Source organism: Pleurodeles waltl, chromosome 4_2, assembly GCF_031143425.1.
Source record: "Pleurodeles waltl isolate 20211129_DDA chromosome 4_2, aPleWal1.hap1.20221129, whole genome shotgun sequence".
NCBI lineage: Eukaryota > Metazoa > Chordata > Amphibia > Caudata > Salamandridae > Pleurodeles > Pleurodeles waltl.
In genome coordinates this window covers 413,333,889-413,478,067 of record NC_090443.1, presented here as the reverse complement: position 1 = coordinate 413,478,067, position 144,179 = coordinate 413,333,889, and the positions used below count along the sequence as shown (strand labels likewise).

The 144,179-nt window shown below is 44.8% G+C and overlaps 1 protein-coding gene across 2 annotated transcripts; it reads left to right on the top strand.

Moving 5' to 3' along the window:
* Window positions 1–35,427: 35,427 nt before the first annotated feature.
* On the top strand, window positions 35,428–137,709 carry LOC138292822 (uridine-cytidine kinase 2). Of its 2 annotated transcripts, none has more exons than XM_069231618.1 (7): window positions 35,428–35,635; window positions 105,291–105,450; window positions 112,523–112,619; window positions 119,677–119,819; window positions 124,809–124,906; window positions 125,387–125,435; window positions 137,282–137,709. In XM_069231618.1, the coding sequence occupies exons 1-7, from the start codon at window positions 35,543–35,545 to the stop codon at window positions 137,419–137,421; spliced, it is 780 nt and encodes a 259-aa protein (XP_069087719.1). In that variant the 5' UTR covers window positions 35,428–35,542; the 3' UTR covers window positions 137,422–137,709. The 2 variants fall into 2 exon arrangements, with proteins under 2 accessions (XP_069087719.1, XP_069087720.1); XM_069231619.1 differs by having other exon boundaries at window positions 125,387–125,431; window positions 137,282–137,424.
* Window positions 137,710–144,179: the final 6,470 nt, after the last annotated feature.

Sequence of the window (144,179 nt, the reverse complement as noted above, 5' to 3'; positions counted from 1 at the left end):
ACTAATGTGTAATTGCAAAACCTCTGGAATATAGCCATGTCAATGTACTTGTTCACATACCAATGGAACACAGCTGTAGGCCAGCAGTAAACATAGCAGACGGCACAAAGTGGGACCCAGAACTGTGAAATGGAAAGGCAAAGTAACAAGTCAGGGTCCATACACTGAGTGAAAACGACAGACTTATGCTAGCTCCAACAATAGTATGAGATGTGGGACGCAGTTACATCTTCTTACCTGTGTCTCACTGGAAGTATTGCATGATGATGTTGTTTCAGTTGTCGACATCTTCTTCTGCCTCCTCTTCTTCACTGTCCACAGGCTCCATAGCTGACACAAGACCACCATCTGGCCCATCCTCCTGCAGAAAAGACACCTGGCGCCGCAAAGCCAGGTTGTGCAGCATACAGCAGGCCACGATTATCTGGCACACCTTCTTTGGTGAGCAGTATAGGGAGCCACCTGTAAGATGGAGGCACCAGAATCTGGCCTTCAGGAGGCCGAAGGTGCGTTCTATAATCCTCCTAGTTCACCCATGTGCCTCATTGTAGCGTTCCTCTGCCCTAGTCCTGGGATTCCTCACTGGGGTCAGTAGCCATGACCGGTTTGGGTAACCAGAGTCACCTGCAAATGTCGAGGGACAAGTGATAGACAGACACTAACCCTTAGGGACAACCCCATACCCAGACACCTATGTCAACTGTGTTGGGACCTTGGCCTCACCTATTAGCCACACATGGTGCCTCAGGAGTTGCCCCATCACATAAGGGATGCTGCTATTCCTCAAAATGTATGCGTCATGCACAGAGCCAGGATACTTGGCACTCACATGGGAGATGTACTGGTCTGCCAAACACACCATCTGCACATTCATGGAATGGTAGCTTTTCCGGTTTCTGTACACCTGTTCATTCCTGCGGGGGGGGGGGGGGTTGACAAATGCCACATGTGTACCATCAATGGCACCAATGATGTTGGGGATATGTCCCAGGGCATAGAAGTCACCTTTCACTGTGGGCAAATCCTCCACCTGAGGGAAAACGATGTAGCTGCGCATGTGTTTCAGCAGGGCAGATAACACTCTGGACAACACGTTAGAGAACATTGGCTGGGACATCCCTGATGCCATGGCCACTGTTTGAAAAGACCCACTGGCCAGGAAATGGAGTACAGACAGAACCTGCACTAGAGGGGGGATTCCGGTGGGATGGCGGATAGCTGAAATCAGGTCAGGCTCCAACTGGGCACACAGTTCCAGGATTGTTGCACGATAAAGTCTGTATGTGATAATGATGTGTCTCTCTTCCATTGTCGACAGGTCCACCAGGGGTCTGTACACCGGAGGATGCCGCCGTCTCATCACCTGCCCCAGCAGATGTGTCCTATGGAGGAGAACAGCGAGCAGAGGGTCATCCAACACTTAGGTATCACAATATGTTATTTGCTAAAACGTTGGAAAATCGCAATGTGCCGGTATATGTCTGTATTCCAGGCCTAGATAGGTGTGACACAGTTTTTTTCCATCCCATGTGGCCCCCTGAAATGGCAGCTGCCTGACCTGTAAAGGTGGGGCAAGGGGAAATGAGGTAACTGCACTGGCGTTGTACACCGTCGTGGTGGGCAGTCGAAGACCGCTGTGCAATTCAGCATTGGTTAACATTGGGCCCTATGGGTCCCAGGAGCCAATGACGATGTACGCCGGTGGTGACGGTACGCACCGCCGCGGACGTGTCCGCCATTTTCTTACTGTTCCCTCACTTGATACCTGACCTTCAACAGGAGAGGACCGACACTGCAAGTGCTGCTGTGACCTGTGTCTGGAAGCGACAATGGCTATAGTGTCTGGGGAAAGAGCCCCTGCCTTCACTTCGGAGGAGTTGGAGAAACTGGTGGATGGGGTCCTCCCCCAGTACACGCAACTGTACGGTCCTCCAGACAAACATGTGAGTACACGGTGAGCCTGGTGGATGGCACCTGAGTGTATGGAGTGTCGTGGATGGAAGAGGGTGGGGAGAGGGACAGGCCAGCATGTCAGGATTCTGTGTGTATGTATGTCTGGGCCAGGGTGGGAGGAGTTTGGCAATGCGTGAGATGAAATGTACGGGCTAGAAACATCCATTTCTACTTCACTTTTCTTCTAGGTCAGTGCCCACCAGAAGGGTATTTGGCGTGCCATCGCCAAGGACATCCGGACCCTGGGGGTCTACCATAGACGGAGCACCCACTGCCGTAAAAGATGGGAGGACCTGCGCCGCTGGAGCAGGACGACGGCGGAGGCCCAGCTGGGGATGGCCTCCCAACGTGGAAGGGGTGCCCGTCGCACCATGACCCCCCTGATGTACCGGATCCTGGCGGTTGCCTATACGGAGTTGGATGGGCGCTTGAGGGCATCACAGCAGCCACAAGGGGGTGAGTACACTCTAATTCATCTGACTCTGCGCGCTTTAAGAGGTGTCTGGGTGGTCGAAGTGGGCTGTGGGTTCCCCTAGGCCAGGGCGAACTTGGTAGGCTAGGTCCCTTGTTAGGCAGGCTCTGTGGCACCCCAACCCCACTACTGGTAATAGCCATCTACACCTAGTCAGGCTCCTGTGACTTCCAGGTGTGCAGCATTTGGGCTTAGGCCCCGTCCCCCATGGGCATGTGAATTTGCTAGGAACTGTTAGTGCATGGCTTAGTGCATAGGGCTGCTCCCTGTGTGTTGTGTCCGCCAACGGTAGTGGTGTTGCATGCACTGAACATGTGTTTCTTCTGTCTTTCCCCCTGCTTTTTGTTTTGTCTCCCTGTTCTTGCGTGCAATAGCATTATCTGGCAGAGGAGCAGTGGCACCGGACCAGGAGGGAGCTGCAACCCACTTGGCCCTGGAGGGTGAAGCAACAGAGTCTGAAGCCACCAGTGGGAAGGAGGGCGAGGGGAGCTCCACGACAGGGACAGGAACATACACCAGCGACAGCGACTCCTCCTCTGATGGGAGCTCCCTTGCGGTGGCGGGCACCTCTGTGCCCACTGCATCAACAGGTACAGCCGCCACCCCCCCTATCAGCACCGCCCTCCCAGCAGCCCTTCAGCATGTGTTACGGGCCCACTCACCCAGGAGGGTGGGCATCTCCTTCGCCCGAGGCACCTCAGCCCCTACGCCAGTCAGCCCTGTTGCCCTCAGTGAGGAGGCTATTGACCTCCTGAGATCCCTCACTGTTGGGCAATCTACCATTTTGAATGCCATCCAGGGTGTTGAGAGGCATTTGCAACAAACAAATGCATACCTAGAGGGCATTCATTCTGGGCAGGTGGACCAACAGAGAGCATTTCAGGCTCTGGCCTCAGCACTTCCATTGTCCCTGTGTCTAGCCTCCCCCCTCCAACTTCCTCCACCCAGACCCAATCCCCTGTACCTCAGCCTATCCCAAGCACACCATCAGACCAGCATGCACACTCATCAACACACAAGAGTGGACATGGCAAACATAAGCACCACACATCCCACAGGCACTCACACAAGCACCATCCCCATGAAGACACAGCAACATCCACTGCCTCCACTGTGTCCCCCTCCTCCACGTCCTCCTCCTCCCTCCCTGTCTCGTCTCCACTCACACCTGCATGCACTACATCCTCAGCCACTACCTCCATCATCAGCATGCCCATCACCACACACCGGTCACGTGCAATCACCACCCCCACTACCATGCACACATCCCCTATGTCCTCTCCCAGTGTGTCTGTGAGCCCTCCTCCCAAAGTACACAAACGCAGGCACACACCCACCCAACAGCCATCCACCTCACAACAGCCTCCGGCCCATCCACCTTCACCCAAATTCAGCAAACGTACACCATCTACAACCACTACCTCTTCCTCCACTCCCAAACCCCCTCCATCTTCCCGTCCCAGTGTGTCTAAGAAGCTTTTCCTGGCTAACAGTGACCTCTTCCCTACACCTCCCCACGTCCTTTCCCTAGGGCCAGGCTTGCCAGGTCCCAGCACCTCAGCCACCAAATCCCCAGGCACAGTGGTGCCAGCAACTGCGGGGTCATCGAGTGCGCCACCCATCAGGGCTGCCAGTGTGCCACCTTGCATGGCCAAAGACATTCCGCCACCTGCCAAGGTGAAGAAGGTGCCCACATCCCGGAGGTAGAAGCCGCACCTACCAGCCACCAAGGGCTCCGCCAAAACAAAAGGGGACAGTGGCAAGACACCTGTGGCACCATCAAAGGTGGGGAAGGGACAAAAGCAGAAGAGCAGGTCAGGACAGGGCACGGTGGCACTGACTGAGGGACTAGTGTCACCCCTTCTGTCAACGACTACACCAACCTGTACGGTGGCGCACACCGCAACCTGCCCCGCCACCAGCACCGCCACCTGTACCACCACCAGCACCGCCACCTGCACTGCCACCAGCACCGCCACCTGCACAGCCACCTGCACGTCTGCAGCCTCAGCAACAGTCCCCAGCATCTTCCCCAGTGGGCAGCCGTCCGAGGCGGCAGGTGCTGACACATGCACCACCGCCAGCACTGCCGCTACAGACACCGCCGCAAGCACCGCCACCAGCCCTGCGACGTGCTCGGACAGTGGCACCACAGCTGACATGGCTACCATCACCAGTGGGCAGCCATCCGAGGCTGGAGGAGACTTCATGGACCCTGCCCAGCTTCCATGAGGCACGACTTTCATCACTGTTTGCACCCGCAGGTGGCAGGCGAAGCCGCAGCAGGGTGGGGTATGTCTCTGCCTCCATGGTGTATCATGCTACCTATTCCTAGGCAATCTTGTGGCATACACACCCAGGTGAGGGAATGGGACCGGCCACACTGCACAAAGCCCCCTCCAGAACCAGTGGAGAATCACATCCACTACCTCAGTCCTTGGCAGGATAAAGCACTCTGGGCACCAAGCCCCCTCCAGAACCAGTGGAGAATCACATCCACTACCTCAGTCCTTGGCAGGATGAAGCACTCTGGGCACCAAGCCCCCTCCAGAACCAGTGGAGAATCACATCCACTACCTCAGTCCTTGGCAGGATGAAGCTCTCTGGGCACCAAGCCCCCTCCAGAACCAGTGGAGAATCACATCCACTACCTCAGTCCTTGGCAGGATGAAGCACTCTGGGCACAAGGCCCCCTCCAGAACCAGTGGAGAATCACATCCACTACCTCAGTCCTTGGCAGGATGAAGCACTCTGGGCACCAAGCCCCCTCCAGAACCAGTGGAGACTGTTATCCACTTGAGAGACTGTGGCTTTGCACTCCCCAGGATAAAGCAGTGGGCAAACCACCCACTGGAAAGACTTGAGAGATTGTGGCTTTGCACTCCCCAGGATAGAGCAATGGGCACGGAGCCCCCTCGAGGAGCAGTGGCGTTGTGCGTTCATCCGGCTGAGGTGCCCCCCTGCCTTTCCCCCTGAGGTGCCTGTTTATTTTCGATCTGATGCCCCAGCAGTGTTCTCTCTGTTTCGAGTCAAGTATCTTGTGTGGGCTTTGCCCATGCATTTTGGGACCACTGGTCCACTGACAATGATTGGTACACTATCCGGACTTGTGTAGTTGGTGTACATATTTGTATATACTGATTTTTGAACTTTCACTATCTGATTATTCATGATTACAATCGTTACAATCATTTAATTTTGTCCTTGCGTTCTTCCAGGGGTTTGGGGGTGTATATGTAATGTTGCTGCATGTATTTGTGTGTATGGTGTTGTGGGTGAGGGTGGGGGTATTGCGTGTTGCGTGTGTGTGTCAATCTCTTTTCCCTCCACCCCTCCCCTGTGTTGTAGGAGCAGTACTCACTGTGGTCGTCGACAGCGTCTGTCCTGCTCCTGATAGAGAAGGAGGAAGACCAGCATGGGCAGTATGTGTAACTCGAGCTCCATGGCGTCCTGGTTCCTCGTTGGGTTTCGAGAGGTGAGTGGTTTCCCTTCTGTGTACTGTTTCCGCCGTGCTTTTGATAGCATTGGTTCCACCCCGGAAAAGGTGGCGGATAGGCCTCTTGTAATACAGTTGGCGGAACCTTGTGTTCCGCCTGTCTGTTGGCGGTTTGTTTCTACCGCCGTGGCAGTCGGAGTGTTAAAGTGGCTGTCTATGTTGGCGGTTTCCGCCATAGTTGTGATTCAATTTTTTTTCTCTGCTGGCCTGTTGGCGGTATTACCGCTGCTTTACCACCGTCCACCAGGGTTGTAATGAGGGCCACAGTGTTAGAACAAGTTAACCCAACCACCTACAAGATTGAGATACCGAGTGGGACAGGTAGAGAACAAATCTATCATATTAATCTGTTAAAAATATGGTATGAGAATACTGAGCCTCACACATCTTTGTATATCACAACTGAAGGCGATCAGGAGATACCCATGTATCATATCCAGGGTACAAGTCAGAGTGATCTCCCATTACCACAGATGAATAGCTCCCTCACCCAAGACCAACAAAAGCAACTCAAACACCTAGTCCTTTCTAGCCTAGACGTGTCTCCAAAGTACCCGGGTGTAGTGCTTCTGTTCTTATCTCGTTTTCAGCACTTACATAACATATCAAGAATGCACTTCTGAGTTCAAAGAAGACTTTTATTGTTGTTAATTCTTCCCCAACCGCAAGATCGTAAGTGACGAATCAATAGATTTCAAGCACACATTCAATGAAAACACAGTTTGCAATATACACAGCAGGTTATATTTATAAGATATTGAATGCAAAGCAAAACAAATACTTCACCGTGTGAGAAACTATTTACAGCTTCATCTTTCCAGGGTCTGCAAGCTGATGACTCCTGTCAGCTGCGAGAAAGAGATTTATCTACCCACACGGGATGCTGGCAACTGGCGCCAAGTTCCAGCACGAAGTCAGGCAGATTCGAATCTAATTCTCTGAAGCCTGTGTCATCCGTTACAAAGGTGTGCCCCCTCCTCTCAGACTTGGGAAAACTACGCAAGCCTTTGGAGACTGGCCAGATCTCCTAGACTGCTCCTCTTCCCAAGCTCAAGCAGAGAGAAAAACACTCAATGTACCCTCTCTTATCAGGTCTAGTCTATTGTGAGAAGAAAACAGCTTGGTTCATCTTGTGCAAAAACACAGCTTGGAAAAATACAGCTTGGATTCTCAACTGCAATGTCTAACTCCACGTTAAAGGCAATAGGCAGCTAACCTAAATATCAAATGCAATATCTAATGTCATGTCAAAGCCAATAGGCAGCTGAGCTGAATACCAAATGTGATGTCTAATATCATGTCAAAGCCAATAGGCAGCTGAGCTGAATACAAAATGCAATGTCTAATATCATGTCAAAGCCAATAGGCAGAATACAGAATATAATGGCTAATGCAATGTCAAAGCCCATAGGCGGCTAAACTGAATACATCATGTCAAAGCCAATAGGCAGAATACAGAATGTAATGGCTAATGCAATGTCAAAGCCAATAGGCGGCGAAACTGGATACAGAAAGTAATGGCTAATGCCATGTCAAAGCCAATAGGCGGCTAAACCGAACAAAACATACAGGTGGTCATTCTGACCCTGGCGGTCTTTGACCGCCAGGGCGGAGGACCGCGGGAGCACCGCCGACAGGCCGGCGGTGCTCCAATGGGGATTCCGACCGCGGCGGTAAAGCCGCGGTCGGACCGGCACCACTGGCGGGGTCCCGCCAGTGTACCGCCGCCCCATTGAATCCTCCGCAGCGGCGCAGCTTGCTGCACCGCCGCGGGGATTCCGACCCCCCCTACCGCCATCCAGATCCCGGCGGTCGGACCGCCGAGATCCGGATGGCGGTAGGGGGGGTCGCGGGGCCCCTGGGGGCCCCTGCAGTGCCCATGCCACTGGCATGGGCATTGCAGGGGCCCCCGTAAGAGGGCCCCTACATGTATTTCACTGTCTGCTGCGCAGACAGTGAAATACGCGACGGGTGCAACTGCACCCGTCGCACAGCTTCCACTCCGCCGGCTCGATTCCGAGCCGGCTTCATCGTGGAAGCCTCTTTCCCGCTGGGCTGGCTGGCGGTCTGAAGGCGACCGCCCGCCAGCCCAGCGGGAAAGTCAGAATTACCGCCGCGGTCTTTCGACCGCGGAACGGTAACCTGACGGCGGGACTTTGGCGGGCGGCCTCCGCCGCCCGCCAAGGTCAGAATGAGGGCCACAATGTGCTACTGGTGAACATTGAGCAACTAATATGCGCATTGGTGAAACACAAAGTCATTGGTCAAACTTAATCAATGGCAGGACATTCCACCCTTTGACCAATGAATTTTTGTTTCACATATCTCTGGTTTCAAACAAAAACAAAAACAAAAAACATCAGCACAAAAAACATTATCAGCAAGTCAGATTTGAATGATCAAAGCAATCCCTGTAAAGCAATGGAAGTGGATTAACATATAGATCTCATAACCTTTCACATCAGATACGTCTACACAGAAAAGACTGAATGAGATTATAGTGCCTCTAATTCAACAGTGTTAGCAATTTGATGTGGCATGAGTTCTACTCATGTAAAGGTGCACGGTCCACCTGAAAGGTTTGCTGGAAGGTAAGCAAAAGTCAGAGTTCCATACGAGAAGGAAAAAAAAAAAAAACACAGCTTAGTTCCAGTGGAAGAATGCAATCAAACAAGTTGAACTTGAACTGAAGGCGCCATTTGCGCAAAATGGATCCATGGTGCTGGCACTTTACTCAGCCAGGTTCAGGTTGGGGGTTCGGTCCCTTCCCCGACCCCTCACGCACACACCGGAAGGGGGACCACACAGCACACTCAGGGACAGTGGTGAAACGTGGTAGGATCTGCAAAAGAAACAAGTATGAGTTTTCTTGCAAATAACATTTGTCATTTGAACTGTACCCTTCCTCTTTCTTTCCCTGTTTTATAATCAGCAGGACGTTTTTGGGGCCCTTTGTTATAATTTCTGCAGGTTCTGGAGGGTCACTCAGGGCTTCAACCCACACCTCAGCACAGAGGTTTTTATCTACTGCACCACAGCTTCCCTTTTCTTGCACTGTCAGAAGGGCTGGGGCAGACTCCTTCTTTACCAAACCTCCATTCACTGCACTTTTGTCAATTTGGGCCATTCTGTCTCCAATTTGTATGAATAAATCAGATTCTTTTCTAGGTATCAGCATAATTTTTATTTTTCCTTGGTAATCTGCAGCAATCACTCCCCTTAAAACCTGATCAATTTGCCATTTCTGTCCTGGTAACTTTCCTCTCCCCAACTGCTCTGTGACTGCTTGCATGACAGATTGCTTTTGTGCGTGCTGCACAGTTTTTATCAAATCTAGAGGAATGTGCATCTCTTTCATCTCTGCCCACCTGTAAGTGGCTTTTTGTCCCAGCTGTTCACATTTCTGGGGCACCCACTTAGCCATCCCCACTAAGGCAGAATTCTGGGTGTACACTTCTCTCTCTGAATTTTTCTCTTTAACATCTGAAAGGGAATTGAACCAGTTAGCTGCAAGCCATGTGGAAAACCAAACGGCTAAACCATTGGCAATGAACCAAGAATCTGTGTAAAAATGACACATCTCACGTAGCTCTTGCTTTAAAATCTGACACACATTGTACAACGCTGTTCCTTCTCCTGTGCCAGAAAACAACATTTCAGTCAATAAATCATTAGTAAAACAAACATGCTTTTTATCTTCAGTGGACACGAATTCAAATGGTGCACACAATTTCACTAGTGACTCTTTTACCTGTGGTACTCTAGCCCTGTCTTGCAAGTACCAGATCCAGTGTATGATCCTAGCTAGGGGCACTCTTTTCTTTCCCTGTTCATGATTTACATGTACATAAGTATTTCCTTCTTGCACTGCGCAGAAACCTAAAGTCTGCATTATTTCATTTACCAAATCACAAGCGCGCAGCTGCATATTATTTTTCCCAGTGACCATATACCAAAGTGTTAGGATTTCACTCAAATGAGGGCTATTCTGTTTCCAAAAATCAAACAAGCTAATGAAACTCGGTGTCTCTTGCTTAATACAAACAGTAAGAAACTCTAAAATCTTTCTTTTTACTTCATTTTGCAACGGTAACTCGTAAATCACATTCTGAGCTCTCTGAGCTCTCTCGTTCTCGTCCGTGTTATCAGTTAAGGAATGCACTTTGACTGCCAAAAAACCTGGCTCACACGGAGGCTCAGAGCAGCTGGAAGCTGTCTTAACCCCCTCATTACTGGAATGGGAAAAGAAAGATTCTTCTAAAACAGCATTTTTATAACTTTCAGCATTATCTTGAATTAATGTATTCTGGCTAATTTGCTCACGTAAATTCTCATTTTCATGTTCCAACTGCCTACATTTCTCCTGCATTTCTCTGTAAGCAGATAAAGGTATCCAAACCTTTCTGTCATCATTGCTTCCAAAAGGCACATTTTCTAAATATGCTTCATCACAACAAATATTTCTCAAACCACCATCAGGCAGTTTAGCTACACATGCATTTTCAAACATGGTCTGCCGTGCTTCTGTAATTCTCCAAACAACAGACATCAATTGACAGTTTTTCATAGCACCATCGGGCAGTTTAACAACACATGCATTTTCAAACATGGTCTGCCGTGCTTCTGTGATTCTCCAAACAGAAAACAATTTCTGTAATTCTCCAAACAACAAAAACAATTACACTTTTAAAGTGTGCACGTAGAAATCTATTAACTCGTCAACACCCCACTCCTGGTACCAAATGTAGTGCTTCTGTTCTTATCTCGTTTTCAGCACTTACATAACATATCAAGAATGCACTTCTGAGTTCAAAGAAGACTTTTATTGTTGTTAATTCTTCCCCAACCGCAAGATCGTAAGTGACGATTCAATAGATTTCAAGCACACGTTCAATGAAAACACAGTTTGCAATATACACAGCAGGTTATATTTATAAGATATTGAATGCAAAGCAAAACAAATACTTCACCGTGTGAGAAACTATTTACAGCTTCATCTTTCCAGGGTCTGCAAGCTGATGACTCCTGTCAGCTGCGAGAAAGAGATTTATCTACCCACACGGGATGCTGGCAACTGGCGCCAAGTTCCAGCACGAAGTCAGGCAGATTAGAATCTAATTCTCTGAAGCCTGTGTCATCCATTACAAAGGTGTGCCCCCTCCTCTCAGACTCGGGAAAACTATGCAAGCCTTTGGAGACTGGCCAGATCTCCTAGATTGCTCCTCTTCCCAAGCTCAAGCAGAGAGAAAAACACTCAATGTACCCTCTTTTATCAGGTCTAGTCTACTGTGAGAAGGAAACAGCTTGGTTCATCTTGTGCAAAAACACAGCTTGGAAAAATACAGCTTGGATTCTCAACTGCAATGTCTAACTCCACGTTAAAGGCAATAGGCAGCTAACCTAAATATCAAATGCAATATCTAATGTCATGTCAAAGCCAATAGGCAGCTGAGCTGAATACCAAATGTGATGTCTAATATCATGTCAAAGCCAATAGGCAGCTGAGCTGAATACAAAATGCAATGTCTAATATCATGTCAAAGCCAATAGGCAGAATACAGAATATAATGGCTAATGCAATGTCAAAGCCCATAGGCGGCTAAACTGAATACATCATGTCAAAGCCAATAGGCAGAATACAGAATGTAATGGCTAATGCAATGTCAAAGCCAATAGGCGGCGAAACTGGATACAGAAAGTAATGGCTAATGCCATGTCAAAGCCAATAGGCGGCTCAACCGAACAAAACATACAATGTGCTACTGGTGAACATTGAGCAACTAATATGCGCATTGGTGAAACACAAAGTCATTGGTCAAACTTAATCAATGGCAGGACACCGGGCGAGCCCTGTTGATACAACACCCTATTCATGCCATAGGGAACAAAGTAGCTCGACAACGGCCATATAGGATACCTGAAGCCAAGCGACAGGTAGTGGAACAAGAGGTGAAAACCATGTTAGACGCCGGCATAATTGAGCCATCATCCAGCCCCTGGTGTTCCCCAGTAGTATTGGTACCGAAACTGGATGGGAGCACCAGATTCTATATTGACTTTAGGTAAGAAAACGCACTGTCCCACTTTGATTCCTATCCAATGCCCCGAATTGACGAGCTCTTAGAACGATTAGGACAAGCCACTTATATGTCCACCCTGGATCTGACCAAAGGTTATTGGCAAATTCCCCTTAGAGCTGAAGACAGGGAGAAGACTGCATTTTCCACACCCTCAGGCCTCTATCAGTTTACTGTCCTGCCTTTTGGTCTTCTCAGGGCCCCTGCTACCTTCCAACGTATCATTGACATGATCCTTAGGCCCTTCCAGAGATATGCTGCTGCATATCTGGACGATATTGTAGTGGATAGTGCCACTTGGGTAGAACATCTTGATCATTTACGCCAAGTAATACAAGCTTTACGGAATGCAAAACTTACTGCGAACCCTGAGAAATGTAAACTAGGTCATACTATCATCAAATATCTGGCCTTTGTTATAGGTGAAGGACGAGTTCGACCCCAAATAGAGAAGGTCCAGGCCATTACCCATCTACCTCTTCCACGTCACAAGAAAGATATCCGAGCCTTCCTAGGAATGTTAGGCTATTACCGTAGGTTTATACCTCGCTTTTCCACACTTGCGGTACCTCTCACTGATTTATTGGGAAAAGCAAAACCCAATCACCTACCTAGCCTCTCTACCCAAGAAAGGCAGAGTTTCCAGTTGCTCAAGTCCCTCCTAACCTCCGAACCGGTCCTCTGTTGTCCAGACTTCAATAAACCTTTCCTTGTTCAAACTGATGCCTCCGATGTGGGACTGGGGGCAGTGTTGTCACAGGCAGATAAGGATGGATCCCTACACCCCATTGTGTACATCAGTCAGAAGCTGCTACCCAGGGAGCGCCACTATCCCACCCTTGAGAAGGAGTATTTGGCTATCAAGTGGGCTGTGGAGTCCCTTCGTTATTATTTAGCCGGGTGGCCTTTTACATTAATCACAGACCATGCTCCTTTGACCTGGCTAGCCCGCCATAAGGACACTAATGCACGAGTCCTCCGGTGGTTCCTCTCACTTCAGATTTTCTCCTTTCAGGTTCTTCATTCCCCAGGATCTCGCCTGCTCAATGTTCATTACCTGTCCCGGTATCAGGTGGATGCGTGGCTCTATCAGCCACTTTCTAGGGGGAGTGACTGTGACGGGCCGTTGCTGCTGCAAGCGGACCCGCCATATTCGGAGGATAGAGACTGCACAGCCACTTCCGACCTGGAAGTGCAGTGCGTGACAACGAATCTCCTTGCACATCCGGATGACGAGGGGCAGCGGGAGCCATTTTGTGCCGTCACCCGGCATCAAAAGGAGGAAGATTCAGAAGAGACAAGAGAGATGGGAGAGCGGAAGACACTGAGCGGGAACACCGGAAAGGAAGACGGAGACAATGAGGAAAGCAGAGGATACCCCAATACAGACGGCCCAGCAAAAACCCATACCGACGACTGGACGACCCGAACCAGTGGCGCGGGAGGCACCCAGTGCAAGCTCCGGCCACTTTTGGGGAAAAGCGTGGCCCCTTCAGGTGCGTGGCTGTCATAAACTAGAGGGAGGAAGGACAGCAGAAGAAGGGAGGAAGGGAATACAAATAAGTGCATTACGGGAGGAGCGAAAGAAGGTTTTCATTATCTTGTTTGGTTTGTATATTTTGTTTGCGGTTTACTTTTGGTTATTTTGACCCGCGGAATAAGTCGGGTAGTATAAATAGACCCGGAGGATATTTTTAAGTTAAGATCAAACGACCCAGAGTCCAGGGAGGGAAAAGGAAGGAACCAGGGTAGAAAGAGGGTCTGAGAGAAGACCTACCACCAAGTACTATTGGCAGTAACGGCAAAAGAGGTGGATAAAAATCGATCCCATAGGTAAGAGAGAATAGAGAGTGATACGGGGCAACCAGACCGACTTCATAAAGAAGAAAAGAATGTGAATAGTGGTGAAAGATAAAGAAGCCCAGGAATTCTTTATAGAGAACACAAAGTTGCCCAGAAGAAGGGAGAACGAAAAGAGGAGAGAAAGAGGAGGAGACAGCAAGTACAGTTAGCAGAAGAACAGAAAAAAAGCCAGACCGGGACCAAGACAGAAAGGGAGAAAGGGGGGGGAAAAGTAGTGCCAAGGAAAGGACAGTCCACTTACTTGTGTCTGTTTTCGCTCTTTTCCCCGCATGCGCCTCCTGGGAGCCCTGTGAAAAAAAGAAGACGAAGAGAAGAATCAAAAGGAACGGTCATCTTCCACACAGGAAAACACAGAACTAAGTGCAAATCCTTATACCTAATAAAAATCAACATAACATCTGACCACTGGCTATTTGTCCTCATTGCACCGCCCTGTTACAGGTCCCTAACTGGATCCATGCAGCACACACTCGCAAAATTCCAGGTCCCCTTGATGAAACAGCACCTGACCATGTAAGGCAGGTTACAGTGAAACGAAGAGAGCAGGTTGGTCAAGCGGTCAGGGCTGTACAAGTAACTGAAACAGCACATTTAAGGTTTGAGGGGGGGTCTGAGTGAGTCAACAGCAGCAGTTGGTACAGGAGGGTTGAGAAAAAAATGTTTGACCACTCAAAGTTCAGATACTGACAAAGGACTTAATGCTGTAGCAAAAAGAGTTGTGCCTGGAGATCAGTGGACAAGTGAACAAACTGTGCCAGTAGCGCAAGGGCCCCCAACAATTCCAGAAGAAGCTGAAGAGTCTGGTCAGAGTGACAGTAATACAGACAGACCAGTAGCTTGGAGACCAAAGTGAAGGAGAGTGTCTTGTCAAAAGTACGCAGCACCTGAATGGGCGTATTTTGCAGCAAATGACTCAGTGAAGGAATTTGCAACCTTTTATTTTAACAATAAAAATCCAGCTGAGCATTCTTGAATTTGTTCTTATGGCGGAGCTGAACTTTGAAATGTCATTGCCTTGTGACAGACTGAAACATTATACCCTGGATGTGATTATTAGTGATTTCAAACTGCTAGTTTATTAGAGACATTTGAACTTTTATTAGAGGCATTTGATTGACCTTGTAGAAAGATTTTTGCAACTAATTCTTGAACTTTGCTGAAAGACAAATTGCTTGCTAATTGCTTTACTCACACCAAAAAGAATGAAAGAACTGAAAGTGACAGTTGCTATTTTTGCTACTGCCATTTGAATTTTTAACTTTTTGCATTTTCACTTGAACAGGAGATGTTAGATCAACAAGGGTTTCGTGTTCAAAATGTTCACTGACAATAGAATACATACATTAGATCATAAGGTGTTACATGTGGACAGATCAAGAGGAGATCTTTCTTCAAATGCTTATTACAAACTGCTTTATGAATATGTTGATACAATGGATGTTAAAAATTGTTAGGTTTATACACAATTTCCTACATCAGTAAGTGAGAGAATTACATATCTCAGTCTTCCTTTGACATATGGTATTTCATGAAGTTTATTGATGAGCCTTTTGTATGAACAGGAACATTTTCAGTATTAGTACTCTAATTACAATCTTATCTTTTCAGAAGTACCCATCATGAGACACCTAAATAAAGTTGCCAAAGGAAAAAGCATAGAGACAGAGGGAGGTTTCTTTGATCCTAAATTGATATTTGGTACAGTTTATGTCCATAAAAATAATTTGACCTGTGTTCTTACTCCCATAGAAAAAGATGTCTTAGGATGAGGTTGAGGATAGAAACAGAGCAATGAAAACAAAGGCAGAAGAAGGGGTAGGTGCATGAAATTGGTGAAAAGAAAAAGAAACCCATTCAGCAGCAGGAAGTCAAGTGAACTTGAATTTAGATTAGCAACATGTAGGGAAATTATGCATCTACAGACCCATGTCGAGAACGGACACAACATTTGTAGGAACAAGTGAGTGTAGACATCTATTCTAATTTCAGAGTAGTTGGACATTTATGTTAAATGGACAAGGCCCAGCAATTCCAGGAGTTTATTTCATTTGTAGAAAGCATGCTTATTTTAGATTGCTGAAAGGATGGTATGGTACTTGTTACTTAGGAGTAGTTTTTCCGAGATTTATCATCGGGAACATTTTGATGATCCTGTGTAGGATGAGAAATAAAATGACCGCGTCAAGAGAGGTGTCAGTGCTTCTTAGATTGTAGGAGATATCTTTGGTTCAATGATTCCACCTGTAGGAATGCTCCTAAATGATCTGAAGATAAGAAAGCATTCAACTGTTGTAGATACATTGTCTACAGATACAGCAGGTGCCTTCTTGTTAATCAATGCTGAAATGGTTGCTATAAGATCAATGGTTTTGCAAAATCTTCTTGCTTTAGACATCCTTCTTGCAAAAGAGTGCAGAGTTTGCAAGATGCTGAAAGTTCAGCAATGTTGCACTTTTATACCAGATAACAATAAGGAGCTGAGAAAAATAATTAAGAGTATGACTGACCTGAAAGAAGATTTGAAGGAGTTAGAAGCATCAGCTGTCTGGGAAGCAATAGGGGGTGGTTTTTCAGTAGCTGAAAAGTGGTATGGAACGCTAGGTAGTGGAACTATTGGCAGTGTTAGAAATGGGTTCTTTGGTTGGTAGTCAGGTTTCCCCCTGTCCAAGCAAGGACCCTCACTCTAGTCAGGGTAAGTCACACACAATCCAAATTATCCTGTGCCCACCCTCTGGAAGCTTGGCACTGAGCAGTCATGCTTAACTTAGAAGGCAATGTGTAAAGTATTTGTGCAATAAATCATGCAATAACACAGTATAACACCACAAAAATACACCACACAATGTTTAGAAAAATATTGAATATTTATCTGGTTAAATGCTGGTCAAAAACGATCAAGATTTGATAAGTACACGTTGAAATATCACTTTAGAAAATGATAAAGAGAGTCTTTAAAAAGCAACAAGTGTCTCTTGCAAGCACAAAGTACCTGGTTTGCAGTCAAAATCTCTGCAAGGGACCGCAGAGGAGGAGATGCGTGGAAAACGGGGAGGTGTGTGTCGGTTTCTCCCGGCGCACACAGACGATGCGTCAATAATTTTCCACGCAGGGAAGCTTTGCGTCAATTTCCGACATGCTGACTTGGACCCTCTTCAGGTTGCAGGGTATTTGGATGCCCCGGGGACGATGCAGAGAAATCCTGGGCGTGCAGGACGAAGTCACAGGAGCTGCGTCGATCCGGTGGGCAATGCAGGGAAATTTCTTTTACATGCAGGCGCTGTGTCGATTCTTTCTCGCAGGAAGTCGGGCTGCATCGTTCCAGCTCGGCTATGCGTCGATCTAGTGGCCCGTGCGTCGAAGTTCCGGTCACAACCCTGGCGCTACATCAATCTCCTCTCGGGGAGCCGGGCTGCACCATCCCAGTTCCACGTGCAGCAATTTTCTTACTGCGTTGCAGGCTTTGCGTTGTTTCTGGCAGGCTGTGTGTCAAATTTTCGCCGCACAAGGAGCTCTTTGCAGGATGAAGTTTTTTGGCCCTGAGACTTCAAGGAACAGGAGGCAAGCTCTATCCATGCCCTTGGAGAGCACTTCTCAGCAGAGCCAGAGGCAGCAGGGCAACAGCAGGGCAGCAGTCCTTTGCAGAAAAGCAGTCAGGTGAGTCCTTTGGGCAGCCAGGCAGTTCCTCTTGGCAGGTTGCAGGTTCTGGTTCAGAGTTTTTTCACCAGTGGTATCTTGTCCAGAAGTGTCTGAGTTGGTAGGGTCAGAGGCCCTGTTTAAGTGCCCAAATGTGCCTTTGAAGTGTGGGAGACTTCAAAGAGTAGCTTAAAAGTGCACAAGGTCCCCTTGCAGTTCCATCCTGTCTGCCAGGGTCCCAGTAGGGGGTTTGGCAGCCCATTGTGTGAGGGCAGGCAACTGTCCTTTGACAGGTAAGTGTCGGGCCCTCCACCCTACCAGCCCAGGAAGACCCATTCAGTATGCAGATGTGTGCAGGTGTGACTGAGCATCCTGTGTCTGGGGTTGTCTGAGTGAAATGCACAAGGGAGCTGTCAAGTAACCCAGCCAGACATGGATTGTAAGGCACAGAAGGATTTAAGTGCAGACAAATGCTCACTTTCTAAAAGTGGCATTTCTTAAACAGTAATATTAAATCCAACTTCACCAGTCAGCAGGATTTTGTATTACCATTCTGGCCATACTAAACATGACCTTGTTACTCCTTTCAGATCAGAACCTACCACTCAAACAGTATATGAGGGTAGCCCCAATGTTAGCCTATGAAAGGAGCAGGCCTCACAGCAGTGTAAAACGGATTTATGAGTTTTACACTACCAGGATATGTAAACTAAACAGGTATAAGTCCTGCCTTTTATCTACATAGCACCCTGCCCTATGGGTTACCTAGGGTCTACCTTAGGGGTGACATATGTAGAAAAAGGGGAGTTAAAGGCTTGCCAAGTACTTTTAAATGCCAAGTCGAAGTGTCAGTGAACCTGCACACACAGGCCTTGCAATGGCAGGCCTGAGGCATGGTTGAGGGGCTACTTAGGTGGGTGGCACAATCAGTGCTGCAGGCCTACTAGTAGCATTTAATCTACAGGCCCTGGGCACATGTAGTGCACTTTACTGGGGACTTACAAGCAGATTTAATAAGCCAATTGGGTATTAACAAATGTCACCATGTTTTAAGGGAGAGAGCATATGCAGTTTAGCACTGGTTAGCAGTGGTAAAGTGCGCAGAGTCCTAAAACCAGCGAAAACAGTGTCCAAAAGTGGAGGGAGGCAGGCAAACAGTTAGGAGTGACCACCCTAAGGCTGTCAGGTCTAACAGGCTGTATCTTGGGACCCATGCTGATTATAGCTTTGTGTGCCTTAGTTGTGTTTGGTTCTTTGAAGTTGTAGAAGAAAATGAAAGTCAGATAAGGGGAAGAGAAAAGAGGTGTTTGAGCTTGAGAACAGGCGAAGTATCTATTACAGCGACAAGCAGTTAGAGAAGTCCAGAAGATCTTACCAGGTACGACCTCTGGGATTTTGGTCTGTCTCATTGATAAGAGAGATTGTAATCTGATGTGATTGCTAGATTTGCAATCAAATGGGGACTGGTGCAGCTGATATTTCACTCCTACCTTTTGTGTCACAGTGATGATCTATGTGACAAGCTCGACATAATTTTCTGTGAAATGCTAACAAATTAACTGTGAAGTGGTGCACTGAAAGCCTAGATAACAGTGCATTATATAATCATTTAATTTGATTCCATGTGTTTCCTAATGCTGTCAAGAATTAGTTGTCATTGAAATTATAATGAATTTACTATTAAAAGTGTTTAAATGTTGTATGTAAATGTTGAAAATTGTACTTCACCATTATACCCAATGAAATGTATTAACAAGTTGTTTCACTCTACACATTTACTCTAACATGAATATTGACAAAGCTAATTATTTATGAATTTACAATTGCAATGATTATGTGTGCTCTACTTAATAAGAATAAAGTGTGCCTTTTATAATTCTATTCTGCTTTAGTTAGCTATATTGATTCGCTAGGCCTCACACTTTCAGAACGTGAGAAAGCTGTTTTCTTTTGCTAACGTGTCATTCATTTACAGATGTTGTTCCCATAGAATATTAGTTTGGGAATAGGTGTCCTGCTGTTTTACGCATAGAGAGTCTGAGAAAGTAACCTTGAAACTGGTACATTAAGAGACTGAGAGCATGGGCATTGTAAACTGTTGCAAGGTTGTTTAGGAGAGCAAAGATGGATGCCTTCCCATGATGGTCATGGGAATATTTCCTGATGTTGCAGATGCCTGTCGTATGAAGCGTTATGATTGAACTATTAAACCTTCCAATCCATGTGGCGTGATTAATGGACACATTATCTTTCGCTTTGGACTTAAGTTTACTGTTCCCCAGTTGGATTTGGAGCAGACCCCATTCGGACTTTGAGCTTCTTTCATTGGACTTCGAGAGGTACAGACCTCTTTGCCCTTATGCTTTACCTTCCTAATGCTTGCTGACTGACAGAAGACTTAGAATCTTTCCTGACCCAATGAGAAAACTCTTGACTGAGCTTCTGAAATGCTGACACTTTCCCTTTTACTTACTTTTGTCCAACTTTAGTTAGCTTCATCCTGCCCAGGTGCTGTTTTTCCAAATCTGTTTGTCCTTTATTTCCTTTTTACTTTTTGTCCCTGTGTTTTGTAGTGCAGTACAGGAGAAATTGAAACTCTGTACCTTCTAGGGATTCCCCTTGCTTAGAGAACTAATTAGATGATTGAGACCTACCAAAATGCTTAGAAGAAATGGTCAATGTTTATTATCAGGGTATCAAGTTTTGGTGCTTTTGTTGTGTATCACACTGATAGAATGTTTAGTCTGTTGGATGTTAATTGAGATTTGGTTGTTCCAACGTCTTGGACATCTGATGGTAACTTTGTATCTTTACAGTCTTGTCTTGAATATTGTCTACATTAACCTGACTCGTAATAAAAACCTTTACCTTTATTTTCGATTTGGATTTTCCTTGTGTGACCAATTTGGTCATACTGTTAAATTTTTTCTTGATTGAATTTTTGTGTTAATTTTCTCTTACGCCTTAGCTGGGGTGAAAAGATCTATCGACCTTGTTTAGTGCATACCTGAAATGCCCCAGCAATACTTTCAGGGTGCACTCAACCTTCGTGTGAGGGAGTTCTTAATAAGAATTACTGGACATAAGATAGATCCAGATCTTCAATTAAAAGTACCTTTGGGTAAACCCTAAGGATATTCCTTAATTGGTGGATATACAGGGCATGATTAAAACTAGAAAAGGCAGACGAGTGATGAGTACTATGACTCAATCATCCTGCTTAATGCTAAGAAGTTTTAGCCTGTTGGTTGCCCAAAAGGGTCAAGGGCTTTCATCAGGGCATGGGGAATCCCTTACATTGGAAATAATTACACTTTCGTACCTGGGTAAAAAAGTATTTAACCTCAGGATTGGAGCTGCAAGACCCTAACTAGGGGTTTATTAATCAACCTTGTCTTTGCGGGAGGGTTCACTCTCCGTAGTCATACATTCATCAAGAGGCCGTGACATGCTAGATTACCTACATAGCCTTACATCAGCAGTACTGACTGTGTAGAGAAATACTCCTAAGGGTGAAGTCAAAGCCCACTATGTATATTCTAAAGAATAGGTTGGTAACAATAGGACTTCCAGACAGATGCTTCTCAAACCAGACCTAAACATGAAGGCAGAAAAGAAGACAGAAGGACGAGATCTAAATAAAAATGTAAGCATTTAATATATCTTTAATCTCAAGAACACTTTTAGGGCCTCCTGTGTCCTTAACATGTTGTATGTGAGATATCGTTATTAGGGGAATGAACCAAGACATTGTTCAAGTAGGTTTATTTCAGAAGTTTGGAAAAAACGCTACCCATAAAGCGTTGGAACATTGCTGGGGCATTCACAAAGCTAGAAGGCAAATGTCATAATATACTTCTGGATTGGTTTTGGTGTTACTTTAGGCCAGGACATCCATTTAATCAATTGTGGGTACATGAAGATGTTTAATTGAGGTTTTGATATTTTTAATTATGATTGTTTTTGTGAACAAAAACATAAAAAACTGCACACACTAACACACAAAAAGAGTTTGTTCACAAAGTCAGAGGATATCGCAAAAAATCTGTAACACACAGGAATTACTTTAGATGTCAGCGATAAATGGTTTACGGTTCTTTTTTGCAATTGCTTCCTGTGATGTTATTGGTGTCGAGGAGCATGTGAAATCACTTCCATGACGTCATTGAAGTTGAACCGGTAAACGTAAAATGTTGAAACTTGAGTCTCAGAAAGATTATTCTGCGGAAGGACCTATAGGTATATTATTTTGCAGTTTAACAGTTGTTATGGAATAATATGAATTTGCGTATTTCACACTGCCTGCGTTGCACGCACGGCACCAATGTGGGCAGGTGGTGCCTTAGCACAGCATTCCCCTACCGGCACATACACCCCTCCCATCAGTGCAGCCCCCGCAGGGCGTAGGGGTCAGGGCAGAATGTTGTGCACCTAGAGGCAGGCTCATCAGTTGGGTTGGGTGCTCCCCCTTATTAGCCCCTCTACGCAAAGGGTCCCCCTCTTTGGGCAGGCCTCCGCAGCGAAACCCACCCTACCTATTCCCTGTACTATTTGGTTGTTTAACTCTGTTGTAATACAAGTATTATGATGTTTTATAGTTGTTGCTCTGGGTTGCAGGCGGAGTTACAGAGCGAACCTAAGGACTTTCGTGCAAAAATATACAACCACAGGAACTAGCCCAGAGGGGCTTCAAGCCAATACCCCGGGAGTCCGTACGGCATGGCTCCGGGAGGAAAACAACAGCACCCCGTTATTCCCATGTACAGTTGTAAGCCTGAACTGTGGGTTTGCCTGGTAACGCGCCGCCTCTGGGAGTAAGTTCTTTTTCCCTGGACTATGGGGTCCTGGTGTGGGGGTGAACCCCAAAGGCTCAGCACCAGATGTATGTTCCTGGTCTGCATTGGTTAATGGGGCTTGGGGGGAGTTAGGGCTTGCTCGGCCTCCCCCCGGGGTGTTCGGGCGTCAGTGGTAGATTCCACCACGTCAAAGAAATTATTGGTTGAAGTGAGCGGGGGCGGTAATTAGATAGGGGTTTATATATATATAGGGGGCAAGGTGTGGGCGGCCTCTTTGGCCATTTTGTCACACCCAGAGCCAGTTAGAGATTTGGAGGTGAGGTAGGTTTAAGTAAAATTAGATCCGGTTTGTTTTTTAAGAGAGTTGGTGGTGTTAATTGTATTGGTAGTAGGCATGATAATAGTAATAATAGAGTTGTACAGGCTCTAAAAAATTTGCATGATGAAGGTAGGGAGGATTTGTTGCTTGAAGGTGTTTTACAGGCGTGGGTAGGTTTGAAAAGGCCAAAGAGGGCATCGTCAGAAGGTGTAACGGCGGCTGTAATAGCATGTGTGTCACCCCAAAAGAGCAAGAACTTTAAGCAAAAGAGTGTGAGGGGGAGAAAGGTCAGTGTTTCACCAGAGCGTGATGCTGTCAGAGCGATCGATGCGGAAAATTGCTCACCGGATAGACGTATTGTAGCCAGAAGAGGTGGTGTGCGGATTGCATGGCATTCTGGGGCATCTTTACGACAGTGTGTAGCAGGGAGAGGACGAGGTGTGATTGCGCAGGGTGCGGTGGCAGCGCGAAGCCACATGGGGGCCGAGAATTCAGACGCGCATGCGTGCTGTAAGCATTGCGTCACGAGGGGAAGAGCAAAACAAGCTCTACTCCCCTCGGAAACAATCCAAGAACGAGGAGAGGCTACATTAGAGGAAAGACAGTTAAGGGCGGCATCCAAGATGGCACCGCCCATAGATTTTCATTGGGACACAATAATTATCATGCCAGATGAAGAACAGGAATGTCAACCGGCTGCAGGGGGTCCAAATTTGGAATTTCAGCCACCAGAACAGCATTTCATGGTACAAGGAGGTACAATGCTGCAAGTTATTCCTAGATTAGTTAGTCCCATGTTGCACAAGGTACAGCAATGGGATGTTATTAATCAGGCATTGTATAGAACAGGGCAGCACAGCGTGATTAATGATAAGAGTGGTTTGGTGATGGGAAGCAATTTGTATAGACAAAATGATGTTAGTGATCAGACAGGCATAGCACAGATTGGTAGGAAATTTTGGCAGTCAGGTGCAAATATTCCTCAGTTTATGATGGACAGTGCTCATACCAAGGGTGCGCAGGAGGAGCTGGTGTCATTGCTGCGGCTTGGGTGGTCTGCAGGTCATCAAAAAGTGACGGTGGGGGTCAGGGCACCCTTAGGACACTGCTTTGAAGAGAGGGTGAGATCCGGACCGACTCACCTGACATCGAGGGCACCACTTTGATCTGATTCTCAACCTTTATTGGAGAAACCGTCTACCAGCCAGGGTGCTGATCTCATAGCGAATAGTTATGACTTACAAGATGAAGTTTTGGGTTATGATGAGGATGAAACAGAGGAAGGGGAGATTGTTCAGCATACAGAGGAAAGAAATGATTGTGGGAGGAGGTTTAGAGCTAACAAGGTTTGGAGTTTTGTTGTTTTACAGGAAAATACAGAGAAGGCTGTCCGGAGCGATTGGCGAGAGGGTATGACGAATAGGACTGTCTGCGCTGTACACTTACCTAGAGGTAAGAATAGAAGGGAAGGAGTGGAAAAAAGCGAATTGTTTCATGGGCTACAGGATGAAGTGGGCAAGAAAACTGTGGGAAAGGATATGGGGATTCAAGCGGTCATGGAGGAAGAATGTATTATTGGTAAAGTCAGTTTAAAACAGCAAGGATGAGATACGGTAGAGGTTGCAGGTAAGTCTGCCTCGCTTCAAGAGGGAAAAAGTCAGGTGCAATAAAGTAAGTCAGGGAAAGAGGATAATGTTGGAAGTGTGAAGAACAAAAAGCTACCTTATATGTGAGTGTTGATGCCTTTGGGGCGCATCTCACTCAAAATTTGAAAGAAAAATATTGTAAAGGTGAATGTATTGATGTTTTTAAACTACTCCATAAAGAAGTTCAGGCAAAGGAGGGTTCACACCAAGAAGAGTGGGAATTAGCACATAGGCCCAAAGTACCTACCACTATAGAGAATTGGACTTCGGCCTTTTTGATATATGCGAGCGTTTACTGTGAGCGTTATCCGGAAAGGTGCGTGGATTTGTTTAAATACATGGACGTTGTGAGAAGAGCACAAATGGATTATGGTGGTTTCGGTTGATTTAGGTACGATGAGGAGTTTAGGGCAAGGATGGCTATTTATCCCGACAAGGATTGGGGTGAGATAATGAATTATGGATGCAATGGCTTAAGACTGCTAAGAATATGTCAGTAATGCATACCGCTAGTGGTTTGCCTTTACAATATAAACCCTTTCAAGGTTGTCCCACCCAATATGGGGTGGGGAATGTGCAAAAAGAACAGCTGCCTCAGAACGAAGCTTGCTGGTCGTTCAATAGCGGAATGTGCACAAGACAGCAATGCAAATTTAGGCACGATTGCTCCAACTGTGGGGGTTAACACCCAGTTTTTCAATGTTTCAGTGGAATGCATTAGAGATGGCAAGGAAACCAAGGCAGGGGTGGTGAGAGAGGTAGGGGTGCCATGCACCATTTGGCAGGTAAACGGCCCTACTCCTATTAAATTGCAGACATTGAATTATTGGCTGCAATTTTATCCTCTGGGATATGAGGCAATGACTTTGTTCTGGGGTTTTGCAGAAGGTTTTCATATATGTAATTAAGGACCAAGAATTCAGAGATAGGCAAGAAATTTGAGATCGGCTATTCAAAACCCAGAGGTGGTTAGATCTAAGTTATATAAGGAATTGGAATTGGGTCGAATTGTGGGCCCATTTGATGGTTGGCCTTTGCCGAACTTGACAATTTGTCCTCTGGTTCCTAAGAAACAACAAGGTGTATTTAGATTGATACATCAGTTGTCATGGCCTCTGGGGGCTTCTATTAATGATTTTATTGCCCAGGAAGACTTGGTGGTTCATTATTCATCAGTTTACGAGGCAATTGCATTAGTAAGAAGATGTGGCAAGGGTGCAGAAATGGCAAAATCAGATATACAGTCAGCATTTAGACTACTTTCAGTACACCCGGATGACTTTTCCTTGTTAGGCATTCAGTTTGAGAATGCCATTTATGTAGATAGAATGCTGCCCATGGGTTGCTCAGTTTCATGTTAATTGTTTGAAACATTCAGTGCATTTTTGCAATGGTTGTATCAGGCACGCAGTGGGTAAAAGTATGTGACCCATTACTTGGACAATTTATTTTTGGTGCGTACGGCTGGATCAGGAAATTGTCAGAGAGCTTTGCAGGATTTTCAAGATGCTATGACTGAGATGGGGGTTCTGCTGGCTCCAGAGAAAACTGAAGGTCCTAAGATTTGTTTACATTTTCTTGCCATTGAACTGGATTCTGTAAAAATGGAGGTGCATTTGTCAAAGGAGAAGGTGCTTACTCTTATGGCATTATTAAGTGAAGCAGTACAGAAACCTAAGTTTGAATTGAGGCAGGTGCAAATTTTACTTGGACACTTAAACTTTGTTTGTAGAGTGGTGAGAGTTTGCAGGAGGTTGAGTTTTACACTTAGTGGTGCAGTGTTACCTCATCATCATGTTCAAATACGGGCCCAGTGTTAAGATGGATATGAAGTTATGGATTTCATTCTAACAGGATTTCAATGGTGTATCTATGTTTTTGGATTATGAAGATTGGCTATGGCAAGTTCACATTTGTTCAGATGCTTCTGGTTCACATGGTTTTGGTTTGTTCTGGGATGGTGATAGGGCTGGGGAGAGTTGGCCAAATTCATGGAAAAAGGCTAGGCATAGTATTGCATTTTTGGAGTTCTTTCCCTTGGTGGTGGCTCAGTCATTATGGGGGCAAACACTAGCCAATAGGAATGTTGTTTTCAATGCTGATAACCAGGCTGTGGTGAACTTAGTGACCTCTCAAAAAGCTAAAGATGGGAAAGTGCTGAAATCGTTAAGGGTGTTTATGTTGAATTGTCTGAAGTTTAAAATAATGTTTAAGGCTAAGTATCTTTCAGGTGTTAATAATAACATTGCTGATGCGCTCTCTCGTTCGCAGTGGCAGAGATTCCGTGGACTTGCACCGGGAGCAATGCACTGTAGACAGCAGTTCCTTGTTCATTATGGGAGATAGGAATATGAGGATTTTGGAGCTGATTCAGCAGTCCATAGCTCTATCTACACAAAAAAGTCATGATAAGGCTTGGGCAGACTTTTTAAAGTCAGGTGCAGGTCAGAGATCGGTGGGCCTTTGTTTTCAGAGAAAGACGGGAGGATGTAGTCAGATTTATTATGCAGCAAATTGAGTTGGGTTTCTCTGCGGTTACCATATCGGGTAAGTTGTCCGGTACTTCCTTCTGTGGTAAATATTTTTGGGGTTCTGATCCAATGGAAGGGGAGATTTGTCAACGTATAATGGCAGGATGGGCGAGGCGAGGGGGTGCAAGGTGTGATCAGAGACGCCCGATAACATCGCAGTTGCTTAGGGATATCATTTTAGTTTTAGAGGAAATTTGTTTTTCAGCTTGGGAGGTGGTTTTAATGCCGCTTTGTATGTCATGGCTTTTCCATGGGGCCTTTAGAGTATCAGAACTGTTGGGTGTAAAAGGCCAGACAGGTATTAGGTGTTCTGACATGTGTTTGAGGGCGGGGTCGTTTATCTGTGGTTACGGACTTCCAAAAAAGATCAGGAAAGTAAAGGTTATGAAGTGGTTTTACACAGTGATAACTCTCCATTGGGTCCAGTGCATTGTTGGTCTTCTTTTTCCAGGTTTTTACCGCAGGACTCCAGGTTTGTATTTGTTCATCAAAATGGTTTACATTTGCAGTCACACCAGTTATTGTCAGTTTTAAGGTTGCCAATTAAGAAATTGGGTTTGCCACAATAATTTTACAGTACTCATTCATTTCAGATTGGGGCGGCTACAGAAGCTAGAAAAATGGGTTTATCAGACAGGGCTATAATGGATTTAGGGCATTGGAGGTCACAATGCTATAAGCGATATGTGAGGCCTCGTCCTTCAAATTTATGTTAATTAGATCCTCTTTTGTTTTTTGGAGTAATTTGTGTGCCTTTTACCTTTCAGGTTGTGTGGCTCGCCAGGACAGAACAGTATGTTCAGTGAGGATAGTGGGACATTCCTTGGTGTGTTGGCCCGAAAAGCATGCTTCGGCGAGGCATTTTGGTCGGCAATTGGGATTGGTTGAGGCAAGAATAAAAGTTTACTGGGTGGGGAAAAGTGGCATGAGATGGGAGGAATTGATATATGTTCTTTCTAAAAAAAAATAGCTAAAGGGTTTTGTCCCGATTTACTAGTGGTGCATTTGGGAGAAAATGACTTAGTGGCCTTGTCAGGCGTGGGACTCTTAAAGGCAATGAAAATTGATCTTTTGAGGATTAAGGAGGAATGGGCAGGGACACACATTATATGGACTGAGTTGGTACCTAGGAGGGTTTGGAGGGGTGCTAGATCTTTCATGGGGATGGAAAAACAGCGTAAAAAGGTGAACAGGGAAATTAGGGGGTTTTGTTATTCATAAGGTATTTCAGTATTACATCATGAGGAGATTGACTATAAGGACATAGAGCTTTTTCTACAGGATGGGGTTCACTTATTTTTAGGTAATGAGCATTATTTGTTGGATCTTAGGATGCAGATCTCCTATGTGAAAATGTATGGGATAGATGAGAGATATAAATCCTTTTTAGTGGGGCAGGAAAACACCTGGCAGGTTTTCCTGTGTGGCGAGTTTTTACAGACATGCTTTGGGGGTGAAGGGCATGGATTACAAAGATGACAGGTCAGGGATTTTGGAAAAGGAAGAAAGGGAGGAAAAGGCAAAGGGAACTACAGAAGGTGGACAGCAGGACAGATGGGTACTGGATTGGCAGGTCAAGGTGGGGATGGGAAGGGGGCATTGATGACGGGGAAGTTCATTACAGGGTGGGGGTGGGGTTTAGGATGTTACATGTATTAGGTAGGAGGTTTAGTTTTGTAAGGCTTAATGCCAAGGTTATTGTTCCAGACCTGCGCTATTAAAGCAGCCTTTTACCCCTAGTTGGTGAGTTGTTGTTTTTATCGCCATTTTCGCCCGATCAGTCGGGCAGACAGCTCAGGTCATATCATCACTGGCTTCCATTGCATTGCCTGTAAATTAATCCATCACTGTAGCAAATAAGCCTGAAACATAACTATCTCCAAACTAATTGGTGTGGTCTCAGTCATTTACTTGTGTACTTCTCCTTCGCATGTATCTTTTCAGTGTGGTTTAGTGTGTGGGCCTGGCTAGGGGATATCTGTGCTATATATTGCAGGAGTAAACGGTAAGTATTCTGCACGTGTCCACTTCTTCCACGAAACTCTCTAGGAGGTCCCGGGGGGGATTGCCGTGCTACGAGGCTCTTCCCTCCCGGGGTGTTTGGGGAAATGGATTAGCCCTGGGCGCCGTTTTGGGTGCTTTGGGCTATGGCGGGAGGTATTAGTAGGGGGGCATTTTGTGCCCCAGTCGCCATTTTATTGTAAGCCCCGGGTAGGTTCGGAGCAGCTTTTCAGTGGCGAGCTTTAGTGCAGTTGGTGAGAGTAGAGGTGTTGGCAGGGTTAATAGGTAGTGAGAGTTATATTTGGGATTAGTGTAGGTGGCCAAAAATTTTAAAAAAGAAGGGAGGGAGGGAGGGAGAGAAGAGTTGGCCCGTACCTCGGTTGGAGTTTGGCGGCAGGGGGTTTCCGTGGTGTGAGGAGCCAGGCGGAGCGCACGTTGGTGTCCGTCGTAGTTGAGGAATATTGTGCAGAGTCATGGCAGCGGAAGCGAAAGTGCAACAAGCGCTACGCTTATTGGAAGAGGCTGGCTGGTTGGATTTAGTGCGGGAGGAGGCGGCAGTTGCCTCCCGGCCTGCGAGGAGGGCGGCGAGTGGAGTGGCGGCAGCCTAACTGGCATGCTAGCCTCCGCGCCGCGCGGCAGCCCCGACAAAGGAGGTGAGTGTCAGGAGAAAGGGGAAGGCGCGAGCGCTCGGCGGGTGGGAACGCGGGAGGGGGCGGGGAAGGGGTGTAGCTGCGAGGCTTCGGCAGCTGCAGCCGGCACAGATTGCAAAAGCAGAGGTGTGGACAGGGAGACACAGGCCCCTTCGCAAGGGGCAGAAATTGGTTCTCGGGCGGCAAGGCGAGGAGCATGAAGCATCGGGGGATGGGAGCCCCATGGAAGGGACGAGTGCAGGGGGCGGGAGGGCGGGGAGAAGGGCAGGGGTCGCGTTTGGTGGAAGGGAGTATGGATGAGCTGTCTTCGCAGGACAGCAGCCCCGAGGGAGTTCTGGGGGGCCTGGGGGACTATGAGGCACAATGGCAGGAAACCGACAAGGAGATGCAGGAGGGAGGGTCTGGGTATAGCTCTTGGGAGGGGGGGGGGTAGCAGTAGACACATGGGGGATTCTGGCAATAACCCATTTCTGTGGGAGTGGAGTGATGAGGGTGAACAGGGAGAGGGGGAGGAGGACGGTATTACCTTAAAGGTGCGTCCTCCTCGCTGTACTTATGGAAAAGGTAAGGTTCCCAGGGAGCAGATGGACAGGGAAGTGGGCTCCAAAAGGTCAGGGGAAAGGAGGGAGGGATTAGGCAGGTATGGGGCGCAGGGCAATGGACGACGCGGCAGGGCAGCAAGACAGGACAGCAGGACCTGGGACGGGCCGGGGCGGCTCGTAGACCCCAGGAGAAAGAGAAGGCGGGGTCCTGAGCGGCTAGCTGGATGGCGGCGAAGAGGGCAGCGGAGGAGGAGGTTGGTGAGGTTCTGGTTGCTCCGCGGGGAGGGCATAGCAGAGTAGGTGTTGCGCCCCTTGCTGCCGCGCCCCTGTGGGAGCGGCGACCTAACCAGACACCACTGGAACGGAGTGGATCCTCACGGGATAAGGTGGTGGTACACCCCGGAGGTAAGACGGGTGACGCACAGGCAAGGGATCTGGGGGGCGCCCTGCCTACGGAGATGCTACCAAGGATGGATGACCTTGATTATGAGGAGGATAGCATGGAGGAAGGGGAGTTGAGGGAAGATGTGGAGGAAGAGTGGTGGTGTAAGCGGGGGCGTCTAATGTTGTTCAGTCGTTGCAGGACACAACAGTGAAGGATGACGGACGTAACCGGACGGGGCGAGTGGCTCAGGAGCGGCACCGGCCCTTGTTGACAGGTAAGAGGCCTGCCACGGCCGTTTCAGTGGCAGTGGAGGCAAAGGAGCGCCTGCATTAAGGTGTTTATGTGGCGGATGTAGGTGTGGGGCCTGACAAGACTGGGGTACTGAGTGCGCCTCCGTTGGAAAAGGAGGACAAGAAAGTGGAACCAGGTACTAGGACAGGAGGTTAAAAAGGAAAAAAGCTTCCCTACATGGGGACAGCGAAGCCGCTGGGTTCGCATTTGATGTTGGGCACAAAAGAAAAGATCTGGCGCGGGGAATATGTGGAGATGTTGAAGTTACTACATAGAGAGGTGCGTTCTAAGGAAGGGTCTAAAGAGGAGGAGTGCGAGTTGGCCAAAGGTCCCTGTGACTATTGAAAATTGGATGGCAGCATTTCTAATTTATGCCAGTGTGTATTGCGGACGCTTCCCAGAGAGGGCTGTAGTGCTATTAAAATACATGGATGTGATCAGGAAGGCGCACTTGAATTATGGTGGCTACGCTTGGGTTCAGTATGACGAGGAGTTTCGGCACGTTTGGCGGCGGATGACTCTGTTTTGTGGGGCGAAATTGATGCAGACTTATGGCAGCATACCATGGGTCCTGCGAAATTCAGGAAGACGGTCTTTACGGCTAGCGGCCTGCCAATTACGTATTGGCCCTTTCGGGACCGCCCCACCCAGGGTGGGGCAGGGACAGCAGCAATGAGCACGTCAGGAGCGGGTGCGGGAGGGACTGTCAAGTCAGGGGATTGTTGGGAGTACAACAAAGGGGTGTGCACCCGAGAGTATTGCAAATTCCGACACGAATGCTCGCGGTGTGCCGGGAAGCATGCAGTCATTCACTGTTATGCTTCTGGAAATTTTGGGACGTCGGGGCAAGGTCAGGGCTCAGCATCAAGTGGTGCCAGCACAGGGACCCAAGGAACCAATAGGTACAGAGGTGGTCAGGGTGCGCTGGGAAAGAGTTTGTACGCCGGTTAGGCTGGACAGGTTGCGTTTTTGGCTTGACCAATATGACAGCGTGGAAGTGGCGCGTTTGTTGTTTAGTGGTTTCTTGGAGGGTTTTCGTTTGCAGTACATGGGTCCGCGGGTGCGTCGGTGGGTGGAAAATCTTAAGTCAATCACGGGACGAGAAGCAATTGTGCAAAAAAAGCTGGATAAGGAAATTGCTGAGGGGAGGGTCTGTTTGAGGATTGGCCTTTGGATAACCTCATTGTCTCTCCAATTGGGGTGGTCACCAAAAAAGAAGCCGGCCAGTTTAGGCTCATTTATCACCTCTCTCGGCCGGAAGGGAGCTTGGTCAATGATTTCATTCCGGAACATCTGACCAGGGTATCCTGTGTGTCGGTGGACGTCGCGATTGACATGGTGGAGGTTTTTGGTGAGAAGGCCTTGATGGCTAAATCAGATATAAAGTCTGCTTTTCGCCTGCTACCGGTACACCCAGATGATTTCGAGTTGCTGGGCATTCAATTCCAAGGGTGATGGTATGTGGATAAGGCATTGCCCATGGTGGGAGAGAGAGGATGTTCAGGTTGGATTTGAATTCTTTGGCTCCATCTACGAGACAGGCGTATGTGCGAGCCTGGCAGGAGTTCAGGCAGTCGGGAGCACAGTGGCATGCAGATGAGAAAGGGAGAGTGGAGGATGTTTTGCATTTTATTATGGCGCTAATGGAAAGACGCCAGTCGCGGATAACTATTGCAGGGAAGTTAGCGGCCGTTGCCTTCTGGGGAAAATTCTTCTGGGGGTACGCCCCATCTGCTGGTGAACTGGGCCAGTGGATTCTCGATGGTTGGGAAAAAGAGGCAGGAAGGAAAGGCAAAGGGAGACAACCCATCTCATTGGCATTGTTAAAAAGAGTTTTGAACAGTCTCAGGACTGTATGCTATGATCTGAGGGAGACTATACTCTTCAAGACGCTAATTTCTTGGATGTTTTTCGGGGCGTTCAGGGTGTCAGAACTTCTGGGGTTGGGGAACAAGCCGGGTTTGCGTTGGGATGAAGTGGATTTTCGGGGGTCTTCTGTACTTCTGAGGCTTCGGAGTACTAAGACGGATCAGCTCGGTTTGGGTATGCATGTGGTGTTGGTGAGGTATCCTGTGCCTGATTTGTGCCCGGTAAGGTTGGGTAAGGCGCTGCAACGGGATGGGCACGTGGGAGAAGAGATGTTTCAACACTGCAGCGAGGGTAGGGTAACGGCGCGGCAGCTTTTAGCAGTGCTCCGAGCGAGTTTGCATTATGTGGGGCAGGATACATCCAGTTTCGGTACGCATTCTTTTCGCATCGGCATGGCGACAGAGGCCGGATTAAGGGGATGGCGGACAGGGCGAATTATGCGGTTGGGGAGGTGGAGATCGGATGCGTATAAGCGGTATGTGAGATGTGGGGGTTCCAGAGTGTTGGAATGAATATTAACATATTTTTCTCTTGCTGCAGGTTCAGTGTCGGGTCCAGAGACGCAATTCCTCTCCATTTGGTTCTTCGGACATTCTTTTGTCAAGTGGGCCCACCGACAAGCAGGGCGCACAGTCATCGGGCTTAATTTGGGTTTGGATACAGAACGATATAGAGTGCAATGGTTTGGGAAAGGGGAATGCAATGGGACCAGTTGCTGGGGACTTGCAGGCGGAGCAAGGGCGGGGTTCTTGTCCTGATTTTTTATTAATACACTTGGGTGAGAATGACTTAGTGCAGAAGACGGGACTGGATGTGCTCAAAGCCATGAAGGCAGACTTGTTGGAGATTTGGAGACAATGGTACGGTTGTCATTTGATTTGGACAGCGTTTGTCCCGTGTAGGATTTGGAGAGGGGCACGGAAACCGGGGGCTATTGAGAGGGCTCGGCGTAAGATTAATAAAGAGATGAAGATTTTTTGTAGGTCTTATGGCATTTCAGTGCTGGGGCACGAGCATCTTCGTTTTAAGGATCGGGAATTTTTTAGGGGCGACGGAGTACACCTGTCCTTCATGGGCATGGAGTTGTACCTGCTCCAGGTGAGGGAAGTATTGAAAGCTTTGTTAGGCGAAGGGTAAGGTGAGGCAGTTCGTGGAGGCACCCTCCTACTGGGGGGGGCAGAAAAAGGAGGGAACTCCTTTTTCTGGTGGCGGGAACTGACACAGTGTACAGGGCTATGAGAACAGGGAGGGAGGATGGCAGAACCGACAAGGCATTGACAGGTGGAAAAGGACTGGACGGCAGCAGGACAACTCAGACAACAAGAGGTGGACATTCAGGGGTTTTTGCGGATTTGCACGCTCAGGGGGTAGGAAGCAGCAGGAAACTATTAACATGACAATGGACTTTAGCAACAAATCAGTACAGTGTAAAGGTTAATAAGAGGCCATGTGGTAAGGAATGGGAGGGGGAGGGTAGGGTAGGGTAGGGGGAGATATGATAGGATAACTCGATGTATAGTGAGGTGTTAGTTTTGTGAGGCGGTTAGGCCAAGGGCATTTTTTATGGCTGTAAGTGCACCTGTTTCTAATAAAACGGCCTTTTTCACACAATAAGGCGGTATGGTGTCCTTCTTCCCCTAGGAGGTCCAGGGGGGGGGGGATTGCCGAGTTACGAGGCTTTCCCCCCACCTGGGGTGTTTGGGGAAGTGGATTAGCCCTGGGTGCCGTTTCGGGCGCTTTGGGCTATGGCGGGAGGTATTTGTAGGGGGCCATTTTGTGCCCCAGTCGCCATTTTATTGTAAGCCCCGGGTAGGTACGGAGCAGCTTTTCCCCACCCTCCCTCCCCTGTGCTGTTTAACAACGGGATTGGTTTGTTAGTCCTACTAGTGTGGTGTGGGTGGCAAGGGGTAACCCACTTTGGGCCTTGTTGGAGATGGGTGCACAGAGGGGAAAAGTTTTTGTAAGGAGGTGGCATGGAACAGGTGCAAGCGGAAACTGAGACAGTGCACAGGGCTATGAGAACAGGGGGGAGGACGGCAGAACCGACAAGGCATTGACAGGTGGAAAAGGACTGGACGGCAGCAGGACACCTCAGACAACAAGAGGTGGACATTCAGGGGTTTTTGCGGATTTGCACGCTCAGGGGGTAGGAAGCAACAAGAGACTTTTAACATGACAATGGACTTTAGCAACAAATCAGTACAATGTAAAGGTTAATAAGCGGCCATGTGGTAAGGAATGGGAGGAGGGAGGGTTGGGGAGGGGGAAGTATGACAGGATAACTCCATGCATAGTGAGTTGTTAGTTTTGTGAGGCGTTTAGGCCAAGGGCATTTTTTATGGTTGTAAGTGCACCTGTTTCCAATGAAGCGGCCTTTTACACAGGGTAAGGTGGTATGGGGTCCTTCTTCCCCAAGAACATGATCGCAGTACTCTTCAGTCTGGGTTCATGGACACGGTTGTCCCTCGAGAGCTCGAGCCTTTGAAGGCCAAGGGTGTGGAACCGACTGAAAGGAAACCATGTGTACGCGTGTAATTTGCATAATATATATTCATCCCAGACTGCACTTCTCAACATCGACTTTGCATTTCGGACAGAGACCAGTCGCCGCGTGGTTTGGTGCGACGAGTGTCCGTGGAGTCTGGTTGGAAGAAGCAGTGCAGATGTGGCCGGTGGTTAGTCCAGCGTCACACAGGTCTGCACCCTGAAGATCGAGGGCAGCCTGGGCGGGCTTCCAGGGCCACGATCCGCCCATGCTTGAAATATTTACAAGGCTGGGAGGGACAGGGCGGCCCCCGTGCCTCCCTTGTCACATAGAGAGGGTGCGCGCACGCACCTCCCCTGGCCCTGATTCACCCTTATAAATGCAGCTCGGCCAGCCAAGTCCAAATAGAGAGAGGAAGTGAGGAGAGGGGAGGGTCTGAGGGAGTGATATCAGGCTCCTAGCGGCAGCTGCGGGGATAATCCGGAGGAGGGAGCTGGCGGGGAGAGCAGCGGCGGCACTGCACACAACCAAGCATGGCCGGGGACAGCGAGCAGAGCCTGCACAGCCACCAGCAGGACGGGCAGCCCTTCCTGATAGGGGTCAGCGGGGGCACGGCCAGCGGCAAGGTGAGCCGTGGGAAGGTCAGGGGTGCTGCAGGGTAGACCCTCGCGGTGGCGAGGAAGTGCCTGGTGGGGGAGAGGGAGGCTCAGTGGCGGCCGCGTGGCTTCCATTCCCAGCCCTGATGTAGCAGTTTTCACGGCGCTCTCTACAGACAACAAAGGGGAGGCTGGCGGTGGGATTTTGCGCGGACAAGAACCTCCTTGCACTAGGGGCGGAGGGTGGGGTCTAAAGGATACGGAATCTAGACGTCCTAAAAGAACACATGTTTGTTCTGGAGTGCAGGGGGTACCGGCGATCTGTAGACGACAAAGGGATCTCGACGTCCTAAAGACTCGGAAACTACACGTTGTAAGCCGCATAAGGCAGGGACATTCCACCCAATTAAAATGTATTGAACACACAAATACCCTCAGGCGTCAAGGCGCTAAACCCCAAAACCTGCCAAAGCATTGACGTGATCACAGGGATCTGACATTCTAAGGGCAACCCAAACACAGGAACATTGTGCGCTTCGGGGGATCCTTCTGACTCAAAGGTGTAGGAGTTGTAAAGCGTGGCACTGGACGTCCTAACAGCAGACTGCACGGGCGCCTCATTGGGAACATGACCTAGACGCCCTAGACCGCTGGCAGCGCGGGGAGTCAAACAATAGGGTCGAGGCAACCCATGCTCTTCTTGCAGCGTGAAGCCCCATCGCGTGCCGACGATCGGCGATGTTCGGAGTTAAAAGGGGAGGTAGGCAGGCTGTCAGACGAAGGGGTTTCCCCTGCTAGGCTCTGTGCGTGGTCTGTGTATCTGGTGTTTCCGGCGCTACAGACGTGTAGCGTTCTTCTTGTCTCCTTCATTCGCGTGCGGTGCATGCCAGCCTAGACTGCCCTTTCCTGGAAGCCATGTGCGTGTCTGTCAGCGGGGGGATCCGCGGACGGGCACACGGGGAGGCAGAAAGCCTTTTTATCTGGGCGCCTCGTGGAGCACGCGTGTCACCAGGCCAGTACGGAAACTATCGCCGAGAAGAGGGCACGACTGGAGACTAAATACCACACTACAATTTCTTTTAATTGTACACCGGTCTGAGGGGCCCTAAAAAACGGAGGCGGGGGTCTCACGACTGCTGAGATTCGCCCGCGGTTTGAAATTTTGGCGGGACGGAGAGGTGTCTGTGAAAGCGGTCGAAGTTCGACTCCTCAACTTTAACGCATGCTTTTATTGAAATTATGTACCCTATTTTTTTCATTTTAAGAAGGTTGTAGACGAGCCCCACTCCGCCCACTGCTGTAGCTTTTATTCTCAGATGCCCTAGCGATATACTTTTGGGATCTATTTTTGTAACTCAACCGCCACCCTTGCAGGGACTATGATCGCTTCGCCTTCCCCGTACATTTAGTGTATTTTCCACTCCTACACGTCACACCCGTCAACATTTTGGAGGCTCAAAAAAGTATGTACTCCAAATGTTTTGGTGAATAAACGGGTACAGTGGTACCAGCACGTCTGTATTTCAATGTAAAGCGCCTAATAGAGAAAGCTAATATTTCAGAAGATGGAACATTTAACTTGTTTGAAGGGTGGAAATTAGTTCAAGGAGGGTGACATTGATTTTGTGTTGAGCAATCAGTGGTAAATTTGGGGACCAAGTACCTTCTCTGAATAAAGGCACAACGAGCATTTGGGTCATTGGCTTGACAGTTCTTCCTTATTTGCTTAACATCTAATTCATTTTGTTCCACGTCAACTTATTGGTCTCTTTCCGGAAATCCTTTTATTTCAACTACTTGCCTCGCTTTTTAATCTGCCCTTGAGGGACTACGGATAATAAGAGGTTTCACCCGCGACAGTAAAAGTCCGCCTGTCTGCCACGGTACAGGAATGTCAAGTTGCAAAGGCCTTTATTACTGGATAATCGTATTTCCAGTACGAGTAATGGCTTTAAGCAGGTGTCAGAGGGCAGAGCGTGCCGATGACCCTGTTCTCAACCCCTACCATTAACCATGGTTAACCATCTCGGATGGTTAGAGCACCTGCCGCTATGTTGACTCAGTTCAGGCGTCCTGTGACCATTTGCGACATGAAAATATTCCACTTTTTATCCTCTCCAAAAAACCAAGTGTTTTTTTTTATTTTATTTTTTTTATTTTTTTATTATTACATTTTTTATTTTAGCAAGTGAGGAGACACCAGAAATGGCTGCAAAATATGCTTTATCTGTCCAGGACGATTACATGTCCACTTAATGTGTGTTATTTACTACCTAGCACAAAGATTTAATGTATCCCAACAGAATGAGTCTGAGTTTCCCCTCCTGGTATTCAACCTTCTGTCCTTTGTGTTACTGTAATTTATTTTTGGTAGTCACATGACCCACCCCGTGCTTGCTGCAGCAGGCACAATAATCATCTTCGCTATCCTCGTTGTGCATCAAAGCAGATGATGTGCTTAACTACGCATACCTGCCGGGTAAATGCCGATCTCTGCAGCAAGCGCTATAACTCACTAACTAAAGTGACTCATTAGTGGATACACAATGAGCAAATACGACATGTGAGACAGTGGGGTAGTGTTCCTTCTGTGGTATTCATTGAGCCAACTGGATGCCCAGTGTTCAAACTGTGCAAAAGACAGCCATTCTTCTGCAGTTCAGAACATGTTATGACGAGCCTTAGTTAGTTCAGCAAAACTGTCAGTCTGCTGACAAGAGGTTCTCTAAATTGATTTTTTCAGTGTATTATTATTATTCGGTGAATTATTGGGATTATGCACATTTCTCTTGGGAGGTTGTTTGCATGAAAATTGTACAGACGATGTGCCAGTGCATACAAGAAATATAATAAACACCATTTGAATGTAGTGTGCACGCAATTTCTAAAGTCACAAGGTAAACGGTCATAGCTTAGCCCACGCGGCGGCGGCGGCACACATTAACTTTCATACTTCCCTTGAGCGAAAATGGTAATAAGCATTATATGGATAAAGTACAAGTCTGCATTTTTTTTGCTTTACTTAAAAAGTGCACAGGAGAGTGTCCTGATAGCTTTCACCTGCACACGTGAATCTGTGGTTCCACTAAAGATTCACACGAAGTATGGAGCCTCACTCCTACTTCAGGACACCATGGCTTCAGCCCTGGGGTTTGACTTGAGACTGATGCATTCTGGGAGTTGTAGTCCTGGTTTACCCGAAGCGGCCTACTGCACCTGCTAACTGTGATTTGGATGAGAGATAGCCAAGGGCAGGCTACTGGTCTTTTGACATGTAGCAGGTTGGGCAACCTAAGTAGGGTGTGGCAACAGCAGTTTGACTGCACCGCTGTTGAGACCAGGGGATGTTGAAAAGTGGGCATGCTAAGAAAGTGGGCACCCTAGTTTAGGATGCAGACTCTGTCAGACTGGGACAGAAAAGATACCTGGACATCAGCATAAGTGTCCCGAACAGTAAGTGAGACAGCTGACCACGTGGCCCATATTTACGAATTGGAGCACTTTTGATCAAGGGCCATTGCCAGAAACCTAGGTTTTGGGGGGCATGACCCCCAGTGATGATACCACTGTAAAATAATTAAACTGAAGGTTCACAAGCAGTGTTTATCAGGGTAGTGGGTTAGGTAGGATCTTCTACATGAAAGGGTGGCTTTGAAAATATTTTGGTAGGTATTAATGCACAACACAGTTCTTGTGTTTTTTTGTTTTTTTTAACTGTGCATTTTTTTCTTGTAGTGATTGTTTAGTATACTTTGTGGTTATTGTAACAGTTATTAACACTATTGTGTTTTGTTTCATGATGTTCTCCCCTGGATACATTTTGGTGAAATGAGTGCAAAGTGTTGCCTTTTTAATCACATTTATCAAATATTAACATAATGCAACTTAAAGACAAAGGTTATACAACCATCTATTGCCCCACACCACAAACTATGCTAGTAGATGTCAGAATTCAAAGAACCATTCTAGATTGGATCATATTCTAACTGCAAAAGATGATGCATCTTGCTCCCACTGTAAGCTTTAACATTTCTTTCCACCAAGTTAGTGTTTTATCATCTCTCCACTCCTTTACAATTCATATCTCAGCCCACTGCTGGAACTCATCAGGTCCTTAGCTTATTTATGTTACAGCTAAGCATATGCCACCCAGATCATCTGGAAACTCAAGCTTGACAAATGCACTCTTCATTACCAAGACCACTGCCTTTGAGCTGGGGACCAATGGTATAGTGATCAATTGCTTGAAACTCAGCTCATCAGTAACAGAGTTCCTCACCACAGAGAACTAGAGCACTTAACAACCCACCACCATTGGCCCCAGGCCTCACCTCCAAAGACTGGGAGAAACCTATGAGTCTGGCCTAGATCCAAAAGTAAACACGTTAACAAATGTGCCTGCCTCTTCATGTTAACTGTGACATAATATCTTTACTGACTGATTGTGATAGGGACGCACCATGCCTGGCTAACATTAAGGCTCCGGCCTTTATTTTTGCAGACAACACCTTACTGTTATCTAAATCACTGATGGGGCTTCAGAATATCTTGGACTGCTTTGTCAGTTTTTGTGGCCAGAGGGGACTCGAATAAAAGTGGCGAAAACTGACTACATGGGCTTAAATCTGTGCTTTAGTACAAGATCAAAACCAAACTTGCTAGGGATCCCCTTAGAGCAAGTTAGATATTTGAGTATTTAGGGCTGACATCAAAAGAAGAACTTGATTGGTCCTGCCCTCCGGGGCTTTGACTAGAGCATGGAATAGGTCATGTTTTCGCCCACTGTCCCCATTCCTAAAAGTCTACAAACTACACACTCTTGGTTAATCTCTTTATGGAGGAGAGCTGTGGGGTTACAAGGATATGGGGAATATGCAAGTAGTGTAAAATGGCTTCCTGCAGAAGCTGACTGGGCTTCCCACCAGTACCCCTCTGATCCCCCTCAGGTTGAAACTGGATGTAAGGCCAGTCTCAGAGGTGGTATGTGTCAAGCCCATACTATCTGGAAGCGCATTTGGGCAACACAAGAGTTGACTTCCTGTCAAGAGGGGCTGAAGGAAGTTTCAGGTACTTAGGGATCAGGAAGCATTCCCTGGGTTAAGTATGTAAAGGAGACCCTGGCAAAGATGGGCTGCCATAAACTTTGGACCAATCCAGTAGAAACTTCAATTAGTAAATCGCTCCTGAAAGTGAAGTACAGGCAAACTTATGGGCAGCAGTCGCTTGTGCTAGTTCCATGTGGTACGCTTATGGATGCATTTCTTTTATTTAAAGACGAGTTTGAATCGGAGTGGTGTGTGTTTTTTTTTAGTTTTTTTTGTTTTTTTTTTAGTTGGAACCTCCCCAAGCGAGGAAGCTATACCTGCAATTCAGTTATGGCACACTTCCATTAACTTTTACAGCCAAGTGGGGGCACCCGCCTGTGTATGGAGGAAGCCTTTGCCCTGCGTGTAGTTTAAAGGAAGAGACGAAGGGCATATTCTGTTTTTTATTTTTTATAAATTTATTTTTTTGCCCTGCTTATCATTTGGGAAGAAGGAAATGGCTGTTAACTGTCTGCTGCACCTTAGGGATGAGGGAGTTTGCGATGGCTCTGCAAATTTTAAAAACTGATACGAAGCAGAGCACAGTGTTTACTGTGTCACAGTATTTACCAGTGATGTGGAGAACCTGGCAGAAGTTGTGTGAAAACTAAAATCCTCCCATTTATTTAGTTACTCAAGACCAGGAAATTATAGATAAGGGGCTCTCTTCACGGTTTTTAATGAGGATGGTGTACCGCTTTGTTCTGCACTTTGTTAATCTTGCATGTCACCTCGTTTTTATCTGTATGTTTGTGTTTTAATGTTCTCTACTGTTTTTATTTGATTTTTATTTTGCTTTTATGGCATTTTGCCAAAAAAAGGTATTTGGTATGCTAAACATACTTGAGCACTGCAAAATGTCCCTATGGATTTCACACCCATGTCAGAACCAAACGACTGATGTCTATTCACAGGTGTTGGGTTAGTATGTTGCTGCTGCCAACGGGAAAGTTCTCATTTGTTTTCCCATAGTAAGGTGCTCAGAACTCTTTAATCTACTAATTCTAACAATTTTGGGTGAATACTGAAGCGTTACACTGTATTACAATGCAACCTCCTTTCTGTTGGATTCAGGTATTTGAATTTGCAGTTATTTTCTGCCTACCTGAAAGCCCTTCCAGACTTGACAAAACAGCAAGGTGTGTAATCCTGATCATTTATGCCCCCAGAAAGTTAGCTGGGTTGGTCACCCTTCAGCTTTTCATCTGTGCTACTTGTTCTTGATCACTGACTTCCAAACATGACGGATCAGTCCACTGACTTGTTTTTAAGTGCTGGGTTACACAGATAGTGTTGAATTAGCCAGGCATATCTAATACTAATCTTGGCCTGCAAGGGTGTTTTTTTTTTTTTTTTTTCAGGATGTGTAAGAATTTCACAAGCCACACAAGGATGTTGGCTGGAGTGCTGAAACTTTTCAACCACTCACCCCCAGTCACACCTGGGTTCAATCCATTGTTCTTTGGCTCATCGTGCCACCACAGTTTGAAGGTGCCATTATGCAGTTCTAGTATCTCATAAAACTGAAGTTCTTTCAAATGACTGTGCCCTTTCTTGTTGGTAGAACGCCTGGTCCGTCTTAAGATGTCATACCTGACATAGGGCCCTAAAAGCCACAAACATGCCAAACAAATGTGATGAGCACAAGACAATAATGGAGGAGAGAGGACACTCAACCACTGTGTTAACTGTTTTTGTCACGTCCTGTGCCCGTGCCCTCAATGACTCCCTAAAACAGACTTACTCTGGCTTAAATAAAATTCCTCTGACCACCTCAATACTTCAAGACAGTCAAATGCAGACAGAGACCGACCATAACAAAGCACAGACTGGTCAATCTCCAACAACAGAGCATAAGTGATATGCCGTTAAGCCTACTGGATTTAGAAGATCGTTCTGGTCTTCAGTTCCCACCTTCTTTTGTGAACCTTGTAGTTGTGAACTGTTTTTTGTGTTTGGATGACACCGGGGTTGAAAGCAGTGGCTCTCATTTTGAGCGGCCCCGTTAGTTTTGATGTGTGTTAGTGCTGCTACCAAACATATTACAATTAAACGTTTTGGGATTAATAGCAGAAAGCCAGACCTGATGTTTGTTGGGCGGTGATGGTAATGTTCCATATTGACTGGATCAATCAGATTTCACTTAATATGAAAGCCATGCCTTCCACTTGGGGCTTACTTAACATGTCACCAGATACCGTTATTTAATGCCAGCCTGTTTAGCAGCTTCACAAACTAGTGTTTATTCCATTAGCTTACATGTCTGTACTGTTTAAAGGGCGGTCTAGGTGTGCTGCGGCAACTCTGCAGAGATGCCAACCCAGTGCTTGCACTGATAATGCACTTCGATTATGTGCTGCTGTTCCGTCCTGTGCCAGCTGGGTACACAAAGCTCGCAGAGACGCCACGGGCTGCTTTCCTGCAGTTGCGTCCTGCTGCATGTCTGGAGGCGTGGCGCCTGGGGTAAGCTAGTCTGTCATAGGAAGACTTGCAGAGCTACAGACAAGATAGTTTGCGACGCAGCTAAGACTGCTCGTGGCCACTATCCTCTTGAAGACCTTGGAACTAATGATGTGTCTATAAAATAACTAATATCGTAACACCATTAATCATATTTCATTGGCGATGGCTTGTAGTGCATCTCTAATGCCATTGAGATTTGACTCAAAACATGTTTTTTGTTTTGTAAACATCTTTGTGTTTCGTTGGCAAGTGGAACAGAACCACGTCTGGCATACATTAAAGTGTTAACAGAGGAAGGAAGCAAGATACAGTTCAGTCATGTTCGCCCAGAATACTATTGGTACCTGTACGTTGGGTTCATTCCCTGTCTCAATTTTCTGATTGAAAGATTCTGGTTCTGCAGGGGGTCACAAAATGCCAGTTCATTGATTATAAGGTGTACCAGGAATTTTCCAAGCCCACATCCTTGCCGCATACTAGCCGTAGAGTGTTGTTTTTGGGCTTGAGTTATAAAAAAGGTAAAAACTGGTAGGGAGGCTGTGTCACAGCCAATGATAACTTCAACATGGTTACAAAATTTGTCACAGGGCTGAAAGTCTGCTTGGCGGGTGCACTACTCTGCTTTTGCCTCTATAGGGGGAAGAGCTCATCTGGACTACTGCATCAGTTTCTCCACTACTTCAGCAGGGTCCATGGTGCTTAGGGCAGGCAGGTGGCTATGCTGTCTTTGTTGACATCCCATGCTGGGGAATGTACTGGTAGGTTGTGTTCAAGGACTCCTAATAGCAATGTCAAGCTGAAAGGGAGGCTACCTCCGGTTTGTTCACGAGGAGCATCAGCACACCGCCCCTACATGGCAAGCAGAGGTCCTGATTAATGGAGCCAAGAAGCCCTGTAGATATTTGATTTTGTGATAGGGATCTTACTCCATTTGGGAACTGTGCTGCATTAGGACATTTTAGTGGCAGCCAGTTGGGACTGAAATGGATCCCAGGCTTCTTCCTAAACAGGATTACAAGAGCTAGTTTCAGCCACCATTGGGAGTCTATTCGAGCCCTGAGCCAGACAGCTGTCATCTCGTGGGACAGGATGCAAGGAAAGGTGCTGAGAATAGGGAAGCATAAAGGGGATGTCCATGTCTGCCACTAAGCCTCCAGGAACAAACTTGGCAACTGGGTGACAAAGAGGAGGGGTGGCCTTGAAACAACAAAGATTGTTTCCTACATGGCCTAACCCCCTAATAGTGCAGACATCACTTTGTTGCACTGGAGTTGTTTTAGTAGGATGTTGATCAGGGTGACTATTTGGGCTGACCAGAAGTGGTCTCCTCTTTAAAGTGACGTCTCCTGCGTCATCCTCAGCTGTCTGTGATGCTGCTGCTGGCATGTTCGTCCATGGGCCGGAAAGAGTTGACTTGGAAGTGACTGACCAAGAGCGACCTCCACCTAAACTGTAAAACACTTTCACCCAACAAACCTTTTGCATGTGAAAAATTTACAGCTGCAAGATTTGTGATTATTTTTTTTATACATATATATTTTTAACATTTTCAACCATGCATTTTCTGATTCAGTTTATGTACATATGAAATTGCGCTTTCAGCAGTGAGACGGAAAGGGTATAATTTGACTACGCTTAAAATTAGGTAAGGATTAAAATGATTTGGTTAGTGATAAATCATTTTACTACTTTGAAGTATTGAGGGGGTGGCATAATGTCCAGGCTAGTAGCCTATTACTGAGGTGTTGGCCGTGACACAGTGGCCCTTCAAAGACCTAATTCTGAGCAGGGCTTTAGTACTGGTTGACTTGGAAGGCCCATGCCTGAGTAGGCCACAGTTTTCCCACAGTCCAATAGCCCTCTTAAGACACCAGGGGGAGTCTTGCTGGGCACTCGCTGTCTGAAATCATTAAATGTATTTATTTATTTGCATTAGTTGAACCCAGACCATAGTATTGGTAAAATGAGCTGTTCTAGACTCGAAGACAGCATGAGCCCCCATAAGGCTCGTGCTGTCTGTAACTCTGAATGACTATTTTGTCAAACCTGGGCCACTGCAACTCCTACCTCTGACTGAGGCATAGAATGGTGACTAGATTCCGGCCCGCCCCCTCGGGAATGCCTTGGGAACTAGGCACTGGAGTCTGTGCTTCTCGTCACCATGGAAACTGGCATATCTCTTCATGGCCTGCAGCCCCCTCCCCCTATATCTATACCTTATGGGAATGAAGCTACTGTCAGTTGTCATGGTAGTGGGGCAGATGTAACTGTGTGCAATGCAGGTTCCTTTTTACTGGACTCTTTGTCCTACTAAGGCAGTTCTTATGCAGTGGGCTTCTGAGTCAAATAACTATGTTAAATAGAGGTGTAGAGTAGCAACTTTTTTATTTTTTCTCCTGGACTGGTCCAGCTGGCTACCAGCATAAGCACTACACTAGTCAGTCAGTTGCTGGTTGCATTGGTTTGACCAGATCTATATTTAAAAAATAAATAAAAAAAAATACATTCCAGACCACTATTCTGGTCTCAAAGACCCGCTCCTCCCCACATGGCGAGCATGACTGTATGATAGAATATCATCTACAAAAAATATTGCCCTACAAAGACACCGCAGAATATCGACAACCACAACATAGTGAAAATAAGTTGCACTTGGTTGTACTCCACAGTGACTGTGGCTCGTGCATGGCGTGGGGTTCGCATAACCTTTATAATTAAATTCCTTTGACTGGACACCTCACCAGCTCTGGAGGTGCTGTCGCACACTTTCGTCTGATAACGGCCACGTTTCTCAATGATGGGGGTAGGGAGTGTGTGTGTGTGTTGTTGTTGTTGTTGTTGTTGTTGTTAATATAATAATAATATATATATATATATATATATATATATATATGTATATATATATATAATTTTTTTTTTTTTTTTTTTTTTTTTACGGCGCAGTCACTAAAATCAACCTTGGTAACCAAACTGGCATATTTGAACCTTCAGAAAGAAAAATCCATAGGAGGAAACACGTGCTGAGTGTTTTGTACAGTTAAAAACCCTCAACTTGTGACTTGTATAAAAAATATAGAAAGATTTCAAGGATTCATAAATATTGCGTTACTTTACAGATACATAGTACAATATTGTTCAAGTGTTCTCCGATACCCTAGTTGAGTGTAGTGAAGATAAATGCACATTTTGTGTTTTTTTTTTTTTTTTTTTTTCTTCTTTTTTGTGTGTGTGTGTGTGTATATATATATATATATATATATATATATATATATATATATATATATATATATATATATATATGTATGTGTGTATATATATATATATATATATATATATAAAAAAAAATCTTTTCTCAAAATGATATATTGTCAGAATACCGTGAGACATAGGTTGGTCCCCAGCGATTGGTTCTGCTCTTTGCAGTGGGCATCCATGCGTTATCCGTCCACTGTTTATTTTGATAAGCGCATTCCAGTTAGAAAGGTTAGGCTTGTAAAATCTGCAGTCAGGAACTTGTTTGATATTATTTTAGCAAGTTATGGCTCAGTCGGTATAAATCTGCTTGAGGACACAGTACACACTTATTGAACACTGTGCGAAGTTAGTGCACTGTTTTGTGTTGACATCATCTTGAACAATTTTTTTCCACTTAAAGGATGAAATAGTACGTTGGCCCTGCCAGGATTTGAGCCTTTGAAACCTGCTTATAAATATCTACAGCATGTGCATTAGTGCATTAACAGTGATTAATACATGCATCACTAGGCAGTGTGAACTCTTGCCCTGAAGTGTCTGGAAAAGGAGAGTAAGAGGGAGGTGAGGAAGAAAAGTGAATGATTGGAGAAGGACACCATAGAAATAGGGGGTGAAAAATACTGGCAAGGAAGGTGAGGGAGAAAAGAATGCGAGCAATAATAAAAGAAGAAAAAATGTTGGTGGAAGTAGTGATGAAGAACACGTGAGAAATTGAGAAAACAAAGTACTTGTGGGAAAGGAGAAGTTTGAAGTATGTATGAAAGGAGTTCATATGGGGGAATAAGAGGAGGAAGTAAACAAATTGGTGTTTTTCAGTCAGGTGACATATATAACTTCTTGCTTTTCACCAAAAACATTACTGAAATCTCATACCACAGGATCATCGCATAGTGAACAACATAACTGAAGCACAAAGCACGAGGACACATGTCACTTATGGGAGTCCAACAATAAGAAGACCAAGTTAGATGATCATGGACAGTATTAGTTGAACAAATTTCATGGGTCTGACTGTCCTACCCACACATCTCAGATATGATGGAATTTGTGTTGGAAATCCTTGCCTTATAAACCAGTTTCTCCAAAGCTGAGCAGAGGTCCATTCCATGGATCCATTCCCACGTAATCGGGACCTAGCGAGATCCCTCTTTGCCACCATGTAAGCTGTTGCTAAAACGTGGAGTTTCCTCCGTGTCTTCCACAGAATCCATTACTCCTAATAGGGTAATTTTGGGGACTAAACCTAAAGGGGAAACCCAGCACCCGGCCCATATCTGTTAATTTAAGTCCAATACGTCTGTGCCTCCAGACACTAACATATTACATGTGCCCGGAGAGAAGCTGCAACGCTAACACTCCTGGTCTCTGGCTCTGCCCATTTGCCACTGTCGTTCTAGGGAATAGTAAATTCTGTGGAAATATTTATATTGTACCAGTCGCAGTATCATGGAAATTGTGAGCATCCTAGGGAACATCTCAAGTGCCGATATCCTCCTCCCACCTAGATCTCAGAACCACCAACAGATCGGCTGTGCTTGTGACCAAGGTTTTGTACAGAGCCAGGAAATCTTTCGGCCCCTCCCTTGAGATCAATCATGAGCTTGCATTAAAATGGGTTAAATTCGGGGAGGGAGGCCAGCTAGTCCTTCTGTCATTCTAGGGCATGCAGCAGCTGTAGACAGTGGTAGAACTGGGGGGAAGGGGGGGGGGGCAACATCAATGATGCTTGCCATAGTGGCGTGGCCATTGTAAGTGCACCATGGCATCTCTTATGGCGGAGCGCTGAGTACCAGGAACTGATCAGGACCCGAGTTACTGGCAGAAGAAAATTTGGGTCCCCCTGCTGTATATAAAGGAAAGCAGATTGCAGGGCAATAGACGTCTAATCTCCAGGCTATGGGTGGGTTGCCTCTGTCTGCGCAGAACCAATCCCAGGGGTGTGGAATTTATTAAAATATCTACTTGTCCAGGGGACAGGTTGCTTCTCAAATCTACTTGTCCTGTAAAAAGATCTACTTGTCCCTTTGCTGCCATGTAGTGTGGCGACAAATTATGGCAGCAATTACTAGCCTCTCTGATTATGCCAGGGCTACTACCATAGTAGGGCTTGAATACTTGGAGTTTCAATCCCTACTGGAGCAATTTCCTTATTTTGCCACCTTTCTGCAGATCTGCATACTGGGGCTGGAGGAAGCAGTAAGCAATAGTTCCAGGGCTGGAATGCCTTTGAGTCTGCAAACCTACTAACCTGCATGTTTTAAAGATTTTTACCAGCTTCTCTCTAATATTTTCCCATAATAAGAAAGGTTGGACATTTACTCCTGACAATGGCAGAATTATAACTTCTTCCAGGGTTGGGAAGAAAGTGGCTGGAGGGAAAATGAACTTGCAAATGCTCAATAGATTTTCACATGAGCAAATCTACACATCGTATTTACCCATGATAAAATACAGTTCACAAATATTTTATAGGGGTACGACATATACCATGGGTGCACTTTTGTGACTTTCTTTAAGAATTTGGGGCCACATCTAGGTAGGTTCAGATTTGTGACCTGCAAATTGCGAGTCGCAAATCCGAATGTAGGATGGTGTCCTTGACACCATCTGTGATTCGCAAGGGCTTCGCAAATGCCCACCTCATGAATAATCATGAGGTGGGTCGCAATTTGCGACCCCCCCCCCTCGTGAATGGTGGCCTGCTGGAGACAGCAGACCACCATGTCTGTGACTGCTTTTCAATAAAGCAGTTTTTCTTGGGTTTTTTGTAATGCAGCCCGTTTTCCTTGAAGGAAAACGAGATGCATAACAAAAACGAAAAATGAAACGTTTTCGTTTCATTTTTTCAGAGTAGGCAGTGGTCCACAGGACCACTGCCTGCTCTGAAAAAATGTTTACAGTGACATTCACAATGGGGAAGGGGTCCCATGGGGATCCCTTCCCTTTTGCGAAAGTGTTAGCACCCATTTGAAATGGGTGCAAACTGCGATTGGTTTGCGGTCACAAAACAATCCTACATTGCACTGCGAGTTGCAATTAGGAAGGGAACACCCCTTACTAATTGCGAGTCGCAAACCCGTTTAGTGATTCGGTAACTAGGTTACTGAATCGCAAAACTGGGTTTGTGCATCGCAATGTGCTTTTTGCACGTCGCAAACAGCGAAAGTCGCTGTTTGCGACATGCAAAAAGCTACCTACATGTGGGTCTTGGTCCCTAATTAGGTCTGGTGTTAACAAAGACATTTTGTTTTTATTAAACTTCTATTTCTCTCTCTTTCGGCTGGCTTTACTGTGAGTGATCGCATTCTGCTCTTCCACAAGGAGCATATTGCCACACAAAGTAGTTTTGTTCAGTGTCAGGAACTACAGTGGCAATCAGTGATGTAACGAAACTGGAGGGTGCCCCTTTGCAAAGAACATGGAGGAGCCCCCTCTCCAGACTCACTCAGGGCAGGGCAGGTGCTGTGCTGATGGGGCCCTCTGGAGGGCGGCTGCGGGGCCTTTGTTATGCCGCTGGTGGCAACGTGTGCTTTAAGAGTTCCAAAACTTTTTGGGGGGGTTTTGCCAATGTTTGTTACAATGTTGAGGGCCTGGTAGCTCCCACAACAATAAAGTGTTACAAAAGCCATGTCAAAACAAGACACGCATTGATGAAACTAAAAGACTTACAAAAATATGTCAGATCAGTTGGCTTTGTTAGTGTTTGTTTATTTTCATGCTTCCCATAATCGTGTTGAAAATGGTTAAACTGATTTTCCATTAGAAATATTTTTGGGAAATACTAGCATGCATCAACACATTTTACTAAATGACACTTCATTTGCATATAATCAGAGAGCATTCTGGGAGCATTATACTTAGCCTCTTAGCCTAAACTTTTCAAACATGTGTGTACACGTTTTTTATTTTTTGTACTGGAACCAACATCAGTAGTGAAGTGTGACCTTAAAACATTTATTTACAGCACTCACCCTAATAATGAAGGCTTTCAAATAATGAACCATAAATACAAGTTCGAACAGCATTATCTTTTGGAAGCACATTACCTCAACTGCAGAGAATTCCACTCTCTGTAAACAGGCAGCCAAAGGGTTTGTGCTGCAGGGGGTTGGGCCCACTTGTCCCAAGGACAAAGTAAACATAGAAACTTGTTGCCCTTGACCCCAAACAAGATGTCCTGGGCGTCGGTAGTATAGGCAGACATGTGCGGTGGCACTTTGTAAAGGAGACCCGCAGGGTCTTCCCAGCCCACAGGAGAGTGGTCGTGTATGACTGGAGCTTGCTAAAAAGTGATGGTGGGATCTCCTACGGGTAATGCTTGAGCACATATAGAAAGTGGGGAGGGCTACCATTTTAAACAGGGCTTCACGGCCCGCTATCGAGAGGGGAACTCTGGACCATTCTGCCATGTTCTGTTGCGTTTGTGTCACCAATGGAAGGATATTGAGGTCCCAGTATCTCTACTAGGCCAGAGACCGTCAGACCCCGGTATCATCTAAAGCAGTTGCCCGTTATCCTCAATCTGGGATCCACCCAGTCTTGCAGTGTCCATCCGCGGACAGGCACTAGGGTGGATTTGGTCCAGTTGACCCAAAGGTTGAACCATATATATCCAGAATCTCAATGAGTCTTGGATGAAGAGAAGCATGTTGTCTACGTACATAGAGACCCTGTTCTTATCTCCCCCCCCCCCCCCCCCCAAAGTCCAGAGTTACATATAACCGGGGGCCTTCCCAGACGGCATGGCTGAGATTGCACACAAACTTCTCCACCGTAAGCTGTTGGTCCAATTCCTTGCACTCCAAACACAACAGGCGTCTGACAGGGATGTCTGGGATAAGGGGGCATTCCCTCTCAGCCGCTGGGGTTTCTCTGACTGCATACAGCTCGTGAAAATTAGATCTGAAGCATCTCCCCAGGGAGGCCGTGATGGTAACAGTCTCCCCTGTCCCGGGTCGCAAATCTGTAATGGTTTAAGGGCGGTTCACAGCAAGTGACTGTTTTTGGGGCAGGCTGAGAGGCTTATTTTTGTTTATCAGCCTCATGTTCTCCAAGAAATAAATAATGAAAACTAATACATATGTGCACAGGATTGGTAAACCCTTGTAATACATTGGGCTGTTCAATTGTCATTCACATTCTGCTTGCTCCCATTAAAGCATGCAGTAGTGCAATGGGCTGGCCAACTTCATTCATTTGCGGTCTTGCACTGAATGACATTAGTATTTTGCCTAATGGGGTGTGTCCACCGCATGAAAAAGGAGTGAGTGCATTTCAGTGCTTCTTCAGCTGGGGTACTCATCCGTTGTTTGAAAAAACGGACGCTTGCCAAGACCAGGCCCATTTGCCATTGCCTGTGTTTACTTTTGTTTTCTAGTTCTGCTCCAAGGTGTAAACATTGTGTGTTCTTGGACTAATCACTTTGCCCCCTCCCCCCCCCCCCCGCTTGACAAACTTATTGTCACATGAAAGTGCCCAAAGAACATGCCCTGACTCACATTTTCGCAGATCTGGTTGTACCTTAGCGGTCGTGCCTATCCTCAAGTTCATAGAACTGAGACCATCAGACTGCCCTCACCCCTACACCTGCTACGCGCAGACAAACTCATTTTTGTTGGAAGAATTTTTATTCATAACTTTTAACAATTACTTCATAAAATTCGGTCAGTAATTCAATTAAAAAAGGAATCTTCAAATCATATTTACAATCATTTATATAACCATTTCAATAAGATTAATTCAGTAACCATAAATCAATGACAGGATCCCTTCCTGTCCTGGACCTCCTTTGGACCACACAGGTGAACCGTACCTCACCTGTATCCCCTGGGGCGGCAGCTCCCCCGACTTCACTGTTCCTTGCCCTCATGCTCAGGGATCTGCCCCCTCCCCAAACACCAATCTGCCAAGGGGGTGTAACGGGCGGCCAGGAGCGGGAGCCCCATGGCCACCCCAGCGATCTGGGCTCCCTAAGCTGGTGTGTACATCCACAGGTTGTTTCAGGACTTCAGGATCCTACCTCTGGTGTTATCCCGGGGCCCCAGCCTTGGGGACCCCTCTGTTGGTTATGGTTACTTTAGTACTTCTTCTCCCGCCACAAGGGTGACCAGGGGCCCAAAGGTCCTTCGCCCTCCCCACCCGCAAACAAGCTGTGAGAGAAGAACCACATATCTGCAATAAATTGATCCGTCCCCGCATCGGACAAATGTACCATGTCTCTGTGGAACATATATCTGGACCCTTTAAAAGTTTATGCGGAATGTTCCAGAAGCGTCTGGGACCTGGGTTCTTGCCATTTCAGCGTTGAGCCTCCGAACTGACACATTGATTGTCTTTGATTTTAATGTTTGGACCCCAGTTGCGGCGAGGTACCATATGCGACCATGCGATGGCCGCGTTCGGGAATTCTTTGGATAACTTGGTTATTTACCCCCCAAAAAAACATTTCCCTGAGTGTCTTGTGTCCTATGCGCACCAAGTCATTACCGCCAATATGTATAATAGTGAGATCCAGGAACTGAAGTCCCTCGCATCTCCTTGCCAATTCGAGTTGCTGTAGCTGTGTGACTCCTATTCCGCCTACCCCACACCAGCGAAAAGCCACATCCTGGATCGCTGCCTGCTTAGGTTTACGGAGCAGTTGCAACCTGTAGGCCGTCCGCCAAATGAAAGAATGTCCCAAGACCCAAACCACGTGAGGAGCCATTGAACTGCATGGTGGCACTTCAAAGACCAGCGCGACCTCCGAGGGAACAATGCGGTGTTGGTGAAGTGAAGATCCCGACTGTAAATCCAACGGGTCAGGGGCAGAAAGCCCCAACGCCGGATCCAGGACACCGCACGCCGACGCAGCAGAAAAGGCTGAGCTTTTTTTTGGGGGGGGGGGGTTGAATAGCCCCCCAACTGGTGTGCAGCAGCTGTATCTGGAGCAAATGTCGCCCCAATGCATCCTCAATTAACTTCTGCCCCCACACCTCGCAAGGTGTGAGGGCGGAAGTACCCTAGCCAGCCCAACACTAGTGCGGAGGGTTGGGCCCGGATTCCTAAGGGCCGCGCTCCCCCCATCTTTTGGGGGGGGGGGGGGAGGGGCGCTTTACCAGACTCGGACTTGAAAACACAGGCACTGTTAGTTCAGCGTATTTACAACAGTCATAACTGTATCGGTCGAGGATGTGGTCGTTTTAAACCGACCATATCTAACAAGTTTAACACAGTCATAAATGCGGTGCTCACAGACCATGTATGTCGATTGCCATCCTGGAAACATGTATACACTCTCTCCTGCTGGAATAAATGCCTGTGCAATGGGAAAGTACATCCAAATATTTCAAGGGAGTGGGGTGGTTTTCAGCTGGGGGTAGGGAGTGTGGAATAAGGTTAACTTGTGGGAATTTGAAAAACAAAATACTTTTGCGCGTTTATTCCATTGGGCAAATTTATAACCGTCCTATACAGAGCACAACAAGGACGGTAATACAACAGTTTAGGTCATGTTCTTTTGTTACAGACAAGTACAATACAGCATTTTGAGGACTTCAGTCTAGGCTGTGTCGGCGTCTTACAATATCAGGCCTCATTAGCACGGTTCTAGCCGTACCATTCCCTCCCCCCCGTCTGTCCAACCTCGCCAGTTAATTTGAAAGGACGCGCGAAAGCAGTAGGTAGCTTTTTAGCCACTGGCTTTCCGTATACCTCCAAGGGACCTCGACAGGCTTTCAGTATAACCACTGTTTAAATTATTTGCATTTTGATTGACGCGCCACTTTTCTCATGTGCGTATTCGGCATAGCATTGTGCAATTTACGGCAAATCACTCAATCCTGCCTATTTAAAAAAATAAATAAAAAAAAAAACTGCCTTTGTGTAATAGTCTGGTGCTAATGTAATGTGCTTGTGGGCAGAGTTCACATTACATAAAATACATGAAAATATGGCATGAGGATGGTACCAGGAGTGTAACGCAGGCCCCCAATAAGTATATGTGAGACCCTTAGCACATTGTGCAGGGAACCCCATAATTTAATGACCCGCCACTGCTTGGCACAGTGGGATGCTTTGGTCTTGGAGGTTGGTGAACACTTGGACTGTAGTAGATTAAAGTAAGGAGGGTGGGGGTGTGGCCTGAATCCATCCTATTTGGAAGGTGGTAGGTTAGAGGATAGCTAGTGAGTGAGGGCTTGGTGGTTTGAGAAATGCGGTAGAAAAAAAGTGCTCTTTGACAAAGAGAAGGTTGTAGCACAGTGCTTAATTTGTTTAAAAAAAAAAAAAGTGCCTGTGCTCAAAACCCTCCTCGTAAGCATGCGGCTTCTGCAATTAAGTCTGCGGGCACGGAACACTAAGGCAGCATAATCCTGAAGCCATCTCCTCCTCTTTAATTCATTTAGACACTCACTGTCCCTTCAGCTCACTCCTACTGCTTTCGCCCATTGTGACGCTTTTTCGTTTTTCTCTTCCTCCATCTTTCCCATATGTGTCTTTTGCTCGCTTGAGGTAGAAAAATAAGTCCTGGCCCTCAAAAATAAGTGCTGGTGCACAAATTAAGCACTGTTGTAGCAGGTCGCCGCCCCTAGGAGTCTAAGATTAAATCTAGAATCAGTGGCATGTTATAGTGGAGTGTCAGTTTAATAGAAAGGGTGTTTAGAGGAGGGAATTTTTTTTTTTCTTCATATAATTAAGTTGTAATTCATGGCTGTTTAGACCTCGGTCACCAGATAGCACCCACAGAAAAGCTGGAGATTCTTTGTTCCACTGGCTTCGTTTTTTACTTATGCATATGCTTCCAAGATTGTTCCTTTGAGCACTGACGCTGACTTGCAGCTGACTCTGAGCACTAGGGTACATTTAATAGTGGTTGTATTTATGTAGGGTAGGCTGTGATAAGAAAATACTAAAGTGTTGCAACTTACCAAAATCTGCTTTTCCAGCCAGGAGTGTCCTCACGTTTTACCTTAGCCTAGAAGTCTAAATGCTTGTTTGATGGGCTGTTTTGGGCTTAGTATGTGAAATAACGCTAGCTGACAGCCTTATGTAATGGATGAAAGACTTCCGTAGCAGTCGCTCCAGCTTGTTATCCAGTTCTCATTTTTATGGTAGAGTCTGTCGCTTGTGCATGCGTTTCGCTTGCAAGACTCTTTAGGAGTTAGAAAAGGTCTCGGGCCCTGTTCATGTCATGTCAGTTGTCTTTCATTAGTTCGTGGGCTTGCCTGTTGAAATCTGCTTGCTTTCATTAGTTGAAGGCACGCATACATCATGCCTTTTCCGGTGGTTAGCCCTCCTCGAGCGCAGCGACCAAGTACTGAAAACATGCAAGGCTTGCTGTTTCCTGTCCGGTTTGTGGACTACTTTTTATTTTTTTGCTCGCAGCGCAATCTCGCTGGGGAGAAGTCGAACACTTTGCATAACATCGACTTTGTTACATAGTTAATTGGACTTTTGCCGGTTACGTAGATAGTTGGACTCTTGCCGATAGGTTTCATTACGAGTGAACTGTAGCAGCACGATCGCGCTTTGTGTGTTTATTTTTTTTCTTTTTTTTCTTCTTTCAATGTGGAAGGAAAAATCCGGTTGGGAAATGCAGTGGGGTGAGCACTGATGCCACTTTCATGGGTGGCGTCTTGAAGTGTGTGGAGTAGTGACCCTTAGTGTCTGTTGTGTGGTACTGCCAGAGTTGTTGCAGGGATGTAGATGGCAAGACGCCCAGGGGTCCATCACTGGGCCCCAGTCCTGAAAGGGGGCCCTCCCACTCCAAGCCTTGCCTTGCCCCTCGTCTACAGATGGTAGCTTGTGTTTTGGCACCCAGGATCTGGTGCCCACATCCCAGAGACTTGAACCTCCTTGCTGTAATATTGGCAGTTGTGTTAAGCGTGGGGCTTGTAAGTTAATAATATGCTTGTTTTCAGGTTTTGTTGATGGTCTGACATGCATTGTTTTGAATGTGGTGTAGCCCAAGGCCATTGGGTAAACTGCAAGGAGGGTCCTCTCCTCCACTATTCCCTGAATGCTCGCTGATGTGCCACACTGGGCTTTGCAAGAACTATTGTTTTGACCAAACAGAGCAACATGGCGAGATTTCAAGGCCCCAGTGTTTGTTCTTTGACCTTGACATGAGTGACACAAACAAGCCATTGAAACTAACTATTGAGAAGAGTGCTGGTAAGCTGGAGGTTGTAATACTGCTAAACACCTGCAGCGGTTCTAGAATTGCAATTGAGGTTGCCCTCCAACTCGGGATTCACCTGCAAGTACGAGCTGGCCTCATCCAGGGCTCTCCTAACATTACTCTGCCCTTCTTATCCTTCCAAAACATCCGTTGCGCTTTTTTTTCCTGAGGGGGGGAGAGGGGGGGAGGAAGAATTGGTGGCTTTACTTTGGAAGTGTAGTTTTTCCGTTTTACCAACTTCTACAGGTCACCTTTAAGTGAATGGTGGGAAGGCTGATGTACAAATATTGACCTGACCTTCATTTACATGGTGGACCAAAGAGCTTGGGAGTTCTGTGTCGATTCATTTAGTTGCCTTTGCTTCAGTTTAGTCTGCAAGGGGGTATTTGGTGCCCGCAATTGGTGCAGGCTCTGCTGGGTGAGGGAGGGAGGCAGAGGGGTAACTAGAGCCCTTCGCCTTCATCCATGGCAATGATTTGCTGTTATGAAAAAGGCCTCCTTGGCTATTTTCGGCTGAAATGCCAGCTTAAGTTTAATGTATTGACACTGCTGAGCAAAGCTGCAGTGCTTTTGGTCTGGTGTCGCAGGTACCTATGATGGCAGCTTGGTCCAGTGAGACACGGATGCACACTCCGTTGTCAGCACTGTGGCTCTGTGCATGCTCGAAGGTGTGGGTTGTCCGGCCCTTCCATTGTTTGATAACCCCTTTCTCATTTGGCAGTGCTTTAGGGCAACCTGGCCACTGTGTCTGTGGGTGATAAGGTGCAGGGTGAGTGGAAATGTAGGTGTTGGAGCTTTCCCAAGCCTAACGCCTTGGGAGTGCAGACTCTTATCTGTTGGAAGTCTTCTCATGCTGGCTTTGGTGTTGAGGACTGTAGATATTCCTAAAACAGTTCCACTACATCTGTCTGTACACTTCCATCCCGTGAACAAATATACGTTCAGGGCAGAGGATGCCGACTTCAAATGTAACTTATCCATAAAACATGTTAATGGCTGCTTCTCAGTGTAATAATCAGCAGAGTGGAGTTTGGGTCAGACCCTTCAGCCACAGGTTTGTTTTTCGTGGTTTGATTTTGCTTTAATGGACTACCCGTCAAGGCAATTTTGAAGATGGTTACACGGCATACTTTGTATTGCTGTTGGGTTTAGGTGATGGAGCATCACATTTGTTAGACTTCAGATGCAACATTTGTAACCGAGACGCAATGTGCCCTATTTCACATAATTGCTTTGATCACATAACATTTTAATTAACGATTTTTTTGGGTGTTTTTTAAGTGGATGTTTTAGCCTTTTATAACACCATACTTTTATTAATTGCCATTTCATGCTCCTTTGTTAGACCTCGCATAGACTCCACTTTAGAAGACTCACTAAATTCATGCAAAAAAAAGAAACAGAAGTAAAAAAATATACATTGCGTACATTTTGTAAGGTTTTTTTGTGTCGACTCCTTTCTTAAATTAATCCGTTCAGCTGTCACTTATATTTTGCTCTTGTCCGCCACAGCATACAATTTGAAAAATTGGTCAGCACATTATGGACATTGGTTCTCCTGAACTGTAATTGATGGCATCTATCTAGCCTGAGCGCACAACTGTCAGCGTGTTACAGTAACTCATAAGCAATAGTACCTTTTATGGGCGCAGAAAGAATCCATTGATAGGCAATGAAACAAACACGCATTTGCAATGCAACGGATATCGCATTTGCTCGAGTTAGAGCTATTAGTGTTGTAAACTCCTAACAGGACTTTTCTCTCCACATAAATTGAAAATTAAAAGTAAAACAGTGTCACATAAGTGAGCCGATTCACAGCGCCACGGCATCGGCGTAAAGAGACACACAAAAGGAAAAAGTTCGCTCGCAGTCAAACTTATAAGCAAAAGTGCAATTAGCCATGCAATGGGGGCGACGGCCAAGGCGGTAACAAAACCTCCCCAGGGAAGTACAAATGTCAACCATTTACCAATGTCCTCAAAGGATTTTTGAAGGGCAAGCCCTCGACCAGTAGTAGTGATGGGCTTGAGTTTGGTGTTGTCAAAAGCCCAGATACATACCAACAGGTTGGAAAAACAGCACTAGCGCGCTGCTATGCTCGACCTAAAAAAGGACTGCTCTATATGCAAACACATCTGCTTGCTAGGAGGCATCTATACAGTTATATTAAAATTACATGCAATTATTATTTTTAATAGTTTTTTTACTCTAAACGTGTTGGCTGGCACCCTTAGATGGTATTTTTTTGTCTTTTCTCAACTCTAGAATATATTTTTTTAAAGCAACAAATCAATATTTATTTATAAACCATTACACTAGCTTGCCAAGACAGAGCTGTTGGTTTTGCCAATACTGTTTCACTTTGCTATCATAACATGTTGATTTCCAATTTTTTATTTCACAAGGTCGAATGTGCATACGTTTTCTCCCAAGATGGAACGAAAATACATCCCTCTGTGTTTATACATTTATAAAAAAAAGTCTGCTGTGCAGGATTTAGTTAGCCTTTAGAAATCCACTACTTGCGATGCAGATTATTTTTCTTGACTCCTAACACTTCTTTGAGAGTATGATGTTACTCTAGTAAGGCAGAGTGTTGATGAAAGTGGCCCTGCTACCAGCTTTCATATCGCTGCCACGCAAGATGTTGCTTAGTTATGAGATTTTCTAGGTTGGCTGTAGAAAATGCACCCAGTGGTCCCCCACTCCCCCCACACAACCCCAAAACTACTACCAAAAGCTTCCTCTAATGAAAAACAGATCGATTGGCTTTGCCAATATTTATTTTTTTTCTTCAGGGGGTGTATCTTTTTTTTGTCTGAGTGGAAAGGGTTTGCTTTGACTTACAGGATTGTATCCTGGCACTAGGCAAATTCACAACTTGTATGCAGCCCCTTTCAAATTTGAACTTTGGCAACCATGCCACCTATTTATTGGAAAAGTCTGGAATTTGTTAAGGCAAGGGCAAAGGTGCATGTTCCTTGTGTGAGATAGTCAAAGGGAACAGGAGCAGTAGTGCATTGCTTCTTTCTGTCTGATGGGCATTTCAAATCTATGAAGCTTTACTAATGTACTTGGGTGTTACCTCTAGGTCTTTCTACCTGGCTGTATATGAGTTGCCCAGGCTGGGGCAGCCCGAGAGGACGGATTGAACAAAATAAGAGGGTGTCTTATTGGGGGATCTCATTAGTCATGACTTCCCTTGCTGATAAAAGGGAGCACCCCAGCTTTAAGGCTAGAGACTGTTGGGTGCTTTTCCTTTTGCTTCGTCAAATGGAAACAGTGTGTGATGCTGTGTGGTTGATATCGGGAACTGTTATTACTGATTTTGATCTCTTCTGGGGTCCGATCTGGCCTATAAGGAAGTCTCACAGTGCCAGAAGGACTGGTCCGACAGGTTAGTGTGTGGGCTGTTCTCTGGCTGTTTAGGGGCTTATTGTATGATCTGGTTGGTAGGCTGTGCTTTTTTTTTTTTTTTTTTTTTTGGGGGGCTCTAAATCTACCAGACACTAGAGCTGTCTGGTTTACTAAAGACCAATTTGAGCAATGTATTTCACCTGCTGATTACCATTTTCCTTGTGGTTTGTAACCTAGTTTCTGGCTTTATTTCTTTTAGGCTGTCCAGTGTGGGTTTGTCCCTTCCAAGGAGGAAAGCTTTTTCACACTACCTCTACTTGTATTCTTCCACGTGTACTTGTTTCTGTAAACAGCCCTTTAAATCTTGTCTCAGCGGAAGCCACCTGCTCAAATTAAGCACAGTTAATAATGCCACAATGTGCTGTACTACACCACAAAATGTATTCTTTCTTTCCATATAATCAGGGCCACTGTAATTATGCGGCAGGGGAGGATCAAATAGTGTGGTACACTACAAGCCCCAATGCTGCACATTTTGTGATAGTATTTCGTTTTTTCACATGTTAAAATGAGGGCAAAGGTTTCACCTCCTAAGTACCAGTTTAACATCCAAATACAGTAATAAGCAACCTAAAGATCACCAGTCAACCTTTGCATAGGGTCTTCCTCTGCTCAGCCACACTGGTTGCTGCAATTTTAGTAACTCGAAATTAATTTGACCAAGAAACAAATTTTAATTTGGTAATTTTGCAGATTATGTAGTAAATGATGGGTTATCTCGCAAGTGCTGCAGATCCACAGTGTTAAACTCTGCAGTCCCAGAACCGCACAAAGCCAGAGGCCCTACTCAATGTTTCGTTGAATCCTGTTGCATAATGTATTCCTCCCATGCTGCATAATTTCAGTGACCCCGTTAGTCACCAGTATTGGTACTAGCAGAGTAATGGGGACCTCTGACTGTTTTTAATGGTCATTCTACCACTTTCCATTATTCTTCTAGTGCCATGAAAAGGAGCAAACCAGTTTTATTGCATTTGAGATAACAAAATCTCCTTCCATTCTGCAAACTGTTTAAACAGATGTAGATATTGTGGAGTATTTGGTTTGTGCAGATGTGTGGTTCATTCTTTTATAGGTCCTACTACTTGTTGTTGCAGGCCATTCATGGTCTAATACATTTTAAGTGTGTGTGCGCTGCTTGGATACCTGACAAAATATAAACATGGATTTGATGGGGACCATTTTAGGCCATGCATATGGCTCTAGAATCTCCTCTCAGCCAGGGTCGGACTAAGACAGAGAAAAGGCCCGGCCACCAAAATAAAAGTAGTCCCCATCAGTGAATTAGATAGCTAAAAAGGCGACCAAATTGGGGTAGTTCAGAACTTGTACAGACACATTTTTAGAAGTGTTTTGCAAGGTATGGAAGTCTGCATCCATTTGTGGGGTAGCCCCAGCTAATGTTTGTGGTAATATTGGTGAAACCAACAGTAACAAGTATTTGCAATGCAATTGGTCTCCATTTGCTTGAGTTAGAGCTGTTGGTGTTGTAAATGCATAACTGGACTTTTCTTGCCTTGTAATTTAGCCAACCCTGCTGCATAATTTGTTCCTCTCTGCCAAAAATTCTAGTGACCCTGCATATAACGAAAACACTTCCATTTACCTTTTTCCTCTATCTGCAGCAAAAAATGAAAATATTGCCATTATTTATTTTAGGTTTTATATTATTTTGGAGTGCTACCCCCCCAAATCTAGTGTGGGGACCCAGGGATGACCACGTCGTGCAGTGAGTTTTATACAAAAATGTTTTGTAAAATGAATGGCCTGCAAAGCATTTCTTGTAGTGTCTTGACTGTAATGCTCAGAACAGCCCCTAGAGGACACTATAATAAAAGTCTGCCCCTAGCGGGCATAACCACATTAAAACATAACAGCAGAAAGTGATGCAGAGTAACCATCTATGTAGCCCCTAGAGGGCATAATGTCTTACATATTTTGACCACTAGCAGGCCTACTGCAATACTATTACAAAGAAGGCCCTTAAAATACAAACTTCTTCCAGCTGTAAACCAAAAGTTCCAGCCATAAGAGAGCTTAAAAAGACCATGAATGGTGGGAGAGGTTACTATTTTGTCACCCCTCCCTGTCCCCCCATCCACCAACCTAGTGTGTGGGTGGTGGGGACCCATAGATGAATTGGAAAGTGTCATGCTGAATGTTTTGATGGTGGTCCTGTTGTCCTAGGACCACCACAGGCTGAGTTATGGTCAAAATGTTGTGAAAGAGAAAAGCTGTGTCTGGAGCGACGCGTTTAGGATTTCTGTGTTTCTTACCTTTGTAACTGCTCCAGTTTGTATATTTGCGACTGAAACTTGTGGTAGTTATGTAAAGTGTTCCTTGGATTGAGTTCGCACAATATGAAACTTCACATACTAGTGTAAAGCGCTTCTCTGGTTGAATTTGCGCTCTACGAACACTTAAAAAAAAAAAAAAAAAAAATTATAAATGTGAAATAAATAACAAAGAAACAGCAGCATGCCCAATACAAGAGGAAGAAACCACATATGGCCAAGCATTGAGGCAAAAGAAAACAATTGTGTGCCACACTAAGGTATCTCGCCAAACGTGCAATAAGCTGTGTAATAGGAACATTCTCTAAAACCATACCAAATCAAGGGAATTTTAAAAGGCAAGCCCAGGGAGGAATTAGAGATGGGTGTGGTTTAAGACAACAGAATAGATTACAGCAGGTTGAACTGCTATGCTCGTCCTAACCAGCCCCACACCACAGGCCACACAAATAGCCAAAAACCCGGCCCACACACTGACCGGTCACACCCTCCCACCCGTAGAGCACTGCCTTTTGCCCTAAAGGCCAATCCGACCCTTCCCTTAGTCGTTGGCTGGTGGAAGGCACAAGCTGTTCTCTAGGCGTGTGGCGCCTCCAGGCTGACCGGACTCGTGCACACAAGAGTGGCTACAGGTGAGCGAGCGGAAGCTGCCCCCAAAAGTCACGAAGCACAGCAGCCTGAATGGTATCACCTGGTCCTGTCGCCACTTTGCTCAGACGTTGAGGCGCGCTGCCATGTGATGCCAAGCCTTTCTGGTGCCGCCTTACCTCCCGCGGTAGGTTGTCTGTGACCTAATTTCCACGCCATGTGATTCCGCGCCCGTTGAAATAATTCGTGCTCGGTTACTTTGAAGAGGCCGTGCTTGGAGACATCTAGGTGCCATGTGTCCCAGTTAAAAACACGTGCGTGTGCGATGAACGGGGTGGGTCTATTCGCACTCACACGTGACGAGGTGCCGCAAGAGACACTAAAATGGTAGATAAACTTTGCTGGCCGAATGCATTTGTGTAAAACAGATATTTACTATAAAAATGTGATGTAAAAAAAAAGTAGACGGGACGGAAATTTAAGAACAACCATTCTTGAAGGACTGTGGTGCAGGGAATGCTCACGCTATTTTGCCCCACTTCCACAGGTGGTGGTGGTGTAGTATGAAACGCAAGTCGTGCTACTGCGACACAGGCTATATTATGGTTGTGGAACCACACACACCATTCGTGGTTGTCCTCACTGTAACTCGCCCAAATCCGCTGCTCCGGTGTTTTAAATGCCACGGGTGTCTGTTATGAACTCATTTTTTGTACTTGTGGTTATAGGGACAACTAGAGATTTACCCCCCCCCCCGGGCACGCGCCCATCTCCAGAAGCAGTACGTTTTTACATCTCTGTGCAAAACTCGTGTGGCGTCTAGTCGCAGACTGAGGTAAATTGACAACGGAGAACTAGCGCCTGCTGAGGTGCATGGCAAGATGTAGGCGCTGCAGGACAGGCTGGATAGTTATCTTCAGACTGCCATTCTCGACATCGTCAAGTACACATTTGTATCTCCCTTCTGATCTGAAGAAAGTGTGAGAGCCGTGGCTGGATATTGTCCAGTTATCTAACATCGTAACTTTGTGCTCTGTGTAGTGTGTGGGTGTTTTTTTTTTTTTTCCCCCGGACGGGTACGTTTATATATTGCATTATCCAGTCTGGTAGAGTGATGTGTTGGTTGTTGTGGCCCTGTAGATGATGCATTCAGATATTCATATCACGAAGGTGTAGAGTTTTGGTTGAAGTTCATATGTAGTCATGATAAAGTGTTTTTTAGATGCCTTTGAGTAGTTCAGCTGCACGTACAAAACTGTCTTTGGACCCTAGTTGAGTTACTGAAATGGCACGACCCTACATACCCACCTTCCACGTCTGGGAAGGCAGAGCCTTGGATGAGTTTCCTAAAGTTTAGAACATTTAGAAAAAAAATTCTTCTGTCGCTCCAACAAGTGAGAGGTGATGGGTATTTTGCCTTGTTAAGGAGAGCCTTTAAATTGCAATTTCAGTCTATAAAAGATTATGGATTCCACAGTGGCTGCTAGGTGTTGGGAGTGAATCCCTGCAGTTTGGAGTATATCTCAATCTGAACTTGTTGGCAACTTTTGGTGATGACTTTTGCCTTGCTGGAATTTAGCTTGAGCATGAACGTCATGAATGGCAGTTCTTGGTTGAATTAATGTTTCTTGTGTGTTAATTGTTTTTAGTATTGACAGGACACCTTGGAGAGGGCCAGCTTAGAGATCAAAGACCAACAACTAAAGGATTGGTTACTTGGTGCTCTGTGTGTTTACTTGGATCTTGAGGGTCACATCTGGGCAAGTGGTTAGTGATTGCAGAGGAGTGAAAAACGCCACAGATGGACAGTCTTGGTCCCATGCAAACTGGAAGGATGCTCGGCAGTATTGTCTGGTGCCTATCTGTATGTAAGATGGCCGGTAGGGCATGAAAGGCCAGAGTTGCTGTTGCACACCTACCTCCTGGATATATAATGTTATGTTGTCACAGTATGGCCTGAATTCTGACTTGGTGGTCCTGGAGGGGAAGCTTAGTGTTTTGCTTTTGTTTACTTCCTGAGGAAGGATAGGTGTTACAGGCCAATAGTTGTTGAGGCGGCCTGAGTATATTTATTTTTCAGTATTGCGCTGATTTACATTTGAGTGTGCTTGCTAAAGTTTATCTTCAAAAAATGAAACTGAAATGCTCAAGCGAGATCTGGACCAAGCATCATCCTTTCAGTATGTATGGAACTCTGTTGTCCATATCCTAGAATGTGTTTCTGTTTGTATATTCAACGCCATTCCACTGTATTGTGTATTGCCCGCCCCTGTGCAGGGCTGTATTGTAGAGCACAAGTCCTAAAGAAAACAGCGGGGTGACTAATTGGGCTGTGCAGTGACGACTGAGGCAATGACATCACACCCCTATGGCAAACCGACCTACTTTACAGTCCAACCTCGGGCAGCATTACTATTATATTATACACCTTACCGCTATAAGCGTGTGTATTCTATACGGGTGTATATAATATAACATATTTTGGTGTTTTATTGCACTAAAGCAGTGGTATCAAACCCATATATCGCAGGCAGCTGTGAAATATGGAAAATATTTCAAGGCTGCCTCAGAATTTTGGATTTCATGAGCCCTCAAACCACACTGCAGAATCTTAACTTTGTCATAACTGCAAGGATTATGTGACATTGTGGCCCAATTTAGATTATCCCTATTATCCAGCCAAAAAAAAATGCAAATTATGTGGCTCATTCTCTGGCAGTATTTTAATTAATTTGGGCCACACTTATTTTATTTATAATTTTTTTTGTTCGTGAAATCTGCAAGTTATGCAGTAGATGCATATTTGTGCTGTAAATGCTGCAGCCACAGAATCTCCTAATCCACTGACCATTATGTTGACTACATTTTTTTTTTAATAAAACAATGAGCAGGAAAGGTAAACAGACCTAAACATCCAAATTCCAACTGGTGCCAATTGTTAGCTGTACTTGGAAGAAAACAGCTTTTTACAAGCTAACCGCCCCAAAATAAACATGTAATATACACAATACGTAACCAACAACGTTTGTAATATGGTCCTATATTGCCATCTCCGGGTCTAGTGACATTAACAAAACAGTGTTCATCAGTGGGTTATAAAGGTGTTCAGGGTACATATTAATCTAGTCTTTTGCAGCGTGCACAGAGGATGGTCATGTATTTACCTGTTCGAATCTCATCCTGTTTTCAAACCCCCCCCCCCCTTTTTTTTTTTTTTTTTTTACTGTACTGTGTGGGGGTGGGTGTGTGTGTGTGTGTGTGTGTGTGTGTGTGTGTGTGTGTGTTCGCGCGCCCCTTGCAGCCTGGTTGGGTTGTTAACTCTGTCTTCTCCATTGAGGAGTGTTTCTATTTCAATCGCCACATATCTTTCCTCAGAGCTGTGTTTGTATACCATACCCCTGACGCACTGTACATGCAGCTCAGTGGGAATCTCTGCAGGTTTTCTTCACATAGTGCTCTTATGGAGCAGATTAAGCCGCGAGGAACGATTACGTTGAGTGTGCTTTGTAGGTAGGGAGCGTGGACCTGACCACACCACTCTGCAGAATTTTCATTTAGGTCGCACATACACTATGCATTCTACCTCAGGTGAGGCAGTGCTACAAGCACTGGAACACCTTCAAGTGTGAAGGGTTGCTTTTATTAGGACATTGAAGTGGGTTAATGTATTGTCCACGGCTCATTCTCAACATGAGCCTAGTAGAAAGATGTTTTATTAATTCTAGACATTGCTCCCCCACAGACAACTCTGCCAGCCCCTGTTAAAACTGCCTGAGCTCATGCTGCTCTTGCCGAACCACAACACTGAATAAGCAGTCGCTCTCAGCCCTAGAGATTTGCCGAAGGTTCTCGACTTGCTTGCTTCATAGTCCACTTCACCAGCTAGTGCCCTGATTCCCATACAGTAATGATGGCCAATAACGGCCATGTAATGCAACCTTCAACAAAAAAAAACGAAAACAATGTTATAACATCTTTTAAAGTGGACCTACCTGTCTAGTGTACCAGTAACCAAAACTGGATGCCCATCCTACCCAGCTGCCTAATTTCTGACCTTAAACGCCAACTGCTCATCACTTGTTGCCTCAATTCTGAAAGAAGAGCATTCCGAGCCCAGAAATAACACCCCCTTGTTAGAAATTGGGTCTATAGTTGGCAGAGGTATGCACCCCTTCCAAATAGGGACCACAGTCTTAGTCGGAGTAGGTCGGATACCCAACCTAAATTAACCTGTGCTCACACTCTGGTAGCTTGGCACAGAGCAGTCAGGCTTAACTTAATTGGCAATGTGTGAAGTATTTGTGCAACACTTAAATTACAGTAACACAGTGAAAACACCACAAAAAGACTCCACACCAGTTTCGAAAAATAGAGAATATTTATCTGAGCAAAACAAGACCAAACGTCCAATGAGCAGATTGTGAGACTTGCAGTTTTACAGGATTATGTGGAAATAGTGCCTAAAAGTGCCCAGTGTAGTTATCTGATCGTGCCGGACTGAGACAGTCTAGAGTTAAGGCAGACTGTGATAGGGCCATATAGGGGAACCAGCTCAGGCCTGCTGAACACAGTACCTTAGGCCCACTTTCAGGGTTCCGGTCTGGTGTGGTACCACTTGGCAGGGCAGAGTCCAGGTTGCTTGGAGGTCTTTTGTGTCCCTGAGACTTTGGAAAACAGGAGGGCAGTCAGCTAGCCATTGGAGTTACTCTGAGTTGTAGAGATGCAGGTCCAGTCCTCGCTCCCAGGTAAGAGGGCAGCGGGCACAGGTAAGCACAGCAAAGCAGGAGTACAACAAAGTAGCAGTTCAGCAGAGTGACAGTCCTTTTAGAAGCACAGCGGTTCTTCATGGCAGAGTATCCACAGGTCCAGAAGTATACTGAAGTGGTGGTGTCTGAGGTCCATTATTTATGCTTTTGGTGTCCTGGGTTCTGGAATGTGAGAGAAGCTTCTAGAGGTATGCCTTTGAAGCGCACATGCGCCCTGCCCTGCCTCCCCTGTACTAGCTCCAAGCTGGCTGGAGTGCCAATGCAGGGTTATTAAACCCTATTGATATTGAGGGTGGACAGGGCAAGCCTATTCAGGTTGGAGGAAGTGCTAAACTTCCTGCCAATCAAGCCAGTTAATGGCCCATCAAGTCACTCCTAATCTCCCATTGTGTATGGCTGTCTAGAGAGAATGCACAAGGCCCAGCTATCCCCTACCCCAGGACTGTATTGAAGATGGGCAGCAGGCACACAGATCTAGGAGCTGAAAAATGGCAACTTAAAAAAAAATAAAAAAAAACACACGAAAAAAAAAAATATGATAAATTTGACTTTACCATTGAAGATTTTATCATTACAATTCCATAGGCACTAAACATGACTGATCCACTGCCTTCCAATCAGGAATTACACTTAATAAATGTATTCAGGAATCCACAATGTTATCCTATGAGAGGGTTAGGCCTCACAGTAGTGCAAAACAAATTTTACTTACACAGCACCCTGCCCTATGGGCTCCGTAGAGGTGTCTTATGTGTAATAAAAGGGGAGTTTAAGGCTTGGCATGTTTCTAAATGCCAACTCAACATTGCAGTGAAACCGCACATAAAGGTTCTGCAGTGGCAGGCCTGAGACATGTTTAAAGGGCAACTTAAGTGGGTGGCATAATTTGTGCTTCAAGCCGACTAGCAGCATTTACTTTACGGGCCCTGGGCACTTGTAGTGCACTTTACTAGGGACTTGTATGTAAATTAAATATGCCAATTGTGTATAAGCGAATGTTGCCATATTTTAGAGTACAGGGCACCTGCACTTTACCACTGCTGACCTGTGCTAAAGTGCCCAGAGTCCTAAAGCCTACAAAATTAAATTAAGTAGAAGAAAAAGGCAAAAATTATTGGGATGGCCCAGCAGAAAGGGCCAGGTCCAACACCCCTCATTGCCCATAGTAGGTGGAATGCTGAAAGCCTGGGCAGCTCCTAATGTCAAACACTTCAGCCTCTGCAGCTGTCCACCTCATTGAGTTACTGTCCTGCTATAACTGTTTAAAGCAAACTTTCAGAGACCTGCTTCAACACTGTCCATCTACCCCACCCTGCCTGCTCCATCGTCATGCTGTGGAGCCAAAGCCAAAGCACCACTTCTTTCAACAACACCTCATTGTATAAAATAATTTACCTCTTGTTTGAACCCTATAGTTCAGACACTCAAAACGTCATCAAAAAGTAAAATCATGCAAAGTGTAAATAATGCTACTTTACTGTGTGCCTGCACACACTATGGGAACGTCCCATCATTGCTATCAGAATCTGTGTTGTGATGCCTAATTGGGTGGTGGAACACTTTTCCTGGCCCAGACGATCACCATTATTTTTCCTAATTCACCTGCTGAAGGCTCAAAACTCCAAAAACACTTCGTCTAAAATACAATCCTGGCCAGCTTTCCTGTCACAGTTTACAAATTTCTGTCTGTTACACTGAAGATAAAACACCACAGCATTCCTCCTTTCAGCCAAATCCCCAGCCACTGTCCCAACTCACCTAGCTCTGCTAGCCAAAAAAAAAGTGGCCACTCCAGCTTATAGGCCATCCTCATCAACAACGCAAAAAGTCGCTCTACCAATTGCAGCACTCTGTTATTCCAGGAAGTATGGCTGCTGGGAGATTGTATGCTTACGGCACCAGTCCGTGGAACCTCTGTCACTGTGAATGAGAAAAGGCATCTTATTGCTCACATTTGGCACATGTTTAATCCTAATGAAGTTGTGATGCAGACAGAGCAACACAAAGCACTGCAACAACGTTGGCAGGTGCATGCCCTTCACTTTCTGTCCGTTTACTAGTGAAAACAGTTTCTTTATCAACAATGAAATTTGCCCTCCTGTGAGCCAGAACCGAACCCTATTGCACCAATGGTACCAACAAAAGAAGAGTTTAGGAAAGCAATACTCCAAACTTCAATCACCCATCTCTCCAGCCAACACTCTGAGCACCACTTACCCTCCCATAACTAACCAAATCCACCAGCTTGCTCTACATTAGAGATTCTGTATGTCCCAAATCTCATTCTCCAAGGACCATGTGTTCACATTAGAAATAGCAAAGGTAATATCTCCACACCTGTAGATCAGAATGCACTTCTGCCAGCAATTGCACTCTGATGTGGCAGCTGAGCCACTGCCATGGTAAAGCCAAACTTCCTGCAAAAATGCTCGTCCACCCTGCATGCAAAGCTCAGATGCCCCAACAACGCTTGAACTTTCTGCAGCTCCATCTTAGTTGCTACCACTACTCTCTCCAGCAATAACCAGCTCAGCTCGATCTTTTCCAGCAACAATCTCAATTACATAACTGTTATATCCCTCTTTACTGTGAAATGTCAGAACTGCTTGGTCTCCTCCGTCTACCCACAAACCAAAGGCACACCCAAATTATCAGGGAAGAGCTGAAAATGCTTCAACACTTGACATGCCCATGAATCGCTAGGATCAACAAACAAAAAATCTGCCAAATAATGAGTCACCCACACATGGCCCTATGAAGATGAAACACCACTGCTGAACAGAGCTGGAAGATTCAAATGAAGGGCAAGATATCATGCAACCCTGAAACCGACATGCAAGGCAGAACTTTGGCCACAAAAAACAACCCTTCAAAATGCATGCCTAACATTTTGAAAACCTACAGCGTGCACTGACAGCAACTGGTAAGCAGACTTTGTTGCTCCTGACCCACACAATTCTGATTGCATCACCTGCTGTTTGACAGTGCATTGAGGCATCCGCTCTTAGTGAAGCGCTCTACAGACTCCCCTTTAGATTAATCTAAACTCACTGGCTGTCTTCTTGACAAGAACCCTTAGATGTAACAGTCCAATCCGACTAAGGCCAAAAATTCTACTCCCATTACTTTAACTTTCCTGATGTACCTGTGGCATCTCTTTGACAAATCACAAATAATCAGCCAAATGCCTATGTCAGGTACCCCAGCCTGTAGTCCTCAGTAAATAACTTTGCTGCTGTCTGTCGAGATAATGCTATAATTGTTCTATTTACCTACTTTAACTGATGTAGGTGCTTTCCCCTGTTTTGCTAGCGTCCTCTGCCCCTTGCCTGGTAGATGACAATTACCATAACATTCGTTACCTTGGTGCCTTCCCCCCCTCATTTTGATCATTCCTACATAAGCTTGCTTATCTATCTTGAGAACAACTCTGTTACCGCCAGCAAGTCCCTCTGCTAATTTGTTCTCCCCTCCCACAGCCACCCACTCTTCTCTGAATGGGGCAAACGAGAAGGGGCTGATGTAGTATGATGAAGCCACTAGCAGTATGCAATCCAGAGCCTGTCTGCTTGGAGACATACATTGAAGCCAGAGTTAGCTAACTACTTCACCTAATATTTGCCTGGTTATACTCCTGGAGTGCCCTGAATTCCTTGTCATACCACAACTAAGTTAAACCACCAAAATCCAGAAGCACTTTGCAAACTACACCCATATTTGAATAAGGCCACAATCCTTTCTTTTGTTTCAACAAAGCAGGCATGGAGTAAAATTGCTGATGTCCAAGTATCAGTAGTAAGTACTCGCCGCCTACAAGCCAGCTCCCACTCCACCTCTTATGACCCTTCCTTTGACTACACCCAAAGCACCTTGGAGCTTAAACACATAACTAATGCCTCTTTCCAAATCTTTTCCTTGGTGGCCCCAACAGGGTCACCAAAGGCATGGATACACCCATACAAAATAAATGCTTTTTATACTCCTTATTCAGTGTTTCCTCTTGCCTCGACCCACGCAAACCTTTGCATACGCTTTTCCACTGCTCTCCCATTCTTCTCTGCTGTGCCTGCCCATTGGACCTCCACACCTTTCACTCCCTCCTATTTGTGTCCTTTACCCCAAGTCGGTGTTTTCCCTTTCTCCAGGTCATTCTCCTCCTAAAATCCACATCAGCCCCCTCCCCCCCCCAACACCCCCACAGCCATCAATCACTTGACTATCCCAGACTACTCATACTCTGCCTTTCACAGTCACCTACTCCACCATCGTATGCTATACACACATTGCAGTCCTGAATTTCCTTCTTCTATGACAATACTTTATTGATGTTATACAAAGCTGACACAAGTGTAAAGGACCAAATACAGTAGCAGAGGGGCCGCTAATTGAGCCCAAAGTGTAACAAATTACGTCACTTGCAATGAGTAGAAACAAAGTACGAAAGCTACGCCTCCCTGAGTCCAGTCAGTATTCGACCTTTCAAACCCTTCTGCACGCCCCTCCCTGCCCCTGTGGTTCCACTTTAGGCTTTGCCATTATAAGACCGTATTTACTCGTCCAGGGAATGACAAGGATTTTTGACACTCTCTAAAGTATAATTGTCCAGTGTTTACGCCATGTGCAGCCCATATTTTATACTGTTGGAGTGGGCATCCTCTGTCCCTTAGAGAGGAAGCTCCATGCTCCTACAACGATCCAACCCAAGTATCCGCTGCTCCAAGGACTGAAGGTCCCTGCCTTTCCAGGCCCTGGCGATATCTCTTCGCTATCACCAGACCTAGACAAAGCAGGACCTTGCGATGTCAGTCAGGGTCTAGCCCTTTTATAGTATGAAAAAAAACAACTTGAGATACTGGGGCAGCTACTTAGCCACGACTCATTCCTGGCAGGACAACACCCCCCACACAAGGGATCAGTCCCTCACACAACCAAACTGCGTGGAGAAGTTACCCTGTTGTGATCAGCATCAAACACAGGTCGGTGTGGCCACCCATCCCCCCTCTTCCAGAAATTCCCAGGTATAGGGGGGAGTAATGTGCGCACATGTGTGTAGTATTCTACCTGCAGCTCAAAGAAGGATTTCATTAAGGAACTCTACAGGACATCCTCTGACTTGGAGATACTAGTTGTGTCCCAAGTCTTGAAGCCCTCTAGTGTTGGAATTTATAGCAGCAGGGTCCCATGCCATAACTGGGTTTCCCTCGTCCAGCGTCCTGCCCACCGAAGGACTCTATGGGCCTCCCTCCAAGTTGGAGAGTTACTTTTGTGGCTGCAGGGGTGTGCTAGTCCATACAGCAGGGGTGGGGTGGGCTGAGGTGGGGGTGGCCTCCTGCATTGCCCACTGCTCGGTGGCAAAGGCAACAGCTACTGTCGTGTTGAACTACCATTTGTTTGACAATGAGATGGTATGCCTAGTAGAAAGGAGAAAAGATCCAAAGCCTCCGTAGTTCTGTAGTGAGAATTGATAACACTTGGACAGGGCAACCCTCATGATGTGGTGCTGCAACAGGGCATCCTGCAGCAGAGAATCCAGTCTCTTGAAGACTGAGGTCGAGGGCGGGAAGGGATAATTCTGAAGTTGGTATAACAGACTGTGCAAATCTACCATTTTTTATAGTTGGCTGACTGCCCCAAGATGGATTGCAGCAGAGTCATCCAAAAAGTAAGATCACAAGTTGCCAGGTCCAATTGAGGCTCAAAGTTGTGGTCCTAAGACGGGGAATGGTCGTTGGTCACATACGCTCCCAAGAAGTGAAAAGTGTCTTGACGAATCCGATGCTGGCTGCCCAGTCAAGCACTGATGGAGGACATGCCATGGGGGTATACAGAGGATTTGGATTAGCCCTGGATTTCTTTAGTGGCTTCTGCATCAGGAGGGCCACACCAGACCATTCCCTCCTTTCAGGGAGGCGTCTCTGAGGTGCACAAACCTCACCAATACTAGGTCATCACAACCAGTCTACTACTGGGATTTCTGAGATGACACCCCCCAACGCTGTTCTGCCCTGAGGGTCCTGTGGCACTTTCCAAGCGCCACCAGCCTTTCACTAAACCTGTCCCACCAGACTAGCTGAAAGGTACTGCCCATCCAGGCTCCCCACCCTGGCCCTACTGTACCTCAGTGGTGGCTAGCGAGCACTGAATGGTGAAAGTGGTGGGGTGCAATTACAAAGCCCACTTGCAGCCTACAAGTGCGCACAATGCGCAAGACTGCCCCAACCTTGCTCCCAAAGAATGGTTTTCTGGTTTGGGGGGTGCCCGAGTTCTCTTGTACTCAAATCGATAACGACTGCTCAGTGTGCCTTTGGTGTTGCACCCATCAGGAATACTTATTGTCCCTGGGCTGATATCCATCCTGTCTCCTGGCTCTTCTCTGGGTGCCTGATTAAATGTGAACAGCGGATATGCTCAGTGTGAAGGCAGGTAAGTTTCTATATTCAATTATTCTTTGTACCCTTTATTGAAACTTACAATAGGAATTTCATATAAAAGTTTCAAATTTCATATAAAATGTACACGAGGATGTGTGCAACAATTGCAGCATCTGGGCATTATGGTTGCTTTATGCAGAGAAATGACCCCTTGTTCAGACCATTATTGTAGATCAGTGTTCTCATCCAGTTTAATTACATTTATAAAATGCAATTGTCAGGAACATTTTGTTCCCACCTGCAGAGTACATGCACGTGAACCCGGTTATGAATATTGTGCTCTGACGTTGCATTTTTGTAGCAGATGTGGTTGCATAGAAAAGTCACAGTATTGCATCCCTGTCTGCAACTGCTTTTGTTTTATTCGAAGTGGCATGAAACGGGTAAAACCTTTTAGGGATATAGGCTACTTTTACTGAGATCTGTCGCAATATATGCGGGGTTGCCGAATTACATTCTTCCATGTAGGTTTAAACAAGCCACAGCTTTCATTAGGGAGTAAAGGTTGCATTAAATAACTTCATAAAGTGCAAAACAAACATAAAAAATAAACCTCTGCCTTTTTATTCAAGGTGTTGACTTACTGAAGTCACGCATTTCCATGTCCCTTTGTAGAAGTAGAACTGCATAGCAACTGTATGGTCACAAGCATCAAAATTCCCAGAATGTAATAATAATAAGCTGGAGGATTCTTGCTGAAGCAAACTAGGTGGGGGTGAACTCGCGTGTATCCCTGGCACTGCTTGTATCCTCTTTGGAAACTCCCATGGAGGTTGCTTTGCTCCCCAGTCTGCACCTGTATTCTGGAAAGTTGTAATGTTTCAGTGCAGCTGCAACTGCTTTGCAGCAAAAACAAACCACACACAGAGGCAAGCCTAGCTAGCTGCAAATCATGGATAAGCCATGCCAAATGCATTCCAGCATTCACATATATGTATATTTTGAATGTGCAGATGCACTGTAAATGCCATAACCAAACCTTGAACGTCGAAAGGCCTCGAAGAGAATGGGCACAAGTGAACCTATGAGGAGCCGGCACTGTGCATAATATACCTTTTTGACTTTACTGGGCTTTTAGTTGGCATAGAAGTATTTAACGGCTTGATGATATAAATGAAGGTAGTGCAAACGCCAGCTTATAGTTTGACTTTGCTCTTTCACAAGCTTTTATTCTGAACTGAACAAAAGGAGTAACGTCTATCTGCCAGCAAGATCAACGTCTCACATGCACTCCTCTCGGACTTTGCTACCTGACTCCCACCCATCCCCCATTTTTCACAGAGTGGGGGTGGGTGTGTTCAAGCCTTGTTAACCAAACTCGCCTTGTGACCAATAGGAGTGCGTTGAATGACTTGCCCTCACTCCCATCCATATTCCTATGCCCATAGCGTTGTCCCGCCAACTCAGTCGGAATTGGCAGGGACATTTGTATGTGTATCCTTGTTCACCACAGTTCTCTTATTTACATGTTTTGTGGCTGCAGGCACACGGGCATCCCAAGCTTGCAGCTGAACGCTGCCTGCCGCTCCTCTCTTCACCGTGGGCATGTTTATTTTAACTTGGGATCTGAGCCCCCTAGCTTCATATTGCAGGCCACTTGTGATTCTCTTCATCTCCCCCTTGCTCCCGCATCCCCCATCGCCCCTACTAGGGTCCCATTGTATCAGCTCTCTGGCAGACTTGCTCTCTGGTGCTACCTTCCAGCCAAAGTAGCGCCCTGCAGGTGCACGTCAGCATTGACCTAGCCCTCTTGATCAAGGGAATAGTGGCCTTTGCTGACAAGCACTCTGAAGCATCCCGGACACTCGCACCACCCCTGACAGCCAGAGAGATTGACTTGAGTACCAACAGAAGTGGCGCAGACACTGATCATGCCTATATGGCCAGCCCCGTGGTAGGCACCTCACTTGCTGCCCCAGCTAAAGTAATGGGGCAGTTACGCTACTTACAGCCCCCCTCTACCGTTCCTCCTCTCCCAGCAGCGTTAACTCAGTCTCTCAAACGGATGTATGCAACCCATAACTGATTTGCTACCCTGCTCATCCTTCCTCCTGGGATCCGCTCCACCGGACCTCCTACAATACCTTGAGTGCTTCTCTAACACCTCTCCTAGCATTCATCTTTCTCGACCCAGTTAAGGTGGAAACTTCCCATACAATCTGACAGATGTGTTCCCCTGCTCTGGATACCCCAGCTACAATGATATCTGGATCATTGGTACCACATTTTGGCTATGGGTGATCACAGATCATGCATGTGTGCATTGACCTCGGCCTGTTGCTCAGATTGCAGAAGCCTTGGACTGCTTGCTCCATCCATGCTACCACTCAGTCGAGAACTGAAGGGGTATAACTTGGTCCAGTTGCTCAGGATCCATAGTAGGTCAGGCTCTGTGACATCAGGAGTAAATGACCCCCACGGTTGGGGGCTTAAAACTCTTGTGTCACCCTTTCAAAAGGGTTCTGACAGACCCTAAGTGGAAAAACACCCACTAACTTTCCCTGAGAAACCAACCTATGGGTCTAACCTGCAGAAAAGTCACCAAGAGCAGCACTGTGTCTACCTATGTGATCAAGGACTGCTGCAAACTGGGCGGGTACATACCCAGCTTGACATTAACTTGCAGCCCCATCATTTATCCCCTACCCTACAGCCTATTACCTACTGCTTGCATGGCGGCCTGCTCAGTTGCCTGACAACCCCCTCGGATAGGGGAGGATAGCCGTTTTGTTCCGTTACCTGATGCTTTGGAACTTTATCCCCGCCAGCAGGAAGCCACTCTCACGTTGCATGTTTCTGCATGAGTGCTGTTAGTGCGTTGCAGGGAACACATGTACCACTATCGTTATGGTAGAACTCCTTGTCGCCAGGATGTAGTTATCGTAAGACCTGGACCCATAGCACCTGATTCACTACTAAGTGTGATGCGACTAGTACACAAACCAAAGCCATTTTTAACCACACTAGTGGGAGGAGTGCATTTTCCTTGCTTGTGATAGGACCATGATTCCCTTGCTCCATCATCACTCGACGTTTTGGTGTTGGGAGGAGCCTTGATGTACAGAGGACACGAGGAACGCGGCCCAAAAATGTCTATCCTTTTACTTGTATCCTGCACACCTCTTTGGGTTGGGGCAGGGGCTAGGCCTGCCATGGAATGTAGATATATGCATAGGGTCCCATTGTTACACATGTCTGGAAGTAGTGCTGCAGCCTTGGATAACAGTTGGTCACACGTCGGCTTTGCCCATGCAAGTGTCCTCCAGTAAAAATGTGTTTGAGACAGTGGAGCCCCCAGTGGAATTAAGAGGAACTGGCACCAGTGCTACTGCTGTGTTGAGAAAAACTAAAGACCAAAATTAATTATTGCTTTCTCTTTCCTGTGCTATGTTTTCATTTTCTTTGATTAAAGGTGCGACGCTGTGGATTACTGTCGCCTTCATATTGGGAGGACAGGAAACGCTTATCTGTAGGTCATCCTTGAATGAGAACTTTGAGTGTGCTGGCACAGAGTTCAACAATCGTAAAATCGACCCTAGGTTTAATTAATTTAGAAATTCGTCAAATAGTATTGAACTGTGGAATGATGAAAGGCGGCATAAACCCAGCCAATTAGTTCAATGTGAAATAAGACGCTGCATGGTTCAGCCTCTAAACTCAGTAACTCCTTAAACAAGGCACCTTGTGGGTGCCAACATGGGTCTCGGATTGTCCAGCGGGTAAGTTTGGTTCAAGTTGGCCAGTCAGCCTACAGCAAAGAACTGAGAAATGCAGGTAAAACTGCCCACCTGTGCTGGGCAGGTAAGAATGCCACTTTGTGGCTAACAAATCTCTTGTGCCAGTTTGTGGGTGGAGGGGGGGTTGTGGGAAAACAGTGGGTGCACGGGCATGATGAGCAAGGTGAGTAGTGGTAAAGGGCAATCAGACGCTGAACAAAGGCCCTAGTAGTCAAACGTTGACCCAAGGGAGGGCATTGATTACCACAGCAGGCTTTGGGGTGGCAAACGGCAGGGCCAGTCGGTAAAGAAAAGGATAAGATGCGATGCCTCACTAGGCAGACGTGCCACTCGCAGTCGAAGCCTTGCCGGAGGGCTACAAACACGGCCAAACTGGAGCTAAACCTGGAACCTGAAGGTAGGATTACATAAAGATAATCCAAGACACTCGCAAGTGGTCCAAACAGAAGAAAGTAATAATTACTGTTAATAAATAGTGCATCATTGTGAATTTTTTGTTGAAATAAATAACTGCAAGGGAGCAGTCACCTGAACTGCTTGTTGCAATAAATCTTCATGAATTCAACGCCGCAGCCATTCACAGCGGTTGTGATCCTGGATGAACAATGGTGCAGCCAGCGTGGCTTGGGCAGGGTAGGTTTTTGGCATGGACGAGCTGGGCCAAGGGCTGGGCGCCTTTGGGTGCACCGGTAGCTGACCTCCTGATCTGCCTTGCATAAAGCATTTGTGTTCCAGACCGCTGGTTCAGTTCGTTACCTGTGGGCGACGTGTGAAATGTTTTTTTTTTTTTTTTTTTTTTTTTTTTTTTTTCTTTATTTTTCTCGGCCTCCCTCCGATTACCTCTCTCCCACTCCACCTTCCTTATCTCTCGCCCCCTCCTAGGGACTTTCACCACCAGTTTAGCAACTGAATAGGTGATTTAGGTGAGGGGATAAAGTTTAACTCTGAGTTCACTTGTCAGTTAGCTATTGTACAGTTATTTAAAATCTTTACAAACAGCAGAACAATTCAAAACATACAACATGCAGGATTAAAAAAACACCGCATATTTAACTGTCGTTTCTAAATTCATGCAAGAGATGATTCAAATAAGCGTTATTAAAGATTTTTTTTTAAAAAGCAAGATCCATTTTTTTTTTTTTTGGTCTAGACTGCCTAAAACAAGACAGACCTTCGTATTCGAATAAATAGCACAATGTGCGAAATACACCGGGCAGATTCACAGTTGTCATATGAAACGGGGATATTACATGATTGTCTTGCTCCCGAACTAACCCACTGCAGGACCAGACCGAGCAATAAAAAAGTAGCCGTGCAAAATACATTTTAGACAGAGAAATGATGTGGAAACACTAAATTGCGCCACGAGCCAAAATATGTAACAGTTAGACATTTGAGAGCAGTGTGCAACATGCAACCAAAAAACAGCAGAAATTTCACTAAAGGGCGATAGGCAAAATATGCCGAAGGCAAAAGTAGACCCAGCCCATTAGCAGCATCCTGGCATAGTCCTGGAACAAAACTGGTTGCTTAACTGCAGTAAGCAATGCACAGTTATGACCATAGGTGTCACACGGGCAACAAGTATTTTCACTAATGTCAATATAAAACTGAAAAAACTGAACATTAAAAAAAATAGTGGGCAATACATATTTATGACCAATCAATTGGCATCCGCTTTAGTCCCTAAGGTGCTAAATGTGGCATAATTAGACCCGAGCCGTTAATGCACACAAACAGGCTGAAAATCTGAGAACAGTGTGCAACATGCGAACAAAAGGCAACGGGTATGTTCCCTAAAGTGCAATAAGGAAAGAATGCTCAAAGGCATTAGTAGCCCCTGCCTGTTGGCAGCATCCTGTCATACACTAATGGAACAAAGTGGTCATTTAAATACAATAAGCTACGCATAGTTAAGACCATAGGGGGCCACACAAAGGCATTAAGTAAGTTCACTAAAGTGCAGCGTGCAATGTATGCCTAAGGCATAAGTAGACTCAGCCCGTCGGCAATATGCTAGGCTTGCAGTGATGGAACAGAGCATATAAAATATATAGCACAAAAAATAAAGGTACGCAGAGCATAAAAAGTGCAGCAGAAGTAAGATTCAACATTTTAACAGCGTGCTGTTGCAGCACTAGAAGAATTTACTTTGTCCAGTTCAACTGTAACCATCTGGATAAACTTAACAGTTTTAACGTTTAGAAAAGTGTTAATAGGATTCAGACTAGCATTTACTTCCTGTTGGCAGGTGCAGACTCCATGACAGATTAATTCGGGCTGGAGAAGAATTCTCCTTTGCTGCACCACTTCAGGGCAGATGTAGAAAATGTGAATTAAAGCGTTTTTTTTCTTTTTTCTTTTTTGTTTTTCTTGGCCGCAGAGACTGCATCCCATGTCCTAGGATTCTGAACACTGCCATGCCGGAAGATGGGCACGCAGATTCCACTCGCCCGGCCTTAAAGCCACAGACCTAGCCTTAATCCACATAGGTTAACTGCAGATGATGTAGTTCTGGTGCTTACTGGAGGCATGGGAGTTAATAACTGACCATGCGTGAGAGCGCTTGCCCAATACTGCCAGATCTTCCTGATTTTGACGTATTTAAAAAAATATAAATATATTAAAAACATTTTTTTTTTTTTAAACCTGGTGAGAAAGATGTTTTCTCCAAGCCTCTGTCAGTGAAAATTTGGTCAGCTTATCTAGATGTCTGTACAACTATGTTAACCCAGTTCCCTCTAATTGGCACCAGACTAGGCCATGCATGGACTCTTGCAGTGCAGATCGGAGCCGATGTCAGGCACTGAGGTATTCAGCCAGGACTTCACTTGTGAGCACAAAGGGGTCCCTACTAGAATTACCAATGTGAGGGGGGCAGATGAGTAAGGAGTGGCGAGGAAAAATGGGGGAGGGGGAGTTGGTAAACTTAGTTTCGCCCTGGGTGCGGTCTCAGAAAGGTCGGCCCTGGTCATGGGCCCTAGTGCAGGGAAGGAAATGCCCCCGGCAGCTGTTGACTTGTAAAGTGCAGCAATAATCCTAGTTGAGCTTGCTGCTCAAATCTTTGGGCCCTGGTGCTGCAGCACAAGTGGCAGCTAAGCCCCTGCCAGTAAAATGGAGCTCATGGGAGAGAGTGGGCTGGGTGCTTGGGTTGTAAGAAAAGTGCAATTGTTTCATTTTTCACAGTGGGGGTGTGACTGTGTGGAGGGGCAGGGACTGTGGGCTGAACACATTCTGAGGGACTACGAGGCAAGGTGGATCCTAGAAGGTGATCCCAGATGCATCCATTCTGCTTGACATGGTGTCTGTTCTGAGCTGAGCAAGGGGTCATTTGTGTAGATCCGTCAAGGTTTTCCTATAGAAGGTAACAATTGAAATAAAATAACATTGAAATAGAGGTGAAAAAGCCATTTTGGTCTACATTTTCTTATGTAACTGTTTCCAACTTTTAGAAGTGGGGTCTTTGGTTGGCAGTCAGGTTGCCCTCTGTCCAAGCAAGGACGCTCGCTCTAGTCCGGGTAAAGGAGAAAAGCACTCTGACCCCCGCTCACCGCTTTGTAGCTTGGCACGAGCGAGCAGGCTTAACTCTGAGACAATGTGTTAAGTATTTGTACCAACACACACACATAGTGAAACTACAAAATGACAAAACCGGTTTAGAAAAATAGTAAATATTGTATCTAAATAAACAAGACCAAATATGATGATAATCCACAGTACACCCTTAAAATACAATCTTAGCACTTCACAAAAATAGTGGCTAGAAGCACAAAAGCTGCAATTTGATGTTAAGCAGCATCGTGACAGTCGTTTCCTATAATGCGACGCCACTGGCGCTTTTTACGGAGTCGTATGTACCCCCAGGTACAGTACCCTTTTTAGTAAAAATGAGTAGAAAACAGGCCGGTGCATGGAGTTGGGGAGTGAGGTGTGGCTGGATCCGATGTAGCATCCGTTCCGGTGCTACAGGGCAGAGGAGCAGAGGCATCACACAGCGATGTCCGGTCCTTACTGCAGAGTGGTGGAGGTGAGGCAGTGTAGGTTGTGAGGTGTCAGTCTCTTGGTACCTTTGGCAACTCACGAGGTCACGCTCACGTCACAGGTGCTGCTATGGAGTTTGGTGTCATGAGTGTCAGTGCTACGGCACTCCAATCTCCGAAGTGACTGTGGTGATGAAGGCCTGTGGAGTCGTTGGGGGTCACGCTTCTGCGAGGTCCACGGCTTCAGGTGCAGGCGGCATGCTTAGCAAAGTCGCACGGCATCGTCTGGCGTCTTTTCGGAGGATTTCACCAGAAATCCACTTCCAGGGGCCCAGGAACTCGAATGGCACCCTCTGACAGCATGTAGACTCAAAACTGGATGGTGAGAACTTATCCCTGAGGCTTCAAAACAGGAGGTAAGGCCTACTCCAAGCACTTGGAGATGCCTCTCAAGCAGGAATGCACCACAAAGTCCAGTCTTTGTCCCCTTTCACAGGCAGAAGCAGCAACTGCTGGATAGCCCAACAAAGCAGTCACAGGCAGGGGTAGCACTGCTCTTCAGCTCTTCTCCTTGGCAGAGGTTCTGCTTGATTCCAGAGGTGATCTAAAGTCTGGGGTTTTGGGTCCACTACTTACACCACTTTCTGCTTTTGAAGTAGGCAAACTTCAAAGGAAAGTCTGTTGTTCACCAGATCCTGCCAGGCCCCAGACACACACCAGCCGGTTGGAGACTGCATTGTGGGAGGGTAGGCACAGCCCTTTCAGGTGTGAGTGACCACTTCTCCCTCCACTCTAGCACAGATGACTCCTCAGGATATGCAGGCTACACCCCAGCACCCTTTGTGTCACTGTGTAGAGGAGATGCACAAACATCCCAACTGTCAAACTGACCCAGACTGGGAATCCACAAACAGGCAGTCACAGAATGGTTTCGGCAAGAAAATGCCTACATTCTAAAAGTGTCATTTTCAAACTAACAATCTAAAAAACCACTTCACTAAAAGATGTATTTTCAAATTGTGAGTTCAGGGACCCCAAACTCCACATATCTACTCACACTCAAAAATAATCTGCACTTTAATAATATTTAAAGGCAGCCCCCATGTTAACCTATGATAGAGATATGCCTTGCACAGTGAAAACAGATATGGCAGTATTTCACTGTCAATACATGTAAAACACATCAGTCCATGTTCCACTTTTACCATACACTGCAGCCCACCCATGTGGCCACCTAGGGCCTACCTTAAGGATACCTTACATGTATAAAAAGTAAGGTTTAGGCCTGGTAAGTGCATGCACTTGCCAAGTCCAATTGGCAGTTTAAACTGCACACACTGCCACTGCAGTGGCAGGTCTAAGCTATGTTTACAGGGCTACAAATGTGGGTGGCACAACAAGTGCTGCAGGCCGATTCATAGGATTTGATTTACAGGTCCTGGGCACCTCTAGTGCACTTTACTAGGGACCTGTTAGTAAATCGAATATGCCAATCCTGGAAAGCCAATACATACAATTTCATTTAGGGAGCACTTGCACTTGACCACTGGTCAGCAGTGGTAAAGTGCTCAGAATAACACAAAAATAGCAAAAACCGAGTCCAGTACACAGAAACAACCTGGGAAGTAGAGGCAAAAAGTTAGGGGAGATCGCACCAAGAGTACCAGGTCTGATACCAACCATGGCAGATTCTTGAAAGCAATATACAGTTACGTCTGCTGGACCCTTCTGGTTTCGGGGATATATAGGGCGTGTAGGTTCCTCCAGAACCCAAGGTATCAAGACCCAATAAATAAGCTGCACCTTGCAATGGGTTTTCATTGTATACCGATCTACCGCAATAGTTTTGGTAAAATATAAAGAATGAAAAATGGGCATCAAGGAAACCTATGTATTTCCAAAATGGGCACAAGAAGTGGAGTTTAGAAGGAGTGGTTATTTGCACTCTCTGAATTCAGAGGTACCCATACTAGCATGTGAATTACAGGGCATTTCTCAAAATGACTTCTTTCTCGCACACTGTCTTTACTTTGGAAGGCACAAATATAGAGAAAGACAGTTGGCAATAACACTTGTTCTTCTATTCTGTGTTCTTCCAAGTCTCCCGCTAAAAAAAAAAAGGGTACCTCACTTATGTGGGTAGGCCTATTGCCTGCAACAGGAAACTCCCAAAATGCAACATGGACACATTACCAAAAACATGCCCGTTTTCAGTGGGAAAAAGTAAAGTGCCTAGCTGTGGATTTTGGCCTCTAGCTCAGCCGTCACCCAGGGAAACCTAGCAAACATTCAACAAAGAAACCTCCGCTCAAGATTGGCACCCCGCCTTGGAACACCACCATACAAGAAAAAGACTATAGGTGGTATATCCTTCTCCGTTCAAGCAGCCAAACTATGGAATTCATCACCCCAAACTATAAGATCCACAGATAACTATCTTGTCTTCAGAAGACTACTCAAGAGTTGGCTCTTTCCTTCATAACCACCATATTCAAACAGCTATGGACTGCATATGCACGTGTTGATAAATATTTTTTCTGATTATCTAGAATAAACACATACATATTTTCTAAAGAAACTATATATATCGCTACTATGTCATAACAATAAACTACACATATACTATTTAAACCTGTTTAATGTATATTTACTCACGGCTTAAATATGTATGTACATATGTGTGTGTGTGTATATATATTTATAAATATGTATGTTATTCTATATTTAACGTGTTCATAGGTCATTGCATCGCTGCTAGATAAGTTGTTATATTAGATACTTATGAATCCCTGTTCTCATCTTATCACACTGATCAAATGTTTATTATCGTAGGTATTTGGCTATTCAAAAATTGAGTAAAGATAAATGTTAGAAAAGTACTTTTATTAACTTCAAATATTACAAATCTTGAAAGTCTGTTTATACAATACTGCTTTTCTTCTCATATTATACCCATTATTATATTCCTTGGACATATATTCCCTTACTATGTACTCCTATATCTATTAGACAAAAATACATAAAAATTCAATCTATAAATAAAAATCTAATTATAAATAAATCTAAAATATATATGAATAATAAAGAATAAATTAAAATAAGTGTGTGTTTGTGTGTGTATATATATATATATATATTTTTACTCTTGTAAGATTTATTTTGCCATATCTCTATCAATCTATCCTCCATTTTCCACACTCTCATCCCAAATACATTCTACTACTTTCATCTCCTAAATAACCCTGCCTAAGCTCTTCCCTCCTCTTCCACATCTAACTCACCCAAAACTCTGTTTACTACCATGATCTCCCAAACAACCCTACTGAATTCTCTCTCATTTCTTACCTTTAACTCATCCAAAACTCCTCCTGCTACTATGATCTCCCTAACCCTTTCCTTAGACTCTCACTCCTCTGCCGCCCCCCCCCCCCCCCCCCCCCCATCCCAAGCCTAAATCCTATTACTATAAACTCCCAATTAACACTTCTGGATTCTTCCCTCCACCACCACTCCATTACTCAGTCAATCCAACTAACAAATTCACATATCTGCAGCACAAATTAACTCGTAATACTAAAACTTTACTCATATTTCCCTATACTAATCCACCACTAATTCCTTTGGGTTCTGGAGTAGCGTGCTACTTGCCAAAAAGTGCTTAGATGCCTTGTTGGGGTAGTAAGCGCTATATAAATACATTTTTGAAAACTAGAGACCTAGGGGAATCCAGAATGAGGTGACTTGCAGGGCTCTCACCCGGTTCTGTCATCCAGAATCCTTTGCAAAGCTTAATTTGTCTAAAAAAAAAAAAAAAAACATTGTCTTCACATTTCAGCGATGCAAAGTTCTGGAATCTGAGGGGAGTCACAAACTTCTTCCAACCAGCACTCCCCCAAGCCTCCGGATAAAAATGGTACCGCACCTGTGTGGGTTCACCTAGTGTCCACGACAGGAAACGTGGACACAGCACATTTTTACAATAAAAACAGACCCGTTTTTTGGAAAGTGCCTAGCTGTGGATTTTGGCCTCCAGCTCAGCCAGTACCTAGGGAAAGCTAGCAAACCTATGCATTTCAGAAAACTAGACACCTAGGGGAACCCAGAATGGGGTGACTTGTGGGGCTCTCACCAGGTTCTGTCACCCAATGTCTAAAAAACACTTTCTTCACATTTCAGTGAAGCAAAGTTCTTGAATCTAAAGGGAAATACAAACTTCCACCCAGCAATCCCCCAACTCTCTCCATAAAAATGGTATCTCACTTGTGTGTGTAGAACAAGTGCCTGGAACGGGGAAGGGTCCAAAACATACTGTGACGATTATGATAACTGAGATGAGTGTACTAATTAGTCCTGGGATCTGGAACCACTTAGGGAAACCTACTAAACCCAGACATATCTTAAAAAAAAAAAAAAAAATAGACACCCAGGGGAGTCCACTGAGTCCGCTTGTGTGGAATCCCCCAATTTTTTCAAACCCAGAATTCTCTGCAAAGGTGAAACCTTGAATAAAAACAGTACTTTACAGAAATGCAAGTAAAAATAAACTAGAGGAATATGCATGGATCCAAAAACCTGGTGTTCCCCAATTTGTCCCGATAAAAACACTACCCCACTGGTGTGTCTGGGCCTAGTGCCTGTGAATGGAACGGATCACGCAAGGGTCAATGGTAGTCCTTGCATGAGGGCTACTGTTGACCCTGGAGTAATAAATTCCTGATGCGGGCACTATTCACGGGCACACAAGTAGGGTTGTGTTTTTATCAGGACAAGTGTGGAAACACTAGGTAGGTAGGAGTTTAGTGAATCCCTGCACATTCCTGTAGTTTTACTTGACAGAAAAGCAAGGGAAGTGTTTTTAATCAGTGTTTCACATTTGCAGGGTATTCTGGGTAAAATAAAAACTTTGTGGAATCCACACATGCCACACCTCCGTGGACTGCCCCGGGAGTCTAGTTTTTAGAAATGTCTGGACTTGGTAGGCTTCCCTATATGGCCGCTAAGCCCAGGACAAAATACACAGGTGACCATCTTACAAAACCTGGCTGTTTTTTGATAGGTAATTTTGAGGCCTCCACAATATGTTTTGGCCACTTCCTTGTCTCATTCACTTGTCCACCCTCAAGAGCGAGCCAGTGTTTTTCTCTGGAGATTTAGGGGAATGCTGGGCGGTAGACAGTTTGTGGCTGCCTACAGATTCCAGGACTTTTCCCTTAGGGAAATGGAAGAAAAATGTGTTTGCTTAAAAAAAAAAAACAAGTTTGTGATTTCAGGGGGATTCTGGGTGAAGGAAAACTGGGGAGAGCTATGAAAGTCCTGCACCCTTGGACTCCCCTGGTACTAGTATGTTAAAGTTTAATGCACCACTCACGCTAGTTGGTTTTAGCACTTCCAGAAATTATGGTTTCAAGGCATGAATACTTATCAAATTATCTGAATATTGAAACCAAGCCTTCTGAAGGTGAGCCATAAAGCCACTTCACCGCACCAGCCGCTTTGTGGCCCATTCACGCACAACACATTCATACCGCCGCCCACGGGCCCAATCCAACCAATCACTGCACTCCTATCAACTTCCAAAAAAGGCCTCATCACATTCATACACCCCAGGAAAGAATAAGCATGACTACATTTTAGCACCTGTCAAGTAACAGTCTCGTTCCTGAACATTACCGAAGGCATGCGTAAGGAACCTTTTACTAATGGCTCCCATGGCGGCCACTTGAGGCTTAGGAAGACCTGTTTTTCATGTGCCTTCAGCGCACTCACTGTGCTAAATCCAACTCCTTCCAGTTTGTGGATGGAAACTGGGGTGTCCGAAAATGCCTTGAGGTTCTTCAATCAAAATGAGTGAGCATATCTATCATTAAAATTAAGGCAGACATGCCGGGGAATTTTCGCAAAGTTCCCTAAAGAGCAAATCATAAACTATGAACAAGGGTAGTGTTTGGCACAAAGGGTAGTCCATGAGAACGTAGCATATGTCCCAGCCACCATTACGTGCAGTGCTGTGACTGTAATGCACTTATCATACAGCAAATTGAACATATACTAAATTCTGACTCAGGAGGAACATGGAAAGCAGGTCAAACACTGACCCATGCGTGTCACTGACCTTCAGTGCCAGTGCTGCACCAATGCGTTTGAATCAATAGGTGTAGATGATGTGCATCCGTACTACCTTTTACTCTCTGCCTTCTAACTGTGCCATATCCCTGGGAAAGCACGCCTAGCATAAGCTTTTCTTACCCGTTAATGTCTCTGTTCTCATCAAAGTCCTGACTAATCTTGGATAGTTGCCAAGTGACCTATGCTAATGCCTTCCGCTATTAGCTACTTAAAGCTCAAAACATGTCTTGTGTGCCATCCGCACACTTACTGTGTTAAATCCAACTTGTTTGAGTTTGTGGATGCAAGTTAGGGGTGTCCAGGTATGCTTTGCGAGGCCTAATCCTCAAACTGAGCAGCATATCTACTGTTGAAACTAAGGCAGACATGATGGTGAATACATCCTAAGGTCTCTAAATTTAAACCTCAAACAAATATCCTGTGGACTCCTTCACCAGCACTTCTACTTTTAAAAGTGAAGTTACAAATTGAGTTTGCACACTCTCAGACAAGTAGAAATGTTAGTGAATATGTCCCAAAGGACATTTGTTTGACTTATTACACTTACTCTGTTTCTCGTTCATTATCATGGTGGCCCTTATGTACCATACGTAAGTTCCCTAACAAGCACTTCAAAATTCAGTCCAGCCTTTAACCGTTTACCACACAGGGTAATCCATGATAATGCGGCGTATGTTCTGTCCACTAGTGTGTGCAGCGCTGGGACTATAATGCATGTTAATTGGAACACCTACCACATTCTGATTGTGGATAAAGGTGTCGAGCAGGCCATAAGGAAGTTCATGATTTCCTGAAGTAGATTAACTAAAATTCTGTGGCTGCTTGCCTAACGAAGCAGCCACCCATGGACGTTCGGTATCCATGCACAGCCACTTAAAGGTAGCTCCACCTCAGTCAATTTCCCAGAACTTTGCTTTAATACGATACAATGGAAAGCAAGTAGGGAAACAGAGGCCTGGCTGAGATGGGCACTGGGGACAGTAAACACAACTCTCCTGTCTTTCCCTGCTTAGAGTACACTTTACGTAGACAACACGGTTGAGCCTTTTTGGGTGTTTTAGGAATGCGATCAGCAAAGTGTCGCTCCTGGAGCCTTGCCACATCTTCCGGAACATACAAAGCGGAGGCTGCTGCTTTTTTAGCAGCAGTGAGCCTTTCAATTACAGACAACTGGAAGTCAAGGAAAGACATGAGTCATCCTGTGGTTGTCTGACAATAAACATAAACATTGTATATTGCCATCTGAATCGGGTGGGTAAACAGTTTCTTGTACCAAGTGCAAGTTTTACAACACTCATTGTACAGTTTAAGAAACTGGTTGTTCTGGCCCACTCCACCCATGTACTTAATGTAATCAAGTTTATACGTGGGCTTGTGGACTGTGATGGGTGTGGGGGAGTGCTCTCATCATGAATTGTAGTGAGCATGTATACATCCTACCTATCCGAGAACTTGACTGTGAGCAGTTTGGAACGCAACACAAACTCTGGGATTTCTGGAGCTTCTTGCAAACAACCTCCTGCAGGAATCCTTTGTGTTTACAACAAACTGTACTGCAGGCCACAGTGCCAGCTCTACTCCTGTAAAGAAATTGTCTACATAAAGATTATAATCTTTGGGAAGGAGTTGCTGGAAATGCTCCCATACAATCTTCCCTGTGACCACGAACGTGGGAGGGTAACCTACAGGGTTTAGCATGGAGTCATTCACTTTATACACTCAAGCTGTACACACATCCAGAAGAGCTCTCACTCAGCATGTACAGGTTGATGTCATAGCGAGCTCTTTGGCTCGCAATGTACTGTCTGAACAGAAGTCACCCTTTTTACAGGATCAAGGACTCGTTGACTTCTATATTCTTTCTGGGAGTATAGAATTCTGGAAATCTGACAGACAAATGTTCCACGACAGGCCGAACTTTCAAGAACCGGTCATGGTCTGGATGCTCCCGGGGCAATGCAGCAGTTGTCATTCAAACGCAGCATGAGCTGCAATAGCAGACGATCGCTACTCGTGTACGGTGCAAAGAATTTGGCGGGGGAGGGGTGTTTACCCAAACCGTGCGAGTTGTCCAGTAGGACTGCAAGGTGGGTTTTTGCACTAACCCCATTTTGAGTGTAAGGCCTAAAAATATTTTCATCTCCGCCAGCAAAGTGAGAGTCTGGGGCCATAGAGTGTGGGGAGGGGAGAGGGGGGGACAAGAAAGCACTGTCTGTGCTTGCTGCTGCATGCACCTGCTGTCTGGGTTGGGCTAACCTGTTGTTGTCCTGCTGCACAGACTGTGCTTGCGAAGAGACAGCACGACTGTTATCATTATTTCCCCCAATCGGTGGAAGAGGTATCGGATGGGACTCCGCCAACTGAAAAATCACTCTCAGATTCTGCTCCATTGTCCTCTCCCTCAGATGCTGTCTCCAGTATGTTGTCTCAGTCTCTGATCCTGCCTCTGAGCTGTCCGCCATAACCTGAGTTACAGCTTCAGCAGCAGTCATCCAACAAGACCTCATCTCTGCTACTGGCTAAACTGTCCCTCTAAAATACTAGCCTGTGTAGAAGGCAGAGATGTCAGCAAAACCTTACCATCGCTTCTTCCTTCAACCAGCAGGTTCTCTAAAGAGGTTCTCTGGGGAGGGGGGGGGGGGGGGGGGACACACTATTACTTTACCTTGCCACATACTCCTCATCACAGCCTTTGGTGCTAGTGGTGCCCAGGGCGACAATCATTTTTGGCGCTTCCGTTTCATGACCTCCTTGTATTCCCTACCACCTTTCATCTCTCCATAGTCCTCTCGCACATAAATTTCATTTTTTTTTAAAGGGCAGTTAACAGCTGGCTTTACTAATCCACTCACCTACTCGCATATAATACAGATCTTTTCTTTGCAGCAGGCATATAAACCTTCTGCACTACTTCATGGCATGAAAACTGCCACTAGACAAAAGTCTGATCTTTCTCTAGCAGGAACATAATCACAAGCGTTATCTTGACATTTTTATTGCTGCTTGAAATCTATCTATGCCTGCGATAGAGATTATTTATATATAAAATTTCTCTCTATCTCTTGTATAAAACCTATACCTCTCTAAATTATATAGTCTCTCTCACTTTTTCTTAGAGTCCCGCAACACGCATACTCTCGCAGGCTCGACCCTGTCAGTAAGCAGCTCTGAGCCTGTCTGTCTCTCGCCATTTGTTGGTTTCCGTGGCACTCTTCTTTACAGCCTGGTAATTCATTAAGGCACGCCTGGTATCATTTCCTGTCCTCTGTGTGGAGCAGGAATCAAGGACTGATTAATGTATTCAAATTAGTGCCCATCCGCTGCTTCCAACGTGATCGAGGTGCTATTTGTGTGGGTGAGTTTTTTTTTTTTTTTTTTTTTTTTTTTTTTTTTCCCCCTTCTAGTGCCCTGCGAATAAAAGATTGTAAGTCCTCTTTTCTGAGTTTCCACTCGTGGTTTCTTTTTGTTTTTTGCATGTAGGCACTGTTGTCAAGAGGACAGTAACTTGTTTGAAATATGAGACCTATTGCATTGCAAATGCTTGTTTCGTATGTGTGGTTTCCCTGTGGGCCGACTGAGACCCCAAGTGAAACCACACTTATTTAAAAAATAAATAATAATAATTTTTAAAAAAAATATGCCCTGAAACTGGCTGACCGGCGCTTTTTTATTTTTTTTTAAATATATATTTTCTTTAAAAATATATCTATATTTTATTATCCCTTGACGGTAAACCTTCTTTTTTTTTTTTTTTTTTTTTTTTTTTTAATATATATATATATATATTTTATAATTAACTTAACTATGCTGAGGGGTGGGGGTGTATAGCCCACTTACACAAGGGCCATATAACACCAACCCTTCCCGTACTCCCCCAAGCAATGGCTGGTGTGCCTAGTGCAGAGACTCTCCTCTTTCTGTTGCTGTCTCCCTGGCACCTGGGGAGGTTGTTGTCCCGTCCCCCCCCCTCACTGCTTACCTTGTTGACTGATTCTCTGGTGGGGAAAAGTGACATCTGCATGCCTCGCGGTGCGCTGATGTCACAGATAGGCGGGGGAGATGCAGAAGCTTTTCTGTCTCTCCCGAGGGTTTGAAAAAAAAAAAAAATCATCTAGTGCTTTGCACCCAATGATTTTTTTTTCTTTTTTGTTTGTTTATAAAGCCCTCCCTGGTGTCGGCCAGTGGACATGGCCCGCACCAGGGAGGGTGTTCATGTGTCTGCAATCGCACTAAGAGGGTGAAATACGGTGTAGTGGGTATATAAGAGGCTCTTATTTGTCATACTGCCTTTTTTTTTTATTTATTTTTATTGTGACATATATTTGAATGAAACTGTTTCTTTCAACAGGTTTACATCCACATATTGCATGCAACAATTCTCAGCCTGTTATAACCCTTTAAAACCTGCATGAAAAACTGACCTATCACTTCTGATTTTTAAATCGCTTCTTTCTACCTTCTGTATCCCTCTTCTGTATACAAGTTACTCTAATGCCTAACTGCCTTAAAGCTCTTTGGATTCCATCCCCCCCCCCCCCCCAAAAAAAAACAGAAATATGTTTGAGGCTGCCTCTGATGCCCTTGGGAGGTTTCACACCCTATAAAAGACCTTTACTGCAGTTAGCTGGAAACCTGCTTCCTTCAAGGGTTTACAGTTTAATTTTGTGCACACCGTGTGATATCTGCTTCTTACTGGGTCACTGTTTGAGTCGGTATGTGACACCTTGTGATTTGGAAGGTTTGTTATAATTGGGCTTAACCCTGCTAACTGGGGTGTTTGAGCTGCAAAACCACTTCCTGGTCTCTTCACCAGCAACGAGAAGCCCTTGTCTCCCTCCTCTGCTGGTACCAGACAGCACTACCCCCTCCTTGCACCTATGAAAGGTGCAGGCCAGGGTGGGGTTGCATAGTTCAAAACCCTTGTTGATCAAAAAAAATACTCTACATATGTCGGTCCCCTTGTATACCTTCGTTGCACCCCTCGCTGTTGCTGCCTTCGAGCAGTTGGTCCATTCGGTGCCAGCCTGCTACTTGTCCAAACATTGTAGTCTGTTCACAACCAAACTGTGTTAAAGCCTTTAACATAGATCATGTGAGGTGACAAGGGAGATTCATTTATTATATTTTTGAAGATTTATTTACCATACACCTGGTCCAAGTGGTTTACATCAGAGGTTCTTAAACTGTGTAGGGGGACCCCTGGAGGTCCGCAAAACCTCATCAGGGGGTCTGCGACTACTTAGCAAATTAAATAATATTAACAGATTAATAAAGTGTATATAAATAAAGTGGCTACATGTACAATTGAAAGTTCTAAAACCTACTATACACGTCAAGGAATTTGAAACAGGAGGCTAAAACTTGAATTAATATCCTTAGATTGATTCATGGGAGCAGTGCAGGTGCATTAGAATATAGCATGGACGGTATGTGGCTTCAATAGAATTTAGAAAAACCACAACCTTCCTATTAAAATTATTTATATATATATTTGTAAATTAAATAAAATGTGTTATTTGTGTATGTGTTAAAAAAGACTTGTTTATGTGTGTGTGTATATATATATATATATATATATATATGTATATGTATATATTTTTTTTGGGGTGAATTGTTTTGCGTTTCAAACCATCAAATGTTTAGACCGGGGATCCTGGCTCTCAGTAATGACTCAGTGGGGGTCCCCGTGTTCCAGTAATGAAAAAGGGGAGGGAGGGGTCCACATAAGTGAAAAGGTTGGGAACCAGTGCTTTACTTGTACACCACATTGCATTACACAAGGTCATTCTGCAGTTGGCATTTGGAGATTAAGAGATCTGAGCAGAATCACGGCACGGTAGACACCGGGGCCTTCTCCAGTTCCAAAATTTGACAACTTTGCCTCTTAACGCCATATCTCCTCCCCAAAACCAGGAGATTTTTTTATTTTTTTATTTCGCTTTGGCCCTCAAGAAATTGTCCCCACTTCAGTAGAAGTCAATAGGAAAAAACATATGTTCCACCCCTCCCCAACGATTGTTTGTTTTATTTTAGTCCCCCTCTTTCTGCTTGCCTGCTAAGATTTCTTGTTTTACCTTGCTCGCCACGTATTCAGCTGGCATGTTTACCTTCCGCTACGCGTCTGGTCAAACTATTTCTCTGCTTCCTCGTGTGCCCACAACCGCAGCCCAACCGGCCAGCACCTCAAGGGCAACGCCTGGTATTGTATTCAGATTTCTTCGTTGAACAACGCCTGGGAATATGGTTTAGCGCACTGCATCAAGCGGGAACCGGATATTAGAGCTCTAGTTTCCTCCCTCCCCTACTTTTGTATTAGGTCTGGTTTAAGGGGGCAGCAATCTGCTAGACATATTGTGACATTGTTTCAATTCTTCCTTTTTTTTATTTTTTATATCGACCTAAAACAGACGACTTTAGCTCCACCCAGAGGAGTATTGTCATTTCAACACTTGCTTTTTGCTTCTTAAATTTCTTAGTTCACCTTCCGTGAAGTTCTTCCATTGGGATGCATGAGGGGTTAATTAACCTCTAAAAATAAGACTGAATAAGCACACACTTTGCCACATTCATTTCTCTAGCTCGTCTACGCCTTCTATATCGAAAAACGATTTTGCTATTTTTTTCTCGCCTTAGAAATTCTCGTAGGACCTGCATATATTAGCAGCACATTAAAGTGGACTCATTGATTTCGCCATTTAATATTATGTCTTTTATGATGTTTCATGAAAGTCCATGCAAAATTTTAAATAATCTGTCAAAGGCAACATATGCTGTAAGGGGTTTAAAATCCTTTACCTCAGTTGGGGGGGTCATTTGGAAAAACGCCATCCTCCCACGTGGGATTGTTTCCCCCGGCTTCTAAAGCCCCCAGTACCTCATGCACATAGCAACACCCGGAATATATCCCACTTAAGGTTTAGCATTCGGATAATGTGATTGAAAGCTCAATCCATCTCCAAACATGCGAGCCTCGCTCACAGTGAGTGAGTGAGACTCGACTATTCTGCAACCAAATGTCAGGTGCATCAAATATCCCGTTTCATTTGGCCAGAGCCTATGTTCTTTGGTTAGGACAGGCCAGGTGCCAATGATTTACAGGCAGTGTGTGTTTTTTTTTTTTTTGTTTTTTTTGTTTATAATTTTTTAAAATATATATCTAACTTTTAGCCAAAGCTTGTGGCTGTTCCTTAAATGGCATTCTCCGCCTTCATTATTAATCTAGGCTGCCCATTAGGATCCATACCTGTGCTAAAGACTTCTATAGTCTTTAAAAGAAGCCATGCAACTTGAGGTACGTTTTAATCCGTTCTCTGCACCACAGCCATTGACCAACATAATGCTCCACATTCCATCTCCCACGTTCAATAAATTTCATTATCACCAGGTTTTCAAAGTGCATCCTTCTTTTCACAGCCTCTATTTATTAAGAAACTTGAAACCTACATTGTTTGATCCTAGGCATAATCACCTTTGGAGATGTCTGGTCTGCAACGTGTGGTTTACCCTTGTGAAGGTTTGTGATTGGAATGACGGGTCACGTTGTGAAGTTGCGTCTCAGTTTTTCCCTCTCCAAGACTCCTAAAAGGCAGTGTGAACGTGGCAGGCATGCTTTTAGTATTTCATCGTCTGCAAAACAGAGCTCGAATTAGAAACGGAATTAAAAACAAAAAAGGCTAGAGAAGCTTTCACTTTTCTTCCGTTAAGTATACAGACCTGTGCAGCAGGTGCTCAAACACACTGAGTTATGGTAGCAGCTTGTCGAGTAGAAGCCTAGGGCCATATGTACGAACACATTTTCCCATTCCCACAGAATGGGAAAAACCCTTTGCTACATCTGGCCCCTAGTCCTTAAAATGACTCTTGAATTGCGACTTCTAGAAAGACAGTCTGTGCCCAGAGTAGTACCTGCCCGCAAAAGTCTATTTGTACTGTTGCTTTTGTACTTCTGATGGCGCCCATCCTAGGCGAAGCTTTCATTTACCCAATTGATAAAAAATAGTTTGAAAAATACCGAATTATGCCCACCTAAACGTCCTGTTCTTAATTTTCAATGTTTATTTCAACACGAGTTATTTTACCCTGTCGGGATCCGAAAGTGCTGAGGCCCCACTATATGCGCTGTGTAGTCTAGAACGAAAATGGAGATGGCCTGCATTACTCAGGTTAGAAACTGGCATGCCCCCACCATGTAGTACGTCTTTGTTCCAGGCTCCACCATGACCTGTGTCATCTGAGTTGGACATATCCAATCCTAAAGCAGCAGAGAATGGCTGTGTGAGCCCACCATGCCTTGCATCATTCCATATTCCCCTGCCACATTATAGCCGACATTTTATTCTTGGTCATACCTATACACTCACTGTGGGCACTCTCTAAATTAATTTAGACAACCGACCAGGTGCTGAAGGCCTACCTGTGGATTGCAGGTGGGTCTTCCGGGACACTCTAAATGTCTTCTTCCTGTGGTGCTGCCTACATTCAATTTTTGTCAACATTGGCCGGTTTGTGTTCCTTCTTGCTTTTCAGTCCATCTTGTGGAACCAGCTTCACTGAGTGTTCCAGTGTGGACCAAGAACGGTTTAATGTCACAGCTAGTCTTTTGGCATTGTGTTCTGAAACATCAGCAAAAGATTGTGTGCCTGCGTGTTGTTGTAGTGTGTGTTTTTTTTTTTTTTTTTTTTTTTTTTTGTTTGGCCTAGTGCCACCCAGCAGCTACCTGACATGGAAATATGAGCTCTGTCCATATCTTGAGGTGGAAAGGGGTCATATGACGCATATTGAGAATTCAAGCATTTTCTGTAGAGCAAAAGTAGTTGGTCTAAAATCTATAAACTAGGTTGTGAGCACAGCCCCGGTTTCCCAGTCCCCTCTGACTGGAATGAGGATACTAGGGTCGACCTAGTTTCCCGCCTCTACCAGGAAGGGACCCTCAGTGGTGCAACGTCTGGTGGCAAACCTAAGTCGGCTTGCTGCCTTGCATATGGATGCCTACATGAAGGGGGTAGAGTTCATGGTGACCTTATAGCCTTCATTTCGAGGGGGTGGGGAAGAACACTGTTTTTTTGGCCCTCTCAAGGTAGCTTGCAGGGCTCACGAATGTTTAGCTCTCATTTGGGGAAGCAGTTTTCATTCAGCCCTCCTTCTTAGGAGCTGTGCAGCTACTGATTTAGTGGTTGAGGAAGACCCACCAAGGGATGTCCTCTCCAGGTCCAGGGCTCGACTTGCCCTGTATCTAGCCCACAGTGGTATGTCTCGACAACCCACTTGGAGTTTAGAGATGCTTGTCAATCTAGCCTTACTTGACAGATGTGAACCTGGTTCTCCCATCTCTGCACAAGATTGGATTTTTACCACCCTGTCTTCTTGCATATGGTATGGTCAAAAAAGAACTCCCGTTGTGGCCTCCTTCAGCCAGTGACAATTCTCTGGTCAATTGCTAATTGTCGCCCGTCTATCTGGAATAATTAGGTACTGCAACTTCCTCTCAAGTTAATTAGATGTTTCCCCGTAACCAAAGAGTTGGTGCGTGAAGACCACCTCTGTAACCTGGAGATTGGATAACATCAGGGCGTATCACTAAGCTATCAGTGTGACAATGCATCACCAGCCGGAGGCATATGTACACACTTTAAGGGTTAGCTGGCCTGGGCATTTCCCACATTGGCAGCTTGTGGGCTCTCTAGTCTTCAGAGCTTTGCTATCACTGAATTAAGCTCCAGGTAGCTCCAAGCCAGGATGAACTGGGTTTTGGGGTTGGGGGGGGGGGTGGTTGGGAAGGAGTGCTGACAGGCATTTTAGTGAAGCATTCGTGTTAGGCGTCCTTCCAGAACTGTCATGAGGGACCTACCCCCTCCAAGTTGCTGTTGTGGACGCAAAAAGCCCACAAACTGCTGGTGCTGCTGAATGTATTGAAGTATCAGCAGATTGCACTGGGACACATTTAAAATCTTTCAGTGGTGCAGTGGGAAAGTCCTGGATTCCGCATACGATTCAATAAACTGCTGGATCCCTCCCTGTTCCAGCACATGCTTTGAATATTACACATGACAATCTGGGGGACACAAGGTGAATGTTGGCCTGCAAGAATTTGCGGTCTCCCTGTGGCAGGTAAAGCAAAGTGTGAACTGCACAAGAATAGCAAAACAAATACAAAGCTGGTGGGTAGCTGATGTCAACCACACTACCAACTCAAATAAGCTTTGAATGTTCCACTCGTAGGATGTTCCCTTTAAGGTGTTAAGAGTGCAATGTAATGTTCTTGCTGCACCAATTTGTGTGTGAAGTGCATGAATCCAGGCAGGTTTCAGCCTTTTTTCCTTCCCAAAGGAGAGTACCACCTATTACAACATCAACCGAGCTCTACAAAGATGCTTTGTACTGTTTGTATAGTACAGCTGTTCTACTGTAAAGAACTGTCTTGGGAGCCTGGTGTTTACCCCTTGGGCAAGCAATGAGTACAATAAAGAAAAAAAACTAGACAGTCAATGTGAGCCTCTTGGTTCCATGGCCTTAATGTCCATTGTGTAAAGGCTGAACTGGTATTCTGTTACTGGACTTGACAATGGTATCTCAGTTGCGGGCGTGACTTTCTGGCCAAGTGGCCTAGGTAGGGGAGGAAAGTAGACCACAGTGAACTGGAGATGTACCAGACTGTGTACAAGTATAATAGTTATTAGAATGTCAAGTACAGGCCTCAAAATAATTTAAAAATGTTACTAGAACTGCAGGTAGAGTAGCTTAAATCTGCTTGACCTAACTGTAATGTACTGGACCCGGAAATGGCTCTCAAATTGTGTGATCCTTGGCAAATATTGTATTTTACATAGTCTCCTTTTTCTTCATTCTCACATTTGATTGCACCTTTAAAATGGGAGTTCGGCATTTGTACTGTATTTTAAAAAACGAATAAAAAAATCCTCTTGTTGAGTAAATACACTAGACGTTTGCTCCATGTATAATAAATCTAGCCCACTTGCAGGTTACACATAATCCATGATTTGCTCTTAGTTTAATAATACACTTTATCAGGGCAGGAGTGTTTCTCGGTTTGTTTAAACACTCACTTTTAATAAGTATATTACTAAAGCATGATGTGTAGCGCACTCATTTACAGGCAGTAGATTTCCAAGAAATGTCCAAAACCTTTTTCACTAACTTGCAGCTTTAGTGATAACTATATAATGTATCAACAATAACCTGTAAAAATTGGGTTTCAGAAAACCTATTTATCATTTACACATCACCAAGTAAAGTGTTCTGACTTTTTCATCCTATTAAAATATTTTATTAATCAGACAGAAGTACAAAAACAGTCTTTCACAGCTACTGAAATATATTTTGAAATGTTGAGTCAGTTATATAAATGTTGTGTGCTAGGAAATACCTGATAGGGAAAGACTCATTTCACAAAGGTCAGTCAGTTCACCTTACAGAACCTTGGAACTGTGCAGTCCCAAGGAAAAGTAATTGCATTGCTAGAAGACAAACTGACATTTGACCTCTGTCTCTGAACACAGAGCAAATGTGACAAGAATAAGATTTAAAGGCATCTTAATTGCTAATTCAATTTCTGACTAACCAGAACACTTGTTCTTTGTCAGCTCCCCAGAAGGGGCAAGTAGGTTCTAAAAATAGCTCAAGCTGATAAAATATGACTGCCATAAGGAGTGGTGTGGCCAAGTAGACTTTTTGAGCCCTGAAGTAGCAACATGGCAATGTAAATAAGAAATTGTAACTTTAATCCATAAATGACCATAGGGAAACTTGTGCATGTGAAGCTAAAATCACAGCAAGGCTTCCATGTATCCAAACTTCTAAATAAGAAACGCTTTGAATGAGGAAATAATTGTATTAAATAGTTTTGTGTATGTTTGTGGTGTGCTCATTTTGTGGCTGTATAGGCTGTATACATGTCTATACAAATGATATGTCCTTTACTTTTATAAATGCTGTTAATTATAAGAATGCTGTGCAGAGATTGCATGCGGTGGCCAATAACCTGAGACAGGTGTACATGTGCACCTGATAAGGCTGTAGCAGCATGAATATTTGACCCAGTATGAAACCGGAGATACTTAACAACTCCACATTTCACTGAGTTAAAAGTTTATCCCTGCATTTCAAGGAGGAGATCCCGCTTGTATTCTCTGCCAATACTCCCCTATATAATAGAATCCAGAATATCAAGAGTGAATAATGGACCATAAGACTCCCCAAGGGAAAATCATCCATGACCTAAAATAGATTTATCCCAAGAAGACTGTTGCAAAGAAGGCTGTAATCGTAAACGGCCAAAATATGTTGCCACTTTTCCACTGCGGACAATTGTAGCATTGACCCGTTTATACTACGAAAACTCTATGTACACCATCCTTTCATCCTTAAGGTGACACACCAATTCATATATATTTCGTTATCTTTGCAGATCACCTTTTTTGTTTTCCAATTAGTGCTTTTCAATTAAAAAAAAATGTATAGTACTGCAATACACACCCACTTTATTTGAAAGGATTATTTAGTTTAGCATATTTTGCAAAGTATTATGAAGATCTGCATCTCGCAACCAGTTTCCTTTTTCCATGTGAATAGTTTTGGACCCAGTTCCACATAACCTACAGTTTTTTAAGAGCGCTTAATGACTCCGTTTCTGTTTCCAAGCTTTGGAAATGATTGGTGTAATTACCAAATTCAATTGCACTCAGCTTTTCTACCTTGGAAAGACGAGAAGCAGAGTAGGCCTTGCCACGTTCGAGTCTTACCCTGCAGATTTTAGATATGTTATCAGCAAGAGCGATATTCAGACTTAATTTTATTTTTTAACACTTTGCAACCACACATCCCCTTAATACTATAAACGAAAGTGGTTTGTTTACCGTACCTTTATGGCCAAGTAACGTGGCGGGAAAGGGGAAGAATTATGCTATATTGGAGTCCGAGCAGCCGTTGCAATTAGGCACTCCCTTCCTTGCCTGAGGTGGTGAAAATGTATCTGGTTCGCGGTGTAGTTGAAGATTTCAGGAACGCTTTCCTTCGCTTGGATTCTCGCAATAGTCGGGGGAAGCCATGTTTTGGATATTGTAAATTAACTTTATTTGTATAGGCTGGGGCTAGCTTTGCCGCCATCTTGGGCCAGAGAAGCTTCCCGTAGCAGGGGATGGGAGAAAGGAAACTCTCGGCTAGAGGTACCCGAGGAAGTCAGTAGCACAGGACTTGGAAGAGAATGGGGCCAGCTGCATCATGACGTCTGTGGCTACCAATGGGGTGCGCACACCAAGCCCACCCACTTTGAATGTGTCGTTGGTCTTGTGCAGCTAGGGTGGTGGCCACAGAGAGAGCCTGGAACATTAGGCCTTTCCGCAGCTTTCCCCTTGTTAGCATAACCGCCGGAGGTGGAAAAGCCATCAAAATGAGGTTTGGAAAGGCTTCCAAGTTTGGCACACGACTCAAGTGAGTGACTTATTCCATGTTTAAATGTTCAAGCTGGCGACTAAAACGTGTATCGGAAGCTTGTGCAAATGTGAAGTATATACGCAATGAAAGCAAGGATGGGAAACATGTTTGTTTTCCATTGATCGGGCTCTGCCCAATTTATTCCTTACAGAAAACATTTGCTACAATAAAGAGCTAGCCGCTGTCGTGACGCACGCTTTGTTGTGTTTTTATTTTTCCTTCTTTCTGTCCCCACTTACCTGCCTCTGGTCCCAGAGCAAATTACCTTTCAACCAGATTGAGCTGCTGCAGATCAATCGGACCGATGCTAAAGACGTTCCAGAGATAGTCTAGTGAATTAAGGCTGAGCCGAGCCACTAGCTCTGCCTTATAAGCGCTAGAGTGGGGTCTGCTGCTGTTTTTGTAATTGTGTGTGTAATGCTCGCATACATGCCGGCATTTTGGAATAGGAAAGTTAGATTAAAAAAAAAAAAAAAAAAAATGATCGAGAGCATGTATTTTTCCACTATTGACGTCTATTGAAGCAGCGACAATTTCAGGCTGGAGATAGCCGTAAGACAGCCATTTTTATCTTCAAAAATCGGTAGTTTCCTGCTTGAATCGGGTTCATTGGCATGAATGTGCTTGGTAGTTTTTCTTCTCCGGTGATCTGTCGTCATGTGCTGAATAGATGGTGAGTGGCTGCGGGGTGAGTTAACTTGTGAATTTCTCACCTGGTACCGTAAGCTTGCGAATTTGGCATTGAGGCACGATGTGCAAGTAAGTGGTTTCTTCTGTGCTTTCTTTGTATTACCTCCACAGTTGTGTCTAGTTTTATTGACTTTTGTTCTGTGTTGAAGGAAGGGCTAGTGTTAGGTAGCTGTTGGGTTAGAGTTTGGCGGTGCTCTTAGGAGCTGGTCTCTATATACAGTGATCTGGTGAATTAAGTCTTGAGCCAGGAACCCACCCTTGCTTTGGCAAGTGAGTGAGCTCTGCTGTGCCTTTTTTTTTTTTTTTTTTTTTTTTTTTTTTTTTTTTTAATCAAACCCTACTAGACAGCACAGCTGTCTGATTTTCCAAAGACCTCTTGGACGTTCAGAAAGCTGACCTTGGAATGCATTCCGCCCATTGCTTACCATTGGCTTTGTGGTTTTGTAACTCACATTTCCTTGCTTTCTGTTTGCTGGCTTTATTTGCTTTAGGCTGTCCAGCTTGAGTTTGTCCTTTCCGTTGCCCAACCCTGGTTCACGTTTTTCTTCCACATATTCACTTTCTGTAATCAGGCCTTTAAATCTTGTTCTTGTCAATTTGCTGTGCATTCAAAGCCTGAGGTCAAATGTCAGGCCATGTCTTGGGGGGAGGGGTAGCTGGGTGCAGCTTAGTGTTTACTTTGCTTTCTTTGACTTCAAAGTGAGTGAATTTATGTGACAATCCTGTTGAGTATCTATGTAGGATTTTTTTTTTTTTTTTTTTTTCCCTAGCACACAACTAAAAAATGAATTGTGCTTATGTCTCTGAATATATCAGAATTGGTACAAATGAAGCACATATTTTTTTTTTTTTTTTTTTTTTTTTTTGTAATTCTGAAGTGTTGGAAACAAATATTTGAACACTATCAAAACACATCAATACACTAGGTGACACTTGCACACATCATTTGCGTGCAGTAAAACTGTATGTCGGTGCAAATGTAATGGTCATTTCAATTGAAAAGGTGTTGTCTGTAATGGCAGTGCACCCACATACCATGTGTACGCCACGCCACACTACACCACTCCATTCCACTATGTCCTCCCACTCTGCCAGGCCGCTCCACTTTAAGCCACTCTGGCACGCCACTCCAGTGTATGCCACTCACTCCACAACACATACCACTCAACTCTACGCTCCTCCTCTCCACACCACTTACCCCACTCTAATCTATTGCACTTCAATCTGTCCCACTCCAACGTACCCCAGTTTACCCCACCCTTCACTTTTAGTCTAACCACTCCAACACGCCAGCCCAGTTTACCAACCCCCACTCCACCTAAGTCTACCTGCACTCCAATCTATACCTTTTCAATCTACCCCACTCTACCCCAATCCACTCCACTGCGATCCAGTCAACCCCACTCCAACCTACTCCACATTAACCCAATACACCCCACCCCTAACTACCCTACTCAAATCTACCACACGTCACTTCAGTCTACCCCCACTCCAATCTACCACTTTCCAATCCACCCCAAACTACCACTCCACTCCCTTTTAATCTACCCCACTGAACTTCACTGTTCCCCACCTATTTCACTGAAGTCTACCCCAATCCACCCCACTCCTCCAATCTACCGGACTCCACTCCAATCTGCCCCACTCTACTCAGTCCAATTTACCCCACTTTATTTCAATTTACTCCAGACTCTGCTGCAATCTATCAAACTCCAATGCAATCTACCCCACTCCAGTCCACCCCACTCCAACCCAAAATAACCCAATCTGCTTCACTCAATATACTCTGCTCCACTCTTCCCCGATCTCTCACTCCTCTCCAAATCAACTCCAGTCTACTTAACTCCACTCCAATCTAGTCAGTCTTCCCCACTCCACCCAATGTACCCCACCCCAATCTACCACACACCATTTTATCCAATGCCACTCCAACCTACCCCACTCCAAACTATCACACTCCAATCTACCACTCTTCACTTAAATCTACCTACCATAATCCACCCACTCTATTCCAGTTCATTCTACCCTATTCCACCCTACCCTACCCCTCGCCACTCCTATCTACCCCAGTCCATTGCCCCCCCCCCCACTTCTCCAAACTACCCCTGTCTACTCTGCCTCACTCCAATCTACTTTAATTCAGTCTACTCCAATCCATCCCACTCTAGTTTACCCCAGTCTACCCTCCATTCCATTCTACCCCGCTACAATACACCCAGTCCACCCCACTTCAATCTATCCCGCTTCACTCTATCCCAGTCTATAATCTACCCAATCTACTTCACTCCAAGCTACCCCAGTTCATTCTATCCAACTCTAACCCCATTCCACTCTAGTCTACCCACCTCACTAACGTTTAGCCATACTGACAGAAGCCATACTGGTGTACATAATGGCTAAACACATTGCTAAAGTCAGTAGCTCTTGCAAAGGCAAGGCCTATTGGCTTTGCCATTGCTTGTTTTGTATTATCCCTCTCTGATGTTCAGTAGTTTGGGTTGGCCTTTTGCGATGCGTTGAATGGTGTGGAACTGGTAGGTAGCTGTTGGGTGGGGGAGGAGGGAGCTTGTGGTAATCCGTTTTGCTTTGGAGCTCTGACACTGGAGCTGCGGTCTCTGGACCAGCAGTAGCGGTGTACACCACCACACATGGCACCCCAGCGGTGAGCAGTAACCTCCCATTAGTTGACATGTTATCCTCTGGGTCTTACTAGTAAATTTATAAAGGGGAGACCGGCAGCTCTATTACAGTTGTGAGTTGCATGCTGTTTGAAATAGGGTTCTGTGAATGGTTTGCTTCTCAACTTTTGTCGTTCATGAAATGTTCTCATTTTCCCCATAATTCCACTTTCTTGACAATTGATCTGCATTACCTGGCCTTTGCCCTTGGGCCCAACAACTATAGTGAATACTGCTCTGCCGGTAAGAAGGCTGAGGCGTCTGTCCGCACCCTCCTGATCCCAGGGTCCGAAAGCTGTCTGGTCTGGTCCCTTTCTTAACTGCTTGATTTTAAGTAACCTAGAGGATGGGTAATAACACTGGTGCTTATACTCTGCCGACTGGCTAGGTTCACACTATGTAGGTACAACATACATAGGACATTAAAGATCTGTAGGGGGTCTGGAAGTGAGCACCACAGAAACACGTGAGTCCGGATCCTAGAATAAGGAAATGCTTTCAAGAATGTCACAGATGTCTAGATTATGTGCGTTTCTCTCATCTACCTGCTTCTTCTCTCTTGCAGTCCTCGGTCTGTTCTAAAATCGTGCAGCTGCTGGGCCAGAACGAGGTGGACCACCGGCAGAAGCAGGTGGTGATGCTGAGCCAGGACAGCTTCTACAAGGTGCTGACTGCAGAGCAGAAGGCCAAGGCGCTCAAGGGCCAGTTCAACTTCGACCATCCCGGTGAGTGCTGCGCATAAGTGGTGATGGGCGGTGGCGGTGGGTGGTGAGGGAAGATGAGGTTCATAAAGGGGCGTTAGCACAGGAGTTAGTTGCAGGCTGTTGCACATGGGGGGAGTGGGGGCATATCATTTGAAGTACAAAAGTACATTGCGGTCTCCTTGTATGAAGTGGCCTTTGGTAGAAGGGATACTCTGGTGATTTACGGTTTCCTTGGTTAGGGTTTCCCTAAGTTAAAAAATGCAAAGACTCCTGGATCAACCATTTGCCAAGTATGTGCATGCAATTTTAGGCACACCTTTATTTTACTTTCTGAAGCAATGGTGGCACTTATGCATGCAACACTTGCAAAGATACCGATTCACATTATTTAAGCAAAATTACCGGATTCTTTTGCTCTGGTTGGGAAGTCCAGTCTTTCTTCTGTCTGTGTCATATTCCACCAACAGTCCATGCAGAACTTTTTTTTTTTTTTTTAATTATTATTATTTTAAATAAACCCTGAAATTGTCATAGAGCTTTTTATCCCAGCTGCCTTTTTGGTAGTGAAGGACCTGTCCCACAGTTCTGAATTATCTTATTGGCCACCCTGCAACTAGGAAGAAAATGTTGCAGCAACATTTACAAGACTCAGGAACTTGGTCCCCGTGTCTTTGGGGGGTGTGGGGTGTGTGAAAAATAATATAAGGGGCATGATAGGGATACCCTGACCCTCAGGAATTTGTGTGGGGGAGAGGACCTAGAGGGACCCAGCCACATTGAATTGTGGGCAAAAGTACTATTATCGTAGTACTCCAGTGGGACCCTGTGCGACCCTCCTGTGAGGTTTCACAATACTTTGTGGGAGCCGCCGCACAAGATTCAACCCTGTGACTGCAATACCATCCAAGCCTAACCAGAGGAAGCTTGCACACTGCCATAACATCTCAATTTAGCGCTTTTAGGTATGGGCTAATACTATAGGAAAAAGCATAGCTTTCTTGTACACAAGGTGAGTGCGACAGACCTTTGCTAGGCAAGTGAAGATATATGAAGAATTTGATTATCTTACTGGAATGCATGGCCTTTTGGTTGGCTACGGAATGCTGGGTTTGCTTAGAGCTTTCAGACTGTGAAAGCTGAGCTCCATGAGCATTGACTGTGACAGCATGATGTTCTTTGGCATTCTTTAGTGTATAGAATACCTGGAAAGCTGTTCCTTCTTTTGCCTGGAAAACTATCTAAAGATGGTTTTAGAATACCCTTTGCATATCTTAGGGTGAAGACCCAGAGGCTCCTTGTCTAAGTTTTTGGCAATACCCAAGAGTGGTGATATAGCTCCCCAGGATGAACCCTAAAGGTAATCCCATTCAGCTTGCAGACATAAAAATCTGTGGTCCTGTGCTGGCATGCCTTTAGTTTTTCTTTTCTCTTACTGACATTTGGAGTTTTCAGTGATCACCGCTACCCATAAGCACAGCAACATTTCTGGTAATGTCGGTTTTTAATTGTGTGGTTGCAGGTGGAGAAATGTTTGAAGTCTTTTTGGGACTATGGTGTGTGTGTGTGTGTGTTTGTGTTTTTTATTTGCTTGTATGTATATAGTGTTTCTGTAGAGCAACCCTGGCCAGGCGGCTGAGAGGTTAAAGACCAGCATAAAGTTACTGAGTAAACATAGCTGGGTTGTGGGCAGTTAAAGCATTGTGATGTAAAGTTCTTTAAATAGGTGAGTCTTTAACTCGTTCCTAAATTTGAGCATTGTTGGAAAATTCCTAATTGATGCAGGGGATGTTATTCCAGATCTTGGATATGGAAAAGGAAGTGTGTGTGTGTGTGTGTGTGTGATATACCACTTTACTAGGGGCTTGCAAGTAAATTAAATGTGCCAATTGAGTGGGACCCAGTTTCACCATGTTTAGAGTAAAGCGCACACCATTTAGCACTGTTAAACAGTGGTAGAGTGCACAGAGTCCTAAGGCCAACAAAGCAAAAATGGAGGAGTAAGGCAACGTTTTGGAGAAAGACCACCCTAAAGCTAGCAGGAAAACAGGTCTGACAACTAGCTGCTTTGTTTTATATTTGCCCACTAATTTAGCCCCTTCTAAGCCTCCTTTTACTTTTTGACTTCTTAGCCCGATTTTACATAATCATCAGTAAGGGCTTTAAATTATCTTAATGTATGTTAAAACCTATTGTGACATCCTTCATCAGATGCTACCTCTTTAATGTGTTAATTTTATGACTCCTTAGCGATCTTCGTGTAGCATCCTTTTTTATTTTATTTATTTTTATTTTATTTATTTTTATGTTCAGCCCTGACCTAAAAATGCATATGGAAGGTGGGTTGGAGGCAGTCTATTGCCCTGATAGTTTCTAAAGTATTTACCTGCTTGAGTAATCCAGGCCCCCATGTTGAGGTTGAATGTTGTACATTGGTCTTGGGGTGTTCTTTTGAATTTGAGTTACTGAGCTAGCTGCAGTATGTTGGTCTGAGACTGCAATTTGTTCCCTGTATGAAAGTAGAAAACATGTGTGGGCCATGAAGTGTGCCCATCATTCTACCACCCTTTGTTTCCTATTGTCTGTGGGGTCTCTTGTGGTACTTTTAGTATCCTTGTTAGGACTGAATGCCAGTAGCCAGGTGCACACCTTTTTTCAGTACTGTAAGCCTCATCGACTTCATCCTCTGATCCTGACTTACCCTTTGAATGCAGGTTTTTACAAGGAAAACTGTGACCGAAGGGATCTGCTGTGATTTGTGCCCAGCTGCCCTTTGTCTAACTACTGTTTCTCGTTTGAGACCTTATCACATACTGGGAATGTAGTATTTTTGTTGAACTTATTAAACGGTCATTGGCAAAGTCAGTATGGCTCACCTTATCAAACGTATGGCGGGCAGAAAGTTAACATAGGGAAAAAAATGGAATGTGCTTGAAAGGGCAGTATTTGATCAGAGCAAACCGCATACAAAAAAGAGCAGGAAAAAAATGCACCCTTATTGAGTGCTTTAAGAAAAAGTAGTCCCATGAATGAGAAGTGGAAGGCTAGGAGTCCTCCAATCATAAGAATGAGTTGATGTAAATGAGGACTGCTCAAGGGAAGAAGGGATGGCGAAGTGGAGATACACAGGACTAGTTGAGGGGAACAAACGAGTGGACGCTGGAATGAGGAAGGGCAGGAGGGAATAGTTCAAGAACCGAGTAAGCCATAACAGGAGGAAGCCAACAGTAATGGACCAAAGGGGCAATTGTTCTAAGGTAGTCTGTCAGAGTTCAGTGCAAGCACTTACGTGGAGGTCAACGGATACCTCCGAACAGGCAGTAGGCAATAGATGAATATTCCATTAGCTTGAGCCAGGATGTAATTTATAAAGATTTTATTAATAGAAATCAATGGTTGAAAGTGACGGGCCCAAAACCTACGCTGTGTATTGGAAGCAATAGGGCAATAGGTCCGTTTGACAGCTGCACTGTTAAAATGCAGGCATTGGAAAGGGCTCAAAAATAGTTATGCGTATTCTTACATTTGTGCTTTGATTTAAATGGCTTCTTTCGAAAAGGTAAAAAAAAAAAGTGCATCATGTGTTACTGGTATTGAAATCCTTCCATGGCAACAAGTCCCTTTGGTCATGTTTTGTATGCCTCATACTAAAATCGTAGTGTGTTCATAGTAGAGAGACCTTCTCCTGTTTGAGACACAGTATCCTGGGTATGGGGTTAAATGTTCGATGTGAAAATAAGGTGCGATGGGAGAAAACACACGTACCAAAAATTCCTATAATAGCTGCCATCCCGGCCTGTACCAGTTGAACTGGTTTTGGGGGTGGAAACAATCACGCACCCAAACTGGGCTGCGACATATTTCAGAAGACCTGCTCTTTTCCAAATAATTAATTCTAAAATTAAGCTTTCACATTCTAGAAGGAAACTCTGATGTGGAACGTCATGATAATTAGCCAACCACCTACCATCATTTGGGTTGCATGGCACAAAAATTGGCTTTTCCAATGCCCTCACGTGAAAAGGGATTGCTGCTTAATGTTACATCTAAAAATGTGCACTCCCCGAGTAAGGAGCGTATAAAGGGCAGGACTCCTGCTAAAAGGCCTGCGGATATCGCTCTGGAAGCTAGATACAGACCCCGGGAGTCTCAGGAAGCCGTACTCCAGCAGTAAAAAAGCAACAGCAAACACGCACGTGACAAGCCTCAAATCTGAGATGTGTATCCTTGTGTGTTGGAACTTACTTGTGGTGCACTTCAGTCACATCACGAGGTAAAGTGTACATGAATAGAAAGTCAAAGAAAACACACGTCCCTTTAGCTCAAAATAAACAAAACCAGGGCATTTCCAAACTTGTTTTTAATGTTTTTGGATGGGTCATTGCTGGATCGTGATTTCAGCTGTGGTGTTTTCACAGTCCCGAGATGCCGAGCAAATGGTGTACCACTCGCAGCATGTAAACGGTAAGAGACGCATGTAGCTAACACATTAGGTACCCCGAGCTACAGTCACTCCCCAGGGCAAATATTGTGCCCCTTTGCAAGTTAGAAAGAAAGCTGAGAGCAAGAAAAGGCATGTACTGCCATGGAGTGCTGAGACCAAAGTAATCCCCTAAATGTGAGCAGTGGAAGGACATACGGGAGTCAATCAATAGAATGGTAAAGAGTCTGTTCTAGGGAAGGGGTAAAGGCAAGACATCAATAAGAAGCAAGCAAATGTGCGACAAAGCCAAACGTTGGGCAGGCTGTAAGCCCACGTATGTTCATGGTAAGCCAACAATAGGTCTTTTGCAACCAGTAAGCTTATGCTTGTCTGTTAGGAGAGACCAAATGTTAGGTGACTCCATCATTCCGCATTCCCAGTGATTGTTCTTCTGATACGGTCATTGTGCACTGTATTGCGTCACCAGATAGTTCCTATATTACAACTCTTCAGATTGTCTGGGTGTGGTACATTCTGCAAGGGAGGTATTTATTTTCTTTTTATCGGCATTATTTCATGTATTATTCATGTGCTGTATTGGTAATCATTTTGAGCTGTAAAATAGTTTTAAGTGGTCCAGCTCATGTTCTTGAGGCTTGCCTAGAAAGCTATTAAAGGATTTAGGGGGGGTTGAAAGCTATTAAGGGGGTTGGAGGGCATGGTGGTGGCGGTAGTAATGTTTAGGGTGTGTGGATCACACCAGCCAACCAGTGCTAAGCCTTGTCCTACCACGTTCTACATCTGACCTTTACAGTTGCTTCCGGAAAAGGTTAATTGACTTGACCCATTTTTTTCTTATCTATATTTTGCCATGCTATTAACATGGCATTCGATTCTAGTCTGTGTTGATGTGAACCAAGATTCCAGCTCCCAGAAGGCGTTAGGATAAGTCTTCATTCTTTCCTAGTGGTATGCAGTTATCGTTACACCCAAGCTTTAGTGCAGCATGTTTGCGGAAACTTCTTCAGTGCTCTTGTAGAACCAGATTATTTTCACTCCATCTCCTGTCCCAAGTGGAATGTACAAAGATGGCCCAAAACCTATTTCAAGGTTTCTAAGGGAAACACTTCTCTAGGGCTGATCTTCCTGTTCATTGATTTCCTCACTCTGATTTTCCGTTTTGGCTGCTCGTGCCCTAGTTTCGCTTTTCTGCAGAATCAACAGATTGGAGAAAGGGCAAATGTATTCATGTTTCCTGGGGCAGGTTAATGCAGTATTTTTGGGCCCATGATAGTGACTATTCTGAACCAGCACAAATTAGTGGAGCCAGTGATGTGCACTAAGTGAAACCAGTGCATGAAATGGAAAATAGATTTTCAGGTGCCCTACACCAGAGTATGTACCTACTTGCTTCTAAGAAGTGCCAGCAAACTGCAGTTAAACGTATTGCACCTCTGCTGAGAAGTCCTGTTATGCTTTTCTTCAAAATAAAGAAGTGCACTTCTTTCCATACAGTACTGCCCATTTAAATCACTGGTTGTAACCAACAGCAAAAAAACATGAATTGCTGCAGAATAATGGCCTGGACAAATACTTGCAGGAATTCTGGGCCATCAGCCAGAGGCTGCAATCTCTGTATTGAACTATTTCCATGCACTTGTAAGCTTCCAGATGCAATAGGATGGTTGCAGTGGGTTGGGAATTCCCCTTACCTCGCCAGTGAAGCAAATTTGAGCTTGGTGACTTCCACTGAGTGTTTTGGGTCCTGGAAGAGGGATGCCACCCCTTACAATCACAACGTACTGGACCTTTTCTACAGCACTTCATAGTCCTTAAAACGAGAGACTACGCATAAGAGCACGTATAACCCCTTTCTGTCAAGGTTGTATGGCATTGGAACTTTCTTTAGGGCAAATCGGAGGGGTGATATTGGAGCCCATTGCAGCTTGCAGTAACTGGCCTGGTTGGAGAGTAGTGCCATGCTAACCTGGAAGAGCCCTCGTTGTGTGTGCAGCTGTTTTTCTGTGTTTGCTATGACTAGCACAAGCGCCAAACAAAACAAACTCGTTGCTTTTTGTATTTTAAGGTTCTTTGAATCTGCCTTATTGCAACCATTGTCTTCTTTCGAGTCTTCACCCATTGGCTGGAGTCCGTGTCAGACTCCATCCTGGATCAGCCCTCAGGAGTATCTTAGTCGCGGTGTTCTGTTACATGTTTAGGTTTAGCCTCCTTTTATTGAAAGGCATAATGTACTGTGTCCTATCTGAAATAAGACTGTGCGCGGGAGTGAGCAATAATCATAGCATCTGAAAAATGGATGCCACAGAAAACTGTACTGCTTCGTTTGATGCCGCATCCATTTTTTTCAGATCCTTTTGTCTGCACTCGCTCCCCACTGGTACTAGACGAACAAGCTTGGCTAAAGCCAATAGGTTTGACATTAACCTGTGGTGGATACACCCCCGATCTACACGCTGTAGGAATGTCCATGTTACTGGATTTTCGATGCTTGTTCGTGATGTGATTGCTCGGCTCGGATGGAGGCTGCCGTAGTCTGATGGCTGGGTCTGTTGCTGGTTGTGTGGCCCAGGGCGTGGAACGTTTGAGAAGAGTATGTGTGCACCCCGTGCCTGCCTCTTACTAACCGCGGGCCCTTGTGTGCTTCTTCCTCAGACGCCTTCGACAATGAGCTGATCGTGAAGACCTTGAGGGAGATAATGGAGGAGAAGACCGTTCAGATTCCAGTTTACGACTTTGTCGCCCACTCTCGGTAATAAAGCTCACCCGACCTTGAGCAAATCATCGGCGCTAGTCAAATGGTATGGGGTTTACTTTTAATCTCTGGGAATTCACGTGCACACAGAACCTGTTGCCACTCTAAATCCAAGAGAGGTAGAATTCAGAGTAAGGGATGTCTTTTTATACAAAAAAAAATTTAAAAAAAAAGGGATGCGGGGGAGGTTAGGGGGCGCAAAGTCCTATGTTTGCAGAATTCCAAGGCGGCTCTGCCATTGTTATCTGCAAAACATTAAAACATAGCTCTCGTATTCTAGGGATTGAATTTCCTTGATAAAACCAAGACACCTTCTTTCTTAGAATCTTACCTAATGCACCCTCTGCTTCCAGTGCGTCCTCTTCCCGCCGATAACTCGTTCTGCTCTATCCCATGCCCGTGGACAAGACTGTCCAGCAGTAGACCCTGTAGGATAGTGGGGTACATTCTAAAACACAAACAGTAACCTAAAGTAGCCCCAGAGAGGTCAACGAGCTTCTCTGACCCTGTGATAATCTGCTATGGTGTGTTTTTTTTTTTTTTTTTTTTTTTTTTTTTTTTTAAATCGGGCTCTTGATGGCACAGTTTTGCAGCATCCCAGCGCCATAAACTGGTGTTTTGCTGTGGCTTTACACGTTGTGCATTATTCCACCATCCAGTGATTAGGTCTGGAATTATACCTGTACTGTTATATCCCCCCCCCTTTTTTCTTTTGGATGGCGTCACCCATATGTTACCTTGTCCTTCCCTCTGATGTCAGACGCCCACCCTGGAAGCCCTCAGACATTGTTTTAGCAAGCACAGTAATATTCTGAATCTTCTTTTTTTTTTTCTTCTTTTTCTTCTTTTTTTTCTTTTTTTTTTTCTTCGGTCTGTGAAGAAAAATATATTCTTCATTAAGCTAAGACTTGCTACCCTCCCTTCTGCCAGAAGTAGATGGCAGTGGTGAGTATGCTAAGTGGTGCAAGAGTAGTGCTGCGTTACAAGCGCATTCTCCCTTACCTGGGGTATTTATACGTGATGCTAATGCAACTGTAATCTGCAAACTTAAACTACCACTGTCATATTATACTGAATGCCTTGGTCACTTAGCATAAAGGTTTTGTGAGACAGTGACTGACCCCACACAACCCAACTTCCAAATTATGCTTACTTGGTGTAACAAGGTATTGAGATTGGACTGAATGTCTTGAATGGATGCGCTACTGGATTTTTATTTTATTTTGTAACAGAGTGGCAAAAGTGCAAGGAAGCTCTGATACATGGCAATTGGGAGTAGTTTGAAACTTGAATGTGTGTTTAGATTTTTGATGTCTTGTGCTACATGTAAAACTGAATTTATCCACTCGCTGGATTAGTGTAACAAGCTGTGGTTGTGTAGTATGAGCCTTTACATTCAGATGGGTTGAACGCTTGAGGGTGTCTCATAAGTCACTGGCAGGGAGGGAAATGCAGCTTATGCCTCCACTTCGCTCTCACACCCTTAGTTCCACCCTGTATAACATGCCACACACTACCTCCTTTTTAAATCCTTGGGAAGGATTTCTCCCCCCATTCTTCGCCTTTTAAACTAGTGAATTTTGGGACCTGGCATTTGCATCTGTCCTGTAGATTCCCTACAAGTGTAATTAAGCACCCTATTAAAAGGACTAAAATTACTGGAGCGGATAGTCCCTTTTTAATTGGACACCTTCAAATAATTTGTTGTATAAGTTTCCAGGACCTTGCAGGTTTTTCACCCACATGGGTATCTGTGCCTTATCCAAGAAAGAATCTTGAGAGGACTGAAAAATTGTGCCTACCACCTCGGGACAGTGGCCTACTTGGATAACACCTTTATTGGTAACCTTAATTTATCACTTCTGATGGTCTAATGTGTACACCTGAACATTCCTTTTTTTGAGGGGGTGGAACCATTTACGTTCATATTCCTTTTTAAAGAAACCCAGAAACTACGGCAGCTGTTTTGTTGTGTATTTGTATGGCACACAACTCCCCCGTGAGGGTATCCTGGTGCTGATGCAGGAGCTGTATGGTCAAAGCCAGGGACCGTGAAAGTCTTCAGACTTTTGCGGAATGCAAGAATTGAGGCAGCTCTGATGTCCAGGGGCAGGTTGTTCAAGTCTTTAGGAGCGAGGTAAAATTAATGCCCACTGTATTTGGTTCTTTATATGAGGGGGGCGGTGGGGGTGTATGTATATTGAAGTCTGGCCGAGCAGAAGTATCTAGCTATGTAGAGCCAAGGTTGGCACTGCCGTGTGCGCTGCAGCACACTCTGGCCCACCCACATGCACAATTACATCACTTTATTCCATTTCCTGGTTTCGTGTGGGTCTTGCACAACAGGCAGCTCAGTAGACTGCTGCACAGTGGATGATGACATGACTGCTGCAGCAGAAAGTCTAATAATAAAAAAAAAAAATGCGTGGAACTGTGATTAGACGGGTAGGTGTGGTGACTGGCTAGGGTTCTGGACGGGGAAAGTTTAACTCGCGTACGTCACATTTCTATGATTTTAAATGTTTAAAAGGGCAGCTTAAGCTGCGAGAGTGCCAGAACCAGGAAAAAGGTTGTAAAAGGTACTGGACCAATTCTAATTAACGGGAACATTGATATATTGGAACTCTGTTCCCTTTGTGTTTCTGTAACCTATACCCTTGAATGAAGGCGCTAATAGTGGAGGTAATGCCTTTACATTGCCCCGGTTTGCGTCTTTCGGTGTGTCCAGGGCCGGCTTCGAACGAGAGAGCACTGCAGTCCACACCGCCGTCCCCATGGTTGATCGCCTTTTGCGCCCATCTCTGCCTGGGGACCGGCATGCCTTAAATGGATAAATAGAGTACCTGTTTTCCTGGGAAGTGCTGCGACTGTCCCGTTAAGTGGATTGCAACACTGCTGAGAAATGCAGTTCAACAGTAGCGGACAGTGTCTGTCCATTTAAAGCGCTTGACGCAGAGTAAAAGGCGCTTAGTGCACCTTTTGTGGCAGCCCGCCAGCAACGCTGTCTCTCCCTGATACTGTACCTTGAGGGCCTTTCCCTTCTCTCAGCCTTTCTTGTATCCTTTGCCCTTTCTCTTTTGTGGCCTTGATAATCAAGAGGGAAAAAAATTACATGAATAAGACAAAGTGCTTTCCTTCCCGTCTTTATTTGGTTGTGTGGTGACTTTCCCGTTTCCCGGCCGCTGCCGTCCGGAGTCGGGCGGTTGCACCCCCGTGCAACCTGTTACTTCTACTGGCACAGTGCCTGCACGCAGCGGACGACTCGCTGTTAAGGGCTCGGCGGGACCCCTCTTAACTCCATTCATTTACCCCCTACAGGTACGCCCCCCAAACCTCACAGCATGGGCAGAGCTCTCTAGATGCAGCGAGGGCCCTTGGAGAAGCCGCCAATGGCGCCCGGCTGCACCTGCTCGCACAAACACCACCACAGCGGCCGTTGTCGGGGGAAAAGAGGAAATATGCTCCATTTCCTTCCAGGCGGGGCAGCTTGCGGGCTGAGTGGATGTGCTGGTACTGTCAACAAATCTGTTCTAATATTAAACTGAATTTCGCAATCTTACCAGCTTTTGATTCCACAACACTTCAACTAGCTTCAGCCAGCCCCCACGGGTACCCGCGACAGCCGAGCACACCCCGGCCCTTCATTTTTTATTTGGGGGGGGGGGGGGAGGGGGGATTGCGGCTGCGTTGGTAGAGGTAATTTCGAGATCATTCGGACATCACATTTCAAACACTATACATTGTTCTCAGACTTGTTAATGCCTGAGCAGCAGTGAAGAAAGTCTATTTTGTGAACCATTATTTCAAGTGGAGATGTTTCCACAGCTAAGGTTTCAGGATCACCTTTATGTTGGTTTTCTTCTAAACCACAGACCTAAATACCCTCTGATTTCTTAGATGTACCCCGATGGGCTGGAGTTTGCCGAAACTGGATTCCAGGATGTTTGAGATCAAATGGAAGGGTCTGTTGTGGACTACACACCATGAGTGACGAAGAAAGTAAGATGCCAGTCCATCCTGCCTGATGTCCCCATCTGGCTCGTAGGACCCCCTGTGACTGTCCACCCTGCCTGGTGCCCACGGCTGGCTCGTAGGACCCCCTGTGACTGAAGAACTCAGACCTGGAAACCACTCTTTCTTAACCCAACAGAGTGGAAGGAGGGAGCGAGTCTGGTGTTGGTGGGCTACCAGTAAGACTTATCCCTCTTCCCAGAATCCTTAGGGGCATTAGGGAAAAGAGTGAGATTTCTGCCATTGAGCACACCCAAACAACGAGGGTGCTACTGGTGGATACCTATCTCTCCTGTAGGTGCTAGGGATTGCTTGTCACAGGGGCTGTGCCTTAGCTCTTGTGTGGCAACCTCCACCTTAAGTCGTGGTGCACAAGTTCAGGTCCTGAATGGTATTGAAGCCGTGTGCTGGATCCCTGCTTGTAGATGTGAATGAGGCCTCCAAGGGGGTGGGGGCGGGGAAGGGGGTGAAATGCATGCTCGAGTGCTCTCGATCTAATCGTGAGTCAGCAGGGATTTGGGCAAACACCCAGCCTCTTGTGGGCCACCATTGTCTCTAGTAAACTGCAAAATCCAGACAGCTGGACTGTGGGTTTGCGAATAGAGTCTTGGGGAGATGAAGGTTGCTGGACCTCAGTCCCGTGTCTGGATGTAGCAGAACAGGGGAATTTAACCGACTTTTGACTTCCTGCACAACTCTCTCCTGTAGTGGGCTAACCATGGCACTATCAGTGGAAATTAGACTAACATAAGAATAAAGTGAGGGTGGGGACGTTGTACAGTGAAGCAGGTTGACAGTTTCTCTTCAGCCAGTGTCCCTCATAAGACCCCTGTTGAGCTTGAAAACGCAGGGAGATCCTTTCAGCAATGTTGGCTTTCGCCCCTGACTTCCTCTACCCACCTCATCAGCACTTCCAACTTATAGCCACTTCAAACTTCGCCTCACCGAATCAGAATACATGCCATTCAAAGAACTGGGTTGTCCCAAAAATATAAGCCCGCTCGCATCTCGAGTATATTGTCGAATATAATTTGATGTGACGGCGTCTGTATAAGAGTGAAGGAGTTGAGTGAATTCACTAGTTAGGCGGGGGAGGAGGGGGTGTATTAATTTGTTGTATCAATAAGAATAAGGTCGTCATCTGAGTTGGTGCTGGTTGCTCTGTGGTACAAGAGCTAGTACGTGCTACAATCGGTGCTTACTTTGTATATATATATCTATATCATTTCTCATTCTCCTTCTTCTCCTTTTTCCTTTTTCCTTTTTCTCCTTCTTTTTCCTTTTTCTCCTTCTCCTTCTTTTTCCTTTTTCTCCTTCTCCTTCTTTTTCCTTTTTTCCTTCTTCTTTTTCCTTTTTTTCCTTCTCCTTTTTTTTCCTTCTCCTTCTTTTTTTGTCTTTTTTTCCCCCTTTTTTTTTTTTTTTTTTTTCTTCAACACGCTACCCCCTCCCCTTCCGCACAGCGACGTCACAGAAGTCCGAGTCAACTGTTGTAATGATTGGGCTGCTCGTCTCCAGTGTCTCGCCTGGTCTGTTTTGGCTACCATATATGGCATTGCGAGGAGTGAATGGATTGCCCTGTAGTCCCCCACAGTGTCCATTATCGTCAATAATACTGTTCTGGGATCCGGTTACAGTGGGATACCTACCACCCGTCCTTTTGTCTGATGATTGACACACATTATGCCTGTGTCCCTGGTGAAAAGCACCTGGGTTGGACCCACAGCGCAGACATGCTGGGTTGTGGGCCCTGCCCATGCGCCAGAGGCGTTCAGGCGAGTGATAAACCCTTTGGAAGTATTTGAATTGGACAAGGCGTATTCACTTTGCTATTGCTAACTTATTCAGTGGCATCATTGTCTCAACCCAGTCATCGTCGAGGGCCCCTAAATCTTCCTCCCACTTCGACTTCAGCGCACCCAGAAGGTCGGGTGCGTTTTTGACCACGGATTTGTAGAGCCGAGAAGTCCCACCCCTACCAAGATCGTCCGTCACTAATTTGCATTTGTGAGTTGAATTCAGGAAGCGACCTGAGCCTGTCTTTATAGCGCTCTAAAGCATCAATTAGCTGCAGGTAGTGGTAGAACTGGGAGGGGTGAAGACAGAAGTACTCTGCCAGCTCCGGGAAGGAGCGCATATGGCTATCCCTCCAGACATCTCCCAGAGTGGAGGTGCTGATTAGGCCACACAGTCAGAATCCGTCCATCGATGCAGTGTCTGCTAACCACGTCCCATGCCACAGAGGGGTGACTCCCGTAAGTGTGCCATACGTGGAGCGCAGAATGCCAAGAACTGATGAGGACCTGGGTTACCGGTAGGCGAGAGAGCAAGGGGCCCCAACCGTACAGCAAGGAGAGCAGACCGTGGGGCTGGAGGAGCGTGATTTTCAGTCTGTGTGTTCCGGGTCCCCTGTGTCTGCCCGGAACCCTTTGGCTACTTCTTCAGTCAAGTTTTCTCACTGCCAAATTGGGTATTCATCTCTTGCCTAATGCCTTTGGCTGTTTTCGTGTATCTTTCAGCCCCCACTTTAGTGATTGCATTGAACTGCGTGAGGGACTACTTCCTACTAGGGAGTCTTTAAACACAGAGAAGACACCCTGTACTAAAGTGCCTGTGGCGCATGTGTGAGCATATCAAACCCAGACCTCTTTACATAATCCGTGCTTGTTTTGGCTGTTAAAATACTTGTAGAACTTGTGCGATTGTGTGAGTTGTTGAAACATTTGGTCAGTGATGAAGTACACAGCAAGCAATGAACGAACATAAGGCTATAACGTGGTTATTGGTACACCTTCAGTCTGCAGTGTTATGCATGACCCCTGGAGATCTTCCTAACATGAAAGCCACGGGGCAATGTGCTTGCGTAGCATCCACAATGGATGCTTGGCAAAATGGAATGAGACTGTTCGCCCAACCCCTTTATTTTTGCAGTGCAGTGAGTAGATTGGAGCACTTGCAGTCTAGCTCTAATACCAAGATGACCTACTAGCTACTAACCAAATGAAAGTGCTGACATTTTTGTTTCTTTCTTTCTGGGGTGCATAAGGAAAGAAGAGAGCATCACGGTGTACCCTGCGGATGTGGTGCTGTTCGAGGGCATCTTGGCCTTCTACGTGCAGGACATCCGCGACATGTTTCAGATGAAGTTGTTTGTGGACACTGACGCGGACACAAGGCTGTCCCGCCGTGGTACGTGTCTGATTCCTTCCTGCTGTTTGTTTAGAAGTAATGAGAACCGTCTGGGATCCTGTTATTCACACATCCTGTAATGTTTAATTCTGGTAACTGTCATCTCAAGCTTGGTGGCTTTTAATCTGACATGCAGGTGGTTGATGTCATGAGGTCTACTGTGGCAGAAGAAGCAGCACGCAGTGACACCGACATTCACCAATACTTCACTTAGCTATTGTTATAGAGTAGAGCACTTGTGCATTTTGTAATCATTTTATTGACTTATGATGGCAGTGTATTTGCACCTCGAGGTTAGTTGAAACAGACCATTCTGTAATGCAGTGAATTTGATAAATGTCTCTATTGTCTTCATTTGTCATATGACGTACAAGAAGGGCTGCAGACGGGACATTATTGAATCTCGAATACAAACACACTGAACATGAATTTTGTGAGTAAGTGTTCCCCCACCCCTCCCCCTTCAACGCCCGGACAACCCTGCCAGGACGCATACCAAAAGAAAGTGGGTGAATTGTACAGATCTCAAGTTCCCATCTTCAATAACTAAATGCAGGCTGATGAGAATAGGTCCCTGTTTTCAATGTTAATCAATAGCTTATTTAAATTTACAATAAAATAAATACCTTGTATACACTGGCATATTGAGTACAATCTGAACAAGTGCAAGAATATTTTAGATTCACATACTTCATTTTCTTAACTTGAGACGTGGGGCCAGCTGTACAAAGCCCTTTTGCATTTCTTAACAGTCTGAATCGGTATTTCGGGCTGTCAAGAAATGCAAAACAGCCTTTTCTGATGTACAAAGTCCTTTAGGAAATCGCAGAGTGCGATTTCTACCCTACAGAAATTGCAGTCCCCAGAATAGGCACCTGCAAATAGGGATTTCTTATTTGCGATTCCTATTCTGATGTACAAAGCATTTCCCAAATGCAGTTTCGGCTTTTAGGAAATGCAATTACCATCGACTTGAAGTCAATGGTAATCATGTGCAACTTAAAAAAATAAATAAAAAAAAAGCCCCCAAATGCATGGGCATGTGTGCTCTACATGTGCACCAAGGAGGTCCTTTTGCCCATTGTCATCCTTGGTTTTGCATTTCCAAAATAGCAATTTGGGAAATGCAAAACCAGCTCATTGACAAAAATGCAATGGGATTCCTTATTTGCGATTTCCTAATAGCGATTCCTATTTTGTCGGGATCGCAGTTAGGAAATCTGTATCTATCTGCATATCTGTTTGCATTTCTTGAATAGCGATTTCTATGAAATCGCGATTTAGGAAATGCAAAATTGCAATTTAGTACATTTGATCCTTCGTCCCTTCCCAAGTAACACTTCCTCATTGAATGAAAACAATCCACAACTATATTAACACCACCAACAAAGATTAAAGAAGAATTCCTTCTCGCACTAGGAGAGGTTCACTAAGCCTTGCCTGTGCTTTAGAGCGCTATTCACAGTAGCTTCTGGGGTGAGGCTTAAGGTTGAGAGGTTTATTGTACGGACCTTATCTCAGCAGCTTGGCATTCCAAACCTCCAATTTAACCCAAATCCTCACTACCCTAATTTCTTATGAAATTCCTTTGAATAGATATTTGATCCACCCAGAAAAGAATGGAGCACGATGTAACTTCCATTGCTGGTGGCAAGATCTGCAAATCTCCACATTACCCACGATTCCGCTTGAAGAGATACCCTAGGATTCAATCCAGTGGATTAGTTAGCTCCCTGGTTCTTTAGTAATCTCTGAATATTTCACCTGGTCCGTTAATTTGTAAAACATGTTCCACTCAATGGCTGCCATGTTGTTCCCATTTAAACGTTATCACGTAGCTGCACCAAATTATGCAGCTGTAGCATTGATTTTAAATACTTATTTTTACAACAGATGGATGACACTTTTTGACTGTTTTTTTGATGAAACTTTGGCACTGGGGACGTGGTTGGCAGGGACCCAGTGCACTTAGTCAGTGTTCTCTCCCCCCCGACCCCCCCCCCCCCCCAAAAAAAAACCCTGTACAATTGTTTCCCCAATTGGCAAATCCTTTAGCACCCTTACCAAGTCACTTGTAAATGGTACCTTGGGCATGAGGCTGTAGAACAAATTGTGCCATCTTAAGGGACCACTCTCCAAGCACAAGACAAGCTGCCATTGCAGACTGCATGTCCCAGACAAAAGTGAAAACACGAAATGTCCCTGAACACTGCATACAACATATGCAAGTCACCCCTACAGCAGCCCTTACAGCCCTAAGGCAGAGTGAATTGTTAGATGTGAGGGCATTCCTGCAAGAGCTCACACACCTCTGCTTTGTCTCTGTCAATTCTCAGACCTAGTAATGGCCAGGGAAGCCATTATAAATGCCTGTGCTGGACACTGGTCAATAGGAATTCCCCAGCTACATGATGGCTTCACTGAAGATAGGGATGTTTGTTATTAAACATTTCATATTGATAAGCCCACACAGGTTCCAGTGATGGCTTTATCAATACATGCACCTAGAGGGCACCTTAGAGGTGCTTCCTGAAACCCTACCAGCCTCTGGTGTGCTTGCTGACTGGTTTCTGCCAGCCTGCCACCGAGACAGTTCTGGGCCCCATAGGGTAAGCCTTCTGCTCTCAGGAGGCCCAGAACAAAAGCCTTCCCAGGAAGAGGGTGTAACACCCCCACCCACAGGATGACCTGCTGATTCGCCTTCCTAAGGCGGCAAGCCTCAAAGGGCTGCTGCCTTTGAAATGTGAATCTGGCTCCCCTCACAGGTGAGGAAGCTGCCTATGCTGTCAAGAGTCCACTTGGCACCTGGACAGGCGGGAGAATTAGCTAGTCCGGTAGGCGTGCCTCCTCAGGCTAGTACCACCTCAAAGGTGGGCTACTGCAAGGTGAACACAGCATTTTAAAGGTAGCCATCTTTGTGATGGCATACCTAGGAATTCTGGGACGGGATTGTGCCTACTTTCCACAGGAAGGGGTCCTATAGTGGGTGTAGTGACCCCAAGGGTCAGTAGCTTATTGGCTACTACCCTACACCCCTCTCACCCTCCCCTAAATTCAGTATTTAGGGGAGCACCTGACACCAGAGAAGCAGATCCTTTTGGCCTAAGAAGACCAAGGACACATCTTCTGCTGTTGCAGCTCTTCAGAGAAGAATCAGCCGACCTTGTACCAACCCCGCCAGCCTGTCTGTATCCCCGATTGAAATCCGCACCAAAGTAGACTCATCCTGCAGCTGTGACTCCAGAAACCTGGGAGGAGTGCCTGACTTTGAAAAAGACTCACAACCTCCAATGAACAGTGGACCTGTTCTCCAGCCAATTCCAAAAGAAGGGAATCTGAAGCCTCTGGAACCACCAAAACCTGACACCTGAGATCACCATTGCACCCTCCATCTCAGACCTGAGTTGAAGTGGCCACTGTTGCCAAAAAGATTCCCCAGCCCTCCAGAGTCAGTCATCATGGTTTCACCGCTTCTGGACTACCGGACTCCTGCAAGCCTCTGCATGCATCCCCCCTCTACTGCGACCACTCCGGTCAGAAAAACCCGACACTAAGACACCTTGGCACCTGTTGTCCCTGAGCAGTGGAGAAGAGGACCAAAGGTGCTTAAGTGTGCTCAAGCATCATGAAGCCTGAGCCCTGCTGGTTCAGTCCAACTGGCCTTCTGGCTGGAACCTGCAGCCTCTTTTCGCAGTGACTGATCTCCATAGGAACGCATTTGGCACCCAACGCTGTCTTGCACTCTGCACCCAGCCACCCCCGTGCTGCTGAGGTTGTACTGCTGGTGCTGCCTTGGACCTTGCCCACTAACAAAACCAATCTCTCCTTACTGAAGCATTAATCTAGTGGTAACCGTGAAGTGGACTGGCAACGTACCAGAGTCTGGTGTCCAAAAAACGTAGCTACTATTGCACTTCACATTCAAATGTTTCTTTCTACAGTTTTGAATCCTCAAATTGTACGCCATCTCAACCTGACCTATGCTTTTAAAATCTGGCATGAAAAATCAAAGATCACAACCTCTTCCTTTTTGAGGCAAGGCAATACAACCTAACATTACTTAATCTCTTCTAGTTTTATCAACCCCACCAAACATCTGCATGAACTCACACATTTATCCCCCACTGCCCCCAAACTAAGGTTCACACATCTAATTCAGAACTGTAAGCTACCACAGACTGGAGTGAATTGTTTAAGCGCACAAGACCAATCCCAATACCCAACAATAACACCGGACTAAACACTAACCTTGGGTTCTAGAGCAGCATACTGCCCTGCTTAATGCACTTAAGTGCTTTGCCATGGGTAGTAAGCGCTAGATCAATGCAGTTGCAAGGGAATATAATGCAAAATAATACAAAAAATGGATGGAGGGCAAAGAGACCCAAATAACGGACATCAATGGCTGGTTCCTGGAGTACTCTGATAATGTGCATGTTGAAGCAGACTGTGACTTTTAGACAAATAAATACATGTTGTACAGTGGCTAAACCGAAGTTTCATTTACCTCAACAGGGTTCACTCATGTATAAAATCAAATGTGTATTAAAATGTGTGCAAGTCTACTAATTTTGACTTTTTAAAATCTCAATTTTAGACCAAATTTGTTCGAATTTATCGTACCTCCAGAAATACGTTTTTAAACTTTTAGATTCTCTGCAGTTCAAAGGCTTATTCCATAAATTTGCTACGTACTACTAACTGTAGGTCCAGATAACATGAGTATCTGGCGTTTAGAGGAGACGGGTGCTAAATCAAGCATCTGTAGGCTTACTTCAAAAGCAAATCAAAGCACAAGGGTGTTTAAGGTATAATGGTTTGTGGTAGAAATAATTCTTCTGATTCACATATTTCAACCCAGCCTCGTGATATTAGAATATTATAAGATTAAATATTTGTTTACATTGTCTCAAAATCGCTGGTGTAGAAAATTCCTGGTGTAGATTGCTGCTTAATCCATTCATCCTCCTTGGTCTGTCCTCCCTGCAGTGTTAAGAGACATCAATGAGCGAGGCAGAGACCTGGAGCAGATTCTCAACCAATACATCACCTTTGTGAAGCCAGCCTTCGAGGAGTTCTGCCTGCCAGTGAGTTGCAGGAGCTTGGGCTATATTTACTGAATGACATGAGACTGGGAGCAGAATGAGCGAAGTCCATTCAAGTGGCTTTAAACGAATGGTTTTCCAAGTAATGTACAGAAGTCTGAATGTGACTGCTTATCCTTTGGTAAGCGGTAGCACAACTGACCCGGCGGGTCTGTTGGCAATTAATTGTTCTGTTGTAAAAACTGGCTCTTGTAGATAGAAAGGACGTTTGAAGGGCAGGTAGGTTGGAGAGTTTAATATGGATGTGCTGAAGGAGGGTCTAGACCGCGTTTTTTGGCAAACTGGAATCTCACAATGTTGACGGGAGTGGGCTGGCCGGAAGAGTTCATAGGATAGATGCTGTGTGTTTACAAGCCGGCGATTAAGAAAGGGGATTGCAGGCAATTCTGAAGTTGTATGGTGGAACTGTGCAGCAAGAGAAAGTAAGGCTTGAGTTCTTTGATCTTGTCCTTTGTCTTTTAGACCAAGAAGTATGCAGACGTCATCATTCCACGTGGAGCAGATAATGTAGGTGAGTGGCATAGTTTGTGTGTGTGTATGTATGTATGTATGTATGTGTATATATATATATATATATATATATATATATATATATATATATTCAATGGCATGTGTAGCTGCAGATACACATGCTGTGCACATCCCACCATCTAGTGTTGGGCTCGGAGTGTTACAAGTTGTTTTTCTTCGAAGAAGTCTTTTTCGAGTCACGAGATCGAGGGACTCCTCCCCTTTCGGCTCCATTGCGCATGGGCGTCGACTCCATCTTAGATTGTTTTCTTTCCGCCATCTGGTTCGGACGTGTTCCTTTTCGCTCCGCGTTTCGGTTCGGAAAGTTAGTTAAAATCTTGGAAAATTCAACGGTATTGTTTGCGTTCGGTATCGGGTTAGTTACAACAGATCGACACCGAATTTTGAAGAGCTCCGGTGGCCCTTTGGGGTTTTCGATTCCCCGGCGGGGCCTGATCGGCCCGACCACGTGCGTCTTCAAGGCTAATGGAACGGATCCCATTCCGCTTCTGCCCCAAATGTCACAACAAGTATCCTTATACAGATCAGCATCTGGTCTGTAATTTGTGTTTGTCTCCAGAACACAAAGAGGATACCTGTGAGAGGCCTGTCGAGCGTTTCGGTCGAGGAAGACGTTAAGAGACCGAAGAGCAAGAAGACTACAAATGGCGTCGGCGCCGACAGGACAAAAACACTTGGCGAAAGAAGAAACCTTCTCCATCGAGGACTCGGACGAGGTCGATCCCGAACAGACGCCGAAAACCGTGAGTAAGATGTCGATACACAAAACTCACGAAAAAACCACTAAAGCCCAGGGGACGCCACCGCCAGCAGGCCATGGCTTAACCCGAAAAATAGGTGACTGACCATCGGCACCGAAAAAGGGCACGCATGTGTCGAAGTCATCCGACTCCGGTCGAGATACCGGCACAGAGCAGACTCGACACCGGATCAGAGCAATCTCGGCACTGAGAGGGCGGCACCGAAACGAGTCGGCACCGAGAGATCAGTACGCCGAAGATCAAAAAAGTGTCATCTGAACCGAAAAAGACAGCCGAAAAAGTTTCCATACCGAAACATCTGGCCTCTGAACCGAAATCAAGTTCCTACACAGAGGAACAGGGCCTGTCCTCACAAATGCAAGGACACAGATTCGGACAGGAACTAGAGACAATAGAGCCAGATTACACTCAAAGAAGGCTCCACATTCAAAAAGACACAGGGAAGATCAGTACTCTTCCCCCAATTCGAATGAAAAGAAAACTTGCCTTCCAAGAGAAAGACAAGCCGCCACAGGCAAAGGTGGCAAGACAAGTAACCCCACCACCATCTCCACAACGCTCACCGCAACCATCACCGGTAGCCACTCCACCAATGATGCAGTCCCCAACTCATACTGGAATGAGTCGGGATGATCCCGACGCATGGGATCTTTATGATGCGCCGGTATCAGATAAGTCCCGACTGTTATCCAGCGAGACCGTCACCACCTGAGGACAGTACAGCCTACACACAGGTGGTGTCAAGAGCAGCGGCGTTTCATAATGTCACTCTGCATGCAGAACCTATCGAGGATGACTTTTTATTTAACACACTATCGTCCACACATAGCCAGTACCAGACTCCCTATGCTACCGGGAATGCTGAAACACTCCAAACAAGTGTTTCAGGAGCCTGTGAAGGGCAGGGCCATTACTCCAAGGGTGGAGAAGAAGTACAAACCGCCACCAACAGACCCTGTGTACATCACGCAGCAATAAACACCAGACTCGGTGGTAGTAGGGGCAGCTCGCAAGAGAGAGAACTCACACACCTCAGGAGACTCACCACCTCCAGACAAGGAGAGTCGCAAGTTCGACGCTGCGGGGAAAAGGGTTGCGGCACAAGCAGCCAACCAGTGGCGCATTGCTAACTCACAGGCCTTGCTGGCTAGATATGATAGGGCTCCTTGGGACGAAATGCAACATTTCATAGAACACATGCCCAAAGAGTTCCAAAAGAGCACAACAAGTGGTGGAGGAAGGACAGAGTATCTCAAACAATCAGATACGGTCAGCAATGGATGCAGCGGACACAGCTGCTAGGACTGTAAATGCAGCAGTCACCATACAGAGACACGCATGGCTGCGTACATCAGGATTCAAGCCGGAAATACAACAAGCCGCGCTGAATATGCCATTTAACGGACAGCAGTTGTTTGGGCCGGAGATGGACAGTGCTATCGAAAAACTAAAAAAAGACAGATACGGCCAAAGCCATGGGCGCACTCTACTCCCCACAGAGCAGCAGCACTTTTCGGAAATCACAGTTTCGAGGGGGGTTTCGGGGATAGAGCACATAACCCTCAACCTCACAAACAAGGCCCACTTATCAGAGTCAATATCAGCGGGTAGGTTTTCGGGGACAATATAGAGGGGGACAGTTCCCAAAGAGTAGAGGGAAGTTCCAGAGTCCCAAAACTCCACAAAATAAACAGTGACTTCAACATCACAAATCCCCAACACAACACCAGTGGGGGGGGGAGACTAACCAAGTTCTACAAACACTGGGAAGAAATAACAGATACGTGGGTCCTAGCCATTATCCAGCATGGTTATTGCATAGAATTTCTACAATTCCCTCCAAATGTCCCACCGAAAACACACAACATGTCCAAGCAACACATGGAACTCTTACAACTGGAGGTCCAAGCTTTGTTGCAAAAAGATGCTATAGAGATAGTACCAATTCATCAAAGAGGAACAGGAGTTTACTCCCTGTACTTTCTCATACCCAAAAAAGACAAAACTCTAAGACCTATATTAGATCTCGGAACACTAAACATCTGCATCAAATCAGATCACTTTCACATGGTGACACTGCAAGACGTGATCCCACTGCTCAGACAAGACTACATGACAACACTAGACCTAAAGGATGCATATTTCCATATACCTATACATCCTTCCCACAGAAAGTACTTAAGGTTTGTATTCTAAGGAGTACATTACCAGTTCAAAGTGTTGACATTCGGGATAACATCAGCGCCAAGAGTTTTTACAAAATGCCTGGCAGTAGTGGCTGCTCCTATCAGAAGGCAGCAAATACATGTGTTCCCGTACCTAGACGATTGGTTAATCAAAACCAATACGCAACAACGGTGTTCACAACACACAAAGTATGTCATAGAAACCCTTCACAAACTAGGTTTCTCACTCAACTACAAGTCACACCTACAACCGTGTCAAATACAACAATACTTAGGAGCAACAATCAACCCAACAAAAGGGATTGCCACTCCAAGTCCACAAAGGGTACAGGCATTTCAAAACGTAATACAAGCCATGCACCCAAAACAAAAGATACAGGTAAAATTAGTGATGAAACTACTAGGCACGATGTCCTCATGCATAGCCATTGTCCCAAACGGAAGTTTGCACATGCGGGCCTTACAACAGTGCCTAGCATCACAATGGTCACAGGCACAGGGTCAACTTCAAGATCTAGTGTTGATAGACCGCCAAACATACACCTCGCTTCAATGGTGGAACACTATAAATTTAAACAAAGGGCGGCCTTTTCAAGACCCAGTGCCTCAATACGTAATAACGGATGCCTCCATGATAGGGTGAGGAGCACACCTCAACCAACACAGCATCCAAGGACAATGGGACACTCAGCAGAGACCGTTTCACATGAATCACTTAGAACTACTAGCAGTATTTCTAGCGCTGAAAGCATTTCAACCTATAATAACCCACAAACACATTCTTGTCAAAACGGACAACATGACAACGATGTATTATCTGAACAAACAGGGAGGAACACACTAGACACAGCTGTGTCTCCTGGCACAGAAAATATGGCATTGGGCGATTCACAACCACATTCACCTAATAGCGTAGTTTATACCTGGAATTCAAAACTAGTTAGCAGACAATCTCTCTCGGGATCACCAACAGATCCACGAATGGGAAATTCATCCCCAAATACTAAAAACGTACTTCCAAAGGTGGGGAACACCGCAAATAGACCTATTTGCAACAAAAGAAAACACAAAATGCCAAAACTTCGCATCCAGGTACCCACAGGCTCACTGTCAGGGCAGTGCGTTATGGATGAGTTGGTCCGGGATATTTGCATACGCTTCCCCCCCCCTCTCCCACTCCTTCCATATCTAGTAAACAAATTGAGTCAAAACAAACTCAAACTCATACTAATAGCACCAACTAGGGCAAGACAACCTTGGTACACAACACTACTAGACCTCTCAGTAGTGCCCCATATCAAGCTACCAAACAGACCAGATCTGTTAACTCAACACAAACAGATCAGACACCCAAATCCAGCATCGCTGAATCTAGCAATTTGGCTCCTGAAGTCTTAGAATTCGGGCACCTAGACCTTACACAGGTGTATGGATGTCATAAAACAAGCTAGGAAACCAACCACAAGACATTGCTATGCAAATAAGTGGAAAAGATTTGTTTATTACTGCCATAATAATCATTCAACCATTACACGCATCTGCTAAAGACATCGTCAGCTACCTACTGCACTTACAAAAGTCAAAGTTAGCTTTTTCATCCATTAAAATACATCTCACCGCAATTTCAGCTTATCTGCAAATCGCGCACTCAACTTCATTATTCAGGGTCCCAGTCATAAAAGCATTTATGGAGGGTCTGAAAAGAATTATCCCACCAAGAACACCACCAGTTCCTTCGTGGAATCTCAACATTGTCTTAACACGACTTATGGGTCCACCTTTTGAACCCATGCACTTGTGTGACATACAGTACTTAACATGGAAAGTAGCTTTTCTGATAGCTATCACATCTCTCAGAAGAGTAAGTGAAATACAAGCATTTACTATACAAGAACCCTTTATTCAGATACATAAGTATAAAGTAGTTCTACGAACAAATCCTAAATTCTTACCTAAAGTCATATCACCGTTCCACTTAAATCAAACAGTGGAACTCCCAGTATTCTTTCCAGAACCAGATTTGGTAGCTGAGAGAGCATTACATACATTAGACATTAAAAGGGCACTAATGTACTACATAGATAGAACGAAACAAATTTGCAAAACAAAACATTTGTTCGTTGCATTCCAAAAACCTCAAACAGGGAATCCAATATCCAAACAAGGCATTGCCAGATGGATAGTTAAATGTATTCAAACCTGTTATATAAAAGCAAAAAGAGAACTGCCTATTACACCAAAGGCACACTCCACTAGAAAGAAAGGTGCTACCATGGCCTTTCTCGGAAACATACCAATGACTGAAATATGTAAGGCAGCCACATGGTCTACGCCTCATACATTTACCAAACATTACTGCGTGGATGTGTTAACACAGCAAGCCACAGTAGGACAAGCAGTATTACAGACTTTATTTCAAACAACTTCAACTTCTACAGGCTGAACTACCGCTTTTGGGGAGATAACTGCTTACTAGTCTATGCACAGCATGTGTATCTGCAGCTACACATGCCATCGAACGGAAAATGTCACTTACCCAGTGTACATTTGTTCGTGGCATGAGACGGTGCAGATTCACATGCGCCCTCCCACCTCCCCGGGAGCCTGTAGCCGTTTTAAGTTGAGAAAAAATTAGATTTGTAAATTTGTAAATATATTACTTTTAAACACATTATGTACATACATATTTACTCCATTGCATGGGCACTATTACTATATACACAACGCCTACCTCACCCTCTGCGGGGAAAACAATCTAAGATGGAGTCAACGCCCATGCGCAATGAAGCTGAAAGGGGAGGATTCCCTCGATCTTGTGACTCGAAAAAGACTTCTTCGAAGAAAAACAACTTGTAACACTCCTAGCCCAACACTAGATGGCGGGATGTGCACAGCATGTGAATCTGCAGCGTCTCATGCCACGAACAGATGTACACTGGGTAAGTGACATTTTCCATATTTTCGAGGTGGAGATTGAAGTTTATAATCATACGTTGTGGACCATTCATGTAGGAGTCAGAGCGAACGTGTGTTTTTTTTTTTTTTTTTTTTTTTAATCAAAGAATTGTATGATTTTATTAGATATTGAGTACAAATACTTTGGAAAACCTTTGATATAATAAGTCTTTAGCACCATCCTGTGGGTTTTATTTACTAATATTGTTACTGTGAGCCCTTTCATGGTTAATGTTGGTGTGGTTTCCTCTGGGTTTGGCCTCCTAACTCAGTTTAAGGCTTTACCTGTAAAGGTATTGGGAACTGGGCACTCTCAGACTATGCAAAATATCAGAATCATTCAGCGTTCCTCCTCCTGTTGCTTGTGTTCTATTGGTATATTGTCTTCATACACACACCTGTTTCGCTCAGGCCTTCTATGACTTCTAACTTGTTGAAGGCCGTGACATAAACTAAAAATGAAGCTCATCCTCCATGTTTGGGCATTTTTGAAGAAGGGGAGAGTACCCAATAGAAAGGACACCTCTAGAAACCATGGTGACCCAGTCCCTAAGCTGTCTGAGGCAAAATGGGCCTGCTGTTTTTACTAACAAATTGCAGTTAACTTTACGGACAAAGAAGAAATCGTCATTGCTGAATATAATCTGTTAGTATGCTTTAAACTGATTATTAGACGAGGAAAACGCTATAGACTATATTGGATTGCCCCAGAGAGCTCAGTAAAACATAACATTTTTGAAAATCTGTACCGCTAACAGAGTTCGAGAACGGCTTGGATGTCTTTAGAAGAGCAGTGGGATGAGGCACACCACATTAAAATGGTTTTCACTGTCTGATTGGGAGAGAAAATGGGCTTGGCCCCCAAACTGAGCGACCCTCATTATTGAGTTAGATAGTTGATGGAAAAAAATTGTCTGCCATTTGCAAATGGTAGCAGTTTTGAACTTGTACAGACAGGCTGTTTAAGTGTTTTTTCAAAGTATGAAAGCTTGCATGGATTTGATCTTTCTGCAGGCAATGTTTGTGATCATTCTTCCCTCCTCCATCTCTCCTTTTTACTCCTCCCAAACCTCATTTTACTAATATGAACTCCCAAATAACACTTTCTAGACTGTTCCCTCTTCTATCCCTCCATTATCCTCTTCTATCCCTCCATTATCCTCTTCTATCCCTCCATTATCCTCTTCAATCCAACTAACAGACTTGCATCTCCGCCACTCAAATTAACTCCTGTTTCCTTACACTAATCCTTTTGGGTTTCAAAGTAGTGTGCTGCTCGTCTGAAAGCACTTTGTATTTATATAGCGCTTACTACCACTGACAAGACAATTACAACACCTGAAAACACCCCAGCAGACCATAAAACTGGCCCACAGCCAGCCATAAAACCAGCCCATACACTGACCTGTCGGAGCAGCCCACCCGGCTCTACCTACTTGCCCAATAGGCCAGTGCAGCCATGATGGTTTGAGGGTTTTCCTTGTGAACCGGTGACGAGCCTGCACATGTTATCCTGGGACTGCCTCTGTATTTGTAAAGTTAGCGTTAACCGGAAAATATGTTGTTCCAGTGCCACAGAGACCCTGGACTGTTAGTTTCTAAAGGTTTACTTTAATAAAAGTTTATTTTGGATTCCAGTAAGACTAATTTAGGTAGGGTGACTGGGTCTTGCATATCTATGCATGCTCACTCTATAGGTTGCATTGTTTTTTCTTTCATCTTAACTTTAAATATCTGCTTGTTTCACAATTTGTGCAAAGGTTCTACAGGTTAACATGTCAAGTTTTCAAAGTAGTCTGCTAGTTTCCATTTCAGAAGTAGTATTAGTCCCATTGTGGATTTTATTTTTTGTGCACAGCTCGTTGACAAACTTCTGCAATGGGTAACAAACAATGCTGTACCCACCTCAGAAACACTCAAATATGTATGGCTGTGTTTATGCGCAAATTGAAAAATATTTTGTTCTCAAATAAAACTGCAGTATACTCCATTGTTCTTTATTTCACTTTTAACATTCATAAAGAATGATTTGGGAGTCAGTTTTTCCTCTGCGCATTGTTTTCCGTCTTCCAGTTACAGAGTTGTTACTTTGTGTGAGCCAAGAAGCGCATGGCTTTTTAATATATTGAACGCAATGTTGATTGTATCAGCACTGTTTTTAATTGGTTTCTTAGTGTGTAGGCGGCATGCATCCTTGCACTTGCTTCTTTGTATGCGGTGGGAGGTACTTCAGGCTCGCGAGAAATGTCAGCCGAACAGTAAAGACAAGACAAGGACTCGATCTGGTCAGTGGCGTAGCGTGTGGGGTGCAGGGGGGGCCGGCCGCACCGGGCGCAACATCTTGGAAGAGACTAAATCCACGGGTTAGGGGGCGCAAATTACTTGCCTTGCCCCGGGTGCTGACAACCCACGCTACGCCACTGGATCTGGTCAGTAATTTAAAGTTGTGCCTTTTGGGCATGTGTAGATTGAAAGACTGCTTTGAATACCCTTGTTTTTTTCATGATCTTTGATTTTCTTGAATGATGGGATGAGGTAGCTGTAGTACATTAAGTTCTCTATGTGAGGAACAGTCTGTCAGCTGGGCAGATGTGACCTCCATATTTGTTGGTCTTCTTGGAAATCATCCTATCAACAGAGCAGCCCATCTCCCTTATTTCAACATCCAACAGGGTTGTGATGCTAGTATTGGGTCTCTAATTTATTATTTGGATCTTATTTTCTCATCTTATTGCTCTAATTATAGCTGTTAAGGTCCGATTGGCACAAAAGAACATAATTTGGGATTGTGTTATTTATATTTTACCTTGCAGTACATTTAGTGATTGGTGGACCCTTCATCAGTTGTATTCAGTCAGAACCTTGGTGTTGACTTTCACTTTGGTGTCTTTCTAAGGACTTGGAACTACAAAAAATTGTTACCTTTCTCCAGTATCTCATTGCTACTGGAACTTAGTTGTAACTGAGCTTTGAAAAAAGCTTACATATCTCCGCTTAGCTTATTTGTCATTTCTTCATGTGTGTTCTGTGATAGAGCAATGAAAATTATAGTGACCATGCAAAAACATTATTCTTCGACAAAGGAGAAACTAAGCCACCATCAGTTAATTGCTTATGCATATTACATTGCATACTACATGATTAATTGCCTTATATTTGACATTGCCGAAATTCGTAATTTTGTTCTAGCACAATATCCTGTTTCTACCTCTGCCCCCAAAGTTAGGTGAAATTTATTTGAGTTTTAAGAACTCTAATCAGATCTCCTTAATCACTAAGTTGATGATTTTTTTTTTAACATCCCGTAATTAGAGATCCTTTCAGTAGCATCGTTAAAACGACTGTGTTCAAGATAGTTGGTCATACCGTAGCTTGCAAAAATTTCAGTACAAAGTACCTGGTTTTGGGAAAAATGTGTGCATGAAAGATTTGGATCTCTGCATGTTGGAATATCTGGATCACCTTCAAGGTGCAAGCCTGGAGCATAGATGCTGTAATTTCCTCCCATTAGTCTTGCAGTAGCTCTATTCCAGAGATACAGTAATTTTTTTTGTCTTCATGTTACTTCTTTCGAGAGATGCAAATGATAGAATATCAAACTGGGGTGAAAAATATTCAGTGTTACCAGGATCCCTTGACTTTCATGGAATTAAGCACATTTTTCTAGGGACTGTAGTCTTGTTTCATTTAGTGTAATTGACCTGAACCAACAACTGTGCTAGTGCAGGGTCCTCAGTTAAGTTATCGGTTTAGGAGAAGACGTTCCACTTAACGGGGAGAAATCCCTGCTGTTTCACTGGATCAATGGATCTTAGACATTGGCTGAGATTAACCGGGAGCTGCACATTAATTCAAATAGTCATCACAAACTCAATTTTATTTTAAGTCAATAATGACTTATGTAAGGGTATTTTTTTTTTGTTTTTTGTTTTTTTTGGGGGGGGGGGTGGGTTTATTAATCAAACCTTTTTGGTATTTCATCTTTGATTCGGTATTTATATTCATCAATATCAGTGATCAGTTTTTGTCAGAATCAGAAATAAGCTAACAAAAAATCATAAGTGCATTAAGCATGTTCCATGAAGGAAAGCATCCCTTTTCTGGGAATGAGGATGATTGAAAGGGTGTCGGAACCCAAAATGATTTGCAATTAGAGAGAGCAATCAGCATAATACTTTAGTATCACAACATTAGCTCAGTAGTTCAATAATAAATCAAAGCAGAACCTCCCATAAAGAATTTCGGGAAACAGTCTCAGCATATGGCATGGACAACGGAAATGGTAAATGAAAGACTGGTGGAACCTACTCTAGGAACATGGATTATTATAGACCGGATAATCTAAGCTTTTGCAACACGTTGCTTCTTTTTTCTTCAGCAAGGCAATTGGCTTTCAATGTCATCATGGGAACAGGAATACATTTAGTCTTCTCGCCAGAAATACAATACCCACAGGCAGCAATGTTAGAACATTTTTATGAAATAGTTTACTCTCGTAAGCTTTCTGACCATTTGTTTGTCTTTAGGGAATGGCATCTTAAAGCATAAGCTTGTACATTACCACACTAAAAGTAAAATTGCTTATTCATTACTCTACAGTTTTCATCATGTAAGTACAAATATTTGCAAAGTAAAATGAAAACATTTTATGCTACTTTTTTTTTTTCTTTATGAAAATAAATCTATGAGAAGGTCATCAAATAAACATGTTGGATAGATTCAGCATTCGCTCAACATTCCTTATGCCAGTCAATCTGTCAGAAAATGTTGCTTCAGCTATCCAGGCCTAGTACGTGTAAATGTGGTTTTCTATTCTAATTTTAAAAGCACTTGGTCAGATTACAAGGCTGGGGGTCTGAAGACATGTTTGCTGTTGGACTGCCGCAACTGTGACTGTCCAATTGACACATTACGCGGTCGGCAGTCAGACCTGCCAACCTCACGCCATGATTGGTGATACCGAAGAGCTGACGGTGGTGCAAGTTGGAATCATCCGGGGTGGCGCTGAAGTCGGCACTGCCCTGCTGATTACAAACTTGTTCTCTGCCAGCCTTTTCATGGTGGTTCAACAGCCTTGAAAAGGCTGGCGGAGAACAAGTGCAGGAGGCCTCTCATCCAGCACCTTAGATATGCGCACTGTCTGCTCTGCAGACAGTGCGCATTTCAAGGGTGCTGGTGCCCCCTGCATGTGACAGCATTGCCTCCAGCTCTATTATGAGTCTGCGACAATGCTGCCACGCCTTTCCCACTGGGCTGATGGGCCGGCAGGAAGGTTGACCGCATGGCTGCGACCACCCCGTCGGAGTTTGGCAGACAGGTGTTGTCTGCAAAACTCCTAATCAGCCCTTATTTTCTTTAAAACCTACGTGTTAATTCTGCACATTATTGCATTGTTTTTCACGACATTTAAAACATGTTTGCACCTGAAAACAATGCTTTACAAAGGTAAAGCACAGAACTGCAAAGGTTGTGGCCTGGTGACATGAAGTCGTCCAGTAACCTTTCCTTAAAAGTTGAAAATGCCTTTTTGAACAGTCCTGCATTGCTTGTGATGTCCAGGCCTGTTAGTCAGCTTGGTACGTGACCTGAGAATGTACGCTGATCAGGGTGAGTGCACCACATTAGAGTAAATTCACATAAGTGAAATACGGGCCTATGCACAGCTTTCAAAACATTTAATTTGGTGTTATGCCCTTTCAGGGAAATCTATACTTTAAGCTTGCATTAAGGAGCTGCAATCAATACAGTTGAAAGCGCCTGCCTCCTTCAATGAGGGCTATTTTTTAGCTATTCATTTTTCATGTGAGCTATGCAGGTTTCCTTATGCCACTGCTAATTCAATCCCATACTTGCTGATGTTTTTTTAAAAAATTCTTTATTCTGTTAATAAAGATATACGTCACTCTTTGTGTCGCCTATCACAGTTGCCATCAACCTAATCGTCCAGCACATTCAAGACATTCTCAATGGCGGGCTGAGCAAGCGGCACAACCACCACTACACCAATGGATACAGCAGCCCCCGCGACCGACAGCTCTCGGAGTCCAGCAGCCGGCCGCACTGACGCCTGCCCATCCGGGGCTGGGAGTGACGGAAAAAGGTGGTGCCTGAAAATGTTCTCCCCCCTCACGTGTACAGACTTTCTACGCAATGGTGTATTTAGCTTTAAAGAACTCTAACACCAATTCCAATGTTATGATTTTCCTTTTTTTCCTTTGTGGGTTTTTCTAAATTATTTTAGGTGTGCCAACGCTTGAATTAACAATTTGACTACTGCTGGTAAACCTAACTGTCAAAACCCGCTGTACAGCTTGACATCTGTTTTTCAGTTATAAATGTACATATAAAAGAACATCTATTTTTGTGTAAATGTAAGATATTGTATAGTTATGTGCCAGAAGTGTTTTTCAGTCCCTGGCGCTGCTGCTGGTGTTTCACCTGGTGGTGCTGAGGTTGCTGGCAGGATGGGGATGAAATCATTATTTTGGATTTGTGCCATCCATCCGTCTACAGTTCATTGCAAAGAATATGTAGGTGAGCGTAACGCGAATGAACAGGATTATGTTGATGAACTAACGGTTGTGTGTCAATATATTTATTTCCTCTTTGTGATCTATGCACTCACGTCTCAGTTTTGCAGCTTCGTGTCAGTATGATGCCTTGCATGATTTTGGGTGAAGTAAGCAATGTGTGTTGGGGTGGGGGGGCTTTGGAACGTAAGGGGGGAGTTTTTCTCATTGTATTTTTTTTTTTTTTTTTTTTTAAACTTTATTTAATTTGTTTATAATAGTCGACGAAGCAGTCCAGAATGGTTACCCAGTTCTTTCATTTATCTCCCTTCAAGACCCTCCCTTTTGTGGCTCCATCAGTGAATGTTTCTTTTTGTGAACTAGAGCACACATCGTTTTAGGTGATCAATCTTGCAAGTGGAGCCTTCCCCATCTTTTTAAATTGATATAATTCCGATACAACGTCCTTATACATAAATGGTTTATCCTTACTTTTTTGTAAATATTCAGAATTGTGTTGTAAATATATTGCAGCGGCTTTGTAATGAAAGTTCTCCTCATTCCTGGCCATGAATTTTAAGGATCGCAATTTTTTCAAATGGCACTTAATAGACGTTTGCAGATTTTGGAAGCTGGCCGTGTCTAAAGTCTCTTGCTTAACACTGTTTTTCACTGAGCTGAAGTGCAGTGCTTTTATAGGTCTTTCTTACTGTTCCTCAGTTTATGCTACGTACTTAAGGCTCATCGCTCAATACGAGTGTATCCCAGAAAGGGATTGTAAGCTTTTTTTGATCTTTCTCCGGGGTATGCCCTGTAAAACTGGTTTTACTGATTCGACTCTTTAAAAGCATGAACCTACTGGATTCCACAAAGGAGTGTTCATAGGGTGTCAGGACTGGGCAGGGCACAGCATTGATTACAGGTTACCTGTCTGGTAATAAAAGGAGCCCTTGGCTGGCCTGTTTTCTCTGTGTACGCGGTGACAGGCTACCACACCCTTGCCTCAGAACCTATGGGAAACTCCTCAATTTCGACATGGCTTTTCTGTTTGTTTTATGTGTGGAAGGTGCGGCAGAGCTCTGGGGTTGTTTAGAGGCCTGCTCTGTCCAGAGTCTGTCAGCTTCACATTGCAGTGCTTGCCTCGTGTTTTTGCTCTGGCAGCACACTGCCTGTGTCCGCAGAGGAGCAGGTTGTCTTCCGCTGTTTCCCACCTCTCCTAGTCACTGATCGGGGATCTCTGTAGGGCTTGGAGGAGCCATTTGGATTTGTGGTTGGGCAAGTATTGCAGATTACACATGTGGACTGGTAGAACCATCCGGTCATCTCTGGCTGAGCAGTCTTTACTCTTTGAAAGCTGATAGTTTCCATCTTTGCTGTGGTCTAGCTATAGGACATTTCTAGCTCTCTGAATCCTAAAGACACCAACCGCTGTAAAACAAATTTCACTGCCCTGTTCAGTTCCATAAATCTTTCTAAAATCGTGTTCTCGATTTACCACCCTGTTTCCTTATCTTGAAGTGCCCCAATAGGAAGAACCTTTTTGTTGCACACGCTTTAACACAGAAATTATTTTATCTTAGTGTGCAGGGAAGGATGGTTTTCATCCAAGCCAACTTCAGCGTTCTTTAGTGTTGTGTGTTTTTTTTTTTTTTTGTTTGTTTTTTTTTTTTTTAAATCATGGTCTTGTTACATTTAACATAAACTGTTGGGTCGTGCTGGGCTGTGATTAAACTCCGTTTATATTGTAAACTTTGTCTTATGTAGAAAGTGAACGTCTGCACAATTGTACCTGTCTCCTCCTAAAATATGTTCAGCCTGGAAGGGAAATGGTCGCACCCCAATGACATCGGATATGGGTACGACCCTGACCACCTAGTTGTTGTATAGTGGCATTCACATTTGTATCAAAGACTGGGTTTGCCACTTTGTGGGGATTCTTTAAATTGTATAACAATCTTTCATATAACTACCTTCTTTCATAGATCTGTGCAGACAATGTAGCTTGCCTAGAGCTCTGCTGGTTTTGAGGATCGCTCACGACTTTGACCAGTGGGTCTACTTCGAAAGCTAGTGCTTGTATGGAGGTTCTGTTCGGTTTAGAATCTGGAAGGTTCAGTTGGGCAGGATCTCTTTGTATCGTCCCTCGCTTTCAGAAACAAAACTGGCTTGGTCATTCCAAACGCCTAGCAATCCCAGGTATTGTACTTAAACTCCATCCAAGGGGACGTAGGCAGGAATTCTAAATATTTGTAGCTTCTTTCGGGCTTGTTGGGATTTCATTTGAAACAAGGAAACACTTAACTTGGGTTCAATTTACTTCCTGTTTGCAACATAGGAAATTCTGTCCTGAGTCCCGGTAAAAAGGCTGTATGCGGTGACATTAAGTGCATCTTAAAAATTTATTTATTTTTTTTTTTTTTTGTAGGGGGGGGTGAAGTGGTCCTACAGTATTGTCACTGGTATCCGTGTCTGTCCCATAGAATCAGTTTAAAAAAGAAAAGTCCGATTTCACATCATGGAAAGCAATAGCATGATCAAAGTGCTTGAGAGTAGCAGCAGCAGTGGTAAATGTTTTCTTTATTTTTTTCCCTCTACAACTGTTTAACCAAAAATAGCTTTCCTTAATTTAAGGGGTATGGCATTTGGGTTCTGTAATGATTTTTATGCCCTCTGCTCAGCATACAACCTATGTCCCTTTTTTGGCTTTGCTGGCTTTGCTGGAGCTCTGCTTTGAAATTCTTTGTATTTACTTATCGCTAGATGAATTTTGTGTGGCTACTTTCTTAACTATCCATTCTTGCCTGGCTTGTGAAGGTGGTGGCACACTGGCGTGATCATAGTATCCAAGTACATCACATAGCAGGATACCTATTTAATGTGCTGATTGACCAAGGACATCTGGCTGCTTGATCTGTTAGTCAGGTTGACGCGAGTCGGAAGATATATCTGAAGATAGGTTGGTAGCTGCCCATCCACTTGCATCTGAGAAAATAGTGGTGACATGCTTGTTCTGTGAATCCAAGATGTGAACGATATTTCTTTGTGGAAGGTCTGCACCATGGTGTGTAGATGTGCTACTAATTGTCCCACTAATAATTATGTGACTTAAGGTTTTCTAAGTGTAGCTTGCTGTGCCCTAGTTAAATCCTTCCTGATGTCGTGACTTGACATTTTTAATGCATTTTTTTTTAAACCTTGTTTGCAATTATGCCTAAAAAAGGTGTATGCTGATGTCCTAGTGCATTGACCAGTGGTAGGATTAATTTTGTTCAGTTTGTCTACATGACTTTGGGTGTTTCCTGTGCTACCTTAACAATGAAATGATTTGTTTGTGGGTAAGGTTGTTGCGAGGTGAAACATTAAGACATTTCCTGGGCATGATGGTCACTAAGTATTATGTGGGCATTTTTTTGATGGCCGAACAAAGACCTGTGGTCAACCTTATTTCCTTTACTGGCCCTTGGTGTGATCCTGAGTGGATCTCCGTTTGCCTTTGCTGTGATTATGCCATTATTGTTTCTACAGCGTTCAACTTGGTATGTTGAAGAGCTGTAAAAGAGGTTTACCACGGGTGTGATTTCAGACATTTGTTCTTGAAGGTCTTATTGTGGACTATGTTGTACTCTATTCAGAAGTGAGGATGCCCTGTTGAAAGTAATTTTAATGCATTGTTGAAGAGATTGGTGCAACATGAACTCCTCCGTTATAAGACTGTTCCATCACTTTACTCTGCTCGTGATAACTTTAGGTTTTGGGTTTTGATTTGTAACATTGTGTCGGAGAGTGCCTTTGTTGCCTGACTGACAAAAATCTTGCCCTTACCTGAAGTAGATTTGAACAGGTCCTAGCAGTTTAAATATTTTCTGTGTAAGTATTTTCTGTGTAGTCGACTACAGTATTTCAGCCCACCTGGATGGAGGTGACATCCCCCACCTATGTCTTTCACCTCTGCAAAAAGTGATTAGTCTGAACACTAGTTCATCAGTCTAGCACAACAGTAGAAAGCTGTCAAATTGAACATCCTTTCTTCTCCCAACCCCCTCTTTTGGCCATAGGTATATTACAATGGGATTGTCGCCCAAATCGGCTGGTAGCTTTCACTGGAAAGGTGTTACTTAGATCCACGATTGGGGGCTAACAGTTCCCATAACGGACCAAGATTTGGATGTGAGGGGCACCACAGATCTTTGATCACTCCAGATTGTGGAGTACCTTTTAGTTAATATATTTAATGACTGAAAAAATTGGAATAATCACATCAAATACTTGAAAAAGAAACGGTATGACCTCTATTTAGGTCCATCTCTCCCATCCAAAAAAATAACTGAGCTTTTTGAGAATTATACATAAAGTGATCACAGTTGAATTACATAAGGTGTTTTTGCAGCTCCTACATCGCTGAGGTTTAAGTGCGGTTAAGCAGAATGCAAGACTTTGTAACGTGTTTGCCATTTGGTAGGTCAGCTTGCCCTGACAATGTCATGCCCTCTGAATAACGGCGCCAATGTCTTGACTCCACTGTTTGAATTGTCTTCTAGACTTGAATAGTAGTACACACTCTTGTCTTAATTTGGGCTTTTTAGGTAGTGCTGATTTTGTATGCTTCTGCCGCCACTATTCCTGTGATGGCATTTTGTTTGTTGGATTTCCGGTAATTTCCCTTTTTATCTTGCACATCAGGTTGGAGCAGTGGAGTGCTTACTTTGAAAGGAGAGCCAGCTGGCCATCCTTTCATCAGAATGGTTATTTAGGGTGTTGGTGTTTGTGATATAAATTATGTCTGGAACGGATGGGGAAGCTTGCTTCTGTATTTAAATTGTTTCTTCAGTTGCAGCTGGGCATGCGATTCAGTATTGTGTGTTTTTTTTTTTTTTTTTTTTTGCCTGAAGATGAAAGTTTCAGATTGGCTTGGCAAGTGGTCCTTGCAATATGACTGGCTATGGCCTGCTGTTTAGGTGATGATAAATGGTCCACCCCCGGTCGTGACACCTACTCTTGTTCATGGCTTAATCCTAAAATGTAACTAGTAATTAAATACCCTTCAGAGCATCAGGAGTCTTCAGTGTTTGGGGGTGAGGTGGGGGAGGGGGAGTGGCGGAAAAGTTGTTTATTCCAGAAGATCTGTATGAATATGTGAATGAGGCCCACAGTTACCTGAAAATTACATATCTAAACTTTATAGATAGTGATCAGCTGCTTATTGTTTTTGTACACAGTGTATCGTGTACTAAGTGGTTTCTTTAATTGGAGAATTAACATGTTCTTGGTTTATCAAGGGAAGAATATGAAATTACATTAATGTGCTACTAGAAATTGTTTTAGGTTGTCAAGTAAATAAACACCTAAAATCATATCCTCCACTAATGAACTGGTCTCTTATCAGGAAAAAAGGTGGATGTTGGCTAGCCTAGTGAATGATTAATGCACACTTTTGAATTCTGCAAAACATTATGGTGAACCATCATGGCGTGCTAAATTCCAATCCAAAGCCTGTCCACAGTCTTGAGGAGATAAAATGCAATCCATATTGGAAACTTGACTGGACTAAATGTAATCTGGAAAACCACTACATTATTTTTCTTATTTGTTATTACATGGGCTTTCTAAGCTTAAGTGTTTCAACTGTCCTTTCCATATTTATAAACTGCCCTTTTCATTTAAAATATGGCATAGTCAGTTGTCAGTGTTTGCTTTGAGATGCTTGCATAAAATACTGATGTGGGGTTTAAATAGAAAACTAGGGTGTATTGGTTTGTTTCATTGGCTTAGTGTAGTCCTAATTCGCCATACATGTAAGATTACTGCCATTTTGATGGATGAACTAGTTAATATTCCACAGAGTATGTATTACTAAGATTTTAATGGAAGGGGTGAAGTCGTAAGGTAAATGATATAGATCATTGTTTTGAAAAATTGTTGGTGCCTAAATTGTTCTGAAAATTATTGTATATAAATTAGTTGATATTGTTGAATAATTACATTGTACATTGGAAACCTATTTCTTTTAGAATCACAATGCCCAAGTAGCAATGGTTTTACTTAAGGACTTATTGCAGAAAAAACTTTGTATGCGATCATCAATAGCCTAACATATTGGGTTATCACGTTGGAGTGCAATGATTTCTTGAGTTCTTTACTACTAGGTTCAGGTCTTTACGCTGAACATTGAGAATGATGTGTGTTTTTGTGTGTGTGTGTGAAGGTGGTTGGTACAAGGCAAACTGAAAAGGTTGCTCGTCTGTAGAATATTAGCAGTTTAGGGTATTTGATTGGCTTCTGTGTGTTCGCTTATTCTGTCAGCCCTGTTGGCTTG

Bases quoted from the DNA above. Each gene is read 5' to 3' on its own strand.
- LOC138292822 (XM_069231618.1), top strand. From the start codon at position 35,543: ATGGCCGGGGACAGCGAGCAGAGCCTGCACAGCCACCAGCAGGACGGG. The intron at 35,636-105,290 runs GTGAGCCGTGGG...TCTCTCTTGCAG, and splicing joins GGGGCACGGCCAGCGGCAAG to TCCTCGGTCTGTTCTAAAAT. The intron at 119,820-124,808 runs GTACGTGTCTGA...TCCTCCCTGCAG, and splicing joins CACAAGGCTGTCCCGCCGTG to TGTTAAGAGACATCAATGAG.